Here is a 144179-nt window from a genome sequence, read left to right as displayed (position 1 = left end):
GTAGGAACCATTGGAGCATTGGAGCCTGGGTACACACCAGACCTTGGTTCAAACACTAATATAATTTAGAACACTTCAAATACTGTGCTTGCTTGAGTTTGCCTGGTGCAATGGAGCTATGTACGTACGAGAAGAGAGGGGAAGCATCAATTGACATGGTGACTAGGTCTGGCTGGAGACTCCAGGCCATTGGCATGATGACACAGGCCGTGTCCAAAATGGGACCCTATTTCCTTTATAGTGCACTACTTTTGACCAGAGCCTATGGCCCTGGTTAAAAGTAGTGCACTATATAGGAATTAGGATACCATTTGGGACATAACCTCAGTAAAAGGGCAGTAATTACGAGCTGCACTTTCATAAACACAAACACACTACTGACAAACATGTGAACTGCTCATCGTTTGGAAAACTACCAGGGGGAAACAGCAGTGTATTAGCCAATGCAATGTCTATTATGAGGTTGTGTGTAACCTGTTAATTGACCATTGATTGATGTGGATTGTTTTCCCAACACAAAGACTGGTAATAGAATACTAATACACTACTAATAAATAATAATCAAGTACTGCACCATTCGATATAATAGTGGGAATTCCTCATTGCGGAAATACAATAGAAAGCTGCTGGTTTTAACATTAGTCAATGGAATTGCCATCACTAGTTATCATACAGTACAATAATTAAAGGATGGTAATTTTCTCCTCTTCAATAGGTTACAGTCTCTTATTATTGGTTAAGATCTGCTCCAGAGTCTGCATTCATAAAGTGTTTCAGGGTAGGAGCGCTGATCCAGAGTCAGAGTAGCTTTTTAGATCCTAATGAACATGATTACATGGCCAGGGAAGACCTGATCCTAGATCACTCCTACTCTGAAACCATGGGAAATGAGTCAGACTAAGAATTCTTAGGCTGATTTCAGCAAAATGTGAAAGTGTGACTGTTGGGGAAAATGGGACAGAGACATTTCCTTAGATTGCTAAATACCTCAGAGAGGTTTGAGGGGCCAGTCCTATACACTGATAAAAATCTTAAGCTTTTACTATCTATTTTATTTATTTTATTCCATTATATACATTTATTAAAATGTATTTAATACATTAGTCTCTCATGTCCACTGTTGTTTTATTGTTGTTTTACTATTTGTCTCCTAATTTAGAAAACGTGTTGGTTTTGTCTCACCTTTTCTTATTTTACTTTGAAATGCATCATCTGTAAGAAATGTGTAATATAAATAAAGTTTGATTTGATTTGACTTGAAACCCAATAGGCCTATCCTTGAAATTGAAAAAATAACTTATCGTGACAAAATGACTCATATTCTCATGGGAAAAGAGACCCCCAAGCATATATGTGTCGAAACTATCAAGGCCACATACTGTAGCACCATGGGGGCTCCTGCAAACTGTGTACAAATGTGACATACTGCAGCATTTGTTCCTCTCAGAAGCACAAGACCAGTCTATATATGTACTGTGCATTATTTGAAACATAGGCCATGCGTTATGGTTTAATGGCCTCATGAGGCCAATGGTATCACGTGACTGCAATGTCCTCTTACTAAAATAATCACATGAATATCGGATTTACACGAGCAGGATCAAGTCTAGCTAAGTGTCTTTGTGGTAAAATGTATCCCCTCTTTAAAAAACTGCATCTCTTTAATTTTCTCTATTCTAGAAATACTAGAGGCACAATAGCACAGATAAAATGTACTTCTAGTACATTGATACACTAGTTTGATTATTTCCGTGGCTTTTTATCCCAGACTGTGAGGCCTTACAATTCGGAACATATAGGATTACTTATACTTACATCAAGCTTTTCAAGAGCAACTACACACAACAGCTGGCTTGTTGCGCAGGCATTCAAGATTAAATATCCCATTATTCTGCAACGTTTCGTCCTTCCTTGAATCCATCCTCATGAATTACAACACAAGGGGTTGAACCCCTGTGAGAGGCAGAGGGGTGAGATGTATAAATCACGGGTTCCGTCCCAAACAGGACCCTATTCCCTACATAGTGCACTACCTATGACCAGAAACCTGGGCTAAAGTAGTGACACTATGTAGGGAATAGGGTGCCATTTGGGATGAATTCCACATCTCCCCTGGTTTCTCCTGAGGGGGGCTAATGAAGGGATTTAGATTCCGTGCATCTCCCCTATCTGTGACGTCTCCCTCCTGTTTCATCAGCTCCTGACGTTAGCCTCTAACCCTGAGTTATACAACCCCCCGGCAAGTCTCCACATATTCACCCCCATTTCCAATCCAGAAGGTATAGATTTCACATCAATACTGATCATTCAGACTGCAGGAGAAAACAATGCTGTATGGGTTCCCTAAGAGGTTTCCTAAGAGGCTTCCTAAGAAGCTTCCTAAGAGGCTTCCTAAGAGGCTTCCTAAGAGGCATCCTGGCTAACGTGTATTTACAATGGCATCTACAGTGCTGTTTTTTCTATGTAGGCCTCCTGTGTATTCCCTCATTGGAAAAGCAACAGAAAAGCCTAATAGACACGCAATGTTCCTTTTTCCAGTGGTGTGTTCCACTCAGTAGCTTTACATTTGTATCTATGCATGTACATAGACTGTGAGTCATGCTTATGTCAGTCATGCTACCTTCACGATGAATACATCTAGATTTACGTATGTACATGGATACTCAGTTATCCATGGTGACAACAGCAAACACTCCATCGGCAGATAAGCAGCTTTACCTGCCTCTGTCCCTATAGTGAGTTTCCCTGCTCTGCATTTTACCCAAGGGTCTAATTATAGTCCCGGTGACAATGAACAAGCAGCATAACCATGGTGTCTAACTCTACCTCTGTCTGGACCACAGTATATCTCTGTTCCAAATGGCACCCTATTCTCTATATAGTGCACTAGTTCTGACCGGAGCCCCATATGGGCCCTAGTCAAAAGTAGTGTACTAAAGAGGGTATAGAGTGCCATCTGGGAGCCAGCCTCTGTGTTCCTACTAGAAGATGGCTGCTCAGCACACAGAGGTGCTGTCGACTGCAGAGTAGATCAGACCCGAAAACCCCCAATCCACTGACGACATTCTCCTTCTCCCAGTTAACACTTTCAACCACAGGCCGGACTTGCATTAGCTCAATGCATTAGCAGAAAATAGAGACCTGCATCTGTTAGCTATACTCAAATGGCCTCATAGGTGTTAGAAAAGTCCACACTTCTCCTCCATCCCCATCCAATGGCCATCTGATCCCCACTGCTTGCTGTGCAGTGCCCCAGCTCAAGCCCTGGCCCCAACCACAGCCCCAGCCCCACATGGGGGAGCAGCTCTGCCTGTATGGGGATCCCTAAGAGGGGATAAAGAGATTCTGCTCCGGTACTGATTACTTACATCTGCCAGGCTAAATCCCACCACACGGTACTACTGTGTGCATTGTTTTTATATACTACCTGTTTGTTTGTTTGTTTGTTTGTTTGTTTGTTTGTTAGTGAGTGAGTGAAAATGTCTACTGTTTGCTGATGATCTGGTGCTTCTGTCGACCAACCAAGGAGGGCCTACAGCAGCACCTAGATCTTCTGCACAGATTCTGTCATACCTGTGCCCCTGACAGTAAATCTCAGTAAGACCAAAATAATGATGTTCCAAAAAAGGTCCAGTCGCCAGGACCACAAATACAAATTCCATCTAGACACTGTTGCCCTAGAGCACACAAAAAAACTATACATACCTTGGCCTAAACATCAGCGCCACAGGTAACTTCCACAAAGCTGTAAACGATCTGAGAGACAAGGCAAGAAGGGAATTCTATGCCATCAAAAGGAACATAAAATTCAACATACCAATTAGGATCTGGCTAAAAATATTAGAATGAGTTATAGAACTCATTGGCCTTTATGGTTGTGAGGTCTGGGGTCTGCTCACCAACTAAGAATTCACAAAATGGGACAAACACCAAATTGAGACTCTGCATGCAGAATTCTGCAAAAATATCCTCTGTGTACAACGTAGAACACCAAATAATGCATGCAGAGCAGAATTAGGCCGATACCCGCTAATTATCAAAATCCAGAAAAGAGCTGTTCAATTCTACAACCACCTAAAAGGAAGCGATTCCCAAATCTTCCATAACAAAGCCATCACCTACAGAGAGATTAACCTGGAGAAGAGTCCCCTAGGCAAGCTGGTCCTGGGTGCTCTGTTCACAAACACAAACACACCCCACAGAGCCCCAGGACAGCAACACAATTAGACCCAACCAAATCATGAGAAAACAAAAAGATAATTACTTGACACATTGGAAAGAATTAACAAAAAAACAGAGCAAACTAGAATGCTATTTGGCCCTAAACAGAGAGTACACAGTGGCAGAATACCTGACCACTGTGACTGACCCAAACATAAGGAAGCTTTGACTATGTACAGACTCAGTGAGCATAGCCTTGCTATTGAGAAAGGCCACCGTAGGCAGACCTGGCTCTCAAGAGAAGACAGGCTATGTGCACACTGCCCACAAAATGAGGTGGAAACTGAGCTGCACTTCCTAACCTCCTGCCAAATGTATGACCATATTAGAGACACAAATTTCCCTCAGATTACACAGATCCACAAAGAATTTGAAAACAAAGCCGATTTTGATAAACTCCCATACCTACTGGGTTAAAATACCACAGTGTGCCATCACAGCAGCAAGATTTGTGACCTGTTGCCACAAGAAAAGGGCAACCAATGAAGAACAAACACCATTGTAAATACAAGCCATATTATTATTTTTTTTATTTTCCCTTTTATACCTTAACCATTTGTACATCGTTACAACACTGTATATATACATAATATGACATTTGTAATGTCTATTCTTTTGTAACTTCTGTGAGTGTAATGTTAACTGTTCATTTTTATTGTTTATTTTACTTTTGTATATTATCTACCTCACTTGCTTTGGCAATGTTAACATGTTTCCCATGCCAATAAAGCCCCTTGAATTGAAATTAAATTGAGAGAGGGAGAGAGAGAGAGAGAGAGAGCGAGAGCGAGAGTTTATGGATGCACATGCATGCAAGTGTCATTGTGTAAGAGAGAGAAAGAGCGAGAGAAAATATGACATAATTACGAACCCCGTAATATATGGTATTCCATAACACACCCTTCCTCACACCCTTCCTCACACCCTTCCTCACACCCTTCCCTTCGACACTCAACAAAGTGGTGAGTCTAACCAAACCAGAATCATGCCTGAAGTAGCGTCTCAAAGCTGTCAAGGCCAGCAGAGTCATGTTCTTGGAAGAAACACATTCAAACACTATGTCCTCTGTCCTAACAGGTGTCCATCCACGATGAATAGAATTGACAGTAACAACATCAATAACACAGCTCAGATACTATTCAAAGGACACGAGAGATTCACTGTTCATTCAGTCTCATGTTGATGCTCAATTGTTTTTCTATTTTCTATTTTTTCATTCAAAAATATATATAATTACTATGTAGACCATGGATGTAATCTCTTTCCCCCTGTTGAGTATAATGCGGTGGCAGGATTTATGGAAAAGGCTTCCAACTGCTTGTAAATGGCTGTCCTTGGCAGGAACCTTCATGCCGAGAGCTCTTAAGAACACCAATAAACATGTTTCCTTTGGGTTTTATTGGAGATTTTTACCGTTTTTCCCTCGAAGGAAATACAGTTAGCCGTTAGCCAGTTAATCCCTCCTCCATGACACTAATACTTACTTAGACATATTTCCTGAGCAATATATGAAAAGGTATATTATATATTCTTGACTAGAATATTCGGAACACAAAACCTTTATCATTGGAACTCAATGGGCACTTTGCCCATTATAGGAGTACATTTGATCATCCATCCATCCATCCATCCACAGAGCGGATGTCCAGCTGACCCACTGGCCTCTAGTTTACAGCTCATCTTTCACCCAGGGGAAATATGTCAGTTGTATATTTAATCCCATGGTCAGAGTGGATTCTAGGAGTTGCATGCTATATGCCATTCCCGACCACTTATCACGGTCTTGCTACAGTCAAACAGATTATACTGTTGTTTCAACTTGTTTCACAGCAGCACGGAAACACCTGTGCCTTTTCACATATGAATTCCCCCCTAGACTAAAGAAATATCTCAAACATGGTCAGTGGTCACATGAAGAACTACACTTGTTGAACCACTGCAATGAGTTGAGCATTTTAAAACCTCGGGACTGTTTGAAACATTGGGAATTAATGGTAAAAGCTCAATGAAAATGGATGAATTATAGAACTATCCAGAACCAGCACCAGACATGAGAAACCAATGATCTCACACCAGTTCTTCCTCTGTCATGGCCTCACCATGTTTAGGATGCATCCTATGGGTCCTGGTCAAAAGTAGTGCACTACACTAGGGAATAGGGTGTCATTTGGGACGAACAATATGTTTTGTGTTCTGTGACAGCATTCTTCCACACACTTCAACCTGATTAGTGTTAATCATTGACATGGGTCTTATAAGTACCTTTATATGTAAAGAAATATTGCAATACATGCCCAAATGCTGGCTGCAGTAGAATACAGACTCAGTTAATGAAGCTTCTTCAACACCTACATTAACATCTGGGTAATTCTAACATCATTCACAACGCAATCAGTCACATCGATCGTTTTGCAAACGTGTTTCCTCGATTAAGATACCTGAGATCATTAATCACGTCAATTAAATTAGCTAGAGTGTGCGCTGCAGTTTCGGGCCCCTTAACTTTCAACCTGCTTCCACGTTGACATGGTAACGTAATGTTTATATAATAGCCTGGATATCACCTCTCTCACCTCCTCAATTGCTGCTATGCCATGGCCATGCACCACGATGGGGCACATAATCACTGAAGCCAATTGGCCAGCGGTAATGTCAGCACACTCGAATGGTTGATGGTTGTTAAGAAAACGATCTATTCTATTCTAACCATTCGATGTGAGTTCCATGCAATACAGGTGGAAGCCTCCTTACAATGTAATAATATTCGCTCCTATGGCCTATTTATTGCCTACCTCCTCATGCCTTTTGCACACACTGTATATAGACTTTCTTTATTTTCTACTGTGTCATTGACTTGCTTGTGTTATTGGCTTGTTTATTGTTTACTCCATGTGTAACTCTGTTGTTTGTGTCACAATGCTTTGCTTTATCTTGGCCAGGTCGCAGTTGTAAATGAGGACTTGTTCTCAACTAGCCTACCTGGTTAAATAAAGGTGAAATAAAAAAAAATGAAATAAAAAATATACGCTACTGAGACTGACCAATGACTAATCGTCAAAGGGGTGGTCATAACTGCAGAATTACAAACCTTCACACTACTCATATTGATTGGTAAACTGATCTTAAAGGGATAGTTCACTCAAATAACATATTGGGTTCCTTACCCTGTAAGCAGTCTATGATGAACAAGGTATGACAGCAATCCATGCGTTTGGTTTAGCTTCCCAGGCACTGCTTCCACGTACTAACGTTTTAGCATTTGTGGCACAAACGTTATTCAAGTAATGGGACCGGTATTTGCATTTGTCGCGCTTCACAGTCAATTTGAAATACTTTCGGATGATTTGGACATGTTGCGCGAAAACATCTAATATCCGTTCCATGACTTGAATGGGATTTGTTCCCCAGATGCTTAAACGTTAGCGTGTGGAAACAGTGGAAGGGATGCAATGCACATAGTTCCCATTCTTGACCACACAGATGCTGATATCGTTAAATGTGTACGCCAACAAGAAATCGCACATCAAATTACTGCCATCTTCAGGTTCAAGTAAAACGAACCTTTCCTCTGTTACGAAATACAATGGGAATCGTGACTGAAATACGATGGGGACTGAGTAATGCATTGCTTTGCATAATGCCATAGCTATTTTAGTGTATCTTGTTCAGTTATTCAAATGCAACCATCAGCTATAAATCTATATTTAAAGGTTCCTGTGCCTAATTGTGACAACAATTACGTTCTGACTGCATCACAGCCATAATGACCTGTCTTCAGCGCAGGAAAAGCTTACGGCAGTGTGAAGGCGTCAAATAGGGAGGATTAATTGTAATTTGATCACGAGTTTGCTGCACGTGCGCGGCACCTGTTCCAACCCACCGCAAATGAATTTTAAATGGCCATTGTTTATGAAGTTATGACAAAAATAAATGATCAAAATTGAATGACAACAAAAATGAATAACAACATCCGATACTGTATGGTTCTGTGTTAATCCTACAGCGGAAAATCTCCAGGAATTACGAAAATTAAAACACATTTTTCAACACTGCGCACATGATTACAGAATTACGCTTTCCACATGGGCGCGCGCTGTATGAGCGCTACCTCCAGGGCAGTGTAGGCTACACACCCCCTCCCTGACACACACGAACAACGAAAGCGTCCTGAAACGTTTATGCCCCAGAGCAAACGCACATGTATGATATAGGATACGAAGGCCATGGTGCACAGTGGGTGAATGACTTTACCTCGGTGTCGTAGATTTTGGTGATGAGTGAAAACTTGTAATTCCGTGACTCTTTTATATGTTGTATGGCCAGTTGGACAGCGGGCTCGATGCCCTGACTAATGCTGCTCATCAGCGCCGACTCGTTCATCGGCATGAGCACCATGATGGGCAACTTTTCATTATCCCCCGAGAACCAGCTGTTGTCCTGACCGTGCCTCGTATAGTCATTGCAGACCTTGGCTAGCGCAGGCTGAAACATCAAGACGGACAGGAGCAGGCATACCGACAGAGGCGTCATCTCCCATCCGCAGTGCCGTCGGGACGGGGCCATGCTACTGTGCAGGACGACCAAAGCAGATCCCACCGAGCTCTCACTGCTCAGCCATCGCACATTTGGGGTCGTCCGAGGTGGTCAAACAATCCACCCGAGAGGGAAATATAGTAGCCTATTAAAATGGTCCAAACGGTAAAACCGCAACCTTAGCCTTGGTAGTGGGTTCAACCGCAGTGAGACACCTCGACCTGATTGAAGTCTATTACAGTGAATTTAAAACAGATATATTCTCGTTGACAGGTATTCTGTAAAATTAATCCAAGGGTCCAGTTTTAGTGGTGTACCATATATGGAAGAAACCGAGACGGTTCTGATGCAGAAGGTGTTATTGGCGCCGACGGTTGTCTCTCTCCTCCTGGTCTCCGTGATCCACAACAACTCCCTCCGCGTTAAAAAATCTCTCCAACTCAATCCCTCTCCTCACCTTGGGGAACCACGGTGACCATGGCACAAGTACATCACAATTCACAGTCTGTGGGATGCTCAATAAGACAACTTCAAGATGACAGAGGACGACCAGTCAGCCACTCTCGGTGACAATTGTTATGGATACAAATTTACCTCCCGAGTATTTTCCCCAGCCAAGAGACAGCAGAGTAGCCTAATAGAGCATCCGTGCCAACGCACTACAATATGTAGTCTATTCACGGCGAAGAGAATATGGTAATTCTGGTTAAAATTGCCTAAATAGATAATCTTAAAAGCAGTCTTGATTGCAGCGTGTCCAGAGTGGGCGAGAGCAGATGGCGTCGGCGTACTGACAGCCCACGCGACTTGTATCCGTGTGTGTGCGCTCGCTGCGGACGATGCTGCGGCTGCCTGCGCGTCTGTTAAAGGCTTCACTTATTTAATGCTGTTGCTGCTCAGAGCGCGAGCGAATGGGAGCAGCAAAATAGATGTGGAAAAGGGGAGAGAGAGCGAGAAAGGGGAGGGAGGGGAACGCAGAGGGATGGATGGTGCAAGCTCTTGTCGCCTAACAGGGAAAGGTGATTTATTGGGCTTTCGTGTTTAGCAGACAGAAAGGATTTCAAACATGCAAGAGGGGTTGCATGTAGCCTGCTGTGTCAAGCAATGGCTCTATGGGCAAGCCTACATCGTAAAACATTCATATGTTATGGAGGCTATATTAACATAGTATATAGTTTACATTTCAAAATGGTTGATATTTTATATGCTGAATCACAAGATAAGCAATCTAAGGATTCCGTTACAGAAGCACCAGGTTCAAAAGCTCATTAATTATACAAATGATGGTAGCAGAAGAGAATGTTGAACGCCACAGAAACAGTGTCAGAAACACCAACGGATGCATGTTACCGTCCGCTTTGTTAAATAAATACTGCCACCTAGCATCTTCAAGCGGTTTCTTACCTCTTTCCCAAATGACTAATTGTCCACTTTGACTTTGGTGGGCAACGTATTAAAATGGCATGCTCATTTAAATGAAAGAACAATAGAAACAATATAATTATGTGTAAATACTCAACATGTAATACAATCTGACAAATAGGGATTTTGGTGCGGTTTGACTCTAATTTCTGAGGATTAAATGCGCAGGATGCAGCTCTCCAAAGTCCTGAACACAGAATTAGTCACGGCGCTCTCTGTGCCTCGAACACACTAACAGCATCATTGCATTTTGGTACACCAGAATTACATTCATTTCCAACGAAACGCTGCGTTTGCCTTGCAGCATTGCGTTGCAGAGACAGTTGCGGTGTGGTGCAAATGTTGGATTTATCGAACATATGCGTCAATCTGTATGCGTAGACAGCTTGACAGAAATGGTAGTAGAATGTGAATTTTGAACGTTTGTTGCACACATATCCAGATGATGCTGCGTACCATTTTGCGCAATAACACTGTCTGTGTGATCAAGGCGTAAAAAAGTCTGCTGTACAGTCATGGCTGCTTGTTACGTTCCCGTGCAAGCCTTTCACATTCAGTTACCTACCTCTACTTCGCCAAGGGCGCTCAATCCCTTTCCAACCACAAACTACCCACACATGACCGACTGCGTTTCGCCATTGGCGTCTGAAGTCGAACAGAAAAATAGGCAATTATTGAAATTGTTTGCTGTACATTTTATGATTTTTCTTTAACAGCATCAACGAGCAAGGCGAATCCATACCAGGGGCAACTGCTCTTTTCGTGCCATGGAAAACACTTGAAAGCATTTATGTAGTTGCTGTTTTGTCAATGAGGCACCGTAGCATAGACTAGCTTGACCTCGGGCAATTATAATGCATTTAGTTAGGCCAAATGTGCATGCAGAGATACCACGTGTTTCACCTGTTTGGTCACCTAAAAATGTATGAGCATGTAAACAGAACATTATAGAGAGTGTAATGAAAGTAATTTAACCTGAAATAAACTATATAGCTTGGACTATGTAACATGGTATTGTGTAAACTAGGCAATATGGATGCAGGTGTATAGTTTACTATTGAATCAGGTCTGCACTGTGCCAGCTTTGTGTTAGCCCACTGAACTAAAGCCTATAGCGGTTAATTATTCATTATGCATAGTCTGATGAAACATCTGCTAGTATAATTTCCATTCTGTTGAAATCTGTACATCCACATTACCCAGACATGTATGGTAACCTTTTAAGGCAAATCCACTGAACATTGCCATTTCCATCACTCCTCTAACCTCAGAAGTGTGTATGGCTCTGCCTAATCTACTAATGTCATGGTTCATGTTAGAAATGGCACCCTATTCCCTTTATAGTGCACTACTTTTGACAAGGAACAATGGACTATGATCAAAAGTAGTGCACTATGTAGGGTATAGGGTGCCATTTGGCGTATAGCCATGATGATGTGTCCATCCATCTTTATTAAGGACACAAACAGAGGCGTTAAGGTGGGTATGGTTAGGCCTACCACAGACCCTCCTGGCTTCACCACGCATAGGTCATTTATCATGTCATCTAACCGCTACATAATCATAATGCCTAGAGGACCAGTCTGTCCCCATAGGCTTGTTGCTGGAACCACTTGTGTGTTACAGTAAGGGCCTAACCAGCTCTAACTATCCTAATCAAACTTGACCCTAAAGTAATGGGTTACACTGGAAGCTGCTGGAGGGCCACAGTGTCTGCTGGTTGACTTTCTCTGATCTTCTCTCCATTTAAATCAGTGGGAGTGCACTAAATAGGGAATAGGGTGCCATTTGGGACAAATCCAGAGCCAGTGTATGGTTAGAGCTGGGATAGCAGGTGTTGTTACTCCTTAACCAATCAGTGGCATGTACTGACCGATAAAAACCAGCAGGCACTGCTACGTTCAAGGGCTGGAGATTGCATCGATCCCCGGTGGCATTGTATATATGTATATATTTGGCACACTTAGGAGCTTTCTCCTCAACTGGTTTTGTCATTCATTGCAATTCATGATGATTATTTTATTCAGATAAAGGGAGAAGTTTGAGAATACTGCTCCGAAATACAGTTCTGGAAATGTGAAAGTACATGTGCCTACCTCCAGGCTATATCAGCTTTCTAAAAAGTGTATAAAAAAATGCCTATCAGAAAGGTATTGTAATACCTAGACTCAAAAGAGGTTTGACAATTCCATGTTGAATGAATGAGACAATGCTAGTGCTACCAGATCACTATTTTACACCTAAAGTAATGCCCGGCCAAATTATGTCTTTCAGAATATATTGTGTGAAAATAAATAAGAACACAATTGGTTTGCCATTTTGTAGCCAAAGCTAGGGATGGACAGCAGTACACTATAGAGCGAATGGGTTGACATTTGGGAAGCAACCATGGATTTCTGCAGTTTCTAACTGTTTAGACCAGATGAAAGCCTCCTACCAGTCGATCTGACTTCTCTCAGTATTGCCAGATTGTTCTTTTCTGTTCTGTGATATCCTTCTGTGATGTCCCATCTGTTTATTCCCCCATAAGACACCTCCCTCACTGTTCCAACCGCAGCAGAGAGCAAGAGAGACAAAAAGAGAGACCGAGAGAAGAAGAGAGAGAGAGAGAGAGAGACGAAAGATATCAAGGATATGGAAATATTCTCTATGGAGGAGTGGTCTAAGATGACACCCAATGTGTTTTCCAATCTCATAAAATATTTTAGAAAAAGGCTGTGTTGTTATCCTCACAAGGGTAGGGTGCTGGCGTACTGAAAACAGGGGGCCAATAATTTTGACCTCTATCTTTTAGAGATTTCTTTATTACGTGTTAAACAAAATCTCTTTCTTTGAGCAATTGTATTAGTATAAAATGAAATAATTTTCAACAAATTTGAGCATGCAATATGTTATTTATTTATGCAGTCTTTTTTGCTCATCTTTTTCAAGGGTCCCAATAATTATGTACCTGACTATACATATACACTGAATAAAAATACTATAAAACTATAGTGAGTTTCCCTGCTCTGCATTTTACCCAAGGGTCTGATTATGGTCCCTGTGACAGTGAACTAGTAGCATAACCATGGTGTCTAACTCTACCTCTGTCTGGACCACAGTACATCTCTGTTCCAAATGACACCCTATTAGCTATATAGTGCACTACCTCTGAACACAACCCTATGGGCCCTGGTCAAAAGTAAGGCACCAAAGAGGGAATAGGGTTCCATTTGGGACTCAGACTCTGTGTTCCTACTACATTGATCAAAAATATTAACGCAACATGCAAGAATTTCAAAGAATTTATCTGAGTTACTGTTCATAATAGGAAATCAGTCAATTGAAATTAATTCATTAGACCCTAATCTATGCATTTCACATGACTGGGAATACAGATATGCATCTGATGGTCACAGATACCTAGGTAGGGGCATGGATCAGAAAACCAGTCAGTATCTGGTGTGACCACTATTGCCTCATGCTGCACGATAAATCTCCTTCGCATAGAGTTGATCAGGCTGTTGATTGTGGTGAGTATGCAAGCCATGGAAGAACTGGGACATTTTCAGCTTCTGGGGATTGATTACAGATCTTTGTGACATGGGGCCGTTCATTATCATGCTGAAACATGAAGTGATGGTGGTGGATGAATGGCATAACAATGGTCCTCGGTATCTCGTTACAGTATCTCTGTTACATTCAAATTGCCATCGATAAAATGCAATTGTGTTCGTTGTCCGTAGCTTATGCCTGCCCACACCATAACCCCACCGCCACCATGGGGCACTCCATTCACAATGTTGACATCAGCAAACTGCTCACCCACACAATGCCATACACGCTGTCTGCAATCTGTCCGGTACAGTTGAAACCGGGATTCATCCGTGAAGAGCACACTTCTCCAGTGTGCCAGTGGCCATCAAAGGTGAGCATTTTCCCATTGAAGTCGGTTACGATGCCAAACTGTATTCAGGCGAAGACCCTGGTGAGGATGATAAGAACAACGATGAGCTTTCCTGAGACGGTTTCTGACAGTTTGTGCAGAAATTCTACAATTCTGCAAACCCAGTTTCATCAGCTGTCCGGGTGGCTGGTCTCAGACAAATCCGCAGGTAAAGAAGCCGGAAGTGGAGGTCCTGGGCTGGCATGGTTACACGTGGTCTGCGGTTGTGAGGCCGGTTGGACGTACTGCCAAATTCTCTAAAATGACATTGGAGGCGGCTAATGGTAGAGAAAGTAACATTTCAATCTCTGGGAAGAGCTCTGGTGGACATTCCTGCAGTCAGCATGCCAATTGCACGCTCCCTCAAAACTTGAGACTGTGGCATTGTGTTGTGTGACAAAACTGCAGATTTTAGAGTGGCCTTCTATAGCCCCCAGCACAAGGCACACCTGTGTAATGATCATGCTGTTTAATCAGCTTCTTGATATGCCACACCAGTCAGGTGGATGCATTATCTTGGCAAAGTAGACATGCTCACTAACAAGGATGTAAACAAATTTGCGCCCCAAATTTGAGCGTAATAAAATTTTTGTGTATATGGAACATTTCTGGGATCTTTTATTTCTCCTTTATTTTCAAATTTTCCACTCCGCTAGCCAGCACCTCACCTAAATAGGTGTGCGTTTATTTTTCCTCTAGATTTCAGCTCATGGAACATGGGACCAACACTTTACATGTTGTTTTATATTTTTGTTCAGTGTATATACAGTACCAGTCAAACGTTTGGACACACCTACTCATTCAAGGTTTTTATTTTTATTTTATTTATTTATTCCATATATGTTATTTCATAGTTTTGATGTCTTCACTATTATTCTACAATGTAGAAAAAAGTCAAAATAAAGAAAAACCCTTGAATGAGTAGGTGTGTCCAAACTTCTGACTGGTACTGTATGGCATATATATATATATATATATATATACACTGCTCAAAAAAATAAAGGGAACACTTAAACAACCCCAAGTCAATCACACTTCTGTGAAATCAAACTGTCCACTTAGGAAGCAACACTGATTGACAATACATTTCACATGCTGTTGTGCAAATGGAATAGACAACAGGTGGAAATTATAGGCAATTAGCAAGACACCCCCAATAAAGGAGTGGTTCTGCAGGTGGGGACCACAGACCACTTCTCAGTTCCTATGCTTCCTGGCTGATGTTTTGGTCACTTTTGAATGCTGGTGGTGCTTTCACTCTAGTGGTAGCATGAGACGGAGTCTACAACCCACACAAGTGGCTCAGGTAGTGCAGCTAATCCAGGATGGCACATCAATGCGAGCTGTGGCAAGAAGGTTTGCTGTGTCTGTCAGCGTAGTGTCCAGAGCATGGAGGCGCTACCAGGAGACAGGCCAGTACATCAGGAGATGTGGAGGAGGCCGTAGGAGGGCAACAACCCAGCAGCAGGACCGCTACCTCCGCCTTTGTGCAAGGAGGAGCAGGAAGAGCACTGCCAGAGCCCTGCAAAATGACCTCCAGCAGGCCACAAATGTGCATGTGTCTGCTCAAACGGTCAGAAACAGACTCCATGAGGGTGGTATGAGGGCCCGACGTTCACAGGTGGGGGTTGTGCTTACAGCCCAACACCGTGCAGGACGTTTGGCATTTGCCAGAGGACACCAAGATTGGCAAATTCGCCACTGGCGCCCTGTGCTCTTCACAGATGAAAGCAGGTTCACACTGAGCACATGTGACACACGTGACAGAGTCTGGAGACGCCGTGGAGAACGTTCTGCTGCCTGCAACATCCTCCAGCATGACCGGTTTGGCGGTGGGTCAGTCATGGTGTGGGGTGGCATTTCTTTGGGGGGCCGCACAGCCCTCCATGTGCTCGCCAGAGGTAGCCTGACTGCCATTAGGTACCGAGATGAGATCCCCTCAGACCCCTTGTGAGACCATATGCTGGTGCGGTTGGCCCTGGGTTCCTCCTAATGCAAGACAATGCTAGACCTCATGTGGCTGGAGTGTGTCAGCAGTTCCTGCAAGAGGAAGGCATTGATGCAATGGACTCGCCCGCCCGTTCCCCAGACCTGAATCCAATTGAGCACATCTGGGACATCATGTCTCGCTCCATCCTCCAACGCCACGTTGCACCACAGACTGTCCAGGAGTTGGCGGATGCTTTAGTCCAGGTCTGGGAGGAGATCCCTCAGGAGACCATCTGCCACCCCATCAGGAGCATGCCCAGGCGTTGTAGGGAGGTCATACAGGCACGTGGAGGCCACACACACTACTGAGCCTCATTTTGACTTGTTTTAAGGACATTACATTAAAGTTGGATCAGCCTGTAGGGTGGTTTTCAGCCCAGAGCCTCCAGCGGCAGTCCGCAGCCTGGAGCCTCCAGCGGCGGTCCGCAGCCCGGAGCCTACATGGGCGGTCCGCAGCCCAGAGCCTCCAGCGGTGGTCCACAGCCCAGAGCCTCCAGCGGCGGTCCGCAGCCCAGAGCCTCCAGCGGTGGTCTGCAGCCCAGAGCCTTCAGCGGCGGTCTGCAGTCCAGAACCTCCGGCGACTATCTACAGTCCGGTTCATCCGGCGACGATCCACGGTTCAGAGCTTGCTCTTATCCAGAGCGACTTACAGTAGACACAAAAGCGGAGGGATCAGCGGGTAGAGTGGGGGCTACGCCCCGAACCGGAGCCGCCACCATGAGTAGATGCCCACCCGGACCCTCCCCTATAGGTTCAGGTTTGCGGCCGGGAGTCCGCACCTTTGGGGGGGGGGTACTGTCACGCCCTGACCTGAGAGAGCCGTTTTTCTCTGTTTGGTTAGGTCAGGGTGTGACATGGGGTGGGCATTCTATGTGTTATATTTCTATGTTGTATTTTTTCCTTTGTTTGGCCTAGTATTGTTTCCAATCAGAGGCAGCTGTCTATTGTTGTCTCTGATTGGAAATCATACTTAGGCAGCCCTTTTTCCATCCTTCTGTGTGGGATCTTGTCTTTGTTTGGTTGCATGTATTTTTGCACTACGAAGCTTTTCGTTCGTTGTGTTGTTTATTGTTTTTTGCTGGTTCACCTTTAAAATTAAATACGATGAACCCAACTCACGCTGCGCCTTGGTCTACCCTTAACGACGGACGTCACAAATATAGATACCTTTGTACCTGTTTCCTCCAGCATCTTCACAAGGTCCTTTGCTGTTGTTCTGGGATTGATTTGCACTTTTTGCACAACAGTACGTTCATCTCTAGGAGACAGAACATGTCTCCTTCCTGAGCAGAATGGAGGCTGCGATGGAGTAATAAGGCACGCTCCAGACAATCACGCATAGATTTGTAGCTGGTGTCTAAATGTTTTGATAAACAGGGTATTTCTGTTAACATCCTGGCCACTTCTCTTTCGGATCATAGAGCTATTTATATTGACATTAAACCTTTTATCTCTGATAATGGCCTTGGCAGAGCATCCTACTGGAAGCTTAATAGCTCTATATTAAAACATGAGTTGGTCAAGATGTAGATAAACAACTTAATTACACACTTTCGGAACAAAGCTATAAATGACAATTCATACAGTAATAACTGGGAGCTTTTTAAATATGAGGTTGGAAAATATTTAATTAAGAAAAGATGGGAGTGTTCTTGCCAAGACAAGGAGAGCTGAAGAAGAACGTGTAATTACACAGATCACCTCTCTTTTTGAAAGCCTGTTGAAAGTCTCTCAGAGGAGGACAAATCTGTTCTGTTTGAGCTTCAAAACAAGTTGGATGATATGTATAAACTGAAAGCAGAGGGAGCCTTTGTCAGATCTAGGAAGAAGTGGCTAGAGGAGGGTGAACAAAATGCATCTTATTTTCTCAGGTTAGAAAAATACCACTCTAAAAATAATACAATTCAACAATTAAATATTAATGGTCTCATCACAGATGATCCCAAATTAATCTCTAACTTTAGTTGCAACTTCTACAGGAATTTATATAGTTCTAAGTATCGTGAGGTTTCCTCAAGATTTTTTTTACTCTCTGGGGATGTGAAATCAATTAGGGAGGCTGAGAGGGAACAGTGTGATGACCCTATTATAGTTGAAGAAATCATTTATTCTATTGAACACCTTAAAAATAATAAGTCTCCTGGGACTGATGGTATATCTGCTGAGTTTTACAAAACTTTTTCTCAAGAGTTGGCCCCTTTTCTGTTGGAGGTCTTTTCTGAAAACATTGTAAATTATGCTTTCCCTCCCAGTTTGACTCAAGGTCTGATTACATTAATCCCTAAGCCCAAGAAAGACTTGCTTCTACTCGATAATTGGCGTCCAATCTGTCTGCTCAATAATGACTACAAAATATTAGCCTCTATATTTGCAAAAAGAATGAAGGCAGTATTGGACTCAATTATAGAAGAAACCCAATCTGGCTTCATGAGGAATATACTTTTTTTTTTTTTTTTTCATATATCTAATAATATCCGACTGGTGTTAGACCTTATTGACTATTCTGATTTAATCTTCTAAGATAGTTTTATTGTCTTCTTAGACTTTTATAAAGCATTCGATACAGTGGAACATGAGTTTCTATTTCTCTCCCTTGAGAAATTTGGTTTTGGGGAATTATTTTGTTGTACTATTAAAACTCGTTATATGAATGGGAACAGTTCAATTAAATTAAAGCATGGCACTTCTCCTACATTTGATTTGAAAAGAGGAATTAGGCAAGGTTGCCCAATTTCGCCTTACCTCTTCCTGCTTGCAACCCAACTTCTTACAAGTTCTGTTAAATCCAACAATATAAAAGGGATCTCTATTGTGGACAGAGATATTATAATAAGTCAACTTGCAGATGACACTCTTTTTGAAAGATGTTGACCAGATTCCTAGAGCAGTCGATGTGATAAATATGTTTTCCAAAGCATCTGGTCTTTGCCTAAACCTTAATAAGTGTGAATTGTTTGCTGTTAAAGACTGTGTGATACCCTCTATATGCAATATTTGTCACGACTTCCGCCAAAGTCGGTTCCTCTCCTTGTTCGGGCGGCGTTCGGCGGTCGACGTCACCGGTCTTTTAGCAATCATGATCCACCTTTCATTTTCCATTTGTTTTGGCTTGTTTTCCCACACACCTGGTTTACATTCCCTCATTATTTGTCGTGTATATAACCCTCTGTTCCCCCCATGTCTCTGAAATTGTTTGTTGTAAAGTGTTTGTGCACTCTGACTGGTTCGCGACTGGTTATTTTGTACCCATATATTGTTGTTCTGGGTGCCGTTGGTTTTGCTTATTAAACTGCTGTTACTTTGTTACTTTGTAACTATAACATTGATAAGATTCCTGCAAAATGATCTGCTTTTCATAGACAAGTATTCTTAGGGTGGTCGTTAATATATAAACCACATTTTTCCCCTCATAGGTATTTCATTTGGAACAGTAAAGACATTTTATATAGAAACAAGTCTTTATTTTTTAAGAACTAGATCAATAATCATATCCTACTGGTGAGTCAACTTTTTAATGCAGAAGGATTGTTACTCAATTATGAGGAATTTTTAACTCGTTACAACATCACTGTAACACCTAAAGAGTTCGCCATAGTCTTTGATGCTATTCCGTCTGGAACTCTCATGTTATTTAGAGGTGTAGCCAGACCTCACCTTCTTGACCTACCCTCGTTTAATCCAGTTGACTCTCCAATAGGGAAAATATGTTTCTCCTTGCTCCCTCAGAACAATCGGTCTATACGTGCTTTATTTCAAAGGGATATTGTATCCATTCCTTATGTCACAAGTTACTGGAATACATTGGTCACTAATATCTGTTGGAAAAAAGTCTGGTTATTACCACACAAATACTTGCTTGTTAACAAGGTCAAAGAAGTCTCTTTCAGAATGATCCATAAGTATTACCCTGCGAATCATTACATGAAGAAACTCAAAAAATACATTAACATTGATTGTACTTTTTGCGTTGAGCATCCAGAAACAGTTTCACATTTATTCTGGCATTGTCTACATGTAAAACAATTATGGAAAGATATCAGTTTTATAATTGTTATTATTCTTGATGACTTTTGTTTGTTATGGGAGAATGTGCTGCTCGGTTTCCTCAACCATAATAAAGATAAAGAAAAACAATTTTACCTTATAAATCAAATTGTGCTAATGGAAAAATGTCATATTCATAAATGTAAATTCACTAATAAAAAAACACTCTTCTGTGTTTTCTAGAAGGAATTGAGCAGTACATTAGGACCATTATACATTATTCTAATAAGAAAGCTGTTAAAACAATCAATATGTGTGCATCTTTTAAGGTATTTGTATAATCTGTCATTTGTTGTACCCCCTAGCATATGTTATCATTGTCTGTTTGTATACTTCTTGTATGTATACAGATTTTTCTCCAATACATTTGTTTTTAAATAAAAATGGCGGTTGTGTGGTCCCATGGTGTTTATACTTGCGTTCTATTGTTTGTACAGATGAACGTGGTACCTTCAGGGATTTGGAAATTGCTCCCAAGGATGAACCAGACTTGTGGAGGTCTACAAGTTTTTTTTCTGAGGTATTGGCTGATTTCTTTAGATTTTTCCATGATGTCAAGCAAAGAGGCACTGAGTTTGAAGGTAGAACTTGAAATGCATCCACAGGTACACCTCCAATTTACTCAAATGATGTCAATTAGCCTATCAGAAGCTTCTAAAGCCATGACATCATTTTCTGGAACTTTCCAAGCTGTTTAAAGGCACAGTCAACTTAGTGTATGTAAACTTCTAACCCACTGGAATTGTGATACAGTGAATTATAAGTGAAATAATCTGTTTGTAAGCAATTGTGTCATGCACAAAGTAGATGTCCTAACCGACTTGCCAAAACTATAGTTTGTTAACAAGAAATTTGTGGAGTGGTTGAAAAACGAGTTTCAATGACTCCAACCTAAGTGTATGTAAACTTCTGTCTTCAACTGTAGATGAAATTGAGGTGATTAGATTCAATTAACACATTCACTGAAGTGGATCAGGCTGTGATTTAATCCACAGGGGTCCTGTGTATCAAGCGTCTCAGAGTACGACTACTGATTTAGGATCAGTTTTGCCTTGTAGATCACTGTGAATAAGATTACATGGTCAGGGGGGTCGGTTGATACATACAGCAATACTGAGCAAAGTTAACTCTTTGAATTAGCATCATTGGCTGAAAGTAGGTTATAACATGTCCGTTTTACAACCATCCAGGTACAATGCAGATTGGATAAAAAGGGAGACTTGTTTTGACAGCATTGGTGCAAGTAAACACAGAGGGAAGGATACACACACACACACACACACACACACACACACACACACACACACACACACACACACACAATTATACTGTATATATATATCGTTGTATACTGTATATATGCATATATACAGTATACACACATGTCCATATTCAATAGAGATTCATGGGATGGCTTGAGGACACCCCTCACTGCTACTCTGACAATGCACTGTTGGACGCACATCGAATTATGCATGTCAGATGTTCCAAACACTACGGATGAGGCCTGATATTTCATATTTCAGATGGGTGTATTTTATAACAGCCGCCCCACACTGTCTATTCTTACTAACGTATTTAGAGGATTTGCTGATTACTGGACTGCCTGACAGATCGTTAATCATGTTTCCTTTTCTTCCTTTTCATTGAAATGGCATTCTGCCGTATTAAATCATACCATTTCTGACATGAAAACGCATTCAGTACAGCTTTGGTTTAGTTAACATTAGAGGCCTAGAAAATAATTGAATTTCATGCGTGTGTTGGTGTAGGCATTGGGAGATAAAGAGGCAAGCAAGAAAGAACATCCTATTCTATTCAAGTACACAGTTGTGTTATTATACAAGTAGGTCTCCTAGTGTTTGACTGGCGGAGTTTTCTGGACTCTACAATACAGAGATGGAGCTAGTTAGGACCCATGTGAGGGATTAAATAACTGTTTGGTGAATTGAAGGAAGGGATGTTATACATGGCTCAGTACCTCAGTTCTATGGTTAGAACTAAGGTACATTCATGGAACTGTATGAACCTAACAAGGTGTCCTTTTATAGTATAATTTAAAAAGCTATATCCTTTAATCAAACTCTCTGTCGTCTAATAATCCCTCAGAATTGAGGGTGAGGGGTTTTCATCTTGTAAAGGAAAACCTATTGAAGTCCAAATTGCCTGTAATGTTAACAGACGTACAGTAAAGATACTACCAGTGCCTCATCACCATTGTAGAGGAGAAACTATGCAGATTAACTATGTAACCCAAATGGCACCCTATTCCTTAGTTTATTCAACAACTATGGGCCCTGGTCAAAAGTAGTGCCCTATGAAAGGATTAAGGGAATAAACTCTGGTCAAATGTAGTGCACTATATAGGGAATAGAGTGCCATTTGGGACACACACTAGCGTCAGAGGAGAAGGGTGGTGTGACCTTACAACCGAGTCATCTCACACATGGCTGAGTCCAAAACCAAAACTACAATAATGGACTGTACATCAAACTGAAGTAGGTTACTACTGGAATACCAGACACTGCAGAACAATTTTATTATGAACCAAAGATGCTCCTCTTCTTCTTGTTACGCCTATGGTGCGGTTACAGTGGAGGAGATATTTGAATAATTGCTTTCCGAATCAGGAGTCACAGTCCTGAGAATCCCATGCATACCAAGAAGTTCTATTGGTGATTCTCACTGCAGTCACAGCCGTTTGCAGGCGTCGCAGGGAAAATGCATGTTTTATGAGATCGGGAACATGAAGACACTGCAGATTACACCCGTATCCTTCCCAAGGCAGGGGAGAGACACACCCGTATCCTTCCCAAGGCAGGGGAGAGACACACCCGTATCCTTCCCAAGGCAGGGGAGAGACACACCCGTATCCTTCCCAAGGCAGGGGAGAGACACACCCGTATCCTTCCCAAGGCAGGGGAGAGACACACCCGTATCCTTCCCAAGGCAGGGGAGAGACACACCCGTATCCTTCCCAAGGCAGGGGAGAGACACACCCGTATCCTTCCCAAGGCAGGGGAGAGACACACCCGTATCCTTCCCAAGGCAGGGGAGAGACACACCCGTATCCTTCCCAAGGCAGGGGAGAGACACACCCGTATCCTTCCCAAGGCAGGGGAGAGACACACCCGTATCCTTCCCAAGGCAGGGGAGAGACACACTGGGTTGCCTTCGGAGTAGCTGAGTAGCGCTCAACGAAAAACACAGCCTCATGCTAATATCAACCACACTTTATTTCCTGATTTAGAGATGTCTGTGTGCTGCGTATAAAAGCCCTAGGGATGAGTCATCTCGTTGTCGAGGGGTGTCGGAGACGACAACAGATGCATTAGAAATATATAACAGTCAGACAAACAATACAGCACAATCTCTATAACGTAAATGGAGATGAATGGATCCACTGGAACGGAGCAGAAATGCATTCAGGGGTACAGACTGTTGAGGAGACTACTGTCAGAAATGCATTCAGGGGTACAGACTGTTGAGAAGACTACTGTCAGAAATGCATTCAGGGGTACAGACTGTTGAGGAGACTACTGTCAAATCAAATCAAATCCAATTGTATTTGTCACATGCGCCGAATACAAGTTAGTTGATGTAATTGAGGTAATATCTACATGTAGGTAGAGTTAAAGTGACTATGCATAGATAATAAACAGAGAGCAGCAGCATCGTAAAGAGGGGGTGGGGGGGCACAACAGAAATAGTCTGGGTAGCCATTTGATTAGCTGTTCAGGAGTCTTATGGCTTGTGGGTAGAATCTGTTAAGAAGCCTTTTGGACCTAGACTTGGCGCTCCGGTACCGCCGTCCGGTAGCAGAGAGAACAGTCTGTGACTAGGAAGGCTGGAGTCTTTGACAATTATTATGGCCTTCCTCTGACACCGCCTGGTATAGAGGTCTTGGATGGCAGGAAGCTTGGCCCCAGTGATGTACTGGGCCGTACCCACTACCCTCTGTAGTGCCTTGCGGTCGGAGGCCGAGCAGTTGCCATACAAGGCAGTGATGCACCAGTAGGGATGCTCTCGATGGTGCAGCTGTAAAACTTTTTGAGGTTCTGGGGACACATGCTAAATATTTTCAGACTCCTGAGGGGGAATAGGCTTTGTCGTGCCCTCTTCACAACTGTCTTGGTGTGTTTGGACCATGATAGTTTGTTGGGGATGTGGACACCAAAGAACTTGAAGCTCTCAACCTGCTCCACTAGAGCCATGTCGATGAGAATGGGGGTGTGCTCAGTCTTCCTTTTCCTGTAGTCCACTATCATCTCCTTTGTCCTGATCACGTTGAGGGAGAGGTTGTTATCCTGGCTGTCTCATCGTTGTCGGTGATCAGGTCTACCACTGTCGTGTCATCGGCAAACTTAATGATGGTGTTGGAGTTGTGCCTGGCCATGCAGTCATGGGTGAACAGGGAGTATAGGAGGGGACTGAGCACGCATCCCTGAGGGGCCCCCGTGTTGAGGATCAGCGTGGCAGATGTGTTGTTACCTACCCTTACCACCTGAGGGTCAGGAAGTCCAGGATCCAGTTGCAGAGGGAGGTGTTTAGTCACAGGGTCCATAGTTTAGTGATGAGCCTTGAGGGCATTATGGTGTTGAACGCTGAGCTGTAGTCAATGAATAGCATTCTCACGTAGGTATTCCTATTCAGTGTTATTTCACATCCAGACGACTACTGTCAGCTATGTACTGTATATGTGTATGTGACTAATAAAATGTGAAATAAAATTTAGGGCTGAAATTCATCATCACAGAATTATAGTTCTGTAGTTTTGTAATAAGACTGTAATTAGGAACATTGCATCAGCATGTTACCATTGCATGGCTTTCAAGATTTACTCGTTTCTGTAACTGCTAGACGTCAGATGAATCAGACAAACATGGGTAATGTTTTAAAAGTGGGTACGCATATCTTGCCATTCATGAGAAGGCATTCTGGCCTCCAGTATCTGGTATTTGAGTTATCATAGAGTATCAGTTTGGGGAATCCCCTTACAAATCAAATCAAATCACATTTATTTATATAGCCCTTCATACATCAGCTGAAATCTCAAAGTGCTGTACAGAAACCCAGCCTAAAACCCCAAACAGCAAGCAATGCATGTGAAAGAAGCACGGTGGCTAGGAAAAACTCCCTAGGAAAAACTACCTAGAAAGGCCAAAAACCTAGGAAGAAACCTAGAGAGGAACCAGGCTATGAGGTGTGGCCAGTCCTCTTCTGGCTGTGCCGGGTGGATATTATAACAGAACATGGTCAAGATGTTAAAATGTTCATAAATGACCAGCATGGTCAAATAATAATAATCATAGTAGTTGTCGAGGGTGCAACAAGCACGTCCGGTGAACAGGTCAGGGTTCCGTAGCCGCAGGCAGAACAGTTGAAACTGGAGCAGCAGCATGGCCAGGTGGACTGGGGACAGCAAGGAGTCATCATGCCAGGTAGTCCTGAGGCATGGTCCTAGGGCTCAGGTCCTCCGAGAGAAAGAAAGAAAGAGAGAAAGAGAGAATTAGAGAGAGCATATTTAAATTCACACAGGACACCGGATAAGACAAGAGAAATACTCCAGATGTAACAGACTGACCCTAGCCCCCCGACACATAAACTACTGCAGCATAAATACTGGAGGCTGAGACAGGAGGGATCAGAAGACACTGTGGCCCCATCCGATGATACCCCCGGACACCATCCTCATTCAATAGTGCCTTGAGTGGACAACAACATCTTATTTACATAACCCAATGAAATGGTACCTGGGTTGACTGGGGTTACAGTTTCCTATCTACCTTATCTCTGTCCAAAGATTAAGATGAGATTATTTAGGATATGAGAATATCCAGAGATGAAGACGAGGAATGCCTTTGAGGATATTTTGGCTGTACTGTTTGAACTGAGCATTGTTAAGGCAAGGCTGCGTCTTCTGCAATCCCAATTCACACTACACTGTATCACATATTACCTACATTACAATCTGACATGTGCTCGTAGATTAAGGTAGATTGAAAGAGAGCAGATCTTTGTCATTAATGATGTACTGGCATGTACTGTATACATGTTTTATTTCATTTAACCTATATTCAACCAGCAAGAGACCCTTGAGGTTAGAAACGCCTTTTTTGAATGGGACCTGACCAAGAGGTCAGCAGGACGTTGTCAGCAGGACGTTGTCAGCAGGACGTTGTCAGCAGGACGTTGTCAGCAGGACGTTGTCAGCAGGACGTTGTCAGCATGTATACATAACACACAACACATTAACCCCTGTGTGTTCTTATTCACCCAACGTTCACGGGTCTGATGGACCCACAACACTAGTGGCTTTTTAAAACAGTACAGCCATAACAATTTACGCACAAATACTTAATACTTAGATTTTGCCTTAGATAAATTACAAGCAATATAGACAGCATACATGGTTAATATTTGCCATTTACCTCTGCACGATCACATTTATCAATAAAAACGCTATTAGTGTAATCAAGACATTGGTGGAACATATCATGTTAATCTTGAACAAATATAAACGAAACAAGGTTTTCATCACTATTGATGTTTATTGCTTTGAACTGAAGAAATTGGAAGGACACATTTTATAGTATGTTATGGAAATGATAAATGATCCCCATTAACGCCGGTCTACACACCACATGAGGGACAGAGTTTTACTGTGTGTGTGTTGCAAATGTATTTCTTGCACTTGATGCATGTGTACTGTGTCTTCCTGTCCTTCTTAGGTCCACACATATCACTGCGCTTCTTATTGTTGCTACCGGCTCCAATCTAGAATGATGAAAACACAAATTTTACTAACATCTCAATCACTCACATATATACAGTTGAAGTCGGAACTTTACATACACCCTAGCCAAATACATTAAAACTCAGTTTTTCACAATTCCTGACATTTCATCCTAGTAAAAAATTCCCTGTCTTAGGTCAGTTAGGATCACCACTTTATTTTAAGAATGTGAAATGTCAGAATGTCAGAATAGCAGTTGAGAGAATGATTTATTTAAGCTTTTATTTCTTTCATCACATTCCCAGTGGGTCAGAAATGTACATACACTCAATTAGTATTTGGTAGCAATGCCTTTAAATTGTTTAACTTGGGTCAAACGTTTCTGGTAGCCTTCCACAAGCTTCCCACAATAAGTTGGGTGAATTTTGGCCCATTTCTCCTGACAGAGCTGGTGTAACTGAGTCAGGTTTGTATGCCTCCTTGCTCGCACACATTTTCTATAGGATTGAGGTCAAGGCTTTGTGATGGCCACTCCAATACCTTGACTTTGTTGTCCTTAAGCCATTTTGTCACAACTTTGGAAGTGTGCTTGGGGTCATTGTCCATTTGGAAGACCCATTTGCGACCAAGCTTTAACTTCCTGACTGATGTCTTGAGGTGTTGCTTCAATATATCCACATCATTTTCCTTCCTCATGGAGCCATCTATTTTGTGAAGTCCACCAGTCCCTCCTGCAGCAAAGCACCCCCACAACATGATGCTGCCACCCCCGTGCTAATTCTGACATTTCACATTCTTAAAATAAAGTGGTGATCCTAACTGACCTAAGACAGGGAATTTGTACTAGGATTAAATGTCAGGAATGATGAAAAACTGAATTTAAATGTATTTGGCTAAGGTGTGTGTAAACCTCCGACTTCAACTGTATTTCTGCACTGTCGGAGATAGAAGCACAAGCATTTCGCTACACCTGCAATAACATCTGCTAAACACGTGTATGTGACCAATGCATTTGATTTGATTTGATTTGTACTGCTGAAGAGGCAGCGGCCCCTAAATGGCGTAAGCTGCTCATCAACAGTAATGTTGGGCCCAGGGTTGTAAAACAGGGGAAGGCAATCCACCCACTTGTCCCACACTGACCTGATTACAGCTAGCTTGTCTCTCTGCCGCTGAGCTGGTCTGGTGTCTCTGTTATCGAAGCGTGTAATCCTCAAAATAATGTGGAAGTTTTCCAGAGACATTGCTGCACGAAAAAGTTATCCTCCATTTTCTTCATCCCACAGGGATTCTGTGGATTCCCCATTGGATCTGAAAACACCAGCAAGGATAAGAACCCCAAAGTATGCATGTAAATGAGTTTGGTCCATCTCCTTCCATCTCTCTCCAAAAACACAGCTTCCCTCCAAATTAGTGCAGTCCAGAATGATTTCCTGGATGGTGTCTGGGATGAACAGTTCAAAAGAAGACTTTATGTCTTGCACATGAGTAACCCCCATCCGCGTCAGCTCTGGCTGCATTCTTGGGCAAGAAGACCATTCAATTTCATAATTTTTTGACATCCATATACCTCCTCCTGCAGGTTGCTGATGAGCTAGTTGCTGACGGGCTGGTCCTGGGGCTGGCTGCTGACAGGCTGGTCCTGGGGCTGGCTGCTGACGGGCTGGTCCTGGGGCTGGCTGCTGACGGGCTGGTCCTGGGGCTGGCTGCTGACAGGCTGGTCCTGGGGCTGGCTGCTGACGGCTGGTCCTGGGGCTGGCTGCTGACGGGCTGGTCCTGGGGCTGGTTGCTGACGGGCTGGTCCTGGGGCTGGCTGCTGACAGGCTGGTCCTGGGGCTGGCTGAGGGTCAATCTCATTCTCTTTTTCCAACTCACTGTCAGACTCCGAATTGACAGAGACATGATCTCATATTTGGAAAATTCTTAATCTTCCAAAGCGTAGGACGCTCCTTCCACACTAATCAAATCAAATCAAAGTTTATTCGTCACGTGCACCGAATACAACAGGTGTAGACCTTACAGTGAAATGCTTACTTACAGGCTCTAACCAATAGTGCAAAAAAGGTATTAGGTGAACAATAGGTAAGTAAAGAAATAAAACAAGAGTAAAAAGACAGTGAAAAATAACAGTAGCGAGGCTATAGACCGTAGTGAGGCTATAAAAGTAGCGAGGCTACATACAGACACCGGTTAGTCAGGCTGATTGAGGTAGTATGTACATGTAGGTATGGTTAAAGTGACTATGCATATATGATGAACAGAGAGTAGCAGTAGCGTAAAAGAGGGGTTGGCAGGTGGTGGGTGGCAGGACACAATGCAGATAACCCAGTTAGCCACTGTGTGGGAGCACTGGTTGGTCGGCCCAATTGAGGTAGCATGTACATGAATGTATAGTTAAAGTGACTATGCATATATGATAAACAGAGAGTAGCAGCAGCATAAGAGGGGTTTGGGGGGGGCACATAATGCAAATAGTCTAGCTTCTCTAGCTTCTCTCTCTGCAAAAAATGATTTGTAAGGCCCTCTGAGCAGAGATTATTTTTGTCATACTGATTGATTGTGGTAAGGCGCCACACATGCAAAGCTATTTATTTGTTGTGTCCCTCCCCCAACTTGCACCTGGCTGGGGTAGAGTGTAAGAAAATACTGCATTTTTTACAACATATCGAAATAATGTATTGTAAAAACATTGTGCAGGTTCCCACAAGACATTGTGTAGTGTCACACACTAAAAAGGGTAAAGAGTGAGAGAAAAGCGGGAGACAGGCAGACAGGCAGGGAGACAGACAGGTTCTTGATGCCATGTTGAAACAGCAGGCCCAGTGAGGAGGAAGACAGAGTGAAGGCACACAGCAAACCTTTTTTGTTTCATTTTTACATGTTTTCACCTACACACACTCAATGAAAATGTGTTATTTTACATGTTCTTCACAGAAAATGAGTCTCATCTCGGAAAAATATTGTTTTGTTTTCGTAAAACATTGAAAATGGGTCCCACAGACCCGAACATCACAAAAGGGTTAAAACTATTGTTATGGAGGTAACATGGGGACCTTTATGACAGCTGCTGTTCATCATCGGAAACAGCTACGCCTGGAAACACAGACAACACCAACAAGAGGTGTGTGTGTGTGTGTGTGTGTGTGTGTGTGTGTGTGCACCTACCTGCCTGCGTGTGTGCGTGCGTACATGTGTGAACAGGAAATGCTTTTCTCTGCCAGGCATAGCCAATGAAGGGGAGGGAGTTAAAACAGTGAGGTTTGAAGCTGTGGCACTGTCTAAAGTTTGGTGGAGTGATAGGAAGGGAGGTAAAACAGTGAGGTTTGAAGCTGTCACACCGTCTAAAGGCAGGTGGAGTGATAGGAAGGGAGGTAAAACAGTGAGGTTTGAAGCTGTCACACCGTCTAAAGGCAGGTGGAGTGATAGGAAGGGAGGTAAAACTGAGGTTTGAAGCTGTGTGGCACCATCTAACAGCTGCTGGAGTGACAGGGAGTGAGGTAAAACAGTGAGGTTTGAAGCTGTCACACCGTCTAGATGCTGGTGGAGTGACAGGAAGGGAGGTAAAACAGTGAAGTTTGAAGCTGTGTGGCACCATCTAACAGCTGATGGAGTGACAGGGAGTGAGGTAAAACAGTGAGGTTTGAAGCTGTCACACCGTCTAGATGCTGGTGGAGTGACAGGAAGGGAGGTAAAACAGTGAAGTTTGAAGCTGTGTGGCACCATCTAACAGCTGATGGAGTGACAGGGAGTGAGGTAAAACAGTGAAGTTTGAAGCTGTCACACCGTCTAAAGGCTGGTGGTGTAACAGGAAGGGAGGTAAAACAGTGAGATTTGAAGCTGTGGCACCGTCTAAAGTCTGCTGGAGTGACAGGAAAACAGGATGTCAATGTGTCGGCTCTGTTTTAAGGGTTGGATGTCAGAGAACCCAGTTCTTAATTAGAGCCTATAGGTCTGAGGGCCTGGCAGAGTGGAGCTGTGCTCTCTCACATTAGCCCTGGAACTATTATTAAAAACTGTCACTTTAATTAGCGGGTATGATCACACACACATTCACACACAGATGAAGGCAGACAGACACACAAAGATGTAGACACACACACAAAGACATAAACACACACACACACAGACTGTCACATACACACACACAGCCACAACGACAAAAAAAAACGTGATTACCATCAGTATTGACTTCAGTCATTTCCCTAGCGCCATCTGATGTAATGGAAATCTGGTCAACAGCCTCAGGGGTCCCAAAGTATTTACTGGATTCAAGTCGTTTCTGCGTCCACAACCATAAAACACTGGCAAAACACATTACAGAACATCACCAGATGTCTTCCCAAAAACAGCAGAAGATCAAAAGAATAGGTTGGGTTGATTTTGTCCTTACCCAGACTGTGTCGCAAATGGCACCCTATTCCCTATATAGTGCACTAGTTCTGACCAGAACCCTATGGGCCCTGGTCAGAAAAGTGCACTAAATAGGGAATAGGGTTCCGTTTGGGATGCAAAAAATTAGAACTAAGAACCCTACAATGTGTTCAATGCGCTGGGACTGCTATGACCTATCACACTGTACCACAGTTACAGCAGTGCAGATCTCTTTGCCTGTAGCTGTTTGGCTGAAGAACACTGCTGTTCATTAGAGTATGATGCTGACAGGCTGGCTGACCAAGATACAATACTCCCAGAATAGATAGATGATCAACTTCTCCTCCATTTCTATGCCTGTTCTCCTCAAAGCATCTACAGATGACAATCACTGAGGGGTCACCTGACCCACCTGTTACATACATTAACTCTTGCAACAAAGAACCATGTACCTTCGTTTTGGACATATTTGGTGACATGACATGTTTATAGCTGCATAGCCAAGTCAATATGAAATCATTGAAAGTTTTGTCAAATATAATTCCATGTAAGTTTGAAACTGATTATCACAATACATTTATGAGATACAAAATCAGTAATAATCTGAAAATATGGTTCTTCATTGCAAGCAAGAGTGTTTGGTTGCCATGGTGATAGGTTACACACCCACAGCCAGGCTGCTGTATTTCTGTCAGTATGTGGCATCTCCTAGGGTGTGTCCCAAATGACACCCTATTGACTATAGTGCACTCTCTCTGACCTGGACAAAAGTAGTGCACTATATAGAAAATAGGGTGTCATTTGGACCACAGCTCTTGTAAACACCATGCATTCACTCCTCAGGACACTGTGATGGTTAACATGGCATGTCAGAAAGTCTTCCAGTCTCTGTCTCACAATCCTTTTAATTATTGTGTTAGACATACAGTCCCTTCAGAAAGTATTTATACCCCTTGACTTTTTCCAAATTGTGTTGTGTTACAACCTGAATTTAAAATTGATTAAATTGAGGGTTTTTTTGTCGCTGGCCTACACACTACACCCCCTAATATCAAAGTGGAATTATGTTTTTAGACATTTTTACAAATTAATAAAAAATGAAAAACTGAAATGTCTTGAGTCAATAAGTATTTAAACCCTTTTTGATGGCAAGCCTAAATAAGTTAATCAATAAACATTTACATAAGAACTCACATAATAACTTGCATGGGCTCACTGTGTGCAATAATAGAGTTTAACATGATTTTTTAATGACTACCTCATCTCATACAATTATCTGTTAGGTCCCTCAGTCAAGCAGTGAATTTCAACACAGATTCAACCACAAAGACCTGGGAGGTTTTCCAATGCCTCACAAAGAAGGGCACCTATTGGTAGATGGGTAAAAAAAAAGCAGACTAAATATATCCCTTTGAGCATAATGAAGTTATTAATTACACTTTGGATGATGTATCAATACACCCAATCCCTACAAATATACAGGAGTCCTTCCTAACTCAGTTGTCGGAGGGGAAGGAAACTGCTCAGGGATTTCACCATGAGGCCAATGGTGACTTTAACACAGTTATAGAGTTTAATGGCTGTGATAGGAGAAAACTGAGGATGGATCAACAACATTGTAGTTACTCCTTTCACTCTGTCATTTCGGTTAATATTGTGGAGTAACTACAATGTTGTTAATCCATCCTCCATTAACTCCTATCACAGCCTGTACATAATACAAATATTCCAATACATGCATCCTGTTTGCAACAAGGAACTAAAGTAATACTGCAAAAAAATGTGGCAAGCAATTCACTTTTTGTCTTGAATATAAAGTGTTATGTTTGGGGCAAATCCAATACAACATATTACAAACAAAGTGGTGGCGTCATCACGTTATGGGTATGCTTGTATTGTTAAGAGGAGTTTTAATAAACGTAATGGAGCTAAGCACAGGCAAAACCACACACACACACTGCCTGACTGATCTCAGAGGGGGACTGGCGCTCCAGGACTCTGGGCCAGCACCATCAATTATGAAGGAAATCCAATCCACCAGAGACAAATAAAAGTTAGCTCCTGAAAGGTTAAGAGCCAGTCGATGACTTATACATGTGTGGGTGTGGGGCAGATAGATAGATAGATAGATAGATAGATCCAGCAGCGATCCTCCTCCTCCATTGCAACCTAATCAGTCTTTGTTGGCGTACTAAATGGCACTCTATTCCCTACATAGTGCACTACGTTAGTCCAAAGTAGTGCACTAAATAGGAAATAAGCTGCAATTTGGGACGCATTCTCTGTCTGTCTCTCTTCACTAATGAGAACCATCCAGCCAGTCAGTCAGCCAGCTAGTCAGCCAGACAGTTCGCCAGCCAGCCAGTCAGTCAGCCAGCTTGTCAGCCAGCTAGTCAGCCAGCCTTCTGGCCGGCTAGTCAGCGAGACAGTAATCCAGCCAGTCAGTCAGTGAGGAAAGGAGGGAGGCCCAGACGGTCCGGCCCACGTGCCTGACTGATCTCAGAGGGGGACTGGCGCTCCAGGACTCTGGGCCAGCACCATTAATTATGGAGGAAATCCAATCCACCCAAGACAAATAAAAGTTTACTCCTGAAAGGTTAAGAGCCAGTCGATGACAGACAGACAGACAAGTTATGGGTAAAGACACAAAACATCCACATCAATTTTTTTCTTGATCAAATACCATGTAAAACAACCACTTTTTGTGCAGTATTAATTGACCATCCTTACAAACCAGTTAATGTACATGTACATTACTGTATTGTACATATGCTGGTCATCTAGGTTTTTACCTGTAGACTTTCCATCACCATGAAGAAAAACGATGCACAATACAGTCATTTTTTTATTCAAATTGAGTACATTGAGACATCAAGTGGTTTGTGATGATGTGATGATGTGACTCAGTTGGTAGAGCATGGCATTTGGAATGCTAGAGTTCTGGGTTTGATTCCACGGGGAACCAGTATGAAAAAGTATAAACATTTATGCACTCACTACTCTAAGTTTCTCTGGATAAGAGTGTCTACTAAAATGGAAAAGGAATGAATAGACCATTTCACTTTTCACAAAGAAATAAGATACATTTGCAAAGAAAATTGTATATACAAAAGTATGTGGACACACTTTCAAATTAGTGGATTTGGCTATTTCAGCCACTCCTGTTGCTGACAGGTGTATAAAACTGAGCACACAGCCATGCATTCTCATTGGCAGTAGAATGGCCTTACTGAAGAGCTCAATGGCTTTCATTGTGGCACCATCATAGGATGCCACTTTTCCAACAAGTCAGATCATCACATTTCTGCCTTGCTAGAGTTGCCCTGGTCAACGGTAAGTGCTTTTATTGTGAAGTGGAAATGACTAGGAGCAACAACGGCTTAGCTGTGACGTGGTAGGTCACACAAACTCACAGAACGGGACTCCCGAAGTAAGTAGCACGTAAAAATTGTCTGTCCTCAGTTGCAACACTCACCACCGAGTTCTAAACTGCCTCTGGATGCTACGTCAGCTCAATAACTGTATGTCGGGAGATCACCAGGTGCAATGCCAAGCGTCGGCTGGAGTGTTGTAAAGCTCGCCACCATTGGACTCTGTACCAGTGGAAACGCGTTCTCTGGAGTGATGTCTAACGCTTCACCATCTGGCAGTCTGACGGATTTATCTTGGTTTGGCGGATACCAGAACAACGCTACCTGCCCGAATGCATTGTGCCAATGGACTGGGGCTGTTTTTCATGGTTCGGACTAGGCCCCTTAGTTCCAGTGAAGGGAAATCTTAATGCTACAGCATACAATGACATTCTAGACCATTCTGTGCTTCCAACTTTGTGGCAACAGTTTGGGGAAGGCCTTTTCCTGTTTCAGCAAGACAATGCCACCATGCACAAAGCGAGGTCCATATAGAAATGGTTTGACGAGATCGGTGTGGAAGAACTTAGCTGGCCTGCACAGAGCCCTGACCTCAACCCCATCAAACACCTTTGGGATGAATTGGAATGCCGACTGCGAGCCAGGTCTAATCGCCCAACATCAGTGCCAGACCTTACTAATACTCTTGTGGCTGAATGGAAGCAAGTCATTGCAGCAATGTTCCAACATCTAGTGGAAAGGCTTCCCAGAAGAGTGGAGGGGGGACCAACTCCATATTAATGCCCATGATTTTGGAATGATTTGTTCAACAAGCAGGTGTCCACATACCCATGGTCATGTTGTGTATTTCAAGGAACTGGAAAACATACAGGGCATTCGGAAAGTATTCAGACCCTTTGACTTTTTCCACATTTTGCTACATTACAGCCTTATTCTAAAATGTATTAAATCGTTTTTTTTCTCCCCTCATTAATCTACACACAATACCCATAATGACAAAGCCCAAATTTTTTAAAACATTTTATTCGAACCCTTTCCTCAGGTGGATGGTCAACGACTGCCCGAAAACGTGGGGTGAACTCCTCATAATGGTCCAACGCCGTATCTCCTCCTCCACACACAGTGCTGGCCCACTCCAGGGCTCTCCCGGTGAGGCACGAGACGAGGGCGAAACTCGTCTCCCGGTCTGATGGAACTGGGTGGACCGTGGCCAGGAAAAGGTCTAATTGGAGTAGGAAACCCCGGCAGGTGGCAGCACTTCCGTCGTACCCATGAGGCATGGATAGACGAATGCCATCGGGTTCAGGTTGAGAAGGGGCACTCAGGATAGACCCCGGTTGGACTGGTGGAGGCGCTGGAAATACTCTGTCTCTCCCAGCGGTCCATATTCTGAACAACGCGATCCATGGCGGCGCATAGATGGTGAAGCTTTTCCTCATTCTCCTGGACGCGCTGCTCCACCTTCATGTCCGGGGTATCCTCTCCTGCTGACTTCATATTTTTGGTCCGAGATTCTGTCATTGACGTGAGTGTAGGTGGCAAGGAAGTCAGGCGCAGGAGAAACCAACTTTGTATAACTGGAGTTATTTAATACAGAATAATCAAACACGAACTCCAAAACCAAAGTCCATAAAAAGAACATGGGTTAAAAAAAATACCCGCGCACACCAAATACAAAAATCACAAAGCCGATAACAAAACAATCTCGGACAAGGACATGAGGGAAAACAGAGGGTTAAATACACAACATGTAATCAATGTAATTGAAACCAGGTGTGTAGACTAATCAGACAAAACCAATGGAAAATGAAAAATGGATCAGTGATGGCTACAAGACCGGTGACGTCGATCGCTGAGCACCACCCGAACAAGGAGGGGCATCGACTTCGGTAGAAGTCGTGACAAGAACAGCACCCTCAGCCAGCTGGTTCTGGGGATCTGATCACAAATGCAAAAATACCCCAAAGAGCCCAAGGACAGAATCACATTTAGACCCAACCAAATTATGAGAAAGTAAAAAGAGAACTATTTGACGTACTGGAAACCATCAACCAAAATACATAGCAAATTGGAATACTATCTGACCCTAAACCACTGTGACTGACCCAAAACTACAATAAGAAAAGCCTTGACTATTATTTTGAGAGAGGTCGCCATAGGCAGAACTGGCTCTCAAGAGAAGACTGTGTGGCCTGTGTGGCCATTGCCCACAAAATGAGGTGGAAACTGAGCTGCAGTTTCTAATCTCCTGCCAAATGTACAACTATATAAAAGAGACACATTTCCCTAAAATTAAAGAAACCCACAAAGAATTCGATCACAAATAAAATGTTGACAAACTCCCATATCTGTTAGGCAAAATACCGCAGTGTGCAATCCCAGCAGCAAAATATATGACCTGATAGAGCAAGTAAAGGTCAACCAGTGGGTCAGATGCACCAATGTAACTATAACCTATATTTATCTTTGTATGCACCCCCCATCATTCTTATGAATGTTATACAAAATGTTTTAACCACTAATAATATAATATCTTAAACATTGTTATTCTCTTGAGTGTGCAATGTTTACTGTTATTTGTTGTTGATTGTTTTTTATTTAGTTTTGTTTAATTCGCTTTGTTGGTTATTGTGGTGATTGTTTTGTTTTAGTTTTTTCACTTGCTTTGGCAATGTAAACATGTTTCCCATGCCAATAAAGCCACTTAGAATTGAATTGAGAGAGAGAGACCGCGAGGCTCACGGTAACAAGATCATGATTGCTTTTTTTCTCCACTGATTAGGCTAATGGTGGATTGAGATGTTCTCTTCCACCCAAGGCGATCAGCTGCATCAATAACTGATGGGGTAGCTTGGGAATGCTGTTGGCCAGGAGGCTTACAAAACTTCCTATTGCACCAACATCTGTCTGTGGAGTCACGTACACATGCACTCACTCACCCATTGGGCTCTGGTCAAATGTAGTGCACTAGGGAATATGGTGCTATTTGGGACACAGATCACTGGAACCCTAATGCGTACAGTGCATTCGGAAAGTATTCAGACCCCTTGACTTTTTCCACATTTTGTTACGTTACAGCCTTATTCTAGAATTGCTTAAATAGTTGTTTTTTTGTTCATCAATCTGCACACAATACCCTCAATGCAAAAATTGGTTTTTAGAAGTTTTGCAAGTTTATTACCAATAAAAAACTGAAATGTCACATTTATATAAGTATTCAGACCCTTTACTCAGTACTTTGTTGAAGCACCTTTGGCAGCGATTACAGCCTCAAGTCTTCTTGGCTATGACGCTACAAGCTTGGCACACCTGTATTTGGGGAGTTTCTCCCATTCTTCTCTGCAGATCCTCTCAAGCTCTGTCAGGTTGGATGGGGAGCATCGCTGCACAGCTATTTTCAGGTCTCTCCAGAGATATTAGATCGGGTTCAAGTTCGGCCTCTGGATGGGCCGCTCAAGGACATTCAGAGACTTGTCACGAAGCCACTCCTGGATTGTGTTGGCTGTGTGCTTAGAATCATTGTCCTGTTGGAAGGGGAACCTTTGCCCCAGTCTGAGGTCCTGAGTGCTCTGAAACAGGTTTTAATCAAGGATTGCTCTCTACTTTGTTCCATTCATCTCTCCCTCGATCCTGGCTAGTCTCCCAGTCCTTGCCGCTGAAAAACATCCCCACAGCATAATGCTGCCACCACCATGCTTCACTGTAGGGATGGTGCCAGGTTTCCTCCAGACGTGACGCTTGGCATTGAGGTCAAAGAGTTCAATGTTGGTTTCATCAGACTAGAGAATCTTGTTTCTCATGGTCTGAGTCTTTAGGTGCCGTTTGGCAACTCCAAGCGGGCTGTCATGTGCCTTTACCTGAGGAATGGCTTCCTTCTGGCCACTCTACCATAATTGCCTGATTGGTGGAGTGGTGCAGAGATGGTTGTCCTTCTGGAAGATTCTCCCAACACCACAGAGGAATTCTGGAGTTCTGTCAGAGTGACCATCGGGTTCTTGGTAACCTCCCTGATCGAGGCCTTGATCATTTAAGAATGATGGAGGCCATTGTTTTCTTGGGGACCTTCAATGCTGCAGACATTTTTGGGAACCCTTCCCCAGGTCTGTGCCTCAACACAATCCTGTCTCGGAGCTCTACGGACAATTCCTTCGACCTCATGGCTTGGTTTTTGCTCTGACATGCACTGTCAACTGTGGGACCTTACATAGACAGGTGTGTGACTTTCCAAATCATGTCCAATCAATTGAATTTACCACAGATGGACTCCAATCTACTAGTAAAAACATCTCAAGGATGATCAATGGAAACAGGATGCACATGAGCTCAATTTCGAGTCTCATAGGAAAGGGTCTGAAAACTTATGTAAATAAGGTATTTCTGTTTTTTTTTTTTTACAAATTTGCAAAAAAATCTAAAAACCTGCATTCACTTTGTCATTATGGGGTATTGTGTGTAGATTGATGAGGGAAAATGTTAGATTTTATCCATTTTAGAATAAGGCTGTAACATAACAAAATGTAGCAAAAGTCAAGGGGTCTTTTGGTGAAGTGAGAGCCAGAGCCAATGCCTTGGCTTTAGCTCAACGGACTAACACAGTTGGTACGTTCATATGTAGGCTACTGTATGTACTGTATACCAACATTAATATCCTCATATGGCGTATACTCTAAAATGCCTTTTTCATTATGTTATTATTCCATGATGTAATATGTTAATAATGTCAGTATAAATTGGAGCAACAGAAGACATACTGCTGCCTAGATCATTGGCTATGACCACCATACACATATACACTCAGACATAATACACACAAAGACCCTCAGATATGCACACGTAGACATGACATGAGGGTCATGTGATCAGAATCTAAGATAACTCTATCATGTACCATTAACAAGAACACCGTTTGGGCTCACGGGCTAGAACCCAGTGCACGACAGCGGTAGAAAAACAAGTCACAGTACATTTCATTTTTTCAGTAGACTGAACAGGGTGCTGTGAGAAAATTCTGATTCAGAAATCGCGTAAAGAACATCCAACACAATATTTTTTGGAGGAAAATAGCTCACCAAATGAAAGTCATGAAAAATGGATTAGAAAATCAGTCATTCATTCATATTTAATGGGCAGGCTTAAGATGTATTACGCAACCAAAACCAACAACCTACGGACAGAGGAGGAGAGACATAATGAGGTGTGTGGATGGAAGTACCTGCAATATGCTGCTGATATCAGCTCTAACACAGTGGCCAATAGTGTGGTATCCAAATACTTCACTGTAACACCAATTAAGCCCTGTCTCTTTTCTTACGTAGAGGCAGTGATGACCTACAGATACACAATCATGCACAAATATGCACATACCCACACAAACACTCTTACAGTACACACAAACACACACAGTACACACACAGTACACACACACACCTGGTGCTCCCCTTGGTATTTCCTCTCTCAGTGTGTCATCCCATCAGGCCATTAACGGGCCCAGCCACGCATCAGGTGACTGAGTCAATCGATAAAGCACGCAGACTCTCTTCATTAGAGGCCCCACGGCTAGGCAACCTGCCACTCTGCTGCTCTGGCACACAGGGAGATGGAGCACTGTCACCCACTCTTTCTCTGTCTCTCTCGCTATGTCTCTCTCTCTCTCTCTCACACACACACACACACACACACACACCCACACACACACACCCACACTCACACCCACACTCACACCCACACTCACACTCTGAAAGACTTATCAAGGTGGACAGACGGGTGCAGAAAGAGTGATTGAGAAAGTGAGAGAACAAAAACAAAACATAAGGAGAGAGAAAGAGATGGAGGAGTGGAGGAAAAACAGGATGACTCATTCAACAAAGTTGGTAAAAGAGAAAAAGATTTGGAAAACAACATGTTACATCACATTTGTCTGGTGGTGGTGAATAAGATCTGTCTGGTGGATAATATCTGTCTGGTGGATAAGACCTGTCTGGTGGATAAGACCTGTCTGGTGGATAATATCTGTCTGGTGGATAAGACCTGTCTGGTGAATAGGACCTGTCTGGTGAATAGGACCTGTCTGGTGGATAAGACCTGTCTGGTGGATAAGACCTGTCTGGTGGATAATATCTGTCTGGTGAATAAGACCTGTCTGGTGAATAGGACCTGTCTGGTGAATAGGACCTGTCTGGTGGATAAGACCTGTCTGGTGGATAAGACCTGTCTGGTGGATAATATCTGTCTGGTGAATAAGACCTGTCTGGTGAATAGGACCTGTCTGGTGAATAGGACCTGTCTGGTGGATAATATCTGTCTGGTGGATAAGATCTGTCTGGTGGATAAGACCTGTCTGGTGGATAAGACCTGTCTGGTGGATAATATCTGTCTGGTGGATAAGACCTGTCTGGTGGATAAGACCTGTCTGGTGGATAAGACCTGTCTGGTGGATAAGATCTGTCTGGTGAATAAGACCTGTCTGGTGGATAATACCTGTCTGGTGGATAATATCTGTCTGGTGGATAAGACCTGTCTGGTGAATAAGACCTGTCTGGTGAATAAGACCTGTCTGGTGGATAATACCTGTGTGGTGGATAAGACCTGCCTGGTGAATAATATCTGTCTGATGGATAAGACCTGTCTGATGGATAAGACCTGTCTGATGGATAAGACCTGTCTGGTGAATAATATCTGTCTGGTGGATAAGACCTGTCTGGTGAATAAGACCTGTCTGGTGGATAAGACCTGTGTGGTGGATAAGATCTGTCTGGTGAATAATATCTGTCTGGTGAATAATATCTGTCTGGTGAATAATATCTGTCTGGTGGATAAGACCTGTCTGGTGGATAAGATTCAGCTCACTAACAATGGAGTGGTTCATAATGCAATCCATTAAAGATGTTGATTCAGATGTGGGGGTTAAGGAAGCAGGGCAAGACATGCATCAATCTCAGGGTGTGCTAATGAATAAAGTTGTCTGTTAGTTTACAGATCTTGGACACCATAATGGCCTTACACTTCAGGCTGATGAAAGGAGAATATAAACTAGCAGCCACTCTTTCAAACAGCCAAAGCTCCCTTTTGTACCGAGCTGACTCAATGAAGGAGATTCTATAGTACATGCATCAGTTCCATAGCAATACCCACTGAGTGCTAGAGCGCTTTGAAGTTTCATTAGACAACGCATTCCCTGTAGCTCAGTTGGTAGAGCATGGTGTTTGCAACACCAGGGTTGTGGGTTCGATACCGACGGGGGGCCAGCACAGAAAAAAAAAATGTATGAAATTGTATGAAATGTATGCATTCACTACTGTAAGTCACTCTGGATAAGAGTGTCTGCTAAATGACTTAAATGTAACAAGTGACAGTTTACTATGCATTGTGGATTAAGGTTGGGAGTATTTCTAAAAGATAGATAGTGTTAAGCCTATACAGTAGCCTTACCTTTTAGTGATGCACGGGTTGGATATCCGCTGGGCGGGTGGGTTTAGGGTCATGAAATGCGGGTGGCATTAGTGCTTAAGCCTACTGTACGAGTGCCAAATAGCCTACATGCCAATCGCCTAATCCTTTCGGAAACGGGCAGAAAAAGTTAAGGTCATCCATGGAGGCTAAAAGGACAATGTCGGAGTTTCATTCAACAAGAGAAAAGCAGCGAAATGGAGAGTTAAAAATAAAGAGAAGGGAGGACCAGAAAAATCATGTTTGATGAAGTGGTAAAAGAGGATGATGGTTGTGTTATGTGTGATGATTTGAGGCGCTATACAAATTCGACAGTGACAGGACTGAGACTTCAAATAGGCTTATAACACATCAAGGGAACTGTAGCCTACTGTTCAGATGTGTTAAACGGGAACTGAAATCTGGACACAGACTGTAGCTCTGTAACCTCTCAGGTAGCCTTTATTAACTCCTGCAGAATGAAGCATTTCTTGCAGTAAAATGATACACCAAATGTAGGCTAAATGTTGACTCTGGAATAGAAGAAATATGATTTCTTTCTTTCAGCATTTTGAGAGAATGCAAATGGAAGTTAGATACTGTCTGTAGTGGCTTGATCTTTATCAGCATCATAAAAGCTGATAGTATTTCAACCACATAAAATATGCATCCAAGCAGAACTGAAATCTATCAGAAACATGTTGGGTCGTTTTCACAGCTTTCTATTTCTTTACAACCGGTCAAACTGATGTCATTTGGACATTTTGCACAGGAAATCTTTCCTGTTTTTGTTGTTAAATTATTACATTTTACTTCAGTCCCTAAACATCTTTGCTAAGCGAAAGAACCAGAGATGACAGAGAAAACATTACTGATGTCAACTAGATTGAAGCATTCATTTATGACATTCTGGTGAGCAAGGGTTTATTTAGTCTTCTAGGGCAACATGTAATGACAGAAGGAAAGATGCATGTATCCAATTATAGCCAAGTTGACTAACAAATAGTCCAAAATGTCAGAAATTAAAGGCAGATATATATCTAAATCAGGCAAAAAAATAGCCTGCACCCCCTGTCAATTCTTTTTTCCGCTGTCTGACTTTAGCCTACAGCGCATTTTCTATATTAGCAGGTTAGGATCTGGTGCAGGTCTCAGATTTCTACTTTATCACCTATAGTTGGGCGTTTGCTAATGGGTTTTTAGCAATTGCGGTCGGGTGTGGGTGAACAAACAGCTGACCCTCGCATCACTTTCACCTAAAGAAATTAACCGCTGTGTGACAATGGCAGACATTTCACTGCTATCCCCTCATTTGGTGCTAAATTCAGATTGTAAATGTTTGCTAATGATTGTTCATGTTTCTAGCGTTCTCAAGTAGGCCTACATTTCTATTGCTAAACATGTCCTGTGGTTGTTATAGGCTGCAAGCTATCACATGCAAGAAGGACTGTTTATCACTGATACATTATCAGAATTTAAAGTTGCGCTATTGCTGACCTGTACTCACCACCAGAGCGAGCGCTGGTCACTAATATATAGTTATCCAGCAGGTGTGCATGCTCAGTAACTAGAACATTTTATCTATGTCGTTTTCCCCCCCTAATATCTTTAGGCTTTCCATTGAATGTTTATGTGATATTATGTCCTTACCTGTTCAAAATATTGATTATAGAGTGACATATTAATGTTAATTGATGAAATACCTGTTCAGGTTACTCATTTTTAGGAGAGCTTAGGCTGGAGGGACATGTTGTCCCAGGGCTCTCTTAAACTCAGCTGTGTGAGGATTTATCTAAACTCAGTGTTATAGGTTCTCTGCCTAGTTTAAAGGTGCTCTGCCTAGTTTAAAGGTGCTCTGCCTAGGTTAAAGGCCCCAGTCCTAGTTTCAGTTATTGGCCATTTAGATTATTGTTCGTTATCTTGTAAGTCTACGTCTATGTCAGTGTTTGTCAGCATCTTGTAAATGTCCTTTGAGCCAGCTCACCTTCTGCCCCTGTAAATAAATACCACCTTCAGAACCACTCTGTCTGACCCCCCAGGAACTCAGTAAGCCCTGGGTCATACCACCAGGACGGGCCCAGCAGGGATCCCTTCTTAGCATCCACAGGCAATTAGCACTTCCTCATCTCTGACTGTTTGTGTAAGCTTCCTGCCTTCCTCCTCTCCCCCTCAGCTGAGAATGTTCCGGTGTCCCCCAGCGATGAGCCTTATTGATCACCTCCTTTGGAAAAGGTTGATACCTTGGCTACTGGCTGGGCACCGGGACCCCCTGCCCACGCCGTGCCAACCCCATGTTCATCAACACCCCCTACCTACTGCACTGAGGATATTGTTAGTCCTCTCTCTCGCTCTCTCTCGCGCTCTCTCTCTGAGTCAGACAGGTACCTGGGCTGTAGTCGGTGACCACGCACTGTGCTTTTAAAACCCCATTGGATGTGTGTTTCTGTGGTGCCACATTGACCATTTCACAGGATGTTGTGGGAATACACTGCAGGCTCAGATGCAGGCTTGGTACAACATATTTTTCCAAGTGGCTAGAGGATATTGTGGGTAATGTACCCATGAAATATGATAGCAACATTGCCTTTTAACACCCAGTAAAAGGAAAAATATTTTAAAGTTGCCACCATAAGCAATGTAATGACCATAGAGTGCATAGCTGCTTAAACAAACAGTTGTTTGTCATTTTATAAACTAATCATTAAATTGTATCAGTGATGAATTATGCATGAAAAATCTTCCTACAGCTGGATAGGCCTACATCTCATATCTGAGGAAAATTAACGTTGTGCTCTCTTAAATAAACATTATCTGAAGCTCCTCTACTTGGATGCCTGGGCTTTGAGCTTGGTTGATTCCACAGCTCCTTATCCACCCTGCCTCTGCTACAGTAGATAAGATTAATAGACTAGAATAATTAATTCCACGGTGGGCAAATTATTTTCTAAAACACTTTTCAAATCCTGTAAGCCCAAATATGTTAATGTTGTTCAATTGAGTGACTCATACATTCAATTGAGCAGAATGAGAAACAGATGGGGAAAAAGAAAGTGTTGGCCAGGGTCTGGTATGAGGAGGAAACATGCTCACGAGACCAGAACTGTACTATTTAGCTCTGGTCAGCAGTGATGGGATTTCAATTCACACAGACAGCAACTGATCTTCTTGTGAAAAAAAAAACAAGTCCTGAGTCAACCTCTGGCTGGGTGTTGTCCCTTCCTCCTTCCTTCCTCCAGCTCCAGGAGCCTGAGCCCCCTGCTTCGGCCTTGTCTGCCCTCCACTCCTACCAGGGGCGGACTGGCCATCTGGCATTTCGGGCAAATGCAAGATGGGCTGGTTCACTTTTATTCTAGTGGGCCTGCCTAACTGTTTTTTGCACAAAATGATAATTATCTGGATAATGAGCCAGTGTGCCTCCAGGGATAAACAAAAAAAATGGGCCAGTGTGGGGGCCTCAAGGGAAAATAAAATCTGGTTTGTCAGAAATGCCAGAGCTGATTTCTGGTCCCAGTCCATCTCGACTCCTACCCCCTCTAGCAAGGCCCAGGTCTGCCCTGCATGTGGGGGGACTCAGCTGTTCCTTGGCACCACTACTCACTAGCACCCTCTCGCGGAGCTTCCTGGTGTCGTTCTGGTGGTAGACCTCCCTCAACTTCCTGTAGAAGACGCAGCAGCTGAAGCCTTCCATCCAGTTGAGGCTGATGTGGTTCTACTGAGCTCTACTGACTTGAACCGCTCCTTGGCTGAAGAATGAGTTGGATATGGTGGATGTCCCTGTCCCTGAGGCCTGGGTGGGGTGTGCTTCAGGGGGATGCAAGGAAGGTGAGCAGGGGTGTCATACTGGTGGCTCTGCTGTCATCAAAGCCAACCTCCCTCCAGGTTATCTCATTGAGTCTGAGACAGAAAACAAGAATTGAGGAGAATGTATGTATGAAGAACCTTGATCTATAAAGACATGGCTAGGTGAACACAAATCAATGCGCCTGACTGGCCATTGCAGTTTTCAGATTTCTATTCAGTACAGCATTTGAGAGGTAGGCTAAACTCAAGAAAGCAGGCCATTGAAAACATCTAGCATTTTGAAGGCACGGAAGAAGTGCTCTAACCTCGCTAAAGAAAACTACACAAGAATGTTGTCAATGTTGTTCTGTCGGAGGAGACTCCAAATTCACAAACTACAGCAGTTGTGAGAAGAAAAAAAGCATGTTTTTCTCTACACACCAACCTTTCACATTAAATATTTAGCACATGGAGCTGGATCATTGTTCTAATATTTTTTTGGGTTTTTTATTCTCGTCTTGTATGCTCACACATGTCTCAGAGGTATGAATAAAATCCTAAGGCACTGCATGTAATGTTAATGAAGTAATCACAATTGAGTGTCTCCCTATTTTTTGCCAAAACATTTGAATAAATGTAAATCTACTACACAGGCTTGTCATTACGTGTCATCTGCTTTGGGAATCAAACATGCTTCATTTGATTGGCTTTGTCATGTCCATTGGCTTTGGGGTAAGAAGATCAGCAGACTCTAAAGTTTGGTGAGCAAGTGTGATATGTGTTCTGACTGTTCTCATCTCTCCATCACCATGGAGATGCTTCTCAAAATAAATACATGTGTGATGTCATAAACGTCATACAAGCAGTGCCTTCTACATGGAAGCATTTTCTTCCGACAGGTGGCATCATTCCTACATCATCAGTGCAGACGGAATCGTTGCACTATCTGACGTAAGACAGTGACATGGAAGATGGGCATGGAGATTTTAACCTTGGTGAATGAAAACCTCTTTTCATCTCTTAAATAAAGATAATTTCAGATGTCCTAATTTCTGAGTAAAACCCATTTAATAGAGAAGAAGTAACCTACAGTAAATTATGTTTGTGAATTATTATTATTTTATTTTTTTGACAAGTTAACAACACCCTGTCAGTTCTAGACAACCCAGCAACAATACTACAGTACACACATTCTCCAACCAACTCATACAAAATTGCCTCAGTGAAGTGATGCTGTCACTTCTGTCTTCTGCAGCCACTTTTGGATCATGTCTCCCTTCTTATCACTTGTCTCAAGACCCTTCCTCCCAACGCTGTCGGTGGGCTGGGGTGCCAGAGCCAGCGAGGCCGACCCCAGGTATGTGGTGGAGGAGCTGGAGGGCTTAGGGTCGTTATCCATGGCAAGAGACTCCCTGCTCTGGCAACTCATCATGGTCATGGGCCTGCGGTCCTGCATGCTCTTCAGCTTCCTGTAGAACACCCTGCAGCTGAAGCCCTCCCTCCAGCCCTGGTCAATGTGACCCAGGAGGGTCCCCAGGTGATCGTAGTACCTCAGGCAGCCTGAGCACTTGTACTTCCTCTCCCCACAGACTAGTTCTGCAGCCGTGACCTTGCGGATGAAGAGAGGATCCAGTTCGCCGCACATTGATCTCTGGGAGTCGGAGGTGTGGTGGCAGTGCATGGTCTGCGGCAGCCGGGGATGAGGGTCGGCACCAGTCGAGTTGTTGGACCCTACCGGGGTTGGAGTGGCTGGGTTGAGGGAGTAGCTGTGGACCATGACGTCGTAGTGGAGGTGGTGGTCGGAGGGGCTGCTGGCGGGGTGCTGGCCGTGGCCCGAGCTGGTGGTGCCCAGCCTGGACAGGAGGTCTGAGATGCTGGGGTTAAGTCTGGAGGGGGTTGTCTCTATGGTCTTTGACTGCACCTTCAGGCAGTCTGTGAGACTATCACAACCTGTACAGACAGCATGCACTTTTCAATTCCAAGGTTTCATTATGGGTCTAAAATGTATTCAGTGATGTACTCAGTGAAAAGAAAAAACATGACTGCATGGCCACTAAAAGTCAGTCTAAATGGAAATAAATGGAGTGTTTTGAGGGGTGGAAGTGAGGGAAAAATGTCACTACTTTGTTCCACAGCTAGAGGTGGGAAATGCGTTCGATGCACTACAGTTCACTAAGATATGATGGCCTTCATCAAGCCAACAGCATCTAATGGATAAATCCTTTGAGTCTATCTGTACTTTTACCAAGATTGATTCTGCTCAGTCACCAGCTTCCCTTTATAAATGTCATCAAGGTCATCCTATCATCTGATAAACACTTTTATATGTTGACATTTCATCATGTCACATAATTAGTGGCATAAAAAGTTAACATACCGGATGATTCTTCTACAATATTTGTCTTTTTTTCCTTAGTCCTTCTCAGAGCATCCATGCTTATGACCATTTAGGTTCTCATACCTACAGTGTTTCAACAGCTATTTTGAGCAGATAACACCCTTGTGGTTTTCTCTGTTCTCTGAGTAACCATCATGTTTCATCACAGGCCAGAACAGTGACGTCACAAAGGGAACTCTGACTGAGCATTTCACTGTGATGAACATTTTTGATAAACCAGCTAAAATGAGAGTAATATTGAGTATCAGAACAAGCATTATTTTTCCAGAGGTAATTTATCTATCACAATAATTACAGTAGCTACAATATGTAGGCTACATCTGTTGTGGGTAACAATGCCAATATAATTTACCTCTCTCTGCAGCCCTAGTGTTATCAGCAAAGTCATCTGTGGGATCATTCTTTGGAGAGTCAAGTTTCCTATAGTGTCCCCTCATATGATACCTGGAGATATCCAACTCTAGTCAGACAGAGAAGGATGCAAAGACATTACTGAAACACTGAGTGGCCATGATAAAATAAATGTAAGTGAACGTACTACATTTAAATAAGTAAGGCTACATATTAAAACAAACAATAAAGAGAGAAATATTATTTAAAATCTTATATTGAGAGATGGGGGAGTGTTGAGGGCAAATTGAGAGCATAATGCATGTGTATTCAGAGCCAGATAAATAGCAAGCTAACATTAGCTCCGATAGTAATTTGATTTTATCAGCAAGAGTTCACTGTATCAATAAATGTTTTCATAAACAAAACATCCCACTCAGCTATCAGATTCATTAATGTAAATGTACCTTGAATCTTCTTCACAAGAAAGTCCATTGGTTTTCCCCCGTCTACAATTTTGTGTACAATTCTGTTTAGAGTTCTTGAAGTACTAAAATGTTGCATGCTTCAAATACTTTGTTTCATTGTTTCCTTGTTCCCTGGGAAACCAGAATTATATGAGATCAGAGGGTTCCATTCAGAGAAGAGATACAAATTAGGGATTAATATCGGTAACCGGGATCCGGGACTGTCCCGTGACCACTATTCACATTTCCCACATTTTTTTAAATAAAAAGACCTGGGAAATTATGACATTTTAAGCCAATGTCGCACTAACGCAATTCTAAGAAATACACAACATGAGCAGCAGTAGATTGGCAAAAAAAATTTAGAACACATTATACAAACTGGTGGTTGCATAGTAGCCTTTAGCCTAGCGTATTTACTTCACACAAAGTCGCCGTAAATTCAAACCACATGCATAATTGACACTGCCAGACTGCACACGAGACCCGAATTGCAGTTTAGAGTTCTCATCAGAAGCAGAACTTGAAATTCATTTCTGGTCAGACCCAAGCCTGGTGAGCTGAAATTAAATGAAAGAATAGCGCGGCGGAGGCAAGTGGCAGCGGAGACGAGGAAACAACCATTGGACAGTAGTAAGATGGCGCTGACAGATATGGCAGCTCTGCTTCTAGCTCCTAAGAAACTTTGCAGTATTTTGTTTTTTGGTGTGTTATTTCTTACATTATTAGCCCTGATTTTTTTTGTGTTATTACACACAGCCGGAAATAACATTTTGGACATCAGAGCACTGGTAACTCACCAGCATTACGACCAGGAATAAATCTTTCCCAAATTGGACCTTTTGTTTGTACCCCCAGGGCAATTTAACTTATTCCAGAGGCTGCTCCAAAACACCACCGGCGGAGAAGAGGTATGCGGAGTGGACTTCTAGTCCAACTCAGGAGGCGTGCACTCCATCCACCGCTTCTGAGTATATTACTGGCTAATGTTCAGTCTCTGGGTAATAAAGTAGACGAGCTCAGGGCGAGGATCTCCTTCCAGAGAGGCATCAGGGATTGTAACATACTCTGTTTCACGGAAACATGGCTCTCTCGGGATATACTGTCCTTGTCCATACAGCCAGCTGTGTTTTCAGTACATCGCGCAGACAGGAATAAAGAACTCTCTGTGAAAAAGAAAGGTGGGGTGTATGTTTCATGATTAACTACTCATGGTGTGATTGTGATAACATACAGAAACTCAAGTCCTTTAGTTCACCCGACCAAGAATACCTCATAATGAAATGCCCACCATATTACCTCCCAAGAGAATTTTCTTCAGTTATAGTCACAGCCAAGTATACTCCCCCTCAAGCCGATACCACGACGGCCCTCAAAGAACTACACTGGACTTCATGCAAACTGGAAACCACATATCCTGAGGGCGCATTTATTGTAGCTGGGGATGAAAAAAAATGAATCTGAGGAAAAGGCTACTGAAGTTCTACCAACACATTGACTGTAGTACTCACGCTGGGAAAATATTGGACCACTGCTACTCAACTTTTAGATATGCCTACAAGACCCTCCCCCGCTCTCCCTTCGGCAAATCTGATCACGACTCAATTATATCCCTTCCTATAGGCAGAAACTCATACAGGAAGTGCCCGTGCAAAGGTCTATTCAACACTGGTCTAACCAATCGGAATCCATGCTTCAAGATTGTTTTGATCACGCGGACTGGGATATGTTCCGGGTAGCCTCTGAGAATAACATTGAAGAATAAACGGATACGGTGACTGAGTTCATCAGGAAGTGCATAGGAGATGTTGTACACACTGTGACTATTAAAACCTACCCAAACCAGAAACTGTGGACAGATGGCAGCATTCGCACAAAACTGAAAGCACGAACCACCGCATTGAACCATGACAAGGTGACTGGGAATATGGCCAAATACAAACAGTGTAGTTATTCCCTCCGTAAGGCAATAAAACAGGCAAAACGTCAGTACAGAGACAAAGTGGAGTCGCAATTCAATGGCTCAGACATGAGACCTATGTGCCAGGGTCTACAGACAATCACGGACTAGAAAGGCAAAACCAGCCACGTCACGGACACCGATGTCTTGCTTCCGGGCAAGCTAAACACCTTCTTCCCCCGCTTTGAGGATAACACAGTGCCACCGACGCGTCCCTCTACCAAGGACTGTGGGCTCTCCTTCTCAGTGGCCGACTTGAGTAAAACATTTAAACGTGTCAACCCTTGCAAGGATGGCATCCCTGTCCGCGTCCTCAGAGCATGCGCTGTTTACGGACATATTCAATCTCTCCCTATCCCAGTCTGCTGTCCCCACTTGCTTCAAGATGTCCACCATTGTTCCGGTACCAACGAAAGCAAAGGTAACTGAACTAACTGACTATTGCCCCGTAGCACTCATTTCTGTCATCATGAAGTGCTTTGAGAGGCTAGTTAAGGATCATATCACCTCTACCTTACCTGACTCCCTAGACCCACTTCAATTTGCTTACCCTCCAAGCTCATCGTTAAGCTCGGGGCCCTGGGTCTGAACCCCTCCCTGTGCAACTGGGTCCTGGACTTCCTGACGGGCCGCCCCTAGTTGGTGAAGGTAGGAAACAACACCTCCACTTTGCTGATCCTCAACAAAGGAGCCCCACAAAGGTGGTTGCTCAGCCCTGTTGTACTCCCTGTTCACCCATGACTGCGTGGCCACGCACGCCTCCAACTCAATCATCAAGCTTGCAGACAACTCAACAGTAGTACCTCAGGGGTGTGTACTTAGTCCCCTCCTGTATTCCCTGTTCACTCACGACTGTGTGGTCAAACACAACTCCAACACATCATTAAGTTTGCTGACGACACAACAGTGGTAGGCCTGATCACCGACAACGATGAGACAGCCTATAGGGAGGAGGTCAGAGAACTGGCGGTGTGGTGCCAGGACAACAATCTCTCCCTCAATGTGAGCAAGACAAAAGAGCTGATCGTGGACTACAGGAAAAGGCGCGCCGAAAAGGCCCCCATTTACATTGACGGGGCTGTAGTGGAGCGGGTCGAGAGTTTCAAGGTCCTTGGTGTCCACATCACCAACAAACTATTATGGTCCAAAAACATACCAAGACAGTTGTGAAGAAGGCACAAAACCTTTTCCCCCTCAGGAGACTGAAAAGATTTGGCATGGGTCCCCAGATTCTCAAAAGGTTCTATAGCTGCACCATCAAGAGCATCCTGACCGGTTGCATCACCGCCTGGTATGGCAATTGCTCGGCATCTGACCGTAAGGCGCTTCAGAGGGTAGTGCGAATGGCCCAGTACATCACTGGGGCCAAGCTTCCTGCCAGCTTCCTGCCATGTCTGAGGAAAGCCCATAAAAAGTGTCAGAGACTCCAGTCACCCAAGTTATAGACTGTTTTCTCTGCTACCGCACGGCAAGCGGCACCGGAGCGCTAAGTCTAGGACCAAAAGGCTCCTCAACAGCTTCTACCCCCAAGCCATGACTGCCGAACAATTCATAAAATCGCCACCGGTCAATTTACATTGACACCCCCCCTTTTGTACACTGCTGCTACTCGCTGTTTGTTTGTTACCTATATATAGTCACTTCGCCCCCACTTACATGTACAGATTACCTCGACTAGCCTGTACCCCCACACACTGACTCGGTACCGGTGCCCCCAGTATATAGCCTCGTTATGTTATTCTTATTGTGTTACTTTTTATTATTACTTTTTATTTTAGTCTACTTGGTAAATATTTTCTTCTTCTTGAACTGCACTGTTGGTTATGGGCTTGTAAGTAAGCATTTCACTGTAAAGTCTACACTTGTTGTACTCGGCGCGTGACAAATAAAGTTTGATTAGATTTGATTTGAACTGCACAGCCCGCAACTGCAGGGCTCTCCAGAGGGTGGTGCGGTCTGACCAATGCATCACCAGGGTCAAACAACCTGCCTTCCAGGACACCTGCAGCACCCGATGTCACAGGAAGGCCAAAAAGATCATCAAGGACATCAACTACCCAAGCCACGGCCTGTTCACCCCGCTATCATCCAGAAGGCGAGGTCAGTACAGGTGCATCAAAGCTGGGACTGAGAGACTGAAAAACAGCTTCTATCTCAAGGCCTTCAGACTGTTAAATAGCCATCACTAGCCGGCTTCCACCCTGTTACACAAGCCTGCACCTTAGAGGCTGCTGCCCTATATACATAGACTTGGAATCGCTGGCCACTTCAATATTGTAACACTAGGCACTTTAATAATGTTTACATACCACTTTACTCATCTAATATGTATATACTGTATTCTATTCTACTGTATTTTAGTCAATGCCACTCCAACATTGCTCAATCTAATATTTCTTAATTCCATTATTTTACTTTTAGATCAAGCATTTCGCTACACCCGCAATAACGTCTGCTAAATATTTGTACGTAGTTTCCTTCAGTGTTTCTGTGAGAGGAGAGACAGGAAACGCAGCTCTAACTCTAAGGTTCTAATCCCCTTCCTTTCCGCTCACCGCCCCAGAGAGCCAGCCTAGGCAGATGACACCACACAAAGGAGGCCCACGCAGGCACCCTATGAAATATCAAACAGCGGAGCTTCATGAATGAGTAATTGAGGAAGACTGCAGGGCATTGCTGAGGCACAGGGGGAACAGAGGGACTTGGCGTGAGCTTGACATTTTGCCATCTCACACAGCAGCTGGTGTTAAAACCAATCAGATATGGTTTGAACAGAACGAACAGAACTCTCACTTATTCTCCCTCCATCTCGGAAAGAGGATGACAGGAATGGATCCACCAGCATCAGTCTATATTACTATCACTGGGGTGCATGAGCCATATATGGCAAAGGGAACAAGCATGAAAAATATAAATTATATGTGTAGTTACTAAAATAAAATATGAAGTCTTTTTTTATGGAGAGACGTTTTTGAAAGGTACAGTACTAGAGAATACCTGCATGTGTGTCTGCCCACAGCAGAGTACAATACTGTACTGGTATGGTATGGGGAAAGACTTCACGTGTTTGATGTATGTGCTTTGAAGTAAAGACATACCAACCAAGAATACATTACCTAAAAGTTTTACCTTGTATTATTATTCAGACATTACACATTTGAGTTAAGGAATAGAAAATGGTACCTTAGTATGAACACCAACTCTGAGTGTCATCAAATCTACTCCAGTTAACAAACAGTTCCAAACAATATATATATATATATAAATAAATCCTTCATTTTCTGATGATGGTTAAGGCCACTTGGAATGATGAACAGCATAAAAAACATGGAATTGGATCCAGCATATTGATTGACCAATCTCTTTACAAGTGAAATATTTCCCAGTATTCTTTCAACTTGGATTGGGACAAAATCTTAAGTCTTAAAATGCGAAAATCAAGTAAATATACAGTACCAGTCAAACGCTTGGACACAGCTACTCATTCAAGGGTTTTCCTTTATTTTTACTATTTTCTACATTGTAAAATAATAGTGAAGACATCAAAATTATGAAATAACACATTGAATCATATAGTAACCAAAACAGTGTTAAAAAATCAAAACATATTTTTGAGATTCTTCTAAGTAGCCACCCTTTGCCAAGATGACAGCTTTGCACGCTCTTGGCATTGTTTCAACCAGCTTCATGAGGTAGTCACCTGGAATGCATTTCAATTAACCTCTTACGACACCAATCGCATAGGGGGCAGTATTGTCACTTTCGGATGAAATACGTGCCCATATTAAACTGCCTCCTACTCAAACTCAGAAGCTAGGATATGCATATTATTAGTAGATTTGGATAGAAAACACTCTGAAGTTTCTAAAACTGTTTGAATGATGTCTGTGAGTATAACAGAACTCATATGGCAGGCAAAAACCTGAGAATAATCCTACCAGGAAGTGGAAATCTGATGCGTGGAATCTTTCCACGTCATTGCCTATCTAACACACAGTGACTAAGGATTCATTTAGCACTTTCTAAGGCTTCCACTAGATGTCAACAGTGTTTAGAACCTTGTTTCAGCCTTTTGCAGTGAACAGAGAGCGAACAAGAAGGCTGGGAAGTTGTTGCCTCAGGGAAGGACATCAGTTCATTGGCGCGCGTTCACGTGAGGAGGTAGCTGTGTTCCATAATGTTTTTCTTGACATTGGAATCGTCCGGTTGGAATATTATTGAAGTTTGACGTTAAAAAGGCCCTAAAGATTGATGCTTTACAACGTTTGACATGTTAAAACGAACATAAATATAATTTTTTTGACTTTCGTCGTGACATTTTCCACGCGCTTCCTACATTTGGAGTAGCTAACTGAACGCGCAAACAACAAGGAGTTATTTGGACATAAATGATGGACTTTATTGAACAATACAACATTTATTGTGGACCTGGGATTCCTGGAAGTGCCTTCTGATGAAGTTCAAAGGTAAGTGAATATTTCTAATGCTATTTATGATTTTAGATGACTCCAAAATGGCGGGTATCTGTATTGCCTAGTGTATTTTTCTGAGCGCAGTACTCAGATTATTGCAAAGTGTGCTTTCCCCGTGAAGCTTTTTTGAAATCTGTCATAGCGATTTCATAAAGGAGATGTTCATCTATAATTCTGTGAATAACAGTTTAATATTTTATCAACGTTTATGATGAGTATTTTTGTAAATTGTTGTGCTGATCCACCGCAAGTATTGGAGGCAAAATATTTTCTGAACGTCACGCGCCGATGTAAAATGCTGTTTTTGGATATAAATATGAACTTTATCAAACAAAAAATGCATGTATTGTGTAACATGATGACCTAGGAGTGTCATCTGATGAAGATCGTCAAAGGTTAGTGCTTCATTTAGCTGTGTTTTGGGTTTTTGTGATGCATCTAGTTGCTTGGAAAATGGCTGTGTGATTATTTTAGTCTATGTACTCTCCTAACATAATCTAATGTTTTGCTTTCGTTGTAAAGCCTTTTTGAAAATCGGACAACGTGGTTCGATTCAGGAGAAGTGTATCTTTAAAATTGTGTAAAATAGTCGCATGTTTGAGAAATTGAAATTATTAGATTTGTGGTTTTGAATTTGGCGCTCTGATTTTTCACTGGCTATTGTCAAAACTCAATCGGTGTCGTATGAAGTTTTAACAGGTGTGCCTTTGTAACAGTGTAGGTTCCGTCCCTCTCTTCGCCCCAACCCGGGCTCGAACCAGGGACCCTTGCACACATCAACAACTGACACCCCACGAAGCATCGTTACCCATCACGCCACAAAAGCCGCAGCCCTTGCAACGCAAGGGGAAACCCTACTTCAAGTCTCAGAGCGAGTGACGTCACTGATTGAAATGCTATTAGCGCGCACCACCGCTAACTAACTAGCCATTTCACATCGGTTACACTTTGTTAAAAGTTAATTTGTGGAATTTCTTTCCTTCTAATGTGTTTGAGCCAATCAGCTGTGTTGTGACAAGGTATTTGGTAAAATACCAAGTCCATATTATGGCACGAACAGATCAAATAAGCAAAGAGAAACAACAAGTCCATCATTACTTTTTTTTAACCTTTAACTAGGCAAGTCAGTTAAGAACAAATTCTTATTTTCAATGACAGCCTAGGAACAGTGGGTTAACTGCCTTGTTCAGGGGCAGAACAACAGAAACCTGAACAAGTTTCTTCAAGTACCTTGTCAGTTCGGGGATTTGAACTTGCAACCTTTCGGTTACTAATCCAAACGCTCTAACCACTAGGCTATGCTGCCACCCCTTTAAGACATGAAGGTCAGTCAATATGGAAAATGTCAAGAACTTTGTGAAAGTTTCTTCAAGTGCAGTCACAAAAACCATCAAGTGCTATGATGAAACTGGCTTACCTGTGGACAGCCACAGGAAAGGAGTTACCTCTGCTGCAAAGGATAAGTTCAATAGCGTTAACTGCACCTCAGTTTCCAGCCCAAATAAATGCTTCAGAGTTCAAGTAACAGACACATCTCAACATCAACTGTTCAGAGGAGACTGTGAATCAGGCCTTCATGGTTGAATACCTGTAAAGAAATCACTACTAAAGAACACCAATAAGAAGAAGAGACTTGCTTTGGCCAAGAAACATGAGCAATAAACATTAGAATGGTGGAAATCTGTCCAGAGTAGGTGAACGGATGATCTGCGCATGTGTGGTTCCCAACGTGAAGCATGGCATGCTGGTAACACTGTCTGTGATTTATTTAGAATTCAAGGCAAACTTAGCCAGCATGGCTATCACAGCATTCTGCAGTGATACGCCATCCCATCTGGTTTGCGCTTAGTGGGACTATCATTTGTTTTTCAACAGGACAATGACCCAAAACACACCTCCAGGCTGTGTAAGGGCTATTTGACCAAGAAGGAGAGTGATGGAGTCCTGCATCAGATGACCTGGCCTACACAATCACCCAACCTCAACTCAATTAAGATGGTTTGGGATGAGCTGGACCTCAGAGTGAAGGAAAAGCAGCCAACAAGTGCTCAGCATATGTGGAAACTTCTTCAAGACAGTTGGAAAAGCATTCCAGGTGACTACCTCATGAAGCTGGTTGAGAGAATGCCAAGAATGTGCAAAGCTGTCATCAAGGCAAAGGGTGGCTACGTTGAAAAATCTAATTTTTTTTATATATTTTGATTTGTTTAACACTTTTTTGGTTACTACATGATTCCATGTGTTATTTCATAGTTTTGATGTCTTCCCTATTATTCTACAATGTAGAAAATATTAAAAATAAAGAAAAACCCTTGAATGAGTAGGTGTATCCAAGCTTTTGACTGGTACTGTACATGTCATTGAACACTGTGAAGAGAAACAAAACAGAATTGCATAGTGCATATATAGTAAGTGAAAGAACAGAGGTTGTGTCCCCTATCGGCCCTGATCAAAAGTAATGTACAACATAGAGAATAGGGAGTCATGTGGGAGGCCTCCAGAGTACTGTGTCCCATACAGACAGAGAACATCTGGACAGCTTGCAGAACATCCCACTTTATGACATACGATGATAGAGAAGCGCCGCCCTATTCTATGACGTGTCAGAATGATACTGTGTGTGTGTGGGTGTGTGTCACCGCCGTGTACCCAACAGCCACCAAAAAGGCAACGACTATGTGACCACACATCCACACTACTAGGCTAAATAGGGATCAATACATCCACAATTGGTCACAACCTCCTTGCATAAGATATCAACCTTTCATACACGTAGGCTATATCTTCTGACGCCGTATGCACTATAACTGTAGGAAATAAGTGCTATATTTTGTCCTTAAATCTCTTTTGATATCTCTTTTTGCATCAAGTAAGGGAGTTTTTCAGGGTAAAATGAACCAATTGATGGCCAAAAGGAACGTTTCTTATTCATTGCCAACAATCGCTGTGGATCTTTTGGATCTTTTTACTAATTTCTCAATTAATAACAATATTAATCCTTTTTGACATTAACAGTGATTCATAAGTAAGTAAACAAACTGAGTAAATATATCATTTGAAATAAACATGAATGTAATGAAATTAACAGACACAGTGTAATATATATATATGTATGTGTGTGTGTGTGTGTGTGTGTGTGTGTGTGTGTGTTTAGTTTTGGGTCATTCCACCAATTCGGCACCTTTTGATTTCACCTAAAGAGCACATGTTCAACTTCATAAAACACACCTTTTCCCATCTTAAGAGGTGAAATTAAAAATGACTATAGTAAGTTCCTATTCAGTGGCAAATAAAGTAACAGGGTTGACCGTAACAAGGTTAACGATTTCTTCTTAAATCACCATCAATCCTGCTGTGACAGGGGGAATGAAAGCTTGTTCTGTGCAACAGGGAGTGAATGCAAGCTTCAAAAATTAATAAAGACCTATGGGCAACAGGGTTAACCTTTTATAATCGACCCACTCAGTTTTCCACCACAAAACACTAGAAAATGGCCAAAAAGTGTACAACCAGCTTTTTACTCTATGATTTGACAATTAGATGATCAAAAAAGGTAATAGTTTCACCATATTAAAACAAGAGTTCTGTTCACGAAACAGGGTTGATCTTACAATGAGGGACAGACGTAAATGAACCATGCACACACGTCACTGAGCTCAGAACATATTGGTTGGAGTGGGAAAAAGATCAGCACACAAGATGGAAGCTTTGGCGCCCTCTAGAGGTTGAGTCTGAGATATCCAGCTGCAATGTAATGCAAGTACATACTGTCACTCTGTCAAGAACACTGCAATGACAAAAACATCAACTACCAGGGGCAAAGTGGTCCTGGGTTCAAGAAAAGGAGAGATGGAAAACGATGAAAGTGAGAATAAAAACCAGGAGTGGATTTCAGTCAGATGAACAGATCGGTGGTATGAACCATGGTGCACCCATAGAGATAGACAAAGGATTCCTCTTTGTATCTGTGCCATTATAGCTTCTGGGTGGGGGGGTGCCATTAAGGCAATCTCCATTTTGAAGTAGTACATTTCCTTCTTAACTATTTGCTGTTCCCTCCTGATGACAAGAATCCAACAGGGTCACCAGGAGGGAACAGCCAATGAAGTTGGAAGTCCCACCCAGTTGACTGCATTAAAATGGTGGAAGCCCTCAATGGTGTTGCCCATGCAAATACGACCTTTTGGGGCCTCTATCATTCTCTGGGTGTACCCCTCATCCTCAAATGGGTGTTACCCCATTAAAGTGAGTGGACACAGCCCTTAACCAATGAAAAAGAAGAAAAAACGTACTGTACTGTAAATCACTGTGGATAAGAGCGTCTGCTAAATTACTTAAATGTAAATGTAAATAACAGCATGAACAATTGCAACGGTTGTCATTAAATCCCACACTATACACTGGATGTAAAATTGTGTTTGAAAACCCATACAATGTTAAAAAAATGTAATAAAAAGATTGGAGAAGCAGATATGTAGTGTGTTAATATCAAATATCAAACGTTGTCGAGCAAGCACACGGTTGTGCATAGCTCCAGGAGGTAAGTCAGGCAAAGGAGGAACCGCTGACTTGGGTAATATTCATTAGGGCACAATGATTCAAAACAGTGTGCAACAGAAAAACAAAAACAAGTGATTCCAATTGCACTAATTCAATTAGTACCTCCCCACTTCGGCAAGTTTTTTTTTCTGTTTAGTTCCTATTAAATACAACCCAGGCTATCTCCACAGCATAGGGGCTGGACCTGAGTATGGGTCTTGGGGCCTCCAGCCCTCTCCCTCAACTACAGGATAGGGGTTTGGTTGGCCCTCCACCTCAGTGTTAGAGATTTCGTCTGGCTCGCTCCACTATGCCACCCTCTCCTCAAAGAACCACTTCTGGTTGGCGTGGTCTGAGCAGGGCCGCAGGGCAGGGGCACGGCTGCCGTTGTCCGTCTTGTCCACGGCCTGGACACACTTCTGGGTCACCATGTGGTAGAGGGTGCCGTCCTATTGGAGAAGAGTTATTTATAACATGTCACCTTTACTCATACAGGTTATTGAAATACAATCTCTTTTACAAGACAGACCAAATGGACCACTAGTATAGAGTAGTCCTTCAGGCCTGTTACCTAATGCTGGTCTTCATCCTTGCCTCCTAACCAGCTAATATCTACCTGAGCAACCAAGTGTGTGGACTCAATGATAAATGAGCGCCAAAGGGATATTAACAGCAGTAGGACTGCATACAGCCCTGGAGGAGTGGAGTTGTGAACCACTGGTATGTTGACTACATCCAGGAACACAAGAGACTACAGACATTACAGAGAGGGGAGAAGTGCAGTGTGAATACAGCAATATCACAGTACATTGAAATCATCATGTTTGAATATGGAGAGGGCCAAGAAATTGTCCCCCCGCCTTCTGTCGTTTGCTCTCTCTCCCTCCCGCTCTTCCTCCCTCCATCCATCTCTTCCTTCCATCCTCCCTCCCTCTCTCCATTTAGATAGAATGCTTTAGCTCCAGCTATTAAGATAACTACACTGAACACATATACTAAACACATATACTAAACAACCAAGTATGCACACCCAGACAATAGGCTACCTCAATGTTCTATGATCCATTGTGCACAAACTGCTACATCAAAGCTATCCAAAATACATGATTAGATTATGTGACCTCTACTCCATAGAAAGACTATGGGGATGTGATTTACTAAAGTGATACCCGGATGATTCTGTATCTGAGGGGAGTTGGAGTCTGTGGAGGCTAAGGCACTGGTGGGTGAGAGAGAGAGAGAGAGAGAGAGAGACATTTTATGAGAATGCTGAGAGAGAGCACTGACAGAGTGTGACAATTTGAGAACTGGGAAGGAGAGAGAGAACGAGAGAGATGAGAGCTGAGAGGGGAGGGCTTAATGTCAGTGTTTGTCAAAGATTTCCTTTGAGCATGCTCTGAAGGCCTCGAGGCCGCTCCGACAAGAAACTCAACGTCACACACACAGAACACAAGAGTGATTAGTGAGAACCAACATTTAGCTACACACTTACTGTATAGGTCCATGTGTGTTCCTCTGGGTGTTCCCCTCCGCACTCCACTCTCTTTTCTCTACCCTCTTCAGAGGAGGGTGGTGGGCGGAGATATAGGAGGACTGGTTCATTGTAATGGCTGAATGGAATGGTATCAAACACATCAAACATATGGTTTCCATGTGTTTGATACCCTTACATTGATTCCATTACAATGAGCCTGTCCTCGTATATCTCAGCCCACGAGCCACCACTGGCCCTCTTTCTAAGCCACCCTTTTTCTCTCTGGCCCACAGTCTCACACTATCCCCCACCTTCTTTCTGTTACCAAAACCTCCCCTATTCCCAACCCTCCCCCAAACCACTTCCTCTGCTCCCTGTTTTCCTGTCCCACTTCCTTGTCGTTAAAGTCTGGATTTCCCTCCAAAAATTCCCATTCTTCCCCTCCTCCATCCCATCCTTCCCATCCACTTGAAGACAAGCACTTGGCTGCGTCCCAAATAATACCCTATTGTCTAAACAGTGTAGAAAATAGAGTGCCATTTTGACCAGGGCCCTCGTATATAGGGAATAGGTTACCATTTAGGATGCATAGTCCCTTTCCCCCTCACCTCTCTGAGGACAAACTTCTGGTCCTGTGGCACAGGCTGCCGGGGATTCTTGCACAGGTGTACGGTCAGGTAGGTGGAGACGGCGTCCCCCACAGCGCACCCTGCTGGGTCCCTGGTGTTATAGCGGATCTCACTTCTCTTACTGGAGTACTCAAAGAACTGCAGCAGGAGAGACGTAGGGTGAGACGCAGGGTGAGACCAGCAGAGTGTGGGCAATCTGGGCAGTGTGGTGTGAGTTTTTGTTGTGTCCATTTCAGTTGCCAGTACAAAGTAAGGCAGCACAGTGGATACACAGAGGGGTGCTGAAATAACAATGCCAACTTTTAAGGGGCTCAATGTAGCCCACACTGGATATCACTTTTCTGCACAATACTCTCTTTTTATCCTTTGGGTGCAAAAATTATGTTTTATTGGTTCAACCTACCAAACAATGACTATTTAAGTTTAAGGTTGAGCGTGATGGTAACTGCTTTCATCACTATCCTTTCAGTCCAAATTCACAAAGCAATTTTATACTTGTCAACGTAAATTATCATCTGAAGCCATGAGACAAACACTCTTTCCACTATCCACATGCTGTCTGCCAGGCCCAGTCAAAAGCCAAATAACCACTAAGCCATGAAAAGGCTATTGGCCATGAAAGCCCTGTGAGCATTGTTTACCATGACAGCTGTAAGCTAGCACATCAGTGTATGGACCACTACTTAATGTTGGACATGGAGAGTAAAGATGGAGCCATAGCTACCTGGTTTTAAATGAAGGACATAGAGAGTAAAGATGGAGCCATAGCTACCTGGTTTTAAATGAAGGACATGGAGAGTAAAGATGGAGCCATAGCTACCTGGTTTTAAATGAAGGACATGGAGAGTAAAGATGGAGCCATAGCTACCTGGTTTTAAATGAAGGACATGGAGAGTAAAGATGGAGCCATAGCTACCTGGTTTTAAATGAAGGACATAGAGAGTAAAGATGGAGCCATAGCTACCTGGTTTTAAATGAAGGACATAGAGAGTAAAGATGGAGCCATAGCTACCTGGTTTTAAATGAAGTACATGGAGAGTAAAGATGGAGCCATAGCTACCTGGTTTTAAATGAAGGACATAGAGAGTAAAGATGGAGCCATAGCTACCTGGTTTTAAATGAAGGACATGGAGAGTAAAGATGGAGACATAGCTACCTGGTTTTAAATGAAGGACATGGAGAGTAAAGATGGAGCCATAGCTACCTGGTTTTAAATGAAGGACATGGAGAGTAAAGATGGAGCCATAGCTACCTGGTTTTAAATGAAGGACATGGAGAGTAAAGATGGAGCCATAGCTACCTGGTTTTAAATGAAGGACATGGAGAGTAAAGATGGAGCCATAGCTACCTGGTTTTAAATGAAGGACATGGAGAGTAAAGATGGAGCCATAGCTACCTGGTTTTAAATGAAGGACATGGAGAGTAAAGATGGAGACATAGCTACCTGGTTTTAAATGAAGGACATGGAGAGTAAAGATGGAGCCATAGCTACCTGGTTTTAAATGAAGGACATGGAGAGTAAAGATGGAGCCATAGCTACCTGGTTTTAAATGAAGGACATAGAGAGTAAAGATGGAGCCATAGCTACCTGGTTTTAAATGAAGGACATGGAGAGTACAGATGGAGCCATAGCTACCTGGTTTTAAATGAAGGACATAGAGAGTAAAGATGGAGCCATAGCTACCTGGTTTTAAATGAAGGACATAGAGAGTAAAGATGGAGCCATAGCTACCTGGTTTTAAATGAAGGACATAGAGAGTAAAGATGGAGCCATAGCTACCTGGTTTTAAATGAAGGACATGGAGAGTAAAGATGGAGCCATAGCTACCTGGTTTTAAATGAAGGACATAGAGAGTAAAGATGGAGCCATAGCTACCTGGTTTTAAATGAAGGACATGGAGAGTAAAGATGGAGCCATAGCTACCTGGTTTTAAATGAAGGACATGGAGAGTAAAGATGGAGCCATAGCTACCTGGTTTTAAATGAAGGACATGGAGAGTAAAGATGGAGCCATAGCTACCTGGTTTTAAATGAAGGACATGGAGAGTAAAGATGGAGCCATAGCTACCTGGTTTTAAATGAAGGACATGGAGAGTAAAGATGGAGCCATAGCTACCTGGTTTTAAATGAAGGACATAGAGAGTAAAGATGGAGCCATAGCTACCTGGTTTTAAATGAAGGACATAGAGAGTAAAGATGGAGCCATAGCTACCTGGTTTTAAATGAAGGACATAGAGAGTAAAGATGGAGCCATAGCTACCTGGTTTTAAATGAAGGACATAGAGAGTAAAGATGGAGCCATAGCTACCTGGTTTTAAATGAAGGACATGGAGAGTAAAGATGGAGCCATAGCTACCTGGTTTTAAATGAAGGACATAGAGAGTAAAGATGGAGCCATAGCTACCTGGTTTTAAATGAAGGACATGGAGAGTAAAGATGGAGCCATAGCTACCTGGTTTTAAATGAAGGACATAGAGAGTAAAGATGGAGCCATAGCTACCTGGTTTTAAATGAAGGACATGGAGAGTAAAGATGGAGACATAGCTACCTGGTGTTAAATGAAGGACATGGAGAGTAAAGATGGAGCCATAGCTACCTGGTTTTAAATGAAGGACATAGAGAGTAAAGATGGAGCCATAGCTACCTGGTTTTAAATGAAGGACATGGAGAGTAAAGATGGAGCCATAGCTACCTGGTTTTAAATGAAGGACATAGAGAGTAAAGATGGAGCCATAGCTACCTGGTTTTAAATGAAGGACATGGAGAGTAAAGATGGAGCCATAGCTACCTGGTTTTAAATGAAGGACATAGAGAGTAAAGATGGAGCCATAGCTACCTGGTTTTAAATGAAGGACATGAGAGAGTAAAGATGGAGCCATAGCTACCTGGTTTTAAATGAAGGACATAGAGAGTAAAGATGGAGCCATAGCTACCTGGTTTTAAATGAAGGACATGGAGAGTAAAGATGGAGCCATAGCTACCTGGTTTTAAATGAAGGACATAGAGAGTAAAGATGGAGCCATAGCTACCTGGTTTTAAATGAAGAACATGGAGAGTAAAGATGGAGCCATAGCTACCTGGTTTTAAATGAAGGACATGGAGAGTAAAGATGGAGCCATAGCTACCTGGTTTTAAATGAAGGACATGGAGAGTAAAGATGGAGCCATAGCTACCTGGTTTTAAATGAAGGACATGGAGAGTAAAGATGGAGCCATAGCTACCTGGTTTTAAATGAAGGACATAGAGAGTAAAGATGGAGCCATAGCTACCTGGTTTTAAATGAAGGACATAGAGAGTAAAGATGGAGCCATAGCTACCTGGTTTTAAATGAAGGACATAGAGAGTAAAGATGGAGCCATAGCTACCTGGTTTTAAATGAAGGACATGGAGAGTAAAGATGGAGCCATAGCTACCTGGTTTTAAATGAAGGACATGGAGAGTAAAGATGGAGCCATAGCTACCTGGTTTTAAATGAAGGACATGGAGAGTAAAGATGGAGCCATAGCTACCTGGTTTTAAATGAAGGACATGGAGAGTAAAGATGGAGCCATAGCTACCTGGTTTTAAATGAAGGACATGGAGAGTAAAGATGGAGCCATAGCTACCTGGTTTTAAATGAAGGACATGGAGAGTAAAGATGGAGCCATAGCTACCTGGTTTTAAATGAAGGACATAGAGAGTAAAGATGGAGCCATAGCTACCTGGTTTTAAATGAAGGACATGGAGAGTAAAGATGGAGCCATAGCTACCTGGTTTTAAATGAAGGACATAGAGAGTAAAGATGGAGCCATAGCTACCTGGTTTTAAATGAAGGACATGGAGAGTAAAGATGGAGCCATAGCTACCTGGTTTTAAATGAAGGACATAGAGAGTAAAGATGGAGACATAGCTACCTGGTTTTAAATGAAGAACATGGAGAGTAAAGATGGAGCCATAGCTACCTGGTTTTAAATGAAGGACATAGAGAGTAAAGATGGAGCCATAGCTACCTGGTTTTAAATGAAGGACATGGAGAGTAAAGATGGAGCCATAGCTACCTGGTTTTAAATGAAGGACAAAGAGAGTAAAGATGGAGCCATAGCTACCTGGTTTTAAATGAAGGACATGGAGAGTAAAGATGGAGCCATAGCTACCTGGTTTTAAATGAAGGACATGGAGAGTAAAGATGGAGCCATAGCTACCTGGTTTTAAATGAAGGACATAGAGAGTAAAGATGGAGCCATAGCTACCTGGTTTTAAATGAAGGACATGGAGAGTAAAGATGGAGCCATAGCTACCTGGTTTTAAATGAAGGACATAGAGAGTAAAGATGGAGCCATAGCTACCTGGTTTTAAATGAAGGACATGGAGAGTAAAGATGGAGCCATAGCTACCTGGTTTTAAATGAAGGACATAGAGAGTAAAGATGGAGCCATAGCTACCTGGTTTTAAATGAAGGACATGAAGAGTAAAGATGGAGCCATAGCTACCTGGTTTTAAATGAAGGACATGGAGAGTAAAGATGGAGCCATAGCTACCTGGTTTTAAATGAAGGACATGAAGAGTAAAGATGGAGCCATAGCTACCTGGTTTTAAATGAAGGACATGGAGAGTAAAGATGGAGCCATAGCTACCTGGTTTTAAATGAAGGACATGAAGAGTAAAGATGGAGCCATAGCTACCTGGTTTTAAATGAAGGACATGAAGAGTAAAGATGGAGCCATAGCTACCTGGTTTTAAATGAAGGACATGGAGAGTAAAGATGGAGCCATAGCTACCTGGTTTTAAATGAAGGACATGGAGAGTAAAGATGGAGCCATAGCTACCTGGTTTTAAATGAAGGACATAGAGAGTAAAGATGGAGCCATAGCTACCTGGTTTTAAATGAAGGACATGAAGAGTAAAGATGGAGCCATAGCTACCTGGTTTTAAATGAAGGACATGGAGAGTAAAGATGGAGCCATAGCTACCTGGTTTTAAATGAAGGACATAGAGAGTAAAGATGGAGCCATAGCTACCTGGTTTTAAATGAAGGACATGGAGAGTAAAGATGGAGCCATAGCTACCTGGTTTTAAATGAAGGACATAGAGAGTAAAGATGGAGCCATAGCTACCTGGTTTTAAATGAAGGACATGGAGAGTAAAGATGGAGCCATAGCTACCTGGTTTTAAATGAAGGACATGGAGAGTAAAGATGGAGCCATAGCTACCTGGTTTTAAATGAAGGACATGGAGAGTAAAGATGGAGCCATAGCTACCTGGTTTTAAATGAAGGACATGGAGAGTAAAGATGGAGCCATAGCTACCTGGTTTTAAATGAAGGACATGGAGAGTAAAGATGGAGCCATAGCTACCTGGTTTTAAATGAAGGACATGGAGAGTAAAGATGGAGCCATAGCTACCTGGTTTTGTCCCATGCCATGACAGGGGTAGAGGATGATTCGGTGGCCCACCAGGTTATGGTCGTCAGGAGGATTGTAGTCAAAGCAGTAGCTGGACATGCCTCTGTTCTTCAGCTAGAGGGAAACAACATGCAGATGCCATTGTTATAGTACAGATATGAGTATGGGGAGTCAAGAGAAAGCTCAACATTGTCTATGATAACTGACATTTGAGTGCACTATCCCTTCAATAAAAAAGGGTCATGTGGTGCCAATGTGAGGTTCATTAAGGCACACCGTAGTATAGGAAAATGATAACAAGCTTTTCTTATTGGACAAGTTCAGGTAGCCTGTTATAGACCACCCTCTGCCCCCAGCTGTGCTCTGGACACCATATGTGAACTGATTGGCCCCATCTATCTTCAGAGCTCGTGCTGCTAGGTGACCTAAACTGGGACATGCTTAACACCCCAGCCATCCTACAATCTAAGCTTGATGCCCTCAATCTCACACAAATTATCAATGAACCTACCAGGTACCACCCCAAAGCCGTAAACACGGGCACCCTCATAAATATCATCCTAACCAACTTGCCCTCTATATACACCTCTGCTGTTTTCAACCAAGATCTCAGCGATCACTGCCTCATTGCCTGCATCCGTAATGGGTCAGCGGTCAAACAACCTCCACTCATCACTGTCAAACGCTCCCTGAAACACTTCAGCGAGCAAGCCTTTCTTATCGACCTGGCCCGGGTATCCTGGAAGGATATTGACCTCATCCCGTCAGTAGAGGATGCCTTAGCATCGAACAGCCCCCGTGATATGCAGCTTTTCAGAGAAGTTAGAAACCAATATACACAGGCAGTTAGAAAAGCCAAGGCTAGCTTTTTCATGCAGAAATTTGCTTCCTGCAACACAAACTCAAAAAAGTTCTGGGACACTGTAAAATCCATGGAGAATAAGAGCACCTCCTCCCAGCTGCCCACTGCACTGAGGATAGGAAACTCTGTCACCACCGATAAATCCACTATAATTTCGAATTTCAATAAGCATTTTTCTACGGCTGGCCATGCTTTCCACCTGGCTACCCCTACCCCGGTCAACAGCACTGTACACCCCACAGCAACTCACCCAAGCCTTCCCCATTTCTCCTTCTCCCAAATCCAGTCAGCTGATGTTCTGAAAGAGCTGCAAAATCTGGACCCCTACAAATCAGCCGGGCTAGACAATCTGGACCCTTTCTTTCTAAAATTATCTGCCAAAATTATTGCAACCCCTATTACTAGCCTGTTCAACCTCTCTTTCGTGTCGTCTAAGATTCCCAAAGATTGGAAAGCAGCTGCGGTCATCCCCCTCTTCAAAGGGGGGGGACACTCTTGACCCAAACTGCTACAGACCTATATCTATCCTACCCTGCCTTTCTAAGGTCTTCGAAAGCCAAGTCAACAAACAAATTACCGACCATTTTGAATCCCACCGCACCCTCTCCGCTATGCAATCTGGTTTCAGAGCTGGTCATGGCTGCACCTCAGCCACGCTCAAGGTCCTAAACGATATCTTAACCGCCATCGATAAGAAACAATACTGTGCAGCCGTATTCATCGACCTGGCCAAGGCTTTCGACTCTGTCAATCACCACATTCTCATGGGCAAACTCAATAGTCTTGGTTTCTCAAATGATTGCCCCGCCTGGTTCACCAACTACTTCTCTGATTGAGTTCAGTGTGTCAAATTGTCTCTATGGGGCAGCCACAGGGTTCAATTCTTGGGCCGACTCTTTTCTCTGTATACATCAATGATGTCGCTCTTGCTGCTGGTGAGTCTGATCCACCTCTACGCAGACGACACCATTCTGTATACATCTGGCCCTTCTTTGGACACTGTGTTAACAACCCTCCAGACGAGCTTCAATGCCATACAACTCTCCTTCCGTGGCCTCCAACTGCTCTTAAATACAAGTAAAACTAAATGCATGCTCTTCAACCGATCGCTGCCTGCACCTGCCCGCCCGTCCAGCATCACTACTCTGGATGGTTCTGACTTAGAATATGTGGACAACTACAAATACCTAGGTGTCTGGTTAGACTGTAAACTCTCCTTCCAGACTCACATCAAACATCTCCAATCCAAAGTTAAATCTAGAATTGGCTTCCTATTTTGCAACAAAGCATCCTTCACTCATGCTGCCAAACATACCCTCGTAAAACTGACCATCCTACCGATCCTCGACTTCGGCGATGTCATTTACAAAATAGCCTCCAATACCCTACTCAATAAATTGGATGCAGTCTATCACAGTGCCATCCGTTTTGTCACCAAAGCCCCATATACTACCCACCACTGCGACCTGTACGCTCTCTTTAGCTGGCCCTCGCTTCATACTCGTCACCAAACCCACTGGCTCCAGGTCATCTACAAGACCCTGCTTGGTAAAGTTCCCCCTTATCTCAGCTCGCTGGTCACCATAGCAGCACCCACCTGTAGCACGCGCTCCAGCAGGTATATATATATCTCACTGGTCACCCCCAAAGCCAATTCCTCCTTCGGCCGCCTCTCCTTCCAGTTCTCTGCTGCCAATGACTGGAACGAACTACAAAAATCACTGAAACTGGAAACACTTATCTCCCTCACTAGCTTTAAGCACCAGCTGTCAGAGCAGCTCACAGATCACTGCACCTGTACATAGCCCATCTATAATTTAGTCCAAACAACTACCTCTTCCCCTACTGTATTTATTTATTTAGCTCCTTTGCACCCCATTATTTATATTTCTACTTTGCACTTTCTTCCACTACAAATCTACCATTCCAGTGTTTTACTTGCTATATTGTATGTACTTCGCCACCATGACCTTTTTTGCCTTTACCTCCCTTATCTCACCTCATTTGCTCACATTGTATATAGACTTATTTTTCTACTGTATTATTGACTGTATGTTTGTTTTACTCCATGTGTAACTCTGTGTTGTTGTATGTGTCAAACTGCTTTGCTTTATCTTGGCCAGGTCGCAATTGTAAATGAGAACTTGTTCTCAACTTGCCTACCTGGTTAAATAAAGGTGAAATAAAAATAAAAGTTTCAGTCTGTTTCCGTCTGCCTAATGAATGCGTCCCTGGAGTCAAAATTGCAGCATTCTCCTCACCATTCCAAACGTCCCAGGCCTGTCCTCAGGAACGTGGATATCAGGATAGATGTTCTCCAGGTACCACTTGAAGTCCTTACATCCTAACTGTGTCCTGAGCTTCCTCCTGTCTGTCACATCCCCAAAGGCCTCCTGACAACAAAAACGGCACAAGAAACTTTAGTTCCACATTTCTTTCCAATCTATATGGACTAGAGTCTTCTATAAGCATAGACAGGACTAGCCTGGGTACCAGTCTGTTTGAGTTATCATTCCACTCCATGCCATGCTAAACATGGCATAGAGTAGAATGTTAGCAAAACAGCTTCTGGATTTCATGTTATTAGGATTGTGCATCATAAAAGGGTGTTTCTTTTGAGCCAATGCTGATATGAGTTCAGAAATAAATGTGAACCCGACTTCCTGTCTGTTTGAGTCTCTGGGTATATTGTGTGCAATGACAGACAACAGCACCATATATGGTTTTTCAACATTTTTACATCTCTCTCACACACACACACATCACAAACCCATCACATACAGTACATTGACACATTACAAAAACAGACTTTTGCATCACACTCCTCTTCTGTTGCACACAACCCCAAATCACACAATCACTTCCACCTGCCTGTAAACCACTACATCCTGGTCACTATTAAATGATAGTTCACTCAAAACATGCATAATCATCACAGGGTGTGCACTCTACTGCTCTGTATCTTGAAAACTTGACAGCTGACATGCAACATTTTGGGGGATTGTATTAACAGTGGACTAATAAACAAAATACAAAAACAATTTTATTTTGTGATTTATCCCTTTAACACAAATAAACTCCACAACACCATTCACAGCATTCTAATATCATCATCAGCATTTCTTTATTTCTGTGTGGTGGTTTACTGTGTTTCACCACTCCAGAGGGGTTGTTAGGTGTGAGCTATGGTCCACAGAGGAACATATGTTTGGAGTCAAGCCCCTTTTGGAGGGGGGTGAGCAATGCCACAGGATGATGGATGCGAGCGGCACGCCTGAACACAGCTCTAATTGGTTGCTCATCAATTTATTTAGACCCAAGAGAAGGAAGTGATCAGTCACGGGGAGACGGGGGAGGGGGGAATTAGCATGAGGGGAATAAGCAGGAAATCTGGGAAACCTCCAACCTGAATTTCTGGAAAACCAAGGAATTTTGGTAAAGTTGTGAAATTTTGCAACTCTACTCACTTCTGCTATAAGTAGTGATAGGCAGGTTTCAACTGGTGTGAATTAAAAGTTGAACAGGAAACAACAAGTACCTACTGAGAGATATTAGTCCAAACATTAGAAAACATCATCACATTGCTTGACAGAAGCTTTAGCAACACGAGTCACTAGATTCTTGAGAGCGATTGTCTCTCATATTGTGTACTACTGAAAAGGGCAGAATGACATATTCCTCTTCATCTGAATAACAGGCAGGAGATGTTCTAATACATTTGACTTCTGTTAGTAAACCTCCAACAAACATAGAACAGAGAGGGAGAAAATAATATTGGAGACAGAGCTAGAGAGAGAGCTAGAGAGCTAGAGAGAGAGAGAGAGAGAGCTAGAGAGAGAGAGAAATAGAGCGCTAGAGAGAGAGCTAGAGAGAGAGAGAGCTAGAGAGAGAGAGAGCTAGAGAGAGAGAGAGCTAGAGAGAGAGAGAGAGCTAGAGAGAGAGAGAGCTAGAGAGAGAGAGAGCTAGAGAGAGAGAGAGCTAGAGAGAGAGAGAGCTAGAGAGAGAGAGAGAGAGAGAGCTAGAGAGAGAGAGAGCTAGAGAGAGAGAGAGAGCTAGAGAGAGAGAGAGAGCTAGAGAGAGAGAGAGCTAGAGAGAGCGAGAGCTAGAGAGAGAGCTAGAGAGAGCGAGAGCTAGAGAGAGCTAGAGAGAGAGAGCGAGCGAGAGAGAGAGCGAGAATGGGTGTTTGTAGAGCGGATAGTGTTCTGCCTGGCACTCCCCACTTGGCAGTTGGCACGTCCACCTCCTCTCAGTGCTGATCTGTGTTCAGTCCAGAGGGCCGTTCCCTTTAATGACACACACTGGCAGCCTGGTACCTTGGCAGGCCTCGGTTCAAACACTTTTAGCGTTTGCTTTAGCCTCCTTGAAGTGCCTGATGGGCGGCCTTTGCACTTTTGCAACTATTTTGTTGGTTTCATTGTGACAGCTCAATCACGCCCAGCTGAGGTATTTGAAAACATGTTATGGGACTTGGGTTTTCCCGGGACGGAGCGTTTCTGACTCACTGAGCTGTGCCTCTCGATGGTAATCTCACACCGTACGGAGTGTCACCTCGGGTGTCCCCTATGTCCTTATGCATCACAAGTGTCACTCAATCAGGAGAGCATTTAAAGAGCAGCATGCGGGGAGTGGTGTGTGTCCTCAGAGGTGAAAAGATGTGATTAATCAATCCTTCTGATAGGCCTCTAGTCTACAGTCAGGGAAAGGCATGAGTGCATTTGATCAATACTTTTAAAGCTGCACATGCATACAAAATATTACCACCTCCCCTACAGCTCCTAACCAACAATCGCAGCACCATAAACTTTCAAACTCCGCAGTCACACATTTTGCTAGCTTTCGCTAGTCCCTGTTCAGGGCTGGCCTACCAGGCGAGCGTGGGGGTTACGGTGGTAGTACAACTCCTTGTACTCGTCCATCCAGACCTCGGCAGCACGCACGCTGTTGGCCAGGGCCTTGCTCCGTGAGTAGGGGGCCTTCTTTGGGAAGACGTGGCCCACGTGGGAGCAGGGGTGGATCTCCAGGCTGCCCCCGCACTGCCAGATCTAAATAACAACAACAGCAGGAGCAACACGAGAACATTATTAGCTACACACCATGATTCAATCAGGCAGCACAATGAACGGGAGGGAGTTCTGTTGCGGCGGTCTTGTTTTCTGTCCCACAGGAAGTAACCTGATCAAGGAAAACATGAGCTCTGTGCTGGTTTAAATTCTTCAAAATGTGCAACTTTATTGACTGTGAGAACTTTTGGTCCCGAGTTCTTTAACATGATTTTGATTAGGTGAATTCAGGTGAAAGCTATCATCCCTTATTGATGTCACTTGTAAATCCACTTCAATCTGTGTGGATGAAGGGGAGGAGATTTTTAAGCCTTGAGACAATTGAGATATGGATTGTGTATGTTTTTTCCAACCAACAGTTTCCTGTGTGTATCAAGAATGGTCCACCACTCAAAGGACATCCAGCCAACTTGACACAACTGTGGGAAGCATTGGAGTCAACATGGGCCAGCATCCCTGTGGAACTCAATATTAGGAAGGTGTTCTTAATGTTTTGTAAAACTCAGAGTATAGTGAATCCCCACACATATTTCACAACGATATGGTGACCATCCGTTACAGGATTCCAGTGAGTTTTTAACTTATGACAGAAAGAAGCAATGGATAAACAGCATAGAGTCCTGCAAACACACACGTATCACACACACACTGTCGCTCACTCACACCTACACACTCTGTTGCTCAGACACTATGCTCACAAACTCTCTCTCACACACACTCACCCTGAATGAGAACTCTAGGTTCTCTCCTCCCCACACCTCCATGCCTGTGTCGTACGTGCCCAGGTAATGGAAATAGTTCTTACTGACAGCAAACAGCCCACCAGCCATAGTAGGAGACCTGGGACCAAAACACACACAGCTTACAGAGCAGATCTTGAAAACTTGTTCCATAATTATCAGAAATTATACAGTATATGGTGTTTATAACAATTATTGAACTCTAATAATATGCATGTCATTTTAAAGTACATCTTGATAGCTCATTTAGGATTGGACTATTTTCCTCTCCGATACACTGGGGATTTTAGGGTACCACGGACCTGATGACATCGATGGCAGAGCGTCTGTGTTTCTGCTCATACTCTGGCACTGGGTGCCAGGTGAAGACCAGCCGCCAATCAAATCCTCCTAAATGGGGTTCCCCAGAGTTGCCTAGATACTGAAAAGTGTTCCAGTCGATGACATCGATGACGGGACAGACCACAGCCGATGGCTTCTCCTTTATCCTGGGAGGAAAAGGAGAAGAATGCAGAAGTAAGCATGGGGGTTGCAGTATAACAGGATTATAACATGGTTATTACAGGGTTATAACAGGGTTGGGCGGCAGGAAGCGGGGGTTGCAGTATAACAGGGTTATTACAGGGTTGGTGGCAGGTAGCAGGGGGTTGCAGTATAACAGGGTTATAACAGGGTTGGCGGCAGGTAGCAGGGGGTTGCAGTATAACAGGGTTATAACAGGGATGGTGGCAGGTAGCAGGGGGTTGCAGTATAACAGGGTTATAACAGGGTTGGCGGCAGGTAGCAGGGGGTTGCAGTATTACAGGGTTATAACAGGGTTGGAGGCAGGTAGCAGGGGGTTGCAGTATAACAGGGTTATAACAGGGTTGGCAGCAGGAAGCAGGGGGTTGCAGTATAACAGGGTTATAACAGGGTTGGCGGCAGGTAGCAGGGGGTTGCAGTATAACAGGGTTGTTACAGGGTTATTACAGGGTTGTTACAGGGTTGGCGGCAGGTAGCAGGGTGTTGCAGTATAACAGGGTTACAACAGGGTTATTACAGGGTTATAACAGGGTTGGCAGCAGGAAGCGGGGGTTGCAGTTTAACAGGGTTATGACAGGGTTGGCGGCAGGTAGCAGGGGGTTGCAGTATAACAGGGTTATAACAGGGTTGTTACAGGGTTATTACAGGGTTGTTACAGGGTTGTTACAGGGTTGGCGGCAGGTAGCAGGGGGTTGAAGTATAACAGGGTTATAACAGGGTTGGCGGCAGGTAGCAGGGGGTTGCAGTATAACAGGGTTATAAAAGGGTTGGCGGCAGGTAGCAGGGGGTTGCAGTATAACAGGGTTATAACAGGATTATTACAGGGTTATAACAGGGTTATAACAGGGTTATAACAGGGTTATAACAGGGTTATAACAGGGTTGGACGACAGGTAGCAGGGGGTTGCAGTATAACAGGGTTATAACAGGATTATTACAGGGTTATAACAGGGTGGCGGCAGGTAGCAGGGGGTTGCAGTATAACAGGGTTATAACAGGGTTGGCGGCAGGTAGCAGGGGGTTGCAGTATAACAGGGTTATAACAGGGTTGGTAGCAGGGGGTTGCAGTATAACAGGGTTATAACAGGGTTGGTAGCAGGGGGTTGCAGTATAACAGGGTTATAACAGGGTTATAACAGGGTTATAACAGGGTTGGGCGGCAGGTAGCAGGGGGTTGCAGTATAACAGGGTTATAACAGGGTTATAACAGGGTTGGCGGCAGGTAGCAGGGGGTTGCAGTATAACAGGGTTATAACAGGGTTGGGCGACAGGTAGCAGGGGGTTGCAGTATAACAGGGTTATAACAGGGTTATAACAGGGTTGGTGGCAGGTAGCAGGGGGTTGCAGTATAACAGGGTTATAACAGGGTTATAACATGGTTGGCGGCAGGTAGCAGGGGGTTGCAGTATAACAGGGTTATTACAGGGTTATAACAGGGTTGGCGGCAGGTAGCAGGGGGTTGCAGTTTAACAGGGTTCTAACAGGGTTATAACAGGGTTTTAGGCAGGTAGCAGGAGGTTGCAGTATAACAAGGTTATAACAGGGTTGGCGACAGGTAGCAGGAGGTTGCAGTATAACAGGGTTGTTACAGGGTTATTACAGGGTTGGCGACAGGTAGCAGGAGGTTGCAGTATAACAGGGTTATAACAGGGTTGGTAGCAGGGGGTTGCAGTATAACAGGGTTATAACAGGGTTATAACAGGGTTATAACAGGGTTATAACAGGGTTATAACAGGGTTGGGCGGCAGGTAGCAGGGGGTTGCAGTATAACAGGGTTATAACAGGGTTAATACAGGGTTGGCGGCAGGTAGCAGGGGGTTGCAGTTTAACAGGGTTATAACAGGGTTGGTAGCAGGGGGTTGCAGTATAACAGGGTTATAACAGGGTTATTACAGGGTTGGCGACAGGTAGCAGGAGGTTGCAGTATAGCAGGGTTATAACAGGGTTGGTAGCAGGGGGTTGCAGTATAACAGGGTTGTTACAGGGTTATTACAGGGTTATAACATGGTTTGGCGACAGGTAGCAGGGGGTTGCAGTATAACAGGGTTGTTACAGGGTTATTACAGGGTTATAACAGGGTTGGGCGACAGGTAGCAGGGGGTTGCAGTATAACAGGGGTATAACAGGGTTGGCGGCAGGTAGCAGGGGGTTGCAGTATAACAGGGTTATAACAGGGTTATAACAGGCTTGGGCGACAGGTAGCAGGGGGTTGCAGTATAACAGGGTTATAACAGGGTTGGTGGCAGGTAGCAGGGGGTTGCAGTATAACAGGGTTATAACAGGGGTATAACAGGGTTGGCGGCAGGTAGCAGGGGGTTGCAGTATAACAGGGTTATAACAGGGTTGGTGGCAGGTAGCAGGGGGTTGCAGTATAACAGGGTTATAACAGGGTTATAACATGGTTGGCGGCAGGTAGCAGGGGGTTGCAGTATAACAGGGTTATTACAGGGTTATAACAGGGTTGGCGGCAGGTAGCAGGGGGTTGCAGTTTAACAGGGTTATAACAGGGTTTTAGGCAGGTAGCAGGGGGTTGCAGTATAACAGGATTATAACAGGGTTGGCGACAGGTAGCAGGAGGTTGCAGTATAACAGGCTTATAACAGGCTTATAACAGGCTTATAACAGGCTTATAACAGGGTTATAACAGGGTTGGCGACAGGTAGCAGGAGGTTGCAGTATAACAGGGTTATAACAGGGTTGGTATTAGGGGGTTGCAGTATAACAGGGTTATAACAGGGTTAATACAGGGTTGGCGGCAGGTAGCAGGGGGTTGCAGTTTAACAGGGTTATAACAGGGTTGGTAGCAGGGGGTTGCAGTATAACAGGGTTATAACAGGGTTATTACAGGGTTGGCGACAGGTAGCAGGAGGTTGCAGTATAACAGGGTTATAACAGGGTTGGTAGCAGGGGGTTGCAGTATAACAGGGTCATTACAGGGTCATTACAGGGTCATTACAGGGTCATTACAGGTAGCAGGGTGTTGCAGTATAACAGGGTTATAACAGGGTTATAACAGGGTTATAACAGGGTTATAACAGAGTTATAACAGAGTTATAACAGGGTTCTAACAGGGTTCTAACAGGGTTGGGCGACAGGTAGCAGGGGTTGCAGTATAACAGGGTTATAACAGGGTTTGGCGACAGGTAGCAGGGGGTTGCAGTATAACAGGGTTGTTAAAGGGTCATTACAGGGTCATTACAGGGTCATTACAGGGTCATTACAGGTAGCAGGGTGTTGCAGTATAACAGTGTTATAACAGGGTTATAACAGGGTTATAACAGGGTTCTAACAGGGTTCTAACAGGGTTGGGCGACAGGTAGCAGGGGTTGCAGTATAACAGGGTTATAACAGGGTTTGGCGACAGGTAGCAGGGGGTTGCAGTATAACAGGGTTGTTAAAGGGTCATTACAGGGTCATTACAGGGTCATTACAGGGTCATTACAGGTAGCAGGGTGTTGCAGTATAACAGTGTTATAACAGGGTTATAACAGGGTTATAACAGGGTTATAACAGGGTTATAACAGGGTTATAACAGGGTTATAACAGGGTTGGGCGACAGGTAGCAGGGGTTGCAGTATAACAGGGTTATAACAGGGTTGGTGGCAGGTAGCAGGGGGTTGCAGTATAACAGGGTTATAACAGGGTTATAACAGGAATGGTGGCAGGTAGCAGGGGGTTGCAGTATAACAGGGTTACAGGTTATAACGGTTTCTCACCTGTGGAGCAGGGGCTCCAGCCAGCCCTCGTGACATTCACAGTGGCAGTCCAGGAAGGTCAGCACGTCACCCGTGGCAATGGAGGCCCCCAGGAGCCTGGCCCGCACCAGGCCCTCCCTCTTCCTGGCCCGGATCAGACGCACCTTCTTCAAGCTGGAGATGTAGTTTTCCAACGGCTCCTTCAAATGAGCTGCGGGGGAACAAAAAGGGCTCTTGTTTACATTTCATGATTGATGGAAAGCAAGATTGTACATTTCCTCGACTGACAAAATAAATGTGTGTAATGTGTTATGTTACCACAGGGTGGTTCAGCTAATAGGTGTGCCTGAACTGTGTGGTTAATTGATCATTAATTAAATAATACAACCAACTACTTGACAGAAATCTTATAAAATATTTCTAGTGACTCATTGGGCCAATACTATGTCATGAGTGGGTTAAATAGTGACCGATGAGCAAGGCTGCATGTTTACCAACTGGCATTCAAAATTACTGAAATGTATTCAACGGGATAGTTCACTCAAAAACTTTATTTTGTATTTTGTTCATTAGTCCACAAAAAACGTTGCATGTCAGAAGTCAAGTTTTCAAGAAAGAGCACTTTCAGTACAGAGCAAAAACTGTGCACTACACCTGTGACCTTAACATATTGAATGTCAAATTCATCATATATTGTCTCTCATTTGCTTTGGCAGGCAGAATGGCATATCATGTCTACTCTAGCCAAGCCAGTCTGTCCATCAGGGTCTCAGAGTAGGAGAATGATCTAGGATGTTGGCTTTTAAATCACAATTAATACAAATTGCATGGACAGGGGGGACCTGATCCTAGATCAGCACATGCAGGCCATGTATGTCTATGATTGTACCTCTGTCACTATAGTCGTCCACCAGCACCACCTCTCGTAGCAGTAAGTTAGGTGATGTCTCCAGGACACTGTGGACAGTGCGTAGCAGCGTGGACCACGCCTCGTTGTAGAAGGCGATCACCACTGAGGTAGATGGCAATGACCTATAGTCATACTTCAGGTCCTTACAACTGGAGAAGAGAGAAACATATCACTTGTTATATGATCTGTAGCCTGATCCCAGACCCGTTTGTGCCATCATGCCACTCAATGGTTGAGAATGGCGCTGGAGGGGATGGCTGCCGTTTTACGGGCTCCCAACCAACTGTGCTATGGTAGTAACCCGCCTCTACCATCAGTTCTACTGGCCAACATGTAAATCACTGGAAAATAAACTGGATGACCTTTGTTCGAGAATATCCTACCAACGGGGCATTAAAAACTGTAATATCTTATGTTTCACCGAATTGCGGCTGAATGGTGACATGGATAATATACCGTTGGCTGGGTTTTCCGTTAATCGGCAGGACAGAACAGCTACGTCTGGTAAGACGAGGCGTGGGGTGTGTTTCTTTGTCAATAACAGCTGGTGCACGAAGTCTAATAGTAAGAAAGTCTCGAGGTATTGCTCGCCTGAAGTAGAGTACCTCATGATAAGCTGTAGACCACACTATCTACAAAGAGGGTTTTCATTTATATTTTTTTCGTAGCTGTCTATTTACCATCACAAACCAATGCTGGCACTAAGACCGCACTCAACAAGCTGTATAAGGCCATAAGCAAACAAGAAAATGCTCATCCAGAAGTGGCGCTCCTATTGGCCGGGGACTTTAATACAGGCAAACTTAAATCCGTTTTACCTAATTTCTACCAGCATGCCACATGCGCAACCAAAAGTAAAAAACTCTAGACCACCTTTACTCCACACACAGAGACACATACATAGCTCTCCCTTGCCCTCCATTTAGCAAATCTGACCATAATTCTATCCTCCCGATTCCTGCTTACAAGTGGGAAAAAAACTACTAAAACAGGAAGTACCTGTGACTCGCTCAATACGGAAGTGGTCAGATGACGCAGGTGCTACGCAACAGGACTGTTTCGCTAGCACAGACTGGAATATGTTCCAGGAGTATACCACCTCAGTCACCGGCTTCATCAATAAGAGCATCGATGACATCGTCCCACAGTGACCGTACGTACATATCTCAACCAGAATCCATGGATTACAGGCAACACCCACACCGAGATAAAGGCTAGAGCTGCCACTTCAAGGAGTCGGACACTAATCCGGACGCTTACAAGAAATCCTGCTATGCCCTCAGACAAACCATCAAACAGGCAAAGCTTCAATACAGGACTAAGATTGAATCCTACAGATTACCAGGACGTGTACTCAGAGCATGCACGGACCAACTGGGAAGTGTCTTCAACCTCTCCCTGACCAAGTCTGTAATACCTACATGTTTCAAGCAGACCACCATAGTCCCTGTGCCCAAGAAAGCGAGTAACCTGCCTAAAAGACTACCGCCCCGTAGCAATCATATCAGTAGCCATGAAGTGCTTTGTAAGGCTGGTCATGGCTCACATCAACACCATCATGCTGGAAATCCTAGACCCACTCCAATTTGCATACCGCCCCAACAGATCCACAGATGACGCAATCTCAATCGCACTCCACACTGCCCCTTCCCACCTGGACAAAAGGAACACCTATGTGAGAATGCTGTTCATTGACTACAGCTCAGTGTTCAACACCATAGTGCACACAAAGCTCATCACTACGCTAAGGACCTTGAGACTAAACACCATCCCCTGCAACTGGATCCTAGACTTCATGACGGGCCACCCCAGGCAGTAAGGGTAGGCAACAACACTTCTGCCACACTGATCCTCAACACGGGGGCCCCTCAGGGGTGCGTGCTTAGTCCCCTCCAGTTTTCCCTGTTCTCCCACGACTGCGGGGCCAAGCACGACTCCAACACCATCATTAAGTTTGCTGACGACACAAAAGTGGTAGGCTTGATCACCGACAACGATGAGACAGCCTATAGGGAAAAGGTCAGAGACCTGGCAGTGTGGTGCCAGGACAACAACCTTTCCCTCAACGTGAGCAAGACAAAGGAGCTGATCGTGGACTACAAGAAAAGGAGGGCCGAACAGGCCCCATTCACATCGACGGAGCTGTAGTGGAGCGGGTCCTTGGTATCCACATCACTAACAAACTATCATGGTCCAAACACACCAAGACAGTCACGAAGAGGTCATGACAACACCTTTTCCCCCTCAGGAGACTGAAAAGATTTGGCATGGGTCCCCAGATCCTCAAAAAGTTATACAGCTGAACCAGTGAGGGCATACTGACCGGTTGCATCACCACCTGTTATGGCAACTGCACTCTGGAGCAGGTTTTCATCAAGGATCTCTCTGTACTTTGCTCCATTCATCTCTCCCTCAATCCTGACTAGTCTCCCAGTCCCTGCCACTGAAAAACACTTCTCAAGGGTGATCAATGGAAACAGGACACACCTGAGCTCAATTTTTTCGAGTCTCATAGTAAAGGGTCTGAATACTTAAAATGTAAATAAGGTATTTCTGTTTTGTATTTTTAATACATTTGCAAAATATCAAAAAACCTGTTTCTGCTTTGTCATTATGGGCTATTGTCTGTAAATTGATGAGGGGACATTTTTTTAAATCCATTTTAGAATAAGGCCGTAACGTAACAAAATGTGGAACAAGTCAAGGGGTCTGAATACTTTCCGAATGCACAATAGGCCCAGGTCCTTACAACTGGAGAAGAAGAAAGAAAATCAGTTATTTGTTGTTGGTTACTGTTGTTGCTTACTGTTGTTGGATGTCTCAGATGTGGCCGCAGGACTTTATTGTTCGTGCATGGCTAAAATGGCACTAAGTCATTTGAGACTTAACTTCCTGCCCTAATGGGAACTCAAAAGGAACAGCTGTACGAGCTTTGTTAGTGACTTTATCCAACATGACAAAATAAAGCTTTATCTTGTCCGATTTTGGCATTTAGAACTAGGCAAAGTGGCATAAAATCATCTTGAGCTGTTTCAATGTGGCATAAAATCAACAAATCAGCTGAGCTGAGGAGTGAAGTGTTAGCCACTATGGGTTAATGGAGTGTAGGCAGAGGCGTCATGCCCATAGGGGTCACAGGGGGCACATGCCCCCTCAGATTTGTCCAGTTACATTTTTTGGGGAGGGGGGGAGTTGGCTTTAGCTTGCCAAGATATTTTCCCAATCTCCCAACCTCCTAACTAGCTACCAGGAAGCCATTTCAGGCTATAAATCTGTAATGGATACACTGGGAATCGGGAAGCAGGTGCAGAAGGTGAGTTTAATAATAAAACAAGGCAAATAAACAAAACAGGAGAAGCGTACTGAACATGAACACAAACCATCACTGCCTGATGACAGAGGGCTAAATAAAGGGAGAGTAATCAAGGTGATGAAAGGGCTGGGGGTGCGGTACTGTTGCCAGACCCTGAGCTCACCTGAATTAATTGTTTGTTTGTTTCTAGTTATATCGTTCAATTTTGTTTTGTTTTGTATAAATCTATGTACGTCGCAAGTTTGAAAGTGGATTGTACGTACCATGTGTAACGACCTTAATCCTAATCGCTGTAATATGCGGAAAACTTTACAATCACTACCAGGGGTTGTATGGATTCAGAGAGTAAATCAACCACCATCACCTACTCCGGTGAGTTTCTTCTCTCTTTCCGAGATAAAGCCCACGCTCTTAAAAATAGCATTGCCTTGCCTGATGGTTGTTCTACAAAGTCAAAAAGGGAAACTAAGAAGAAGCGAGGCTTAAGAGGTGGTGTCAGGAACAGACTACGGAGGCGGGGAAGCCGTCACCCGCTCCCGGTGATCACCCTGTCAAATGTATGGTCAATAAATAACAAAACTGGAAGAGTTAGCGGCAAGGGCTACATTTGAAGAGGACTTTAGGAGAAGTAATTTAATCTGCTTTACAGAAATGTGGCTCAAGCAGGACAATGTTGACGTGAACATTGATGGATACACCGTTATTAGAGCAGATGGAGACAAAACAACGTCACATAAATCAATAGGCGAGGGGCTATGTATCTTTGTAGATAATACTTGGGCCATGCAGAGTAATGCGATTGAACAAGTGTTTACCAGAGACTATGAGATTCTCGTTGTATCATTCAGGCCATTCTATCTACCACGCGAGTTTGGACAAATTACCATTATTCTGGTCTATGTGCCTGGACCTAACAATAAGGAAGCTGCTGACAGGATCACAGACTGTTTCAATGCTGCGCTTTCACGATCAACTGACCAGACAGTATTTGTGCTTGGGGATTTTAATACACTGTCCCTTTCCGCACAACTGCCCACTCTGCAACAGTATGTCACCTGACCAACTCGCTCAACTCTCATCCTGGACCAGTGTTACGGCAACGTAGAGGACGCATACAAGGCAGTGTGCACAGTACCCATCGGGAAATCAGACCATAACGTTATCCATCTCCTACCGAGATAAAGGCAGCAGGTGAAATGCGAAAAAGGTATGGACAGAGGAGAGTAGAGAGGAGCTCAAGGATTGTGTTCTTTGACTCGTGCAGGGATCCCCATGAGTTAACATACAGTATTACATCATACATCCAGTTCTGTGAGGATACTGTCATTAACACAAAAACTGTCAGAGTATTTTCCAACAACAAGCCCTGGGTGTCTAAGGACTTGAAAATATGCCTCAATGAAAGGAAGTGTGCATTCCTGAAAGGGGATACTGATGCTGTAAAGGAGAAAAAAAACAAATTCAGGTCAAAAATGTGGAAACCAAAAGAGGACTTCAAGGATAAAGTGGAGCAGAGGTTCTGTACAGGCAAAACAAATATGTGAGAGCATCCCCAAATCCTCTCCTGTCCAGATAACAAAGAACGAGGGGGCCTCTTGCTGGTCAAATATTAAGCCACACAAAGCACCGGGCCCAGGAGGACTACGGGGCAAAGTACTGAAGGTCTGCGCCGACCAACTCAAGGGAGTTTTCACATGACTGTTTCAACTCCTGCTGAGCACCTGAACAGTGCCAAACTCCTGGAAGGTGTCGACCATTGTACCGGTGCCTAAGAAGTCAGGGGCCAAATCACCAAATTACTTTTGACCTGTGGCCCTCATGCCCCTTTTGACCAAATGCATGGAAAGGGTTGTTAGTAAGCACCTTACCCTGTCCATAGCAGATCAACTGGACCCGTTACAGTTTGCCTCTAAGGCACAGAGGGGACTGAGGATGCTACCCTGACCTTGGTGAACATGGTGGCTAGTCACCTTCAACATGCTAAATCATATGCACACATTTTATTTATTTATTTTAGTTCAGCTTTCAAGACAATGCAAATACAGACACTGCTGAAACGACTACTGGACCTGAATGTCAACGGAGGCCTTGTGGGTTGGATCAAGGACTTCATGAATGGGGCCCTCTCTGATGAACTGACCCTGAACACAGGGGCGCACCAGGGGTGTGTCCTTTCACCGTTGTTGTTCTCTATCTACACTAATGAAATGAAGATCCAAGGAAACAATGTGAGCCTTTTCAAGTACGCGGATGACATGGCTCTGGTAGGACTATTTTTTTAAAGATGCTACGTCAGATGGGGACAGCTATTTTAAACAGACCAACAACCTTCATGAATGGTGCCGATCAAGTGGCCACCACATCAATGTGAAAAAGACAAAGGAGCTGCTCATCAATAGCAAGAACTTACCAATATCCCAAACACTCTCTCTGAACAACCAACCATTGGAGGTGGTTGAGTGTTTAAAATACCTAGGGACACAAATTCATAACAAGCTGAGTTTACAGACTGTATTTTTTATAGAGCAAGCCAGCGTCTATTTTTATCAGGAAATAGAAGGGGTTTGGGGTCAGCCAGGATGTTCTAAAATAGTGTACAGCTGTTTGGTGGAGAGCATCCTCACGTTCAATATGACAGTCTGGTATGGTCATCTGAGTGTGAGGAGCAAAAGCAAACTGACCAGAATAGTAAACACAGCCAGCAAAGTAATTGGTCGACCACAGGCACATTTGAGCATTCTGTTCCACAAGGCAACCAAAAAGAAGGCACTGGCTGTCGTTGGCGACCCCTCCCACCCTCAGTTCAAGAGGCTTCCCTCTGGCCGGCGCTTCAGAATGCCCATGGTCAAGCAGAACGTGTTCAAACGTTCATTCGTTCCTTGTGCTGGTGGACTACTAAATGCAAAGTAAATTGTATCGGTATATGTACTTATCTATCCAGTGCAGTTGGGACAGTGATCGGTTGTGAGGGAATGTATTAATGTCCTCTATGTTTTTAGTGTATGCAGCATGATGGACTGACTGGTTTAAATGTGTCTGATGTGAGAATGTATGTGTTTGTGATACTTTTAATGGAACGTGATGCCAAAGAAACATTTCCATCCTGGATGGGCAATAAAGTTTTATTCTATTCAATGATGAGGTCCAGTTGTGCGTAACGATGGGGAGCAGGTGTGCGTAATGATGATTGCCAGGGGCGGTGATTAGTGGACCGGCGACGTCGAGCGCCCGAACGGTTATATGACCTACAGCATGGTCAAGCAAGTTAATGTTTCCAACATTTTTGGACTACTAAACAACTATTGATTTAGAACCATGAAGAGTTACTGCAAGTCGCAAAGAAAACAGGAGCTGCCTCCACTATTCCAGCCCCATTTCCACTTCAACATATCACCTATTCTTAGTCCAATACAATGACAACTAAAAGATACCAAAAAACAATTTAGTCCAATTAATGTAAGCTAAATATCATGGTTCTAATTTGTGTGTGTGCGTGTGCGTGCGTGCAACAGGTAGAAAAAAACTGTTGACTCACCCTACTAGTAGAGAAACGCCAATGACATCATCCTCTTTCATGTTAACGAAATGGTCTATGACTCTGTCATACAGTACACACTTATTTTTTTTGTCCTAGGCTATCTGGCTAAAATGCTTGCTTGCTAGCCTAACTTCCTTTCATGGGCAACTTTAGCTAGTTAACATTAGCCTTCTACATCTAGCTTGATATTGAACTTCCATCCTCTCAGTCCAGCACAATGTATGAATTTATGTTTGGATCAGAATCACTGTTATTATTAGTACAGGGAACTAAGTAAAACTACAAGTCCAAATCCCTATCTCCATCCATGGCTAATTTAGGAAAGGGACGATTTTAGCTAACTAGCTAGCCAACGGAGGACAACAATACAACAAGATGCAACAATTCAAGTTGCTTCTGTCAATTATGTATTTATCTCGATGCGATGTGAGAGGAGTGAAGCCAAATCCAAACTGGCTTCCCTTTACACTTTTTTTTGGTGCACCAGGACCATTCACAGATGAGCTCACTCAGTTTAGCTCAATGCTGATTGGCTATTATTTTATACTTTTTTTAACATGGGAGGCCAAATGTTTACTGGCTTCCCTTGCATTCAATGCTATGAATTGAAGGAAAATTATGAAAAGACCAAAAGACGATTTTTTTTTTGGTGGGGGGGCCTGGCTTCCCTTGGCATCCATGAATACATGCCACTGACAGCTCAAAATGTATGCTTAGATATGTTTCACATAGATTTAACGACAATGATTATGGCTCTAGATTGCTGAAAAAACATCTGTTTCAGATGTTTGATAAATTACAATTCTAGCTTCCCTTCAGACCGCCCCCCTCAAATTTTTCCCCTCAGATTTTTGGGGTTCATGTTGCCCCTGACTTTAGGCCTGTACAACACTTATTTAGTCAGTCATATTTTTTAAAAGCTTTATAACACTCTTACATCACAAGACGAATGCTGGAAAAAATATCATAAACACACTGAAACTCACTGTCAACTTACAGAGGATTCCATCTTTCAGGTAGGCTGCGGTGGAGAGATATCATATCACTCACGTAGGTATTAATCTGGTGCCTCGTAATACTTTCCTCTTCTTTTTTCTTCTCCTCTCCAACGAGGTTCAATTTGACAGCTCTGCCCAGTTCTCCTAAGGCATTTAAATCCAACGGCGGTTTGTCATAAACAGGCTTTTTAAGCAATTCATTTCCAATATCTTGATCAGTGGGAACTTCTCTTAGACTTGTTCCACCTATGTCACCTGGATTATTATGCCTGTTAAAAATATAATATCCCACTATAGAAGCCCCGAACAGGCAAACTATCAATTTCGACCGATTCCTTCCCCTGCAAATTGCCATCGTGTCTCCCTTCCTCACGGATGTTTTCATGCCCCGTGGGCTACAACAGCACAATGGAAGTGTATGACCAAACCAGGGGTGTAAAAATTAGTCCAAAAAGTTGCGTTTTGCAACGAAAACGATAGTTTCTATTGGACAAATTAATGTTTGTCCCGCCCCTCTATGTTCCTTTTGCTTCCGTTTGAGAAACGTTTTGCAACACAATTGTCGTAATGAATATGCCACAGGTCAACGAAAAACAAAAAAAACACAGAAAACGTGGTGCTGAGAACTTTGCACATTGTAAGAGTCCTCCTCCTATTTTGATTGAATCAACTTTTTATATCAAACACGCTAGGCTACTTAAAGTTGGTCAGATGTGTTGACCGAATTTGAATAATCAAACAAGTGTCAAATTTGCCAACGCTCTTTTCCGTTATCCAGGGATGCAGCACTTGGCTTCCTTGGTCAAAGTTTATTGAAACAACTCTTCTCCATTAACCTACGTGATGTTAAAGGAGGATTTGCCCGATTAGATTAGCTATCTTGATGGATTAGCAGTAGCACCCAGCGAAAAAAATCCAGGTCAAATCAAAGAGCCTTATCCAGTGCTTCTGCGCCAGCAACCTACTATTCCAAATCCACTTTGCGCTCCCTCCTCTATTCGCACCAGTCACATTAGACACAATGTTATCACATTGTTATAGCTTTACCTGCAACATCCACACACACCAGTGGAGGCTGGTGGCTATAGGAGGGTGGGCTCATTGTAATGGCTGGAATGGAATTAAAAGGAACAGTCAAACATGTGGTTTCCATATGTTTGATGGGTTTGATACTGTTGCATTTATTCCATTCCAACCATTACAATGAGCACCTCCTCCTATAGCTCATCCCACCAGCCTCCACTGACAACTGTGTTTCCAATCAAGCTGCACACAATTATTCAAGTCGATATAGTCACTGTAATCTTTCAAGTGTCATGAGTTGTACAGAACTGCAAAATAAACATCCCTTTTTTCAGTGTAACAATCTTACAGCAGTTTCGTTTCGATTCCCCTTACATAAATGTTAATGTTATGAGCACAAGTACAGTAAACCCAACAATGAAGTAATCAATATGTAGTACTAAAAACAACATAAGAACAAAAATAAGAAATAAGAACATGAGAAAGTAAGACGCTATATACAGGGTCAGTTCCAATAAGATATTTACAATGTGCAGGGATACTGGACAGATAGAGGTAGATATGTATAGGGGTAAGGTGACTAGACATCAGGATATATGATAAACAGAGTAGCAGCAGCATAAATTAAGATTTTATGTTTGTGTGTGTAGAGTCAGTATAAATGTGTGTGCTTGTTATTTTTGTGTTGGAGTGTCAGTGTGTGTGAGTGCGTAGAGTCCTGTGAGTGTGCATAGAAACAGTGCAAAAATAAAAATAAATACAAGGGTCAACTCAGATTTTGTTAGCTATTTAGCGGTCTTATGGCTTGGGGATAGAAGCTGTTCAGGGGACTGTTGGTGTCAGACTTGACGCACCGGTACCGCTTGCCATGCAGAAGCAGAGAGAACAGTCTATGGCTTGGGCCTTCCTTTCACACCGCCTGATATAGAGGTCCTGGATGGCAGGGTGCTCGGCCCCAGTGATGTATGCGATCGAGGGCGGTGCTGTTGCCATACCAAGCAATGATGCAGCCAGTCAAGATGCTCTCAATGGTGCAGCTGTATACATTTCTGAGTATTTGAGGGCCCATGCCAAAGTTTTTCAACCTTGTGAGGGGGAAGAGGCGCTGTCATGCCTTCTGCACAACTGTGAGTGTGTGGGCCATTTTAAGTCTTTAGTGATTTGGACCCCAAGGAACTTGACACTCTCGACCCGCTCCACTAAAACAGTACAATATCACGTGACTGTAGTTTATACCATGGCAGGTAGCCTAGTGGTTAGAGTGTTGGGCCAGTAACTGAAAGGTTGCTAGATCGAATCCCCGAGCTGACAAGGTAAAAATCTGTCGTTCTGCTCCTGAACAAGGCAGATAACCCACTGTTCATAGACCGTCATTGTAAATAAGAATTTGTTCTTAACTGACTTGCCTGGTTAAATAAAAAACTGTAGTTTTCAGGGACACTCTTTTCACGCCACTTTGATACAAATAGATTTTTGTAGCAGGTTAGGAGAGCATTTTCACTAACCCTAACTCTAATCCTTTTCCTATCCTTAACCTCAGTCTCCTAACCTGCTACAAAAAAATTCACTTCCGTATCGAGATGGTGTTTAAAGAGATCCTGTAGTTTTCATGCACTGATGTCAAAGAGACTACTGCTGTTCTGTGTTCTTGCATGAGTAGCACTTGTGTTATTAAAAATAGTAATTTAACACTTACTTGTCGTTCAACATTTACGGGTGCAACAAAGTTATCTTCATTATTGACAAATATTCTTACATTATTTCTCTTAGCACTGTCACAGGTCTATATGTAAAAAATGTCAAGTTTGAAGCAAACATCTTTCAGTAAATTAAAATGATAAATAATTGAGTTAACTGTTCAGAGTGAGAAGGTAATTTGAGTGCCATACTGTTTGATTGAATACTGTTATTGTGAAAACAACAAAGAAACAAGGCAACTGGAGTGTTGTAATATAGCACGGTACACTGACCTGTCTTTCTTACTATCACTGGGAGAAAACATATATTAGGCTACATTTTATGCAAGAGGACGTTTTCATACAAGACATAGTCAACACTCATGTTGTAGCACAAGAGGTAAATGTATTCCCTCTTCACCTATTAAAAAAGAAAATATGTAAAACCGAGATACTGTAAATGCAAATTAAATTGTCCATACACTTTTCTCAGACAGTAGCTCATGTGGCATTATTCTCAAATGGCCAACAAATATGGCACTACATCAACCCACAGCTAATTGGCTTCATTTCCAAGGTGTTTATAATGCAATACCCCAGGATGCTGTCCAGAGTAATGCACATGCTACAGCATTTTACAAGTGCAATTTACATAATTTATGGAAAGCTAAATTATTTTAGGCTTACACTTCACTGAGCCTAGATTACACAAGCAGCCTAATTCTGATATTTTTTCCACTGTTCTTTTTCAGATCTGATTGATCAAGACTAATTAGTGAACAAAAATATCAGAATTGGGCTGCCTGTGTAAACGCAGCCAATTTCCCAAAAAGTAATGGAGTAATTGACTGAAGTAGTGAACACTGGAGCTTTTGGTGTACCCATGTCATGAACTCAAGAATGTTTAAAATCCTGATTGTTTTATTACTTACGATAAGGTAAAAAAAAACGACACCTACCAATATATATATTGAACCACAAACAGCGTCAATTTCCCCATTTGACATTCGGGTTGGTTCCTTCCATGGCCACCAGATGGTGCTAAATCAGTATATTTGGAAATACCTATAGTGAAGAAAACAGTGAAGTAAATATTTCTTACTTGCTTGTCAATCTTCAATGGAGTCCTGTGTCAGTGCTAAGCAAGAGACACAAAATCAACACCTTTGGATTCTTGGTTTTAATAGTCATTGGTCAGTGAGTTAAAAAGGCATTGATTGATCTACAGCAATCCTCCAAAACTCCAACTTTATTTGAACCCTTTCATGCTTCACACAATCACCACCGTCTCTTATGCTTATTAACAAGTACAGTAGTTCAAATAAGCCCCATCCCATTCAGGTCCCTTTATACCAAAAAGTATCATTTACAAAGGAAATACAAAAGAGAATTCATAGAATCATATAAAAGCTTTGAATGATCAACCATTCAGTACAAATATTTGATTTAAAAAAAGGCCCTAGTGCAAAGCACCACAAAAAGCAGTCTTCTGCAGTACAGCTGATTTCAATAATAAGCACTTCAATGGCAACACACATGATAATTAATCTCCATTGGTTATAGAATCCCAATCAAGTGAACCAGAAAAGTTATTTTAGGAAAGGTTTAGTAGAGTGAGCAGAGTGCAGGTGCTGTTGAAGTTTCAAGTACTGATACAAAACGCTGCATTGATGTAAGTCTGGGGAAGGGAAAACTGAAAACTAGCTGTTATTGGTCGAGAGGTTTGGAACCCTTTGTTATTGATCTATTAACTAAAATTACCACCTGGTGATGATGTCACCAGGCTGTCAAACTCCTTCCATGCAAGACATGCTGTTTAGAAAGTCCTGTGTAGATTGTATTTTCAATTAGCAACTATCAGGAACCAACACTGATCAAATGTTCTTGCTTTTACAGTGTTCTTTTCATCAGCAGTTGTACAATATGATACAAAACACAGGAAAAAAAGAATTTTGACTGCACTGGGCTTTTAAGAGAATCAAGCCCTTGAGAGATCAACACTTGATGAATGCTACAGTAAGCAATGCTATGTGCTAGCTGAAATTGTGAGGCTATGGAAGAGAGCAGACAACATTGCTGCAGACAAACACCCATATGAGAATATTGCTACTATGAAAGTGAAATTAACATGTTTATGCTTTTGTTAGGCACAGTAGATTTTAGATTAAAACACGTAAAAAAAAAACTCCTCAGAAAATACAACTGTTCAGTTTTTAAGGCACATTGTAAGCACAGTAAATCAGCCTGTGTAAAGAATGTTTTTACACAGCACAGTGAAGACTACCAAACAACCATGTCAAATGTCCCACCACCCTCAGGCAATGGTGAAATTGTACTTAGCGCACGCTTAACAGTGTTTCAAGTCTTGTTTGAACGACCCAATCTGATCCTACCTTGAACACAGTCTTCAAAACAGAGTCAGAAGCTGATGAGTAGAAAGCATGTAGCCTTCTAGCATCACAGAGTCCACTTCATTCACTCACACAAGATGGGGCTTGTATAGTAAGTCTCATACGATACCAAGCTTTTTAACTTAATTAGCTATCTTTGAGTAACAAACCCCAGATTAACAACACCTAGGAAAGACCCCTAAATGAATCATATTTGTTTAAACATTTTAGTTTCATTTCAAACCCCAGAAAACACCCTGAGATGACTTGTGTTTTACCTGTAAAGAAAAAACACAAAAATATTTTTAAAAACATTGTGCAATGCATAAGTATTTGTTAGCATCTATGCTTATCCCACTGAATTAAAGAAACTGAATCCCTGTGACGACATTGTTCCTCTTTCAAACCAGTATTTTAGAACTGACACCACACGTTCAAGCTTCCTTATTGTTTTTCAGCCCTCACAGTGAGGTCAACTGTAAAGGAGGAATCCCGACAGACAGAAATATTGTCAACTCAGGTGTGGACCCCATTTGGTTTGCAAAGGCACTTTAAATTAGGACATTTGTCAAGTCTTCAGTAGTGTGCAGAGAGTCTCTCCCTCCCTCCAAAAGGTCACTTAGGGTGAGGTTAGTCCCTCCCATTCTCAAACTTCCAGCGCTGTTGCTTGTCCCCGGGCGTGCACATTATCATCTGGACGTCCGTGCGTCCCTCGACTGTCCGGTAGGAGGTGATACACATGTCTGAGTGAGGGTGGTAGATTGTCCCGTCCTGAAGTGGTAAGAGACATCAGTTCATAAGGGGTGTGTGAGTTTCAAGCTCATTTTTCATGATAAAAATGCACCTTTAGAATAAACCATTCCATGCATCATCGTATTTGCAGACTTATGCAAGATAGCCTACTATTCCTAATGTGATGATTACATTGGATACCGTAATTTCCGGACTATTAAGCGCACCTGAATATAAGCCGCACCCACTGAATTACATTTTTATTTTGAACATAAATAAGCTGCACATGTCTATAAGCCGCAGGTGCCTACCGGTACATTGAAACAAATTAACTTTACACAGGCTTTAACGAAACACGGCTTGTAACAAAAAATTAAAAATTAGCAGTAAGCTTTAGTTGTCTTTTTGCACTGAGTCAATTCCTCACGCTGCTGTTTCCAACGTCTTATCATCGACTCATTAAGACCAAGCTCCCGTGCAGCAGCTCTATTTCCTTTTCCAACAGCCAGATCAATCGCCTTCAACTTGAAAGCTGCATCATATGCATTTCTCCGTGTCTTTGCCATGATGAGGGTGACAAAATGACTACCGTAATCAGAATGATGGGAAGTTTGAGAGCGCTCGATTTAATTTAAACAGTAAACTAAAAAGTAGTTTGACCTTAACCCGTTCGGCAATTTCATTGGTCTAATGAAAGCTTCATGCCGCCAAAAAACTGAGCACGTCACAGAATGTTTTTTTGGAGAAAAAAAAATTGAAAGCGGGAAAAATCCATATATTAGCCGCGTCATTGTTTAAGCCGCGAGGTTCAAAGCCTGGGAAAAAAGTTGCGGCTTATAGTCCGGAATTTACAGTAGTCATAATTTAGGCTAATAATAGAACTCAATCATTGTTCGCAAAAAAATATGGCCTTTTATAATTTACGACACTTTATATGACTGAAGACATTAGCAGAATCTTTTTTAATACGATAAAAATGACAGGGTGGCCTACTCTGCTGATACTGACAAACAGATCAATAAAAACGACGTTGTCTGATCCATATAATAGGCCTACACAAACACAATATGAAATGATCGTCCAAAAACAAATCACTTACCCAGTGATAAAGAGTGAACAATATTCATAACATACATGCGCACTCACCGGTAATATGGCCGATGCTCTCTGCTAGTGCTGATAAGATAGGCTATGACGTTCAATCAATTAAGTTGAGAATGTTGATAACTAAAAGACAGATTAAATTATTTTCTATTGTTTTCTCTTTACAGCAATAGCCACTTGCTTTCCAAACTATGTTTTCTCGCAATTGTATTTTTGAATATTGTGATATGCGTGGCTGGGCCTTTACTTTTCACTGGGTCGCAACTAAACAATCATCTATTTGGTATATGCTCCGCGTGCTGCCCAAACTGCAGGCCCTTCTAACTGCAGGCAATGCAATTTAACAGTCCACAGGTTATTAGTGATTTTTTTAAGCTAATGATCCTCTATGGCCAAACCATGCTTTCTGTTGCAGTAGCCTATTTTGAATGATTGTATTTATTTCTGTATAGACCGGAGTAGGCTAATTACGGTATATAATTTTGGCAATTTAATTCAATTTACTTTAGGGGAAGCTTAGCTTCTCCTAGCCTTATGCGCGCGCCGCCTATGATCCAGGTAAGGCATTATAGCTAGTCCGTGTCAAACTGAAAACTAAATGTAGTATAAAGACCACTAATAAGACATGGGACTTACATAGCGGTTTTCAAGGACCCAAAGTCGCTTAACAACTGTAGAAATTAAACCCAAAAAACTGTCTTTTCAAATTCGACCAGCCCAGTTGTACATACTCAATACTATAAATGCTTTGTTTTTCTGTGAATGAGTGAGTGAGCGTGTGTACGAGCATTCCTCTGTTCACATGAATCTTTATGCTTGCGTCTGCATCACTCACCTCTCTAAACTCCCAGATGATGGTGGGGGGTGTAGGGGTTCTGTCATGGGGGCAGTGTGTCATCCCAATGTAAATCTGTCCCTCGGGGACCTCGGCACACAGCTCCGTCACAGAGTTATAGCGGATCTCCTTATGGGTCGTGTACTCAAAGTACTGGGGGGGAAGGAGAGAGAGAGGCATTTACATGCATGCTTTCTGAATTATAGTGATCACTGTCCTCCTGGGGAATGGATCAATGTTTCCTCACTGTGCTTCTGCTTATCAAATCAGCAGCTCTGAACATTAGCGTTCCACCGCTAAAAGAGATTTCACCAGAACAATCTCTTCCCTTTGAGAGATTAGGATTGGATTTAGGTCAAATTAATGTCTGTTGACCAAACATTTGTGTGCACCTCTCTCTCTCCCCCCCTCTGCATCCCCTCCTTTTTCATCTCTCCCTCTGAGAAATGGCTGCTGGATGGATCTCCATTGAGCCAGATTTTAGTGTGTACTGAACAGTCAGTGGTGTTCATCATGCTAATAAGGACAAGGCTACCAACCATTTCCATCACCCAGATATAAACACTGAGGAAGCGTCCCAAATGGCACCCTATTCCCTATATAGTGCGCTACTTTTGACCACAACCCATAGGGCTCTGGTGAAAAGTAGTGCACTATTTACACAATAGAGTGCCATTTGGGACACATCCTAGGCTAATTCTCCACGGGTGTCATTTCTAAACCCAAGCCTCAGAGAGACAATCAGACCGAGGGTAAATCAATCTTCAATGGTCCGATCATTTGCTTCATTCTCCTCACATCCTATGCATCTTTCAGACGGGGTAACAGTGAATTCTATTTAAAGAAAGAGTTCTCCCTCCTGTCTTGAAAAACCGTATTTATCCAGTCTAGGCCACTGTCTGTGGCCTCATGTATCTTTCAAATGGAACTAGGGGGGACCTCTAAAGAGAAGGTAGAGGTTCCTGTTTCTTGTTTTAGAGCAGGTTGTGGAAAAATAGATTTTCAGTCACACACATGGTGCTTTTAGAAGCGATGTACACCTGATGCAATGCATCAGAGTAATCAGAGAGATATAGCTGGTGGAGATAGGCATTCAGGCAGAGGCCTCCACTACCCTCTGTTTATGACTGGACATAAAATATTCATCCATACAGCCCAGCAAGTCTTGGCTATTAACTACCTATAAACTAACTTGGCTAGAAAAGTTATACAACTTAGTTGAGTGTTTAAGATATCTAAAAGATTTAGGATTAAAATATTATTTAGGACACTGTCTGGCAATACTAAAACAAAGTTTAAGATGCCTTTGAAGCTAGATTCTAGATGAGGTGGATATTCTCCCGTGGTCACCAGATATGGTTGATATTCAGAAAAAACACTCCGTCTGTCCATCAGGGAGACAGACGTGGGTCAGGGAGGGTTGAGAGACAAAATAAACAGACGTGAAATTTTAAAATCACCTGGTTGCCGCCCTGCCCATGGCAACTGAAGAGGGAGACGTGTGCCCCCGTGGGATTGTGGTCCGGAGCGTTGTAGTCCAGGCACTCTGAATGGATCCCAGAGCTAAGCAACTGTGATGAGGAGAATGATCCAGATTAGCATCATGAGATCTGCCATCCATGTTTCTGCATTGCTTTCTCTTTGGGGGTTTAGGCTGGGTCTCTGTAAAGCACTTTGTGACAACTGCTGATGTAAAAAGGTCTTTAGAAAATACATTTGATTGATTGATTGAAACAATTGCCTGGGGTGAAGTCAACAACTTGAGTGTCACGTCCTGACCATAGTAAGTGGTTATTTTCTATGGTAGAGTAGGTCAGGGCGTGACAGGGGGTGTTTGTCTATGTTTTGTATTTCTATGTTCAGTTTCTAGTTTTGTAATTCTATGTTGGTTTTGTATGACCTCCAATTAGAGGCAGCTGGTCGTCGTTGTCTCTAATTGGAGGTCATATTTAAGTTGATGTTTGTCCCACCTGTTTTTGTGGGTGATTATTTGTGAGTAGTGTGTTTCTCCTCTGCGTCACGGTTTGTTATTTTGTAGATTTCAATTATTTGATGCATTGCATAGTTTTCACGGATTAAATAAATATGTGGAACGAAACACACGCTGCACTTTGGTCCGATCCTTTCGACAGCTGTGACATTGAGTCCACACCTAGACACTTATTGATGCCACCTATATACATTTGAAAGAAAAAAGTGCTGGATTATGCTGCTTGTCTTTACATTTTTTTTCAAGTGGTGCTCAAGATTTTCAATTGTATTTATTACATATGGGGGGAAAAAAAATGTACTTGATTATGACATGGAGACAGAGACAAACTGATAGAAACAGAGAAACAGACAGAGACGAACAGAGACTCACCGCCCCGTGCCAGCCCTCCCTGTCCTCTGGTACATGCAGGTCAGGGTAGATGTTGTTCAGGTACCATTCAAAGCTGTTACACTTCAGTCTCTCTCGAAGGACCACCCTCTCTGAGATGTCCCCATATGTCTCCTGTGGAAAAATAACACACTTATTTAGCTAGCGCCAATTTCCACACACAACTCTAAAGCTACAGCAGAATAATAGGCTAAATCTCCCTGCAATGCTAAATGCAGCTCAGGTCAAAGTTGACAATCCTAAGAGTGGTTTGATATGACACACCATATCATGACTACACATACACTACATGTTCAAAAGTATGTGGACACCTGCTCGTCGAACATCTGGTCCCCCTTTTGCTGCAATAACAGCCTTTGCTGTGGGGACTTGCTTCCATTCAGCCACAAGAGCATTAGTGAGGACGGCACTGATGTTGGGCGATTAGGCCTGGCTCCAAATGGGAATTCCAATTCATCCCAACGGTGTTCGATGGGGTTGAGGTCAGGGCTCTGTGCAGGCCAGTCAAGCTCTTCCACACCGATCTTGACAAACCGTTTCTGTATGGACCTCGCTTTGTGCACGGGGGCATTATGCTGAAACAGGAAAGGGCCTTCCCCAAACTGTTGCCATAAAGTTGGAAGCACAGAATCGTCTAGAATATGGTGTAGCGTTAATATTTCCTTTAACTGGAACTAAGTGGCCTAGCCTGAACCATGAATAACAGCCCCAGACCATTATTCCTCCTCCACCAAACATAACAATTCAGGCAGGTAGCGTTCTCTTGGAATCCGCCAAACCCAGATTTGTCCGTCAGACTGCCAGATGGTGAAGCGTGATTCTTCACTCCAGGAGAACGAGTTTCTACTGCTCCAGAGTCCAATGGCAGCAAGCTTTACACCACTCCAGCCGACGCTTGGCATTGCTTGTGTGCGGCTGCTCGGCCATGGAAATCCATTTCATGAAGCTCCCGACGAACAGTTATTGTGCTGACATTGCTTTCAGAGGAGGTTTGGAACTCGGTAGTGAGTATTGCAACCAAGGACAGATGAATTTTTACGCGCTTGGCGGTCTGTTCTGTGAGCTTGTGTGGCCTACCACTTCGCAGCTGAGCCATTGTTGCTCCTAGATGTTTCCACTTCACAATTACAGCACTTTCAGTTGACCGGTATAGCTCTAGCAGGGCAGAAATGTGAAGAACTGACTTGTTGGAAAGATGGCATCCAATGACAGTGTCATGTTGAAAGTCACTGTGCTCTTCAGTACGGGCCATTCTACTGCCAATGTTTGTCTATGGAGATTGCATGGCTGTGTGCTCGATGTTACACACCTGTCAGCAACGGGTGTGGCTGAAAGGGGTGTCCACATACTTTTGGCTATGTAGTGTATGTAGCTACATCCTGGGCCGTTATCTTGAACATGTTTGAATCCTGGTTGGGGAATTGCTGTTGTGTTCTGAAGAAAAGGATTTCCCATATGACATGTGTGTCATGACGTTGCCCTCTTTGAGTACAGGGAGGACAGTTGACCCCCTCCCCCTTGCACCATCCCCCAACCAGGCCCTGTGTGAAGGGGTGGTAAAATTCTAGAGGAGAATCTCCTGCCACATGGCCCATAGAGAGAGACACAGGAAATTCTTCCAACTCACAGAATTGGGGAACCGAACGACATTTATGTTCTGGAGAAGGTATAAAAGATTGGTGAAGAATCCAGCTACAAACTTGTACCGCTTGGTACAATTTTGTGATACTCAGAAGAGACAATATAGCCATATTACCATAAAACTGTTTATATAATAGCCTCAGCTATGGGACTTGCATCCAAATGGTTGTATAAAATGTATTAATAAGGATAAAGCTATTTGGAATACGTTGAGATGCTATGTACTGATGTTAATGTGATAGAATTGTATTTCTGTACCAAGCTTAACTCAGCCATCGGCACGCCCCCCCCCCCCCCCCAGGGACATGGACAGGACGTCATGTGACAAGCCTGTTCTATGTTCACGTATAAAACCCCCACCTAGAAGTTATTTCTTTAGACCAGCTTACCTCAGAAGAAAAGTTACCTATACCACGTGGTTAAACTTTTAGACTATCGAGACCGACAGAATAAGAACAAGTCTTTGATATTAATTATTAGTCTGCAGCTAAGTAAATTCTATCATTGAACGCGAAGACCAACGAAACATCCATTCTATAACGACATTAATGAATGTCGCTTTGAAAGATCCATTCTAACCCCGAGAGAGAGAGAGAGCGAGAGAGAGCGAGAGAGCGAGAGAAGAGAACTCTCCAACAGAATGACTCTCCAACAAGGATCCCGATGATCCCGACACTAAGCGTAAATATATATTGATTGCAATTGTTCCCGAATGAGTGAGCGTTCATGTGCAAAGGATTAGCATATCAATTGTTAATATTAATGAACTCTGTGTGCCTCCTCAGCTGCCCTTTATGACCCTTTGTTTAACAAGACACCAGCCATGCCTGTTTAGCCCACTAGGGCACATTACTCTACCAATTCTTTGTGACGATAATTACTGTTTGTATGCTTTCTGTGAATTACTTAGTTTAGTAAATAAATGATTTTAAGACAATTGATGTATGGATGACTTTAGTAAAGGCTGGATTCGTGCAGATACAACAATTTAGGACGTTTGGACTGAGACTGGACGCGAGGTAAAATACACCATTTAAACCAGAAGATAATCGGCCTATACTATAATAGAATATAATATATAATGTTATAATATAGGAAAGTTATCATTTTGAAATCTGAATATTTTCCTTGGTGCCCCGATCTCCTAGTTAATTACAATTAAACGATTAATCAGTTTAATCACGTGATAATAATTACAGGGAGTTAATTGATAAACATGTCTTCAGTTTAATGGTGCCCCAAAGACATGACAGGTGTGAGAGGGTGTTGTTGAGATTGTTTAAGGAGGTAACGTTTGCCAAGGTGGCGAGTGATACTGTTGTACTAATGGGAGTAGTGGGACTCCCCACCTTGAACAAACCAAAGGGAGGGAATTCAAACACACGTCAGATTGTGTGACACTAAAGTTGGATTATGTGGTCCCTGATCAACCAGGGTGTATTCATTAGGGTACACCGTAGCAAAACATTTTGTAACAGAAACAATAAAACATGCATTTGTTATTGGACAGATTCAGGTAGGTCGTACTCCCTCCCTGTTTCGGCCCATTTGCTTCCGATTGGTTCCTTGGTTCTTCAATTTGTTTGGACAAAAACTACTTTGGTGGTTTAAACCAAAACCACTGTGTCCACATTTCTCTTCAAACAAAACACCTTGATAAAGGCCTATATGTAAATGACGCCCAAGTGAATTCAAACCTGCCAGTTCTCTCTGGCACCCAGTCTCCATCTGCCTTTGGTAAGGTAATGTTTTGTTTGATCAAAGATCCCTGGCATTAATAATGTAATTCATTTCAGAGTGGTGAAACCAAGAAACCTTGATGTCAGCCAACACAAAAAAAAAGAGAGAGGGATACACACACACAGATGATTCGTCTCACACCCAGACAGCACCTCATCAACACTGCTGACACCTAGACAGGTGAAGCAACACCTCCAACTAAGTTAACCCATTACAATATATAGCCAAATCTAAGGTGTTCCTTCCTTGGTATAGCCTAACCATCACAGCTTTAACTAGAGCATGCCCTACTTAACACCTGCTGGAATTATGCACTTTACAATAAGTTACTTTACCTTTATCACTTAACAATAAGTTACTTTACCTTTATCACTTAACAATAAGTTACTTTACCTTTATCACTTAACAATAAGTTACTTTACCTTTATCACTTAACAATAAGTTACTTTACCTTTATCACTTAACAATAAGTTACTTTACCTTTATCACTTAACAATAAGTTACTTTACCTTTATCACTTAACAATAAGTTACTTTACCTTTATCACTTAACAATAAGTTACTTTACCTTTATCACTTAACAATAAGTTACTTTACCTTTATCACTTAACAATAAGTTACTTTGTCGCTTTATTACAATACAACAAGTTTGTTTATTGCTTTATTACATTACAATAAGTTACTTAATCACTTTACAATAAGTTAAGATAGCATTTTATTGTAAAGTGTACTACAGTACTTTACCCTTCTGGCCGGTGGGTTTCTGTTGTAGAAGTGCTGTTTATAGGTGTCCATCCACACCTCCGCAGCACGGACCGTGTTCTGGAGGAACTTGGGCCTGGCGTAGGGTGCTTTCTTTGGGAAGACGTGGCCCACGTGGGAGCAGGGGTGGATCTCCAGAGAACCTCCACACTGCCACACCTGTGGAGCAGATGAACCGATGAATAAAACATAGTAAATGACATTTTATATAAAAATTGTAGAGTATCCCTTCACCTAATCGTTCTGGCAAAAATCCAGACAAGATGCATGGGACTCAAACCTTCCCATAAGATTTGTGGAGAGGTTTTCCTTTCCACACAAGTCAAATTAGTGCCTCAATGTTCTCCAGACTATGGAAAAGGATCCAAATTGGGATGTAAGTGGTGTGATAATGTGGGCAGAAACCACGATGGACATTGTCTATGAATAATCAGCAACACGACCGCTCTTCTTCTCTGTCCTCTCTCAGCTATTATACAAATGACAGAGAATCAAAAAACATTTTTAATTGTATCCATTTCCTGCAGAACATTTTATTTATAGTATGAACTTGCATCTTATAAATTGCTTGTTTTCCCACTACGGCCAAGAAAACAGCTTGAGGGAAATGACACGTAGCTAGGCTACCTCACGATTTGCTAACTACATTTAACGACTTCCTTGAGTTATGCCCTAATTACCAGACAGATTCTCTCAGTGTAATGGATACTTAGCTACACCTCGTAGAACCCTATTCATTCTCATCAAAACATTTAATTCCCGTGCAATATTTATTTCTTTGAAGTCCCAAAAAAACTGTTGTAAACCAATTCACAAGACATCAATTATGAATGGGGATTCGCAGAGGCATTTTATTTATACATACATAAAACATCACTGAAGGTGATACCCCATCCACCTTTAGTTTAACAAAGAATATCAGCCTATATCAATTTTCCTCAAATAAAACATTTAAACCTTTTTATGCACCATCTTATAGTTTTTTCTCCCCAATTGGTAGTTATGACCTTGTCTCATTTCTGCAACTCCCCAACGGGATCGGGAGAGGCGAAGGTCGAGACATGCGTCCTCCAAAACATGACCCGCCAAGCCACGCTGCTTCTTAACACACTGCTCACTAACCCGGAAGTCAGCCGTATCAATGTGTCGGAGGAACCGCCCGGTTCACCCGCCCCTGCCACAAGGAGTCACTAGAGCGCAATTAAGCCAAGGAACGCCCTCCGGCCAAACCCTCCCCTACACGGACGGCACTGGGTTAATTGTGCACCTGGGATCGAACCTCAGGCTGTAGTGGCACCTCAGCATTGCGACGCAGTGCCTTAAGACCGCTGCGCCACTCGGGAGGCCGACAGACTTTTAGTAAACCTTTTTGCGAGCCTAGATCAGAATGCAGGTAAGTGTCCTTTCTATTTATTACCAAGGACCTGAGGTAATAAACTCAGCAAATAAATAAACGTCCTCTCACTGTCAACTGCGTTTATTTTCAGCAAACTTAACATGTGTAAATATTTGTATGAACATAAGAGTCAACAACTGAGACAAACTGAACAAGTTCCACAGACATGTGACTAACAGAAATGGAATAATGTGTCAAAGGGGGGGTGAAAATCAAAAGTAACAGTCAGTATCTGGTGTGGCCACCAGCTGCATTAAGTACTGCAGTGCATCTCCTCTTCATGGACTGCACCAGATTTGTCAGTTCTTGCTGTGAGATGTTACCCCACTCTTCCACCAAGGCACCTGCAATTTCCCGGACATTTCCGATCCAACAGGTCCCAGATGTGCGCAATGGGATTGAGATCCAGGCTCTTCGCTGGCCATGGCAGAACACTTACATTCCTGTCTTGCAGGAAATCACACACAAAACGAGCAGTATGGCTGGTGGCATTGTCATGCTGGAGGGTCATGTCAGGATGAGCCTGCAGGAAGGGTACCACATGAGGGAGGAGGATGTCTTCCCTGTAACGCACAGCATTGAGATTGCCTGCAATGACAACAAGCTCAGTCCGATGATGCTGTGACACACCGCCCCAGACCATAACGGACCCTCCACCTCCAAATCGATCCCGCTCCAGAGTACAGGCCTCGGTGTAACGCTCATTCCTTCGACAATAAATGCAAATCCGACCATCCCCCCCTGCTGAGACAAAACCATGACTCGTCAGTGAAGAGCACTTTTTGCCAGTCCTGTCTGGTCCAGCTACGTTGGGTTTGTGCCCATAGGCGACGTTGTTGCCGGTGATGTCTGGTGACGACCTGCCTTTACAACAGGCCTTACAAGCCCTCAGTCCAGCCTCTCTCAGCCTATTGCAGACAGTCTGAGCACTGATGGAGGGATTGTGCGTTCCTGGTGTAACTCGGGCAGTTGTTGTTGCCATCCTGTACCTGTCCCGCAGGTGTGATGTTTGGATGTACCGATCATGTGCAGGTGTTGTTACACGTGGTCTGCCACTGCGAGGACGCTCCCTGTAGCGCCGTCTTAGGCGTCTCACAGTACGGACATTGCAATTTATTGCCCTGGCCACATCTGCAGTCCTTATGCCTCCTTGCAGCATGCCTAAGGCACGTTCACGCAGATGAGCAGGGACCTGTGCATATTTCTTTTAGTGATTTTCAGAGTCAGTTGAAAGGCCTCTTTAGTGTCCTAAGTTTTCATAACTGTGACCTTAATTGCCTACCGTCTGTAAGCTGTTAGTGTCTTACCAAACGTTCCACAGGTGCATGTTCATTAATTGTTTAGGGTTCATTGAACAAGCATGGGAAACAGTGTTTAAACCCTATACAATGAAGATCTGTGAAGTTATTTGGATTTTAACAAATTATCTTTGAAAGACAGGGTCCTGAAAAAGAGATGTTTCTTTTCTTGCCGAGTTTAGATGAACAGCAAACGCCACAGGCACTGAGAAGTTGATGCCATATTAAATAGACAGTGTCCAGCCACTGAGAAGTTGATGCCATATTAAATAGACAGTGTCCAGCCACTGAGATGTTGATGCCATAGTGTCAGTGGCAGTGTCCAGTACTCACCCTAAAGGACAGTTCTAGGTTCTCTCCTCCCCACACATCCATGCCCATGTCATATGTGCCCAGGTGCTCAAAGTACGCCTTGCTCACTGCAAACAGTCCACCAGCCATGGTAGGAGACCTGAGAGAGATAGAGAGAACAGTGGAACATGGAGTTGAGCACCACCAACAGTCAGAGAGACTTGAAGACTTTTAAAATGACCTGTCACCTGGCCAAGAGGGCAGCTAAAGTAAAAGCAATGTTTTGGTCTAGTTGCATCACCAATCAAACTAGATAACTGATTAACTCAAGGATTGGAGGAGAGAAGGAAAGATGCATTTCAAAACATTTAAAACAAGGCCGGAGAGTATTTCAGTTTGGATTATAACTTTTAGTCAGAGCATTAGTGTCCTGGCCAGAAGTAGTACACTATATAGGGAAAAGCATGCCATTTTGGACACAGCCAGAGATCTCATTTTGTAAACAAACTGATGACCAGACAGTACTGACCTGATAGGTTCGATGCGGGACTTGCGTTTCTTGCGTTCGACCTCAGGGATAGCGTGCCACTGGAAGGTCAGCCTCCAGTCGAAGCCTCCGATCATGGGCTCATCTGTCTGCATGTAGAACTCAAACGAGTTCCAGTCGATGGTGTCGATCACCGGACACACGATGGTGCTCTCATTCTCACCAATCCTGGAGGGAGGAGAAGATCCACATGAAACTATCTGTAATCACATTGTCAATATGGTGGCTACGTGACACACACCTCTCCAGCAGCGGCTCGATCCAGCCGGGGACACACTCGCAGTGACAGTCCAGGAAGGTCAGTACGTCACCCGTGGCGTAGGTGGCGCCGATGAGCCTCGCCCTGACCAGCCCCTCCCTCTTGTTGGTGCGGATGAGGCGGACACGCTCCCAGTTACTGATGTACTGCTCCAGTTGAGACTTCAGATAGACTGGGTTTCACACAGAGATAGATGGTCAAGGCTTCACTCTTTCTCTCTCTCCCCCCTTCCCTTGCTCACTACCCTCTTGCTCGCACTGCACCTCTCCCTACCTCACTGCACACACCTCTACCTCACTGCACACACCTCTACCTCACACCTCCCTCTCTCTAACTCACTGCACACCTCAACCTCTCTCTCTCTCTCAACATGACTGAGAAGCCACATAACATTACATTGCACTTTTCACTGGCTGTCCCTCAGGTTGTGGCAGGAGGACACATATTTGGCTGCCAAAACATTTTGGCTTTTAACCCAATAAATATTAGATTTTTTTCTTCATCTTTTATAGTTTCAAATTCTTAGTACTTAATGATAATTTTAAGGGTGGAAAGATTCTCTTAAATCTGAGTATTTGTCACAGTGTAATAGGAAATGCAGCTCTGTCTCTACCTCTCCCCTGGAGCAGAGTGAGCACAGCCTGTCCTCTCTGGGCAGCCAGGTTTGTCCGACAACCAGTCTCTATAGCCAGACTGTGCTCTCTGGTCTGTACCTAGTCAGTGTTTCTCCATGTTCTGTCAGATAGTACATGGTGGCAGACTGTCTGTTTAGAGACAAATAGCATTGAAGTTTACTTTTTTGTGGTGTCTTTCCAATAGGTGATATATTTATTATTTTTGCTTTGTGCTGATTTGTTTGGGACAGATTTTCTGAGTGCTGTCCTAGGGTTCTATGGGTTGGTTTGGGTTAGTGAACTGAGCCTCAGAACCAGCTAGCCCCTCTCTCTCTCTCTACCCCCTTATGCCTTCCCTTTCTCTCCCCCAAAACATTTCTTAATCAGGCAAAGCCAGTTTCATGCTCTGTCTCACCTCGGTCACTGAGGTCATCTATGAGAATGATCTCCCTCAGGAGGACAGCGGGTGTGCTCTCCAGAACACTGTGGATGGTTCTGAGCAGGGTGGACCAGGCCTCGTTGTAGAACGCTATGATCACGGACGTGGTCGGCAGACGGCGGTAGTCAAACGTCTTAGCTCTGCATCTGTACCCAAACGAAAGAGAGAGTTGTTGTTCGGAGGATCAGGTTATAAACTGACTGCAAGACTGACCACACAATCAGTGGCTCATTGGAGAGTTGCTTTGGTCAGCGCAGGAGAGGAGCATTTGGTGTCATTCCTATCGGGAGCTGTGGAAACAGCAAGAGGCAGAAATGTGAAGGGAAAGAAATCACACCGATGTCCCACATGCCTGAGCAGTTCTCACGTAGAGACGAAAGAAAGAAAAGAAAGGGAGAAAGAAAGAAAAGCCAGTCAGGGAAGTAGGCTACTCTTTGTAAAGTAATGGACACAGACAGCTCATATGCCTTAAAAAAGGATCCAGGCCTCATGCCAAGCTGTCTGCAAGCCCAGACAGATTCAGTGTTTATTAGAAGCTGACAGTGAGCCCAGACAGATTCAGTGTTTATTGGAAGCTGACAGTGAGCCCAGACAGATTCAGTGTTTATTGGAAGCTGACAGTGAGCCCAGACAGATTCAGTGTTTATTGGAAGCTGACAGTGAGCCCAGACAGATTCAGTGTTTATTGGAAGCTGACAGTGAGCCCAGACAGATTCAGTGTTTATTGGAAGCTGACAGTGAGCCCAGACAGATTCAGTGTTTATTGGAAGCTGACAGTGAGCCCAGACAGATTCAGTGTTTATTGGAAGCTGACAGTGAGCCCAGACAGATTCAGTGTTTATTGGAAGCTGACAGTGAGCCCAGACAGATTCAGTGTTTATTGGAAGCTGACAGTGAGCCCAGACAGATTCAGTGTTTATTGGAAGCTGACAGTATGCCAACTGTATGTTTCTGCAATCAGTATAATAACAGATGGTTACTGGTCTAAACGGATGACATTTATATGACATTTTAGTCATTTAGCAGAAACTCTTATCAAAAGTTACAGGAGCAATTAGGGTTAATTGCTTTGATCAAGGACAACAGATTTGTCACCTAAATCGGCTCGGGACTGAAACTAGCGCCCGTTCGGTTATTGGCCCAACGCTCTTAACCGCTAGGCTACCTGCCGCCTGATTGTACTGCCGGGAGGGGCGGGGGTCTCTGTGCCCTGTGTGGAGACGAAGATCATTTGGCTACTCACTCTTTCATTCTGTTGTCCTGGATGTGTCGGTGCAGGGAGATCTTATCACTGACAAAGATATTAATAGCGTATCTCTCCACGCTGTCCTCTTCCTGCTTCCTCTCCTCCGGACTGAGGTTCAGCCTGGTGGCCTTGCCCCACTCCCCGTGCGCGTTGGCATCCGCTGGCGCCTTCACGTACACGGGCCTGGCCAGCTGCTCGCCTCCCTGCTCCTCCACGGGGGAGAAGTGCCTGACCAGCAGGTTGCGGTCTCCTCTGTCCTCCCCTCCATCGGCCCCTGTAGAGGAGGCGGTGGAGCGGGCTAGGAGAATGTAGCCCAGCCATAGCACCCACAGCAGGAAGAAGGTCTTTGCTAGGAAGCCCAGCTTCCGGGACCAACGCACCCTCATCGCCCCTAGCAACGTGGAGTCTCACCAGCTGCCACTCAAGAGTGCCCAGGCCACACAGCTCTGTGGAAAACACAACAAACAGCGAGGGCTGAGAAAAGGTTTAGGTCCACTTTGGTCTATGATGAAAGTATTAGACACCATGTGCTGAGTTAAGTGGATCCATGACAGCCTTGAACCATGACAGTGAACCATTAGACCTACACCACATAAAAACAGGCTGTAATAGGAACTACCAGGTGAACAAAAAGGAGAGCAGTCGTAGTTACTAAAAAAATCCGGTTTATTACAAGTTGCAACAGGGAGACACCTCCAGTGCAGAAGCAGAGAAAGCGTCTAACTGGCCTCTTGGAGACTGGACCTTTACATCCTATTAAGACCACACCAAATGCTGTGTAAACACCAGCCTGAGAGGCTTGTAGGAAGACAAAACTAAAAGGCAGTGACTTCGTCAGCTGCTACAGAATCAGTGATCATAGAACGTCATCAATAGAACATTGAATAATCTGTGTCCTCGGTCCATGTACCTCCAGTCTGGCGTCAACCACCATCAACAGATATGACAATAATCCAGAACAAGTCTGGCGACTATCAACCTGCACCTTGTGTTACAAACAGAACACTGGAAAGTCTGTATTACAGAAAGTCCAACACTGTGTTGATTACTCTAAATTATCATCTTAAATATTTCCATTACAACAGCTGAATAATACTGATTATAACAAGTTATGCATAACTGTGATAGAAATCATTATGACAGTGGAGGTTGGGGATAGGCCTATCTGTTGATTAAAAATATGTTGATTCATTCAAATTCTCACTCAGAGCATTCCACATGACAACAAGATTTGATTAAGCACAAAACGCTTAAAGGCTAATGATTTTATGTTAATTTCCTTCCACTCAGCGGCAGCGCTAATGCTCGACAGAGACGTCTGTTTACTGCTAAATGAGAAAGCACTGCTAATGATGTCGCTCAAATTGACTAAACTGATGACAATCATCATCATCCAATATCAAGAATGACAAATTCAGGGCTAAATGGGAGCTGAAATTAAATAGAAATAGCAAAGATAGATCACTGGTGGAATTATAGGCTGCTACGCTGTGGTGTTGAGATGTTTCAACATGTAACTTTTTGGGTGACCTGACCAAATTCACATGGAAATGTGAGTTGTATCTGTAATTCTCATTGAAATCAAGTCTAAGAAGCGGTAGATCTGTTCTATTTCTATGCTTCCCGTTCTGCAGTTTTTTCATTTCAGTTTTGTACACCAGCTTTAAACAGCTGAAAACACAATATTTTTTGTTATGTGAAATATATATTTCACAGCGGTTTAGATGGTACAATGATTCTCTACACTGTTTTGTCACAAACTGAAATGAGGCAAACGATTAGAATTTTAGCAACCACAAAATGGTGGAGCGATTTCTGTACATTGCATCTTTAATCAAAGCCAACATTTTATACAGGAGGCAACACATATTGTACACCCTAGAAAGTTTTGAAAAAAATGGTTCCAAAAGGGTTCTCTGGCTGTCCCGATGTGATAACCCTTTGCAGAACCCTTTCCACCCTTTCCACAGAGGGTTCTACATGGAACCCAAAATGGTTGGGGAACCCAAAATCCGATGGGGACAGGCAGAGAACCCTTTTTTCAAAGCGTACTATATAGCCAAGGTTCTCTGAGGTGATAGGGTTAGGCAACAGTCTAGGCCTAATGTTCTTTGAATGGTCTTCTAGTAGTAACAACATGTAGGCTTAGATACAGTCAGATAGCTCAACTCAAAAGACAGGCAGACCAGAGGCAAATAAAAGAGGGCAGATACTATTAAACCCGTCTCCAGCATCACTCCTGCCATTGAGTGTAATCACAGCATTAATATTTCAGCAGGGATACTCAGTACAGCATCAGTGACTGACTGAGGCTTTAGACAGTAACTTCGACATGCTTTCATCCACTCTGTGCCTTCCTACTCCGGAAATAGCCTACATGTGATGTGTTCCAGCTTCCTACTGTATCATTGAGATTTTTTCCATTATCAAGACTAGACTGCTTTACTATAACGTCGTAAATTTAACTCTGGAAAATATTCAATCTTTGATCTTGACGGGGAAATTCTGAGAGGATGGCAAGGATGTTACCCCATAAATAGATTATTATATGATAGGCCTAAGCCAATACACCCTTAAAACATTGTCAGATTCAGGTGTTTCACAAACTGAGGAGAGTATTTGCTTGATGTGCGCTGAAGCATTGTTGAGTCACTAAGCACGAGTCTCCATTTCAGTTCTTCGAGGCATTACCAGGCCCATGCCTCTTTCACACTCAAAGCTCTGGTCACTGGCCAAGGGACTCCGAGGCCTGGGGTTACAAAATAGAGAACGGCACTAAACAAAACCTCCTTTATATTAGTAGTCCATCACAACTTCCTCCCACTGAATCTAATAGCCCTTGGTGGGGCTGGGGAGGGAGGGATTCGGACCAGCAGCCTAACACAAGGCTTAGGGAGAATCTCTGCCTCCTCTTTGGAGTAAGTCTGTGGGAGTTCTGCAGAATCCAAAACAAGTAGGACTACGCCACCAGCTCCAGGAGGCTTTGGGTCCGCCATCGCTGGCTGGCTACACTGCCCCGTTGCTACACTAACACCAATCTAGATACCACCTGATCTAGCATCTTCTGTCAGAGGGGGTTTTAAAAAGGGAGTCTGGACAGTGTTTAATCTTATGAAGGTCTGACTGACCAAAGCGCAGATGGATGGTTTGCTGCTGTTAAGAGTATAGGGACTATAGAGTTTAGTATACAGTAGGCTATAGGGACTAGAGTTGAGTGTACAGTAGGCTATAGGGACTATAGAGTTGTGTACAGTCGACTATAGAGTTGAGTGTACAGTAGGCTATAGAGTAGTGTACCGTAGGCTATAGAGTAGTGTACCGTAGGCTATAGAGACTATAGAGGAGTGTACAGTAGGCTATAGAGACTATAGAGGAGTGTACAGTAGGCTATAGAGACTATAGAGGAGTGTACAGTAGGCTATAGAGTAGTGTACCGTAGGCTATAGAGTAGTGTACCGTAGGCTATAGAGTAGTGTACCGTAGGCTATAGAGTAGTGTACAGTAGGCTATAGAGTAGTGTACAGTAGGCTATAGAGACTATAGAGTAGTGTACAGTAGGCTATAGAGTAGCGTACCGTAGGCTATAGAGTAGTGTACAGTAGGCTATAGAGGAGTGTACAGTAGGCTATAGAGAATACAGAGTAGTGTACAGTAGGCTATAGAGTTTAGTGTACAGTAGGCTATAGAGAATATAGAGTAGTGTACAGTAGGCTATAGAGTAGTGTACAGTAGGCTATAGAGTTTAGTGTACAGTAGGCTATAGAGAATATAGAGTAGTGTACAGTAGGCTATAGAGTAGCGTACAGTAGGCTATAGAGACTATAGAGTTTAGTATACAGTAGGCTATAGAGAGTGTACAGTAGGCTATAGAGACTATAGAGTAGTATACAGTAGGCTATAGAGTAGTATACAGTAGGTTATAGAGACTATAGAGTAGTGTACAGTAGGCTAGAGACTATAGAGTTGTGTACAGTAGACTATAGAGTTTAGTATACAGTAGGCTATAGAGATGTGTACAGTAGACTATAGCCACCTGGAGAAGGACTTTCATACAGCCATAATCCTGTATTCATTTGTGTGGTGGAATGAATTCTGCTGCTATGCACAAACCAGTTGGGCTAGAACCAGTTGGGCTAGCCTAGCCCTAGAATAATGTTCCACCATAATTATCATCAGCCTCTTCTTCTCTACTAGCACACCACTAAGAATGGATTTGGCATGCATTCTTAAAGTTATGCTCGTATGGACATTTGAATGTAGCCAATGTCTTCATCTGCAACAGCTATGGAGAAGAAACATCACCCTGACATTGACAGAGAGCTAGAGTAAGTACAAACACGGAACAGGGCTGCGCTTTTGCTGTCACATCAATCTCAGAGACCAGTCAAACAAGTTGCACTGACAACAGTAACTAAGTTAGAAAATAGGTGTCAGTACATTCCTACACACTACTGTGTGATTGTATCTGTGTCACTGAATAGTAGTATACTGAATGGTACAGTGATTGGATTGGTACACTGCAAATGAACAGCTGGACAACCTGAAACATGAAGGCCAATATGTGAGAGTTTACGCGCTGTTAACCTATTTCCACAATGGAAATAAGTCTGACTTGTTTGTGATATCCCTGTCACGTTTTTAAAATGTATATACTGTGTGTTTTTTCAACCGGCAAATAAAATCAATCAACCTTCAGCACTGAAAAACCTCTGACAAAATAGGTACTAGTACATTCTGTTTTATACCATGATGTTATCAGTGTCACTGAATGTTGTAGGTTAAAATTGCCCCCCCAATGCTGATCTTGGGTCAGTTATGCATTTACCCCCCTAATGGTTAGAATTGGGGGAAGGGATGCTGATCCTATATTTGTACCTAGGGGGAACTCCCCCTCCCCCCAGAGTCACTGGTACACCAGAGAGGAACAGCTGGCCAGCTTCAACTAGGAGTGCCATCAGGCTTATGTGAGCATTTACTCAGTGTAAACATTCAGCATGGAAAAACATCCCTCAACGACACAAACGACTCCTCAGTGATTACACTAGACCTAAACATAGTAAGACTGACGGCTGGCCGTCTCAAACTGTATCAGAGGGTTGATAAGTGTTATTATATAACATGTATTTCACAGACCTCCATCACACTGACGCAAGTACACTATAGCCTACAGGGAAAGCTTGTAGTTCAGCTTTAGCCTACTTTCTCTTTAATAGACGGGATGCATTTTGCTTGCTGTTGACCCAAACTGTAAAATGATAACTGATGTCTTCTTGTATGTTGACAGGTTTAGTTATTGTTTTCCCAGATGTTTAGGTTGTGGTCTGAGTGCAGGGAGTGAGCAGAGGATCAATCTTCAGCATGACTATCTTTTGTTCCAACAGACTACATAGCTCGTTCAAGGAACTGGACATGCATCAATTATAGACAATACAGAATCACTTATCACTAACGCAAATATGCTGAGAAAGTTAAAACCGCAGAGAATGTAGATCCTCTTCAATTCAGATTTGACGAGGTTTACAGTGAGCTATAATAACTCGCTCATAGCTGGGACTGGGAAGGGTTTAAAAGCATTAGAATGAACACCAGTATCCATGTGAAATCAGGGAATAGAAAGCACACTTGCCAAATTAATCCTGTTGTTACAAACGGTTTATCACAAAATAACATTTGTAAAAGTTATTTGCATGGACATGGGTTAGGTTAGCCTAGTTCAGCTGTCAAGACAGAAGTTCTAACTAGCTAAATTAACTAGCTATCAAATCTGAGAGATTGAGTCTCTTTGATTAGATTAACTAACGTCAGCTTGTTATACACCAAACGGACGCTAGCGTATTACTCACTTGGAGCTGGATGCCCAGTCAGTAATTTTCGAGAACAAGAGACTTAAACATCAACTAACGTTAGCCACGTTTAGCAAAACGTCCTGTAGCAAAAGAGAAAGCTATCTGCTAGCCAGTTGACGGACCTCCTTAATAGTCAGCTCTGGTCCAGGGCGACCATTGGTGCTAGCTAAATTACCTTGCTCGATAGATTTCACCTGACTAGCCAAGTGTACAAGTTAATATAATTCTTACCTTATCATTCCACTACATTCCGTGTTCTTAGAAACTGCTCAGCGTCTTCTCTAGTCTTCTAGCTCTGACTACAGCTGTCAGTCAGCACAAGCACGTCCTCTCCACGTTGATGAGCGCTGGCTAGCTGGGGATGTCACTTCTACGTTCTGGAATTTAGGTAGCCAGCTCTTGTTTTCACTCGATTTCAATTCAATTCTTCAAGCTGTGTAATCAATTAGATACCAGACTAAATGTAAACGTACTGGAAAATATGTTTTACATTAAAACCGCTTGTTATTCCAGAAATTCAGGTTGGCTGACTGAGCAAGTGTAGTTGGTTGGTCACCAGGAAGTTAGAGCTAAACATTTTTTTTTAAAACACATGAGCATAGCATTGCGGGGGAAAATAATATTTCATCATTTTATAAAACGTGATGTCCACTTGTAACACTTTTTCTGCCATAAATAATACAATAATAACAATGTAGCTAATTGATCTTATATATTGTGTGTGTGTTTGGCCTTATGTGACACTTTACCAGTTAATCCATAACTGTAATAGTACATATATATATATATATATACTACTGTTCAAAAGTTTGGGGTCACTTAGAAATGTTCTTGTTTTTGAAATTAAAGCATTTTTTTTTGTCCGTTAAAATAACATCAAATTGATCAGAAATACAGTGTAGACATTGTTAATGTTGTAAATGACTATTGTAGCTGGAAATGGCAGATTTTTATGGAATATCTACATAGGCGTACAGAGACACATTACCATCAACCATCACTTCTGTGTTCCAATGGCATATTGTGTTAGCTAATCCAAGTTTATCATTTTAAAAGGCTAATTGACCATTAGAAAACCCTTTTGCAAATATGTTAGCACAGCTGAAAACTGTTGTCCTGATTAAAGAAGCAATACAACTGGCCTTCTTTAAACTAGTTGAGTAACTGGAGCATCAACATTTGTGGGTTCGATTACAGGCTCAAAATGGCCAGAAACAAATAACTTTCTTCTGAAACTCGTCAGTCTATGCTTGTTCTGAGAAATTAAGGCTATTCCATGCGAGAAATTGCCAAGAAACTGAAGATCTTGTACGACGCTGTGTAATACTCCCTTCACAGAACAGAGCAAACTGGCTCTAAACAGAATAGAAAGATGAGTGGGAGGCCCCGGTGCACAACTGAGCAAGAGGACAAGTACATTAGAGTGTCTAGTTTGAGAAACAGACACCTCACAAGTCCTCAACTGGCAGCTTAATGAAATAGTACCCGCAAAACACCAGTCTCAACGTCAACAGTGAAGAGGCGACCCCCGGGATGCTGGCCTTCTAGTCAAAGTTGCAAAGAAAAAGCCATATCTCAGACTAGCCAATAAAAATAAAAGATTAAGATGGGAAAAAGAACAGACACTGGACAGAGGAACTCTGCCTAGAAGGCCAGCATCCTGGAGTCGCCTCTTCACTGTTGATGTTGAGACTGGTGTTTTGCAGGTACTATTTAATGAAGCTGCCAGTTGAGGACTTGTGAGGTGTCTGTTTCTCAAACTAGACACTCTAATGTTCTTGTCCTCTTGCTCAGTTGTGCACTGGGGCCTCCCACTCCTCTTTCTATTCTGGTTAGAGCCAGTTTGCACTGTTCTGTGAAGGGAGTAGTACACGGCGTTGTACCTTCACTCTGAGTTACTGCAGAGTGAAGGAAAAGCAGTGCTCAGCATATGTCGGAACTCATTCAAGACTGTTGGAAAAGCATTCCAGTTGAAGCTGGTTGAAAGAATGCCAAGAGTGTGCAAAGCTATCATCAAGGCTGCCACCTCTACTCCTGCTCCTCCTCTCTGGCGCTCGTTGTCGCCAGGTTACTCATTACGCACACCCGTCACCATCGACTATTAACATGGAACATAAGTAAAAATATCAGTTACAGAATGCTTACTAACATGGTCACAACTAAATGGAAGGACCACATTTTTTTACTACAGGTGAAAAAGCAATGCAAGTCAGGGAAAATCTGATGTAGGACATTCTGGGTGTAAACTATATATAATTTAACATTTTACATTTAAATATTTTCCGTCTGGATTTTAATGATTTGCACTTCATGAGACTCACCTGGACTCCATTGCCTTGCTGATTTCCTCCCCTATATCTGTCACTCTCTTTGGTTCTTTCCCCAGGTGTTATTGATTCTGTTCCAATGTTTTATGTCTGTATGCTACTCGTGTTTCTTGTTTTGTTCCATTATTTATTCAATTCACTCCCTGTACTTGCTTCACGATTCTTAGCGCACACGTTACAACGGCAAAGGGTGGCTACTTTTAGAATATAAAATATATTTGGATTTGTTTAGAACTTTTTTGGTTACTACATGATTCCATTTGTGTTATTTCATAGTTTTACAATGTAGAAATAGTCAAAATAAAGAAATACCCTAGAATGAGTAGGTGTGTCCAAGCTGTTGACTGGTACTGTATATGTGTATATATATTCTATCCATGGTTGAGACTCAAATAGGTGTGGCTTACAGGTTAGAGCATGCATTTATTAATGAGATTTTTATGTGCCCCCGTCTGAACTGTCAATATGTTTATGTAAGTTTGCATGCTTTTGAACATTAACATTATTTTTGACAACTTCTTAAAATTGACAAATAAAAAAAAAATTGTTGAATACTTGTGGGAATAAACAAAAGGCACATATATGCATAAATGTAAAAGGATGTGAAACACCCCCTTAAATGTGCTTGGGAATGGAGGAGTTAACCTCATCAAACCTTTGGACCATAACTGTTTGGCTTTGGACTTTTTTGTGGTCAGTATTTCACAACTGTTGGTTAAAGGAAGCCTTTCCTTCACATCCTACAGACCATTGTTGTACCCAGCCTTTATTACCTGGTAAATATCCATCTACTGTCTACATCCCTGTGTTTCAAAGCCTGAAGTAGCCTAGATAAACTGGACTTCAACTCCACCGACTTTATTGCAAAGGGCAGCCCCGGTGTGGCATATTTGAACAGTATAAAACAGGTTAGGCCTACTCTGTGTAATTGATTACATGGGCACGGCAATGTCAACAAATGTATGGCATGAGAACAGGTTTCTTTAACCAGAGAGCTGTCAGTCAGTTCAAGATTATTTGCCAAATAAAAACTTTGGAAATGTGGCCTTCAGTAAAAGGAGAGGAACTATATGAATGTGGCATGAGAACACTTGTGGCCACGTGTCAGTTCAAGTCTATAGCTATTGCGGACGACCGAGGATGGATCACTCAAACACTGAAAATATGAAACAAATTAAATTCCAATAGATAAAATTCACAGCCAGCTATCAGGAAAAGTGTTCTGTGTGAATCATTTATTTGCCTTCTCATTTCACAGCGTCAAGACAACGTTGCTTATGTTAGATCATTACCAACACATGGTTTATGGTTTCATAACTTAAAACAGGGTTTATGTTTGAATCTGATATCAAAGGCTGTAGAATGAGTTATGGCTGAAGTTCAATGCACAGACTGGTACTGATAAGAATATAAATGCAATACTGGAATGTACATGAGGTTGGTGGCACCTTAATTGGGGAGGACGAGCTCGTGGTAATGGCTGGAGCAAAATGAGTGGAATGGTATCAAATACATCAAACACATGGTTTTGAAGTGTTTGATGCCGTTCCATTTGATCCGTTCCAGACATTATTATGAGCCGTCCTCTTCTCAGCAGCCTCCACTGCTGGAATGTTGTCGATATTTGATGCAAATGCTGAGGATATTCAATGAAGCCAGTTATGATTTTTGTAAATAACTCAAGTTCACAATCATTCTCACAAGACTGTGAATCGTGTGTCACAGTATAATAACATAATTTTAACAGGGAAAGAGTATAGGCTACACCTGTTATCTTTTACGGTAAATTAACAAATGACAGCTACAAATTACCCCAAAAAATGATTTATTAACTGTTTAACATCTGGGCCTGTCGGGGTAAAGCTATGCATAGTTACATACAACTCCCTTCCCTCTCAGCATTTTTTACTTTACTTATAATCCCCTATAAGGATTGGTTTGGCGTCTTTTCCTCTAGGAGTCCTGTTCATGCCGGACAAGGCTTGGCTGGGCAGCAGTGTGCCAGGCTGCCAACCACCATTGTACTGGCCCATTGTTCGGCAGACACCTGTGACTATTGGTAGCCTGCCAGGGAACTTTTCTTTCATCTTCCATCTCTTTCTTTCTTTCTCATTTTCTCTTTCTCCTTCCCTCTCTTTCTCCTTCTCTCTTTCTCCTGTTGAAACCAATTGACACTTCTTTCTCTCCCAGGAGCCCCCAGACGGAACCAGAGGGGTCCCGTTTCCCTGATATCATCTGAGATCTCAAGCGACTAAACAAGAGGGACTCTTGTATAGTCTTACGTTTTAACCTTTCCTGAATCAAAAGCTTAATTAGTTGCAGCCTCTGAATTGTACAAGTTCGCTTACCCATGTGTTCCTAAAAAAAATTAAATGTTCATTCAATTCATTGATTAGAATTAAACATTCTACTAAACATACAATGTGTTGACAGCTATGGTATCAATGTGAGATCACATGACATGACAGTGATAGGCCTATATACAAAGACTAACCATTTGTGCTTGTTCTATGGACAGTGATAAAGGACCAATGAAGTTGATTCAGATCATAATCTGTAAAATATATTCCAATAATATTCCAATAATCTGTCAAATATATTCCAGTAATGAATTGTTTCTTAAACAACATTAAAATTGTGTTTAAACAGGCCAGAAGGGCTTTTTTTCGGATTGGCCTGATTAAGCCAATTAGAACATTGTCTGACTATAGAATCTTATTGTTACCTGGAGGGCCGTTTCAGGTCAAACACAGTTCAAGTTGAACACGTCTCTCATCTTGGGACCTTATTAACCATACAGTTATGTTGAATGGATTTCGAGTGCTGAATATCAAGTAGTCATTAGAGAAGTCGAAATGCAATGCTCAGTGGGAAAACAATTATCAAAGTGTGCATCGACATCTAGTGGCTTTGTTAGATAGTACATCATATTACAGCTATTCCAGTGGCACAATAATCAGATCAGCAAGGACAGGTCACACAGTCGTGAACTCATCTGAAATGCTGATTGACTGCCTTCTTTATACTCTTCACCACCTTCATGCACCTCAGATGTTTCGTGTGTGCCATAGATTCCACAGAGGAACTATACCGGAGCAGGCCAAGGACATCTCATTGAATAACATCCATAAACATGTGAACTTCTTCCACCATATCTGCAATCTGTAGAGCACTGTTCAAGGATATGCCATTTATGCAAAGGAGAGAGAGCTGATCGGAAAACCGAACGTACGCCCCACAAACATGGAGTGTCCCTTGTTGCATTTCCAACACCATCGCCAATATCTACATTTTCGAGTGTGATATAATTACTCCAGTGTCCCCACACACTACACTTGTTTTTCATTTGGTTCGGCCATGCAATAAATCACAGTGAATAGAGGTCTATTGGAAGGTCCCGGCTCCTTAATTGAGATGGATTCTGGCCCACATTCCATGTCTGGGTTCAAATGCTATTTGAAATCTTTCAAATACTTTGAGCGTTTGCTTTCGCCTGCCTGTAGTGCCAGATGGGTTTGCTCATTTGCGACTATTCTATTGATTCCATTTAGCCAGGTAAGCTCAATCAAGTCAAACTAAAGTATGTGAAATTATTTCAAACAGTATTTAAACCCAGGTCTGCCGTATTCTGACTTCTGTCCTTATGAAGTTCAGCCATTAGAAAGGGAATAGTAAGGGTGACCTTCAGCGACCAGAACTGGCGAGGCTAGTCAATTAGTGAAAGCACTAATGGGGCTTTTGACCTTTTTTTCAACCTTGGTTGACCCAGTGAGTGCCTCATAATTACCTGAGTCTACCCTCAGACCCTCGCTCTCCCAAATGGATGTGTCAGAGTATATTTCCATCAATTACAGATTATGTTCTACTACACAACCGGGAGGGAGGGAGGGGGAATCAGTGAGTGAGGGACGGGGTGAGTGAGTGAGTGAGGGAGGGAGGGAGGGAGGGAGGGAGGGAAATACAGACAATGACAGCGAGTGTTGTTTGAGTTTGCTGTGCTGTCATTGGGGGAGGTAGAGGTCACAATAAGGACGTGTCTCTCACCCTCCAGACTGACTCTGTGCCAGGGGCTGCTGCTACAGTGTGCTGCGGTGGTGAGTGACTGTGCCAAGGTTGCAAGAGGCAGGGTGACATGCGCTGTTTATGCAGCCAAAGCAGACCTGAGCCAGAACCTGAATCCTCTAAGTGATACTGTGTGAGAGAGAAGGGCTTATTCCCATTCTAGCCACGGGGCCCGCTGGGAGCCTCTGTAAAACAAAGCTCCTCCATGGCATGCAAACACACCACCCCATTTCCTTATACCTCCAAAACTCCCATCTCACACACACACACTCTCCAAAAACTCCCCTCCCCTCTCCTGCACCAAACTCCCCAAGGCTCTCATCCCGTTGTCCTGGCAACACATCGAAGTCTGTGAGCTGTTTGTGTCATTTATAAGAGACACAAAGGGGGTAGGAGGAGAGAAGGAGGTGTGAAGCTTGTGGGCAAGCTGTTTAGGAAGACTGTGCCTCAAAGAAAGTTGTACAGTAAGTAAGAATTCTTTGGAAGAAAGGCAGGCAAATGGCCAGCTTTCTTCTTTAGGGATCTGCTTGGATCTGTGCAGAGATGTGAGAGCTAGTTCTATTGCTGCATATAACTGGCTCTTTCTCAGTTGCATTTGCCAGACTCTACTGGAAGGTATGAGAGCTTTTTGAAGTGGTACTTGTTTACTATTTATGGTTGTCTTAGACCTGAAGGAACTGGCACACATAATGTTAAGAGGCACCCGTGAATTTTGAATACACTTTAGTTAAACTACATTCTCAAATAACGGTGCAGTGGTCAAAAAAGTACTCAACTATCATACTTGAGTAAAAGTAAAGACACCTTGATTTACTGAACAAAAATATAAATGCAACACTCAACAATTTCAAAGATTTTACTGAGTTACAGTTCATATAAGGAAGTCAGTCAATTGAAATGAATTCCTTAGGCCCTAATCTATGGATTTCACATGACTGGGAATACAGATATGCATACGTTAGTCACAGATACCTTTTTAAAAAAGTACAAAAAAACATTCAGTATCTGGTGTGATCACCATTTACCTCATGCAGCGTGACAAATCTCCTTCACATTGAGTTGATCAGGCTGTTGATTGTGACCTGTGAAATGTTGTCCCATTCCTCTTCAATGGCTGTGCGAAGTTGCTGGATATTGGCGGGAACAGAAACACGCTGTCATACATGTTGATCCAGAGCATCCTAAACATGCTCAATGGATGATATGTCCAGTGAGTTTGCAGTCCATGGAAGAACTGGGACATTTTCAGCATCCAGGAATTGTGTACAGATCCTTGTAACATGGGGCCGTGCATTATCATGTTGAAACATGAGGTGGTGGTAGATGAATGGTACGACAATGAGCTAAAGGATGTCATCACGGTATCTCTGTGCATTCAAATTGCCATCAATAAAATGCAATTGTGTTCGTTGTCCGTAGCTTATGCCTGCCCATACCATACCCCACCCCCACCATGTTGACATCAGCAACCCCTTGCTTACACGACGACATTCTCTAAAACAACGTTGGATGAGGTTTATGGTAGAGAAATTACCATTAAATTCTCTGGAAACAGCTCTGGTGGACATTGCTGCAGTCAGCATGCCAGTTGCATGTTCCCTCAAAACTTGTGTAATGATCATGCTGTTTAATCAGCTTCTTGATATGCCCCACCTGTCAGGTGGATGGATTATCTTGGCAAAGGAGAAATGCTCACTAACAGGGATGTAAACAAATTATTCTAAAATTTATTACATTGATTTTTTCCTCAACAATACACACACAATACCCCATAATTACAAAGGAAAAACAGGTTTTTAGACATTTTTGCACATTTATAAAAATACAAAACTTAAATATCACATCTAGATTAGTATTCAGACCCTTTACTCAGTACTTTGTTGAAGCACCTTTAATCATCTCAATGATGATAAATGGAAACAGGATGCACCTGAGCTCCATTTCCAGTCTCATAGCAAAGGGTCTGAATACTTATGTAAATTAGGTATTTCTGTTTCTAAAAAACTGTTTTTGCTTTGTTATTATGGGGCATTCTGTGTAGATTGATGAGGGAAAAAATTATTTAATCTATTTTAGAATAAGGCTGTAATGTAACAAAATGTGGAAAAAGTCAAGGGGTCTGAATACTTTTCAAATGCGATGTAAATACAGTACCAGACTGTCACGTCCTGACCAGTATAAGGGTTATTTGTTATTGTAGTTTGGTCAGGACGTGGCAGAGGGTATTTGTTTTATGTGGTTCGGGGTGGTGGTTTATTTAGTAGGGTGTTTGATTTATTATTTCCGGGTTTTTGGGTAATGTTCTATGTTTGTATTTCTATGTGGTCTCTAGTCTTTTGTATTTCTATGTCTAGTTTATTGGGGTTGGACTCTCAATTGGAGGCAGGTGTTTTCTCGTTGCCTCTGATTGAGAGTCCTATATATGGGTATGTGTTTGGTTTTGTGTTTGTGGGAGATTGTTCCGTGTATAGCTTATGGCCTTACAGGACTGTTTATTCGTCGTTGTGTTTCTTTTGGTGTACGTGTTTATTTTGTTTTTTTCCTTCTTTCCGTAATAAAAGAAGATGAGTACACATATACCCGCTGCGTTTTGGTCTCAATCCGATGACAACCGTTACACAGACAAAAGTTTGGACACACCTACTCATTCAAGGATTTTTCTTTATTTTTACTATTTCCTAAATTGTAGAATAATAGTGAAGACATCAAAACTATGAAATAGCAGATATGGAATCACGTAGTAACAAAAAAAAGTGTTAAACAAATCTAAATATATTTTATATTTGAGATTCTTCAAAGTAGAAAACATTTGCCTTGATGACAGCTTTGCCCACAAAAACTTTGAACGTTTCTTCAAGTGCAGTTGCAAAAACCATCAAGCACTATGATGAAACTGGCTCTCATGAGGACCTCCACAGGAAAGGAAGACCCAGAGTTACACTACCGGTCAAAAGTTTGGGGTCACTTAGACATTTCCTTGTTTTTGAAAGAAAATAACATGTATTCCATTACAATAACATCGAATTGATTAGAAATACAGTGTATACATTGTGGTGTCTTTGGCTATGCCGGATTAACTGATATGACATGCTATTCTATAAAATCCTTTCTCTGTAATTAATATTACCTGATTGAGCTAATCATGTAAATGTAATTAACTAGAAAGTCGGGGCACCACCAAAGAGTGTTTATAGAGCTGTTATCTTCCAAATAAACTCTGAAAGACCTAGTAATATTTTACATCAATAGCAGTCAATATTAATTGAAAGTTGTAAATTCTTGGTTATCTTCACGAACCCTGGCTAACAAGTTAAATCAGCAATACAAAATTGGGTTTAATTATTTATTTCCTAAATACCTAACTAATCACACAGAATTACATATACACAGAATGCAAATTATGTCATACAGAAAACGTCCCTGGTGGACGGAGCCGACATGACGGCTTGTTACACAAAGAGAGGGGGTTGGGCTTGAATGAAAGAGCGGGAAGACTGAGGAACAAAGGGAGAAGCTATGCTATCGTAAATATAGTATCTTATGCATTCTAAATTACCGCCCATTTGGAAAAGGAAAATGCAATAAAAATGTACTCTGAGCTGCGCTTCGGTAGGTTTGTCGTAGATGCTGGCCGTGTTGGCCAACAGAGATCTTCCTGTCCTCGGAAGAATGTCTCTGGTGGTAAATTGAATACGTTGTAGTATCTTCATTGTGTGTTAGACTGTATACGCCGTCCGTCCTTTTCTAGCCCGTGTTTTACAGCTGCTGTTGCTAACTCAACGGCTAGGAGGTCTCACTTCTTTAGTGAATAAGAGTTCAAAGTTCATACCATTCACAACCAAAGCTCACGCTGAGGTTGGCTTAGTTCTGTAGTTGACATGTTAGTCCTTTTTAACGTATGGACCGTCGTCCTATCGCCCTCGGAACAGGAGGTTACATTTTCGTCAAGGGCTTATATAGTGGAGGGAGAGAAGGATGTGTTTCATAGTTTATAACCCATGTCTCTTCACAGGGGCGGGCCACTGATTGAGCAGGGCTCTAACCTTACGAAAACCCAATTCTCTCATTTGGAAGCTAAAATTACATTTAATCTTATCACAAATAGTTTCATATTCAAACAATTAATTTGCACAACAATTCCATGTGAATCTGATAACTAGAATGTGTAGACTTTCTCAGATACAGTTTATGTCGTCCTGTCAAAAGTCATAATGTCTCAGATGACAACCGAACAGACATCATATACATTAAGTACCAACGCATATTTTCAACTGGTTCTATTACCGAAATATGGTTCCTTTCCCCCCCACTTGTTTGATGTTCACAGACTCTCTATGTTTAACAAAGGCTATTCAAGAGTCCTTCAGTAGTCAGAGAGAGAGGGAAGGAAGGGAGAAAGGTATTTATGGGGGGTTCATAAACCTTACCCACAGACCAACGTCATGACAACATTATTAATGTTGTAAATGACCATTGTGGCTGGAAACGGCAGATATTTTACGGAATATCTACATAGGTGTACAGCGGCCCATTATCAGCAACCATCACTCCTGTGTTCCAATGGAACGTTGTGTTAGCTAATCCAAGTTTATCGTTTTCAAAGGCTAATTGATCATTAGAAAACCCTTTTGCAATTATGTTGGCACAGCTGAAAACTGTTGTCCTGATTAAAGAAGCAATAAAACTGGCCTTCTTTAAAATAGTTGAGTATCTGGAGCATCAGCATTTGTGGGTTCAATTACAGGCTCAAAATGGCCAGAAGCAAAGACCTTTCTTCTGAAACTTGTCAATCTATGCTTGTTCTGAGAAATGCTATTCCATGCGAGAAATTGCCAAGAAACTGAAGATCTCATACGACGCTGTGTAAAAGTCCCTTCACAGAACAGTGCACACTGGCCCTAACCAGAATAGAAAGTGGAGTGGGAGGCCCCGGTGCACAACTGAGCAAGAAGACAAGTACATTAGAGTGTCTAGTTTGAGAAACAGACTCCTCACAAGTCCTCAACTGGCAGCTTAATGAAATAGTACCCGCATAACACCAGTCTCAATGTTAACAGTGAAGAGGCGACTCCGGGATGCTGGCCTTCCAGGCAGAGTTTCTCTGTCCAGTGTCTGTTCTTTTCCCATCTTAATCTTTTCTTTTTATTGGCCAGTCTGAGATATGGCATTTTCTTTGCAACTCTACCTAGAAGGCCAGCATCCTGGAGTCACCTCTTCACTGTTGACGTTGAGTCTGGTGTTTTGCTGGTACTATTTAATGAAGCTGCCAGTTGAGGACTTGTGAGGCGGGTACTATTTAATGAAGCTGCCATTTGAGGACTTGTGAGGCGTCTTGTGAGGCGTCATGTAGTAACCAAACACTTTATAGGTTACTACATGATTCCATGTGTGTTATTTCATAGTTTTGATGTCTTCACTATTATTCTGCAACGTAGAAAATAGTAAAAAAAAAAAAAATGAGTAGGTGTGTCTAAACTTTTGACTGGTACTATATATATAGTCTTTGCTAGGTAAAGCCCCATCTTATCTCAGCTCACCGATCACCATAGCAGCACCCACCCGTAGCACTCGCTCCAGCAGGTATATTTCACTGGTCACCCCCAAAGCCAATTCCTCTTTGGCCGCCTTTCCTTCAAGTTCTCTGCTGCCAATGACTGGAATGAATTGCAAAAATCACTGAATCTGGAGACAACTATCTCCCTCACTAACTTTAAGCATCAGCTGTCAGAGCAGCTTACAGATCATTGCACCTGTACATAGCCCATCTGTAAATAGCCCACCCAACTACCTCATCCCCATATTGTTTTTGTTTTTTGCACCTTTGCACCCCAGTATCTCTACTTGTACATTCATCGTCTGCACATCACTCCAGTGTTTATTGTAATTATTTCGCCATTATGGCCTATTTATTGCCTTACCTGTCACAGGGGTCATGGAATGGAGACCAAGACGCAGCGTGGATAGTGCTCATTCTTAATTCTTTCATGAAAACACATCAAACAGCAAAACAAGAAAACGACCAACAACAGTCCCGTCAGGTACTAAAACTAAAACGGAAAAAAACTACCCACAACCCAAAAGGAAAAACAGGCTGCTTAAGTATGGCTTCCAATCAGAGACAACAAAAGACACCTGCCTCTGATTGGAAACCATACCCGGCCGAACATGAAAACCAACACAGAAATAGATAACTACAACAAACCCACATAGAAACAGAAAACCCAAAATACATACAAAACAAACCCCCCTGCCACGCCCTGACCATTCTACTATGGCAAACGACCTCTTTCACTGGTCAGGACGTAACATTCCCTCCCTAATCTTACCTCATATGCACACAATGTATATAGACTTTTCTGTTGTGTTATTGACTGTACGTTTGTTTATTCCATGTATAACTCTGTGTTGTTGTTTGTGTCGCACTGCTTTGCTTTATCTTGGCCAGGTCGCAGTAAATGAGAACTTGTTCTCAACTGGCCTACCCAGTTAAATAAAGATGAAATTAAAACAAATATATACTTTTTTTTTCTTGAATCAATTATCAAGGTACGGACATCGGTGTCCTTATATGTAGTTACGGCTCAGAGTATTAGAGGAACATTCGATCCGGAGTCAAGTGCCGTTTCTCTCCCCCGACCTAGCACACTGGGGAGCTCATCATTGTTAATGCCAACTGGATGAGTCACGGCCCGGTGGCGGTGACGCGGGAACCGGGAAGCGTGCGCCCTCTGATGTCTTACCCCTGTGGAGTCGGAGATCCTGACTCCTTCTGTTTGCACCTGATAACACTGCTGGAAGTGTTCCTACCGCTTCCATCCCTCGTCACATCAATCAAAACACAGGGACAATAAAATTGTTCAGAGCAAGCTCTCACTGAACTGCTTTAATTGCCTCTGGCCTCGTAAATATACCTACATCCTCAGCCCACTAGCAAATATCAATCGGATGCGCTGCAATTTTTACTCTCTCGAACAGGTAACTGAACTGTCTGCCAGTGCATGACTGAAAATCTTTTTTCATATTTCACTTTTCCAGTCTGATAATCCTAACCCAGTTGAAACAGCACAACCCACTGTAGAATAAGATTTCACAGTGGCCTACCTCTAAATGTTGCCAGTAGGCTATGAGTTATAATCGGTGACGTCATTCAGGGCAGATTCTGAGCCCCACATTTTTAGCAAAAATAATAATAATATATATATACAGTTGAAGTCTGAAGTTTACATAGACTTAGGTTGGAGTCATTACAACTTGCTATTCAACCACCACAAATTTCTTGTTAACAAACTATAGTTTTGGCAAGTCGGTTAGGACCTCTACTTTGTGCATGACACAAGTAATTTTTCCAACAATTGTTTACAGACAGATTATTTCACTTATAATTCACTGTATCACAATTCCAGTGGGTCAGAAGTTTACATACACTAAATTGACTGTGCCTTTAAACAGCTTGGAAAATTCCAGAAAATTATGTAATGGCTTTAGAAGCTTCTGATAGGCTAATTGACATCATTTGAGTCAATTGGAGGTGTACCTGTGGATGTATTTCAAGGCCTACCTTCAAACTCAGTGCATCTTTGCTTGACATCATGGGAAAATCAAAAGAAATCAGCCAAGACCTCAGAAAAATAATTGTAGACCTCATCAAGTCTGATTCATCCTTGGGAGCAATTTCCAAATGCCTGAAGGTACCACGTTCATCTGTACAAACAATAGTACGCAAGTATAAACACCATGGGACCACGCAGCCGTCATACCGCTCAGGAAGGAGACGCGTTCTGTCTCCTAGAGATGAACGTACTTTGGTGTGAAAAGTGCAAATGAATCCCAGAACAACAGCAAAGGACCTTATGAAGATGCTGGAGGAAACAGGTGCAAAAGTATCTATATCCACAGTAAAACGAGCGCTATATCGACATAACCTGAAAAGCCGTTCAGCAAGGAAGATGCCACTGCTCCAAAACTGTCATAAAAAAGCAAGACTACGGTTTGCATCTGGACATGGGGACAAAGATCGTACTTTTTGAAGAAATGTCCTCTGGTCTGATGAAACAAAAGTATATATGTTTGGCCATAATGACCATCATTATGTTTGGAGGAAAAAGAGGGAGGCTTACAATCCGAAGAACACCATCCCAATCGTGAAGCACGGGGGTGGCAGCATCATGTTGTGGGGGTGCTTTGTGTGGATATATTGAAGCAACATCTCAAGACATCAGTCAGGAAGTTAAAGGTTGGTCGCAAATGGGTCTTCCAAATGGACAATGACCCCAAGCATACTTCCAAAGTTGTGGCAAAATGGCTTAAGAACAACAAAGTCAAGGTATTGGAGTGGCCATCACAAAGCCCTGACCTCAATCTCATAGAAAATGTGTGGGCAGAACTGAAAATGCGTGTGCGAGCAAGGAGGCCTACAAACCTGACTCAGTTGCACCAGCTCTGTCAGGAGGAAAGTGCCAAAATTCACCAACTTATTGTGGGAAGCTTGTGGAAGGCTACCCGAAACATTCAACCCAAGTTAAACAATTTAAAGGCAATGTTGCCAAACACTAATTGAGTGTATGTAAACTTCTGACCCACTGGGAATGTGATAAAATAAATAAAAGCTGAAATAAATCACTCTCTGCTATTATTCTGACATTTCACATTCCTAAAATAAAGTGGTTATTCTAACTGACCTAAGACAGGGAATTTTTACTAGGATTAAATGTCAGGAATTGTGAAAACTGAGTTTAAATGTATTTGGCTAAGGTGTATGTAAACTTCCGACTTCAACTGTATGTCACATTTCAGTTTGTAAACAATGTAAAAAAAAAAAATCTGTCATTGGTTAATAATACCACATACAAACATTATTTTCTTGAGTAAGGCAGCTCCAAAATGCAGGTGTTTCATCCTAGCTCAGTGCTTTCTGTGGTGTTGGGGAAAGGCAGCAGAAAATACGGAGCTTTGCGCCGTGATTGGCTCAGTGTTCTGTCACTCATGAGGACACTACGTCACCGCCAAGTCTAAGGGGAGAGCTAGAAACTCTATGGGTGCTGCCATGGAGTTACATTAGAAGTGCCCATCCAAGAAGGCTCAAGGTCATTGTCCACAGATAAAATGATGTCAAATCACGTTATATGTACAGTAGCTTGATTGGACTGATCATGTCAAGATCATACTTTCAAAATCTTAGCATGAATCAAGTCGACAAGCTACTGTGTGAGGGAAATTTTCTGATAAACCCTACTAATGCTTGTGTACTAAAATATCATTCTTTAAGCCTAGGCATTGGACTTGAGATAGTTAAATAAACTAACTCATATAAGATAAGAAAAGTGTGTGTGTGCATTAAGAGAGGCCTGTTCTAACTGTTCTGTGTGTGTATAATGGGCAATGATATCTGGGCACTCAGCCAAAAATATGACAGAAACTGACTGGTTCCTCTTGATCCTAGACAGGGCAAAGTGTTATATTCTGCACACCAGTGATAGAGCTATTGTTCTGTTTTGGAGCCTGTTTCTGGGCGAACGGTTCATGTTTTTGTGTTTGCGTGTGACCAGTACGACCATGCATCATATGGGCCGACAGTCAAAGGCACTTGGGGGAACCGTTGAGCAACTGTTAGAGGAAGTATGTCTGGAGTGACTTCCTGTCATTCTGGCGCTTGTTGTCCTCACTCAGTTGCGACAGACTAAGGCAACCTTTTCACCCAGTTGTTCCCCCCTCACACACACACATACGCATACATAGGGTGACGTGTTTTGCAGATGCTTGCATGGGGTAGCTTGACTATATAAATGCTTCTGTACTCTGGTTTTAGGCTCTCACTCCACTTCACATGCGGGGGTGGGGCGACAAGCCTCATATTATAATACGTTTTTAATAAAAGTAATACCTTGATTGATTATTGACTTTAACTAATAACGAGGAGAGGCAAAGGTAGAATTTCCACCACAACTGGCAAATCTTTTTTAATCCTTGTCATATGAAGAGAAATAATGAAGAGATATTATAGATAAAACGTATCGGTGCTCATCGGTCATTGGACATAAACATTACACAACAGTTGGAAATCCCAAATTCAACAATGAGTGGTTTGAAAGGAATCAGTGACAGTGGCTAACGTTAACTTCAAGCATTGCAAAGCAATCACTAGCCTGCTATTCAGTGGAGTGGCTGTGTGGTCCCAAATCTGGGATTAAGGGTCTCTTTTCCAAGTTTAAAATGATAAACATTCAACATGGGCCATGCTGTCAATGAAGCATGATTTATGCCGCGCTCAAAACAACTGTTAACTCGGAACTGCGAAAAAAAACTTGACTTCAGTGAGTTCAAGACAACTGGGAAGTCGGGAATAAACGAGCTCTGACTGGGAAAATACGTTTTGAACAGTCATCCAACTCGGAATTGTAAATCTGGCCTCTTTCTAGAGCTACGACCTGAAGATCAATGACGTCATCATGATTCAACCTTGTTTTTTGTCAGAGTTCCCAGTTGTTTTGAAAGCACCATAAATCCAGAGAATGCCAGACTTTGATGACAAAATTTGCCCAAGAAAGACTGCCGCACCACCTTCCTGTTCAATTGGGCACAGCACAACAAGGTGAGGCCAAAAATGTATTGTATGCTGCATAAATGATGTAATATTCCAGGGAGATATGTATACTGTAGCTAAGAAAGTAACACTAAGTGTATGTTGTGTAGTGAGATGTTAGTAGCCCATGTGCCTCACCCTAATAATTTGGTCTATTTACCCCTCTTAATTTCGCCTACTGTTCTGAGTTGGTGGTGAACATGTAGCCTTTAACCTGTTTTAGAAAAATGTAATAATTGAATATTGTAAGAGCATTCATTGTCTGCTTATATGCCCCCCTATTTATCCTACGGTTCTGACTTGTAAGAATGGCCCATGTTCTGAATTCTGTCGCTGTACATTTCAAAAGTGCTAAACAAATAGTTATATTGACTATGTCCATCCTAGCTCGCTCATCGAGTAGAAATTACAGATTGCCTCTTATCCGCTTGTCTTCCCCTTATGCCATAGTTTGTACATCTCAATTGTCATTAGAAACCACATTTGTTTAAGCAAGTCAGCCATATCAGCTATGTTTTTTTTAAGGCAGTAAATGAGGCTGAATGAACTGTTTCGCTGCCAGACAAGGCTCAGCTGATTGCCAGGAGTAGCAGTGGTAAGATATTGGGACTGCCGTTGGGACAGCTTTATGTAGGCCGTTTGTGGGCACCGTTTGTCAGGTTATAGTGCAATTAATGTATTGTTTAGTGTTGTTTTGTGTAGTGGCTTTGCTGGCATGCATCCCACTTCTTTATTTCTTTTTTTTCACCAAGATTTACATGCTAAAATCGCCACGGGTTATAATTTCCCCCTCATTTGTGAAGCAAGCTGTCAATCATTTGGTTACAGTTGGATGATCCAAATCCTTACTGCTGAATATTATGATCCTCTCATTTGGTTCTCGACAGATGGGCGCATGGCTTCATTGAAGAAACAATGCAAAACCAAACTGCCAGTATCTTGACAGTGTGTCTTAGTTTGTCTCTAAATATAGTATTTTTCCTCTCCACAAGAAAAACAACACATTCATTTCACAATTTACTGATGTTGTGACTTGACACCATTTTATCTTCCTTTTCATAGTGAAAGAAGCCTTACAGACAATAGCCTGCATTACCCTGGGCATTTGGCAACAGTGTTTCAGGATCTTCTCCTCCCCTCCAGGCTGTTAGTCAACATTTCTGTGTTACCTGCCTGAAGGTCATGTCCAAAATTGCACCCTATTCCCTATGTAGTGTACTACTTTTTACCAGGGCTCATAGGGAATAAGGTGCCTTTTTGGGATGCAACCCAAGATGAATAAACCATGAAAGTGAATATACCTGTCCCTGTCAGCAGTACTGTCTGCAGTGTTGCAGCAGCAGCCATCACAAAGGGTCACCTTGTGTCTTAGCGATCTGTCCCCATAACTCAGCACTCAGCTCAAATCCTCTGCTGGAGGACGGAGGCTGAGCTCAAGGAGGGAGGCTGAGGGGCCACTGTCATCCCCTCCCATACTTTCTCCCTTGGGGCCCCTCCACCGGAAAAGTGGAAGTAATTGGAACTGAAACCTTGTAGGAGATAGTGAGGGGCCACAGTATCCGCTGGGAGATGAGTAAGGACATTTATTTGGATTCTAGTGGTAGTGGTTTTCCTCTGTTAAGAGATGATGACAGTTGTTCAAACATTTTGTCTGTGCAATACCAAACATGTGTTGTACCCCCCCCCCCCCCCCCCAAATACCAAACTAGATTTGCTCTTTGCCCTTTTGAAAACCAGTTTTATCATTCCATCTTGTGTTGTCATTTTTCAAAGCGTTTTGCATTTCATTATTACCTTTAATGATGTAAAATAGATTTGAGGTCTATCCTAAAGGTATATCACCGTACCTCATGATGGCAGGAGGTTTCATTCAAATCTTGGAGCATAATTTCCCCAAACTGCAGACATCAACTTCATGGGGCGTAGCACATGATCAAAGTCCCATTCCTGTTACGTGCCTCCTAAGAGAGGTAGGTGCAAGTGTCAGGAGCAGGAGAGCAAGGATTTCCAGAAGCACAAACGTTTATTAGAACGTCCCAAACACGACAACAACAGGTGGGGAAACACACCCAAAGAAGTCGCCACACACAGGGAAAAAAACGTAACACACGGAGGAGAAATCTCTACTCCTAAATAAACTACAACGGTACAACACGACCGTGAGGAGAAAGAAAAAACCCTGTGGCGCAAACACTATCGTAGCAACAACAGCAAATAGTCCCGCACAAAGAATAGTAGGCAGCGGAGGTTAATAAACCCACCCAAATTAACTAATAGGACACAGACTGTCTGCTTGTTTCCAGACATGGCAGTTTCTCAGGAGCTCTGCGACTCTTTCACATCAACACCATGGTTGCGTCCCAAATGGCATTATAAACGGGGTAGGGTGCCGTTTGGGATGCATGCCTGTAGTCTTTCAAGGCCAGTCACATCCTAGTAGGTCCCTCACACGTTTTATTCAATACTTTTTCACTTAATATTTGTAGGCATTTTTTTCCCCTATCGGAATAATCTGTCCAACCCCACACGGTTGGTCTTAAACACTGTGACAAGTCACAGCTGTCCCTGAAGCGCATGCCTGCTTGGGCTCAATTTGAATAAAGCATCTCTTTAGACAGACAGCTGTCTCTCTTTCTTTCTCTCTCTCTGTCTCCTCTCTCTCTTTTATCTTGTCCCTCTGAGAGTTTCTCTAAAAGACCCACTCTCTCTGGGCGCAGACATCATTTCAACGTCTAGTTTTGATTTTATCTTGGTTGAGTTGTCAACTAACGTAAATTCAACTTAAAATACAAATAGAATTGTCCCCATGCCTTTGGATTTAGGGTAAAAGTTGGGTGAAAAAATGAAGAAATGTCCTTACATTGATGACTTTTTGCAAATCCAATCAGTTTTCCACAGTGATTCAAAATCATCACGTACATTTTTGAAGTTGGAAATGACATGGAAACAATATTTATTCAATCACTTCTTGCCCAGTGGGCTGTTTTCTCAGAAGAGAGTTGAGGAGTATCGATCCTGCATTTAAAAGCTGAGAGTTCTTGGATGGTGCCTCTTTTCTTCTCTGGAGAGAGTTAAGGAGTATCGATCCTGCATTTAAAAGCTGAGAGTTCTTGGATGGTGCCACTTTTCCTCTCAGGAGAGAGTTGAGGTATATCGAGCCTGCATTTAAAAGCTGAGAGTTCTTGGATGGTGCCACTTTTCCTCTCAGGAGAGAGTTGAGGTATATCGAGCCTGCATTTAAAACCTGAGAGTTCTTGGATGGTGCCTCTTTTCCTCTCGGGAGAGAGTTGAGCCATATCAAGGCTGCATTTAAAACCTGAGACTCCTTTAAATACATGAAATGAACACAGGCCTGAATGTCTGTAGATGTACTATAGCTCACTCCAATCTGTAAGTGCACACTGCAGATGAAGGCAAGTGCACTGGTATGGAAAACTCGTAAAAGATTCAGCACTGTCAGGAGATGAGCAATCTGCCAGATCTGTCTTAGCAGCTCCATCTCCCAGATATCCTTGATGACTTTTCTTAAAGTGGAACTGCCTTAGGTTATTCAAGTCTAATTGCTATCATGTACACAGCGGCAAAGGGAAATGACCTCAATTAATCACAGCATAGATTCACATGGGGTTGGTAAATGGGCAATTTTGTGTTCATTTTCTAAACATAGTAGGGGGGAGATAGATACCAGTGACCATAGTACCTGGGGATGCAATCACAATCTCTTTCCTCCAGACAACAATAAGTATTGTATGAAAAAAAATCAGCCCTATGAATACTGAGTGTTTTCAAGGATCTCATGACTTGCCATAAAGTGTTTCTGAAAAGTCAACGTGGAAAACTGATTTGATTTGCAAAAAGTCATCAACGTAAGGCCATTTCATATTTTTTTTTACTAAACTTTTAACCTTAATCGAATGGCATAGGGAATTTTTTGGTTTATTTCACGTTGAATTCACATTAGTTGACATCTTAACCAAAATCAAATCTAGACGTTTAACTGACGTCTGAGCTCAGTGGAAATACTCTCCTAGCATCACTGGTGTTGAGAAAAAAACACACAGCTGCCAGAGACGAATATATAATAGTCATCCTGCTGCATTCATTGCACAGCCTCTTTACAATCCCTGCTTTGACACAACACAATTCAGGACCCTAGATTGAAAACAGCGATGAACCGCCCCCTGGATTTACATTCCAATCAGGTGACAGCCCTGTCAGAAAAATACTTTCTTCCTGAAGTTTAAATTATGCCCCCTTCTCCCCCATCATTCCGTGGTCATCAGACAAGGCTCAGTCAGGCACGGAGCAGAGTGGGAACATGAGCTGAATATTTACACCGGTGTGCCCCTCCCCACCCTCTCCTCTCTCTTGCTGGGAGCAAAGGCAATCTCGTGCCTCTTCCTCTTGTGCTGTTCATCTGTAACCTTGGGGGAGATAAAGGATCATTAACACCATCCCAGACAGCCAGGCACCGCATGCCAGGCAGCTCACCTCACCCCAGAGGTGCATCATGTTTTTATTTCATCTTTATTTAACCAGGCAAGTCAGTTAAGAACAAATTCTTATTTACAATGACAGCCTAGGAACAGTGGGTTAACTGTCTTGCTCAGGGGCAGAATGACAGATGTTTACCTTGTCAGCTTGGGGATTCAATCTAGCAACCTTTCAGTTACTGGCCCAATGCTCTAACCACTAGGCTACCTGCCGCCCCATTGTTGACCTTATTTAATTATATTGTCTCACAATCGTGTTTGCCTTATTGCTGGCAGAAAGAGAGAGAGAGCTGTTTCATCATCTGATTCTGAAGGTGCCCCCCAAATCATTAAAACTTCCTCCCTTCTCCCGTTTAAACTTCCTCCCTTCTCCCGTTCTCCCGTTTAAACAGCTCACTGGCTTATCTTAAAACTGCTGCTATTGAACATACAAAACAAGAGAAAGGACCCGGGTGTTGCTTGGTAACAACTCGTTGGAGAGAGGAGCGGAGGGAATACCAGAGGTGTCCATGGCTGACTTGATACATGGTCTCTTCGGCGTATCTTTGTGGTGTTAAGCGGTGTGACTGTTCCACTGGCTGCAACACAAGACACGAGCAGGAGGGGCAGGTAGCTCCCATGTCCTGTGTTGCAGCCCCTGGCCCAGCCACAGGTCACAGGCCACAGGCCTTCAGATACACCCCTTCAACTGCTGCTGCACTGGAGAGAAAAAGAGAGAGAGAGAGGTAGAATACATAGGGAAGGTAAGGAAAGGGAACGAGGAGAGAGAATGTGGGAAAAGAGTGAGAGAAAAGAAGAAACACTGTTCATTCATCACCTTGCAATGAAAATAGAGCTTGTTTCTGCTCCTAGCCCTACCACTTTCACACAGACAGACAGACAAAATATTATGTGGACCAAATTGTTCAACTATTACTGATGACTGACTGTGCTAGTTTTTCACAGACAATAATCATTTTAAAAACATAATGGGTTTCACGTCTGACATGTCCCATGGCAGAATTGAAGCGTATCATTGGGAATCAAAATTATTATCGTTCAATTATATTTAGACTTTTCAGAAAATAACGACTCCTCTTTTCCAGCCTCGCAGGTTATCAAGGAGGAAATAAGCAGTGTTCTCTCTGAGAGAGAGAAAGACAGCCTTGTAGTGCATTTTAAAAGGTCACAGCAGTGTGAAAGATCTCTAAATGTCAGGCCTTCATTAAAAACAGCAGAATATTAAACAATACCAATTAAGCATCCGTTTACTGCAATATCTTCCAATTCTTACATCATCTTCTGCTCCTTCCTTCAGAACAAAACAGTCCTCTCTTTCCGACACACCTTCCCCAGTGTAATCCTCCCACGTACAGCAAGGGAATTTCTTTCTCTCAGCTCCCCGTGTGGAAATGGGTCCAACCTAGTTTTGTGAGGCTGCAAGGATATGAGCTCACTGAGGACAGTGAGCCGACATACGAACAAGAAGTTTCAAGGAGAAAGGAAGGCAAGAGCCAAGGGGGAAATTCAATGTCCACCTTTCTATAGAGACAAAATGAGTCGAGATCAGACAAAATTTTAAAAAAAGAGGTCATGAGGAAATGAATGATTCAGAACTCTGAATGTGGTCAGAATTTGTTTGATTGGGTGGACGTGAAAGGAACAACTGTCGCAGAGGATAAAACAGCTCATGATGGCGCCGGAGGAGATGGCCGCCATTTTACGGTCTCCTAACCAATTGTGCTATTATGTGTGTTTTTTCGCAATATTTGTAAATTATTTTGTACATAATGTTTCTGCAACCGTATCTTACGGCAGAAAAGAGCTTCTAGATATCAGGACAGCGATCACTCACGTCGGATTAGACGAAGATTTTTTCAACAACAACAACAGCAGCAAGCAGGACTCACATGATATTCTCCAAACACCCCACAGGGCAGACATCCCAAATATTCGCAAAAGGAGGCGACGCAGAGGAAGAAGAGTGGGATGCCTCGTCCGGACCCGAAGAAGGCAACTAGGAAAGCTGCCGTTACCGTCAATATTACTCGCCAACGTGCAATCATTGGACAATAAACTAGACGAGGTACGATCACGAATATCCTACCAACAGGACATAAAAAACTGTAATATCCTATGTTTCACGGAATCATGGCTGAATGACGAACAGCACACTCCGGTAAGACGAGGGGGGGCGGTCTGTGCATATTTCTAAACAACAGCTGGTGCACGGAATCTAAGGAAGTCTCTAGATTTTGCTCGCCTGAAGTAGAGTATATTGTGATAAATTGCAGGCCACACTACTTGCCTAGAGAGTTCTCAGCTATACTTTTCGTGGTTGTTTATTTACCACCACAGACAGATGCCGGCACTAAGACTGCACTCAGCCAGCTGTATAAGGAAATAAGCAAACAGGAAACCAATCACCCAGAGTTGGCACTCCTAGTGGCCGGAGACTTTAATGCAGGGAAATTTAAATCAGTTCTACCAAATCTCTATCAACATGTTAAATGTGCAACCAGAGGGAAAAAAATTCTAGATCACATGTACTCCAAACACAGAGACGCGTACAAAGCTCTCCCTCGCCCTCCATTTGGTAAATCCGACCACAACTCTATCCTCATGATTCCTGCTTACAAGCAAAAATTAAAGCAGGAAGCACCAGTGACTCGGTCTATAAAAAAATGGTCAGATGAAGCAGATGCTAAACTACAGGACTGTTTTGCTATCACAGACTGGAACATGTTCCGGGATTCTTCCGATGACATTGAGGAATACACCACATCAGTCACTGGCTTTATCAATAAGTTCATTGAGGACGTCGTCCCCACAGTGACTGTACGTACATACCCCAACCAGAAGCCATGGATTACAGGCAACATTCGCACTGAGCTAAAGGGTAGAGCTGCCGCTTTCAAGGTGCGGGACTCTAACCCGGAAGCTTACAAGAAATCCCGCTATGCCCTGCGACGAACCATTGAACAGGCAAAGCGTCAATACAGGGCTAAGATTGAATCATACTACACCGGCTCCGATGCTCGTCGGATGTGGCTTGCAAACAATTACAGACTACAAAGGGAAGCACAGCCGCGAGCTGCCCAGTGACATGAGCCTACCAGACGAGCTAAATCACTTCTATGCTCGCTTGGAGGCAAGCAACACTGAGGCATGCATGAGAGCATCAGCTGTTCCGGACGACTGTGTGATCACGCTCTCCGTAGCCGACGTGAGTAAGACCTTTAAACAGGTCAACATTCACAAGGCTGCGGGGCCAGATGGATTATCAGGACGTGTGCTCCAGGCATATGCTGACCAACTGGCAGGTGTCTTTACTGACATTTTCAACATGTCCCTCATTGAGTCTGTAATACCAACATGCTTCAAGCAGACCACCATAGTCCCTGTGCCCAAGAACACAAAGGCAACCTGCCTAAATAACTACAGACTCTTAGCACTCACGTCCGTAGCCGTGAAGTGCTTTGAAAGGCTGGCCATGGCTCACATCAACACCATTATCCCAGAAACCCAAGACCCACTCCAATTTGCATACAGCCCAAACAGATCCACAGATGATGCAATCTCTATTGCACTCCACACTGCCCTTTCCCACCTGGACAAAAGGAACACCTATGTGAGAATGCTATTCATTGACTACAGCTCAGCGTTCAACACCATAGTACCCTCAAAGCTCATCACTAAGCTAAGGAACCTGGGACTAAACACCTCCTTCTGCAACTGGATCCTGGACTTTCTGACGGGCCGCCCCCAGGTGGTGAGGGTAGGTAGCAACACATCTGCCACGCTGATCCTCAACACTGGAGCTCCCCAGGGGTGCGTGCTCAGTCCCCTCCTGTACTCCCTGTTCACCCACGACTGCATGGCCAGGCACAACTCCAACACCATCATTAAGTTTGCTGATGACACAACAGTGGTAGGCCTGATCACCGACAACAACGAGACAGCCTATAGGGAGGAGGTCAGAGATCTGGCCGGGTGGTGCCAGAATAACAACCTATCCCTCAACGTAACCAAGACTAAGGAGATGATTGTGGACTACAGGAAAAGGAGCACCGAGCACGTCCCCATTCTCATTGACGGGGCTGTAGTGGAGCAGGTTGAAAGCTTCAAATTCCTTGGTGTCCACATCAACAACAAATTAGAATGGTCCAAACACACCAAGACATTTGTGAAGAGAGCACGACAAAGCCTATTCCCCCTCAGGAAGCTAACATTTTTTGGCATGGGTCCCGAGATCCTCAAAAGGTTCTACAGCTGCAACATCGAGAGCATCCTGACCGGTTGCATCACTGCCTGGTACGGCAATTGCTGGGCCTCCGACTGCAAGGCACTTCAGAGGGTAGTTCGTACGAGCCAGTACATCACTGGGGCAAAGCTGCCTGCCATCCAGGACCTCTACACCAGGCGGTGTCAGAGGAAGTCCGTGAAAATTGTCAAAGGCCCCAGCCACCCCAGTCATAGACTGTTCTCTCTACTACCGCATGGCAAGTGGTACCGGAGTGCTAAGTCTAGGACAAAAAGGCTTCTCAACAGTTTTTACCCCCAAGCCATAAGAATCCTGAACAGGTAACCAAATGGTTACCCGGACTATTTACATTGTGCCCCCCCCCCCCCCCCCCCCCCTGCTACTCTCTGTTTATCTTATATGCATAGTCACTTTAACTATACATTCATGTACATGCTACCTCAATTGGCCTGACCAACCAGTGCTCCCGCACATTGGCTCACCGGGCTATCTGCATTGTGTCCCACCACCCGCCAACCCCTCTTTTACGCTACTGCTACTCTCTGTTCATCATATATGCATAGTCACTTTAACCATATCTACATGTACATACTACCTCAATAAGCCTGACTAACCGGTGTCTGTATATAGCCTTGCTACTCTTATTTTCAAATGTCTTTTTACTGTTGTTTATTTCTTTACTTACCTACACACACAGACACACACATACCTTTTTTCGCACTATTGGTTAGAGCCTGTAAGTAAGCATTTCACTGTTGTATTCGGTGCACGTCACAAATAAACTTTGATTTGATTTGAGGTTCCAAAGGGTTTGGATGGTTCTGTGAAGTCTCTCGGCCAGCCTGGAATTGAAATGAGTTTCGCACCCGAGATACACCACATGCAATCAATAAGACTGGTAATTAAAGTATTGATGTACATTCATAAGTACCACTTATTTCCCACAATCACCACAACAATAGCACAGAGTGGAAGGGATACGTGCCAAGCATATCTTTACTCAAAATGTTATTGCACAACAACAAAAACGTTCCCTTTTTCACTGAATTAATATGAGACTTACAATGGTATATTGTGCATGGTATGACAATGGATTGGCTCGACTGGGAAGCATCTGTTACCAAAAATGTTTCCAAAATGGCACCCTATTCCCTATACAGTGCACTACTTTGACCAGAGCCCTATGGGACCTGGTATAAAGTAGTGCACTACATAAGCAATAGGGTACCATTTGGCACACATCCCATGTCTAGGAAGAATGTAGACATTAGACAGCCTACCCATGGGGAGGTATGATAAGAAGACAACACAATATATAAACCAAGATACAAAGTGTGGCTTAAGGCTTATGACAGACATGTTATAAAGCATGATTGTGCTAAGAACCCCACATTTCTATTGTTGCACACTTAGAATCCGTTCCAAATTACACCACATTCCCTACATAGTGCACCCTGGTCAAAAGTAGTGCACTGTATATGGTAGGGAATAGGATGCCATTTGGGATGTAACCTATGATATTTGCATGACCAAATAGATACACATGGGGTGAACAAGACAGTCCATCAACAGTCATTATGAGGATGACAATCACCTACCACCTAATCCCAGATAGTCATATTCTAATAATTAAAGCAGAGTTTTACACACATGATACAAGAGGAATAAAACAACCCTCTGCCACTATACAAGGAAAATAACCCTTTGAAGGGTTTAAAGCGGGGCTTTCTTATCGCCTAGTTGGTAGGCTACACACTGAAACAGCCTGGTTGGTAGGCTACACACTGAAACAGCCTGGTTGGTAGACTACCCACTAAAACAGCCTGGTAGGTAGGCTACACACTGAAACAGCCTGGTTGGTAGACTACACACTGAAACAGCCTGGTTGGTAGGCTACACACTGAAACAGCCTGGTTGGTAGGCTACACACTGAAACAGCCTGGTAGGTAGACTACACACTGAAACAGCCTGGTTGGTAGGCTACACACTGAAACAGCCTGGTTGGTAGGCTACACACTGAAACAGCCTGGTAGGTAGACTACACACTGAAACAGCCTGGTTGGTAGGCTACACACTGAAACAGCCTGGTTGGTAGGCTACACACTGAAACAGCCTGGTTGGTAGACTACACACTGAAACAGCCTGGTTGGTAGGCTACACACTGAAACAACCTGGTTGGTAGACTACACACTGAAACAGCCTGGTTGGTAGGCTACACACTGAAACAGCCTGGTTGGTAGGCTACACACTGAAACAGCCTGGTTGGTAGGCTACACACTGAAACAGCCTGGTTGGTAGGCTACACACTGAAACAGCCTGGTTGGTAGGCTACACACTGAAACAGCCTGGTTGGTAGGCTACACACTGAAACAGCCTGGTTGGTAGGCTACACACTGAAACAGCCTGGTAGGTAGGCTACACACTGAAACAGCCTGGTTGGTAGACTACACACTGAAACAGCCTGGTAGATAGGCTACACACTGAAACAGCCTGGTTAGTAGGCTACACACTGAAACAGCCTGGTAGGTAGGCTACACACTGAAACAGCCTGATTGGTAGGCTACACACTAAAACAGCCTGGTTGGTAGACTACACACTAAAACAGCCTGGTAGGTAGGCTACACACTGAAACAGCCTGATTGGTAGGCTACACACTAAAACAGCCTGGTTGGTAGACTACACACTAAAACAGCCTGGTAGGTAGGCTACACACTGAAACAGCCTGGTAGATAGGCTACACACTGAAACAGCCTGGTTGGTAGGCTACACACTGAAACAGCCTGGTTAGTAGGCTACACACTGAAACAGCCTGGTTAGTAGGCTACACACTGAAACAGCCTGGTTGGTAGACTACACACTGAAACAGCCTGGTTGGTAGGCTACACACTGAAACAGCCTGGTAGATAGGCTACACACTGAAACAGCCTGGTTGGTAGGCTACACACTGAAACAGCCTGGTTAGTAGGCTACACACTGAAACAGCCTGGTAGGTAGGCTACACACTGAAACAGCCTGATTGGTAGGCTACACACTAAAACAGCCTGGTTGGTAGACTACACACTAAAACAGCCTGGTAGGTAGGCTACACACTGAAACAGCCTGATTGGTAGGCTACACACTAAAACAGCCTGGTTGGTAGACTACACACTAAAACAGCCTGGTAGGTAGGCTACACACTGAAACAGCCTGGTAGATAGGCTACACACTGAAACAGCCTGGTTGGTAGGCTACACACTGAAACAGCCTGGTTAGTAGGCTACACACTGAAACAGCCTGGTAGGTAGGCTACACACTGAAACAGCCTGATTGGTAGGCTACACACTAAAACAGCCTGGTTGGTAGACTACACACTGAAAGAGCCTTCTGCTGGGTGCTGAACCAAACAATCACCGTTTGTAAAGCTGGGAATCTTTGTTCTCTTAAACCTGATTATGCATGGCAAGGCACTAGGGTATTCTGCAGCAGAGCTTCTCTCTCTCTCTCTAAAAAATGCTGGGCCGCACACGTACGCGCACACCCACACACCCACACACACACACACACACACACACACAGGGAAGGATGACATCAGCGGAGATGAGATACTGGACTTTGATGCTGGTGTTTTAAAAGGCTTGTCGTAAACAGCCGGTGAAATAAACAGAACGTCCTGGGAACATATTTTAGACAGAGAGATAGATAGGGATGGAATAATGAATGTAGGCAGGCCTGGAGTTTTCAGGTGTCCTCTATTAGGATATGTGAAGCAGCAGACCTGAATTAAACGCTTGGGAAGGAAGTTTTATTGTTTGTAGTCCATCTGCGTCCCAACTGGCACCCTAATACCTCTATAGTGCACTGCTTTTGACCAGGACCCATAGGGGGATGCATTTGGGACACACCCTCTCTATTTTTCCAGTCTTTCCAGGTATATGCTAGACAAGAGAGACCATGCTGAAAATGTCTAGATTGGCTATGTTTACAAATGTTTTTGTACTGCATTTCAATAGTACGGCCACTCTGTATTCATACTGGATAATCAAACGTGGTTTAAAGATTTAAACAGAGCACACACAAATTGTCTTTGAAATAGTATGTCCCGACAGGCCCTTAGTCACACAGGGTATCAGACTGGTTGTGCTGATCTAGGATCTGATTTGTATTTTAGATCATAAGGATTTGTGGTTGGTCACATGGGCCATTCAAATTGCCATAGAGGACCTGATCCTAGATCAGCACTCCTACTCTGAGACCCTTTGTGAATGGCCCATGTGACCAACCACAATCCACACACTACACCCAGTTAATAGCCAAATTAAGCTGACTGAATTCTCAACGCAGGGTCACGTTGTGAAATGTTGTGGGTAGATTTTGCTTGAATATAGCTGATGGGACTTCTAATTACCTGCCAGAGAGGCAAGTTTGTTTTAATCTATATAATACATTCCTACCTGAATGTTGGCCAATGTTGCCATGCTGAACGTGACCCATGTTTGGCATTGGTTACGGTTTTCATTTTGCTGTTCAGTCTTGAAAATATAAAATGACTACTGCTAGCCTTAATTCAGAGAGGATGACTATGGTGAATGCATCCCTGCAAGTAGGGGAGGAGTAAATACCTGACTTGCTTTCTAACTAATGCATTGAACGGATAAATGTATTCCACAGCCCTAAGAGGTACGTCGGCAGGAGTCAGGAAAAGCACATACACACTCCAAATCAAGATTGAGTGGCTGCCTGGCAAGAACCTGAAATGGGCAATGTGTCTTCTCGTAATGGTATTAGGATAAAAAAAATGTGTAGTGCTCCAATAGCAAGACAGGCACCACTGAGAGGAAGTGATTCGACAGACGATGGAAGAAATTAAGTGGACTTGGCATTGGAGATGCTCATTGAGCGTCGTCATTGCGGTTTACTGATGACTAAAGGTGACCAATCACAAAACCATTACACTGCTCTAGTATATTCAGCTGTGCCAGCATCAGGGTTCAGGCAATGGTGGAAAAACTATACAATTATCATACTTGAGTAAAAGTAAAGGTACCTTAAACAATCAGCCACCAAGTCCTGTGCTCTCGCGGTGGCAGTTGCAACTCCTACCGGTGGTTGTTCACGTCAAAGCCTTGATTGGAAACAAGGAAAGTTGGGCTGGGCTGTATGCCGAACCCAGCAGT

General features: G+C 43.0%; 3 protein-coding genes and 1 long non-coding RNA gene across 5 annotated transcripts in view; 1 reads left to right on the top strand and 3 right to left on the bottom strand.

Annotated features, from left to right (window-relative positions):
* Nucleotides 1-9681, bottom strand: part of LOC115175547 (gamma-aminobutyric acid type B receptor subunit 2-like) — a 366527-nt gene extending 356846 nt beyond the window's left edge. Inside the window, exon 1 of the mRNA XM_029734842.1 lies at nucleotides 8473-9681. Within this exon, the coding sequence (XP_029590702.1) occupies nucleotides 8473-8784 (312 nt within the window). The 5' untranslated portion in view covers nucleotides 8785-9681. The remainder of the gene's footprint in view (nucleotides 1-8472) is intronic.
* A 48716-nt stretch (nucleotides 9682-58397) lies between these two features.
* Nucleotides 58398-87962, bottom strand: LOC115175546 (polypeptide N-acetylgalactosaminyltransferase 12). Its single transcript, XM_029734841.1, has 10 exons — nucleotides 87104-87962; nucleotides 79235-79404; nucleotides 78367-78556; nucleotides 74432-74617; nucleotides 74112-74229; nucleotides 73195-73371; nucleotides 70591-70722; nucleotides 67468-67581; nucleotides 62066-62224; nucleotides 58398-60432 (listed from the first exon to the last, which is right to left on the bottom strand). The coding sequence occupies exons 1-10, from the start codon at nucleotides 87487-87489 to the stop codon at nucleotides 60292-60294; spliced, it is 1773 nt and encodes a 590-aa protein (XP_029590701.1). The 5' UTR covers nucleotides 87490-87962; the 3' UTR covers nucleotides 58398-60291.
* Nucleotides 87963-90968: 3006 nt separating this feature from the next.
* LOC115175544 (polypeptide N-acetylgalactosaminyltransferase 4) lies at nucleotides 90969-115900 on the bottom strand. 2 transcript variants are annotated; one of them, XM_029734840.1, is made up of 12 exons: nucleotides 115644-115900; nucleotides 113554-113755; nucleotides 107474-107922; nucleotides 106207-106376; nucleotides 105160-105349; nucleotides 104901-105086; nucleotides 104414-104531; nucleotides 101369-101545; nucleotides 97227-97358; nucleotides 96325-96435; nucleotides 94865-95017; nucleotides 90969-92964 (listed from the first exon to the last, which is right to left on the bottom strand). In XM_029734840.1, the coding sequence occupies exons 3-12, from the start codon at nucleotides 107860-107862 to the stop codon at nucleotides 92824-92826; spliced, it is 1767 nt and encodes a 588-aa protein (XP_029590700.1). In that variant the 5' UTR covers nucleotides 107863-107922; nucleotides 113554-113755; nucleotides 115644-115900; the 3' UTR covers nucleotides 90969-92823. The 2 variants fall into 2 exon arrangements, with proteins under 2 accessions (XP_029590700.1, XP_029590699.1); XM_029734839.1 differs by lacking the exon at nucleotides 115644-115900 and having other exon boundaries at nucleotides 113554-113900.
* Nucleotides 111614-118071, top strand: LOC115175545 (uncharacterized). Its single transcript, XR_003872057.1, has 2 exons — nucleotides 111614-111801; nucleotides 117840-118071. It is a non-coding gene; the product is annotated as an uncharacterized LOC115175545 (long non-coding RNA).
* The last annotated feature ends 26108 nt before the right edge of the window (nucleotides 118072-144179 follow it).

This window comes from Salmo trutta, chromosome 36 (assembly GCF_901001165.1).
Source record: "Salmo trutta chromosome 36, fSalTru1.1, whole genome shotgun sequence".
Classification (NCBI taxonomy): Eukaryota; Metazoa; Chordata; class Actinopteri; order Salmoniformes; family Salmonidae; genus Salmo; species Salmo trutta.
This window is presented reverse-complemented; position numbering and strand designations above follow the sequence as displayed.

Bases quoted from the DNA above. Each gene is read 5' to 3' on its own strand.
- LOC115175544 (XM_029734840.1), bottom strand. From the start codon at position 107,862: ATGAGGGTGCGTTGGTCCCGGAAGCTGGGCTTCCTAGCAAAGACCTTC. The intron at 106,377-107,473 runs GTGAGTAGCCAA...GTTTGGGTACAG, and splicing joins CAGGACAACAGAATGAAAGA to ATGCAGAGCTAAGACGTTTG. The intron at 105,087-105,159 runs GTGTGTGTCACG...TCCTCCCTCCAG, and splicing joins ATCGAGCCGCTGCTGGAGAG to GATTGGTGAGAATGAGAGCA.
- LOC115175546 (XM_029734841.1), bottom strand. From the start codon at position 87,489: ATGAAAACATCCGTGAGGAAGGGAGACACGATGGCAATTTGCAGGGGA. The intron at 74,618-78,366 runs GTGAGAAACCGT...TTTTCCTCCCAG, and splicing joins CTGGAGCCCCTGCTCCACAG to GATAAAGGAGAAGCCATCGG. The intron at 67,582-70,590 runs GTGAGGAGAATG...GTTTCCCTCTAG, and splicing joins GGCCTGGGACGTTTGGAATG to CTGAAGAACAGAGGCATGTC.